Raw genomic sequence first — 104,512 nt, forward strand, 5'->3', positions numbered from 1 at the left:
GTTTAGTGTTTAATATATTTGTCCGAATACGCGTTGCCCCTGAGCTTTTCAATGGCAGACGAGAACTCCCATAAACGGCACTTGCTTTAACAAACTATTGTGTAATATATCGTTGTGTGGTTGCACTACCTCAGACTTCTATTTGGGGATGATTACATTACACACCAGTATTTAGCGAAGAGGCGATAACACGACAAATGGCGATATTGCGATAAAGCGATAAAGCGACATAGCGATATGGCGAAAAAGCGACATAGCGACATAGCGATATGGCGATATTACGATATTGCGATATGCTCACTTGTTAGATCTGCGCATGTTCAAACAGAAAGCGAGGCTCCATCGCCATTTGCAAAGTAAAGGGAAACGGGTAGGTATTTCAACAGTGAATGTCCTACATGATATTCATTTATTTTCATACTCATTGACTATTTGTACTGATACTAGGGGCTAGGTTATTGTTATAAGCGCATAAAAACTGTGGGCATCCCGCCTACCACATAGAATGTACAAGCTTATTACATTATATATTAGGATTGAACCTGGGGTGAGAGTCAACAAATAGTTTTGGAAAACTTATTTACAGTTTGATGATTTGATCAGGATGATTGGTTTATTTCCAACATGTATTTTCATTACGTCATATCACAAACATGTACATTTTATACATTTGTTCGTTCATTTATTCATAATGTATCATTCACAAGCACTCACTTCCTCATACATTTTGGGGAATTTACATATAAAATACATATATTTTAAGTGCTTTTCATATGGGATCAGAAGCACGTCTCATACATTTATTAAATACATTCAGAGGTTCCAATTAATCCATCACATTTATACATTTATTGCATTTGCAAGTCATGCTTTTATTCATGCAAAATGCAAGCATACCTCAACTTCCCCCACGAACTTCACTGGAGAGATACGGTTGGCGCTTAAGGTCTGTCCTTAAAAGTCAAGAACTGGGTGTTCAAATTACAGTATTTCTTCTTCGATGGAGGCCTCTTCCCTCCACTACGGTACTGGTGAAAGAGGGTTTCATTGTTCCTTTGCTCCAGTTTGTAAAATACGAAGAATTTAAACCGACATGGGTGAACCTTTGAAACAGACTTCTTAAGACGACCATGCCAGATTTTAACATGGTCCTTTTGCAAAGTAAATTAAGTAAGTGTTGAATTACTATATGGTTTAAACTATGAGCTAGAATTTACTGTTGAAAAGTATATGCAGAAAGTGGCGAACTCGTAATCAGCTGACTCCCCCCCCCCCCCCCCCCCCCCCCCGTACTATCAAAACAATGATTATTGGCGTTAATTATATCGAAGAACAGAGGCAAGTCTGGCGGACCTGTTTGCTTGTTCATTTGGTTGAAATGTCGACCTGGCAGGACTTCCCCGGTGTATTCATATAACATAAGTGTTGTATCTGACACTCTTTGCAAACAAAAACAAAAAAAACGTGTAAAAATGTGTACAAAAACAAAACAAAACATCTCTACAGTGTAATATTTGCATCCTAATGGGACATTGTAAATAACATTACCCATTTGGGCTAGATATGCTGCTACTGTGTAATATTTGCATCCTAATGGGACATTGTAAATAACATTACCCATTTGGGCTAGATATGCTACTACTGTGTAATATTTGCATCCTAATGGGACATTGTAAATAACATTACCCATTTGGGCTAGATATGCTACTACTGTGTAATATTTGCATCCTAATGGGACATTGTAAATAACATTACCCATTTGGGCTAGATATGCTGCTACTGTGTAATATTTGCATCCTAATGGGACATTGTAAATAACATTACCCATTTGGGCTAGATATGCTACTACTGTGTAATATTTGCATCCTAGTGGGACATTGTAAATAACATTACCCATTTGGGCTAGATATGCTGCTACTGTGTAATATTTGCATCCTAATGGGACATTGTAAATAACATTACCCATTTGGGCTAGATATGCTACTACTGTGTAATATTTGCATCCTAATGGGACATTGAAAATAACATTTCTCATTTGGGCTAGATATGCTACTACTGTGTAATATTTGCATCCTAATGGGACATTGTAAATAACATTACCCATTTGGGCTAGATATGCTGCTACTGTGTAATATTTGCATCCTAATGGGACATTGTAAATAACATTACCCATTTGGGCTAGATATGCTGCTACTGTGTAATATTTGCATCCTAATGGGACATTGTAAATAACATTACCCATTTGGGCTAGATATGCTGCTACTGTGTAATATTTGCATCCTAATGGGACATTGTAAATAACATTACCCATTTGGGCTAGATATGCTGCTACTGTGTAATATTTGCATCCTAATGGGACATTGTAAATAACATTACCCATTTGGGCTAGATATGCTACTACTGTGTATGAATGCAATATCAGGAAGTTTTATTTATGTTAAGTGCATGGACCTTCAGCATACTGCAGCTTTGTTTAATCTTTATTGTAGAAATCACCCACAGTAAGTTGAAAGGGAAACCAAAGCACTGCAAGAAAGCGATAGACATGTCCCAGTTTGAAAATTTCATCAAGGATTTCTCGGTTTTGCATCACACTTCGAATTTGCCCAAGCTGCTAGCTTTTGTGGAGACAATAACCTCGATGTCATTGACTCGTATGAGATCAATGGTTTCAATCTGTTAATACTTTTTGATGAAGCTGATTTGTTGCAAGGCAAAACCTTCTGTCTTGATCAATTCTTTTCTTGACTACACTGTTACATCATCAGTTTGTTAAAAGGTGAGTAGTATTTGGACACACTGTACAGTTCAGCTTACCGTGTTTAAGAAACCTCAAAAGCAATTAAACTTTTAATGTTTTGAAGAAAACATTTTACCGCAGTTTATTTCCAACCCGTAGATAAAACTGGTTTGTTGGAGTGGATTTTAAGTGGGTTTTTTTTCAACACTTGAGTGAATGTTCCTGTGTTTGGCTTTGGCAAAAATATACGGTGTCAAAGCGTTGGACTGTTAAAGTTATATTTGTCAGGATGGAACACTGTGTTTCCGGAACACGTTCTGTGAGTTTTGCGTCAATAAATGGAACCTATAGCCATTTTCTTGATGTTCGGGTGGTCACATAATATAATAATAATAATGATGTACACTTATGTCAAAGTCAATACTTTCGTGTAGTTCAGGTTATGGTAGCTGTAGCTATTGAACACATTGACTCCGCTCACTTCAGTCGCTTGACAGTTGTAAATTCAACCAATGACATGCTGAAATTAGATTTCAAATATGTTTTTATATATACTTGTGAGAGAACATAAGCCCAAAATTGATGTTGATTATACTGAAGGCGCCCTATTATAATGCTGGAAGAATGGTTGTCAGTCAAGCAAAGTCTCATTTACTAAAAGCCTTAAGTTGTCCAGTGTGTTGCACAGGACAGCAACCACAACTGCTCATTTACTTGGACGAAATCTACTGGTCTGAAAAGTGGTCGAGAAGGTTACCTTTTCGTTTTTTATGAGAAATGGTACACCTAAGTCTCCGCAATAAAGATTTTGTAAATCTACATGCTTACATACATACAAAACTGTGGAATGATTTATCCTTAAAGATTACTTTGATCATGTCAGGACCTATTATGGGTACTTTGTTCGTCTTTGAATTGGAGGACAAACACTATTTGGAAGAGTTTAACCTTGGAAGTGTCTATGAAGTAGTCAGATATTCCATTGGTTACCTATTTAAGTTCAAGTGATTATCTGCCTACATGTTGTCCATGCTGATGTTGACAGAGAGGAAAACGTTTTTTCTGAGCTTTTGAGAGGTTTGCGTTCATTATCAAGTTTGGGTTTATAATAGGGGGTACATGATTTAAGTATATTTAGTTTGGTTGCACAGTGTGCAACCTCAGAGATAAGCAGACTGAAACAAGCAATTTAGTATTAAACATCGTGTCATTCTAGTGTTCACTGATTGAACTTTCTTAGTCAGGCTTTATTCCATCACAGGTATCAACTATCAATCATGTTTGCTGTCTTGGTTTTCACATAGACGCCCCGGGGCGTCCGTGTTGTGATGCACCCTCACCACGCCTTGATGTACCACGCCTTTTTCAAATATATGCTCAACACCTTGCACATTTGTTATAGAAGCTGTTATGCATTTCCTAACAATATGTCCGTTTTAACAATGTCTTTCATGTCTTAAGCCCTTTAAACGATTAGCAGATAATGCGCATTGTGGCGTGTTAGGTGAAAGGCTATTGTTCCAAAATCCGGATCATGTGTTATCTGAGACATTGTCACGATTATAAGGAGACCAGATGACATAAACATTTAAGATCGATTGTAGGCATTACAAGCATTCATATACTGAGGGAGAAAAGGGGATCATATGAAAGCACAAGTGTTCCTTCATTTTTTCCCAGGTTTCTTCGTCTCTGACAAAGAAAGAAACCTTAAAAGAAATAAAGGTACACTTGTGCTTTCATGTGATACCTTTTTCTCCCTCAGTATATGAATGCTTGTAATGCCTACAATCGATTTTAAACTTTGTCCCCTCAGTATGTATAAATGAAATTGTAATGGAAAAACAAAAAGCAGCATTTTCAACACAAACGTTTTTCTGCATACCACAGTGTGGAATACGGTATGATATATAAAATATAGTATAAATAGGGTAGACACCCTTACATATGATATTAGTGAGTATAGACCCACTCAAAGAGGAAACATTGCTGTAATTCTTTATAGCTATATTTCCCCAGTGGATACCATCAATCTCTTTGGCGAATAACACAGCAAAGTCTTATAGCATAAGCAAAACTGCATTGTCCCGCGGACGTTGAAAGTGTATCAAATAGATGATGGGACAGCATGGATTATATATGAAACGTCATTAAACAACGGGAATTTTACTATATTTTGTGCAAAATTATGAAACAGTAAATATCAAAATGAATTAAGTTCAATGTGATTGGTTTTCAGCATGGATGAAATTCTTGATGAACTGAACCTGTCATCACTGAAACAGAACTTTCAGGACAACAAGGTATGGAAAAGTCCGTGTTATTTTAGTTCATGTATATGTATGGTTTATGACGTCAATGGTTAATGATCCATTGATCCTATTCTGCGTTTAAGGTTGGTCCTACAGAAGTGCTGTCTTTAACGGAGGAGGACTTCAGAGGCCTTGGCGTGCAGACAATTGGGGAAAGGGCACGACTGCAGAAGTGCAAGAATTTAGTTTCCGGAAAGATTATCAGACTAATTAAGCCGATAGTCATGAGTGTTGATTTTTGTCATGTTACGTTCATATAATAAAATATAGGCTTTTGACGATATATTTAACTTTTCCAGAGTCTGTGTCAGAATCACCAGTTGTTCAACGTCTCCGCATGTTTCAGTCTCAACGTAGAGGTCGGGTATTGTTGCAATTTCCTCACACTGATTCATCAAATAGAGAAAGCAACTTCTTATTATTCTTACTGCTAAACTTGCAGAGCAAACAATTGTACACATGGACAAAAAATCTAAAGTTAGTATCGTGCTCAGTTTCAAAAGAAATATATGTAAATGAATATTTGTTGTTGTTTAAATGTTTGTTGCATGTGTCATTCTACTGATATTGATGTTTCATGGCGATTTGTCGCTCTATTTCAAGTTGGAGAGGTCAAAACTCTACTGCATCAGGATCCACAACCAGGCGACTGCATATCGGCTGGAAACATAAATCTCGCAGTACGTACACCCTGATTAGTGCAGGCAAGGGTGGCGGGTCTCAGACCATTGATGCCGAAAAACATCTGACTTTGACAGACCTTGAAGATAAGGTCATAAACATCTACTTTCCTGGAGGCGTCAACGAAAGTCAAACCCTTCACATTAGTAACCTAACATATCACTTGACACACTTTAACGGAACAAAGATCCCAAGCCAGATCAATGATGAAGGTTTTACTGTAGATTTGCTGTATGTGCACAGAAAAACCTACCCAATCAGGATATATCTTCACACCTCAGCGGTTGAGGAGCAGGTATGTATGGCATCTTGAGCTCAAGGAAACATAATGTGATAAGGACGTTTGTGTTCACCTACAGTGTACCCTGGCTATGATGCCCCCTGTTATAATGCCTTCCTGGATATAATGCCCTGTTCTTGCCAATGTCTTCTTGATACAAATATGACTTTCCCCTGGCTATAATTCCAGTTGCACTGGATGCATGTAGTATGTATGCCTTAACTGGTTAACTGACACGACTCCAATCAATTGACAAAACTCACGAATGCTTCAAGTAGTGATATGTGGCAATACACTTCCTGCCACCGACAAGGAAAAGTCACCTTAATGCCCTATACGCTGGGATTGTCACCTTGTTGATAGTACAGATCCTCTAACCGTCCTACCTGATTATAATGTAACCCTGCATATAATACTAGATTTTCTCCTGGGCACACGGTGGCATTATAAGTAGGTTACACTATATGTCATCCTATACAACTTAATAATCCTATTTGGTAATTATTGAAGGTATCAACATAATATCTATGTATACCTGTACAATCTGTATAATTACAAATAGTTCAATAAGGCATTGATCATCGAATATGTTTAACGAACATTTCCTTGATAGATCTTTCATCTTAGCTGAATGTTATGAAGCATATATAGGCTCCCTCGAATACACTTTCTTCATCTCAAATTGGCTTACATTTCTGTTTTAGGTGAACGTAGATTGTAACAATCTTTAGATTTTTCAGTATCCATATCCATAACGGTGTAACTAATCTGGTAAGGAGCACCACAACTAACTATCTTCTGTAGCGCACGACCAGAAAATGTCACTTCCTTTCTGGAAGAATTTTGGTAAACAAAGAATGATTTTATCGTATAAGTTTGAAAGTGGAATTGGATTTTCAAAACTTCCTCACTCAACAGCCATGTATTATCATTTTAAAAGGACCTAAACTTTGGCATGCGTATCTCTTTTTTGGATGACCTTTTCTCACAATTTATGCTAACAATGTCCGAACATCGATTATGACAGCATCTCGTGTATAATGTCTGCTTTCGTCAAATGTTTACACAAGTAATGTGCTGGGTAATTGCAGAAGAGGTGGCATGTCAATTCATAGTAGCTGTATGCATGTGAGTGCATTGTGGGCTGTGTCTGTATCGGTAACTCTGTTAATAGACATTAATTATCCGAAACACACAAATGCGTACTACCATATCTTTTCATAAACGTTGCACAGGTATTTCGATATTAAATTATGCAATATTTCAATGATTACAACAAAACTAAATTAAATATCAACATGTCTTATTTTCATATTACATGGTTGTCTACAATTTACAAGATAACAATTCGAATGAGTAATGGATATATTTTACTACTACCTGACTATTGTCATTGTCTGTATACCTGTGCGACTGAGTGTGCTTGCAAAAGAGGGAGTGAGAATAAATTACATGCTTTTATCTCAACATGCATTATTTCTTATTTTAGCCTTACAAAGGAAAACGTATGAGACGGTGGGAATGATATTAGCCTACTCCCTTGTACATGGCGGATCAGCACCATCGCTTTTGAGCCCACTCCTTTATGACGTCATCGTTGGAGGTATCGACTCTGCCACCCCTACAATTGACTATGTCCTCAATCCCGAGTACAAGGAACAAATAACTAAGGTAAAGTATTCTTTCAAATCTCCGTCATGTGCTTGCAAAATGACCATACAATCTAAACATTATGTAGCCTTGAACGAGTTTGGTTACAAAAAACAATTTTTTGGGTTTGTTTCTTACATTTTTTTATAGACCGACAGCCATATAGGCGTATTAAAATCTTTTCAGCTGTCCCAGGCAGAGGACACATGAACAGTGCCAGAGGCTGAGGAGCTGATCCTCCTGGCTTGGTGTGGCGCCATGATGCACAGGGCAGATTGGAAGGAAGAGATGATAACCACTCTCATTCACTTCCTGGTTCTGGGTCGCGTGTCACATTGCATTGACCAGTGAGTGTAATATACCTCAAAAACAATTGTGTTTCACTCTCTGTGGGGTAACAAGTTGATTATGTTTTTATACATGTAAGAAACATTTGGATGTGTCTATTAACAGCTTGCCCTCTCTTTCCACTCAATGCAGATTCTGTCATGGACTCGAAACCCTGGGTGTGCTCAAGGCAATGAAGCAAAACAGGCACAGCATGAAGGAGATGTTTATGAGGAACACAGCGTAGATATTCGAAGTCATCTACACACCAGTATTTAGCGAATAGGGGAGTAACAGACACAGTCAGGAGAAAGTAGTACACTCCAACTGGAGAGACGTCCTGTTGGATGTTGAAGGTATTTGCAAGTCTTTCTAGGAAACATAGTGCGTAGTCTTGTTATTATGGGTATGTATACTTTATGCAAGGACGTGAATATACGTCTTTTCTATGTGTTATATGGGACGTTGAATGATCTACTTGCGATTCTTTTTAATGTAATAACGGAATGTGGGAACTGTCATGCATTCGCCTAAGAATCAAGGAGTAGACATAACGCCATAACTGAAATCAGTCAGTAAAAAGAATAGCTTGAGTTTTCCTGATATATAAAGATACTTGTATATTCGCGAGTTACAGGGTTTTACAACTTCACTATTTCCAGAAGGTCTGCAAGATGTGTCTCTGAAGGACGTGCTGATATTTTCATCTGGTGCAGATAGAGTACCGCCACTTGGTCTCCGACCGCAGCCAACTTTGACGTTTTACCAGTGTGACCCACTTTCAGCAGAACTTTCCTTTCGCCAACACATGCTCAAACACATTATCTCTGCCGCTCATTGAAGATTATAATATGTTCAAAAGGAACATGGTTGCAGCTATGAAAGTACACCTCTTTACTACAGAGTAAAGATGCAGTCGCGCGGCTCAGTAGTTATTGCACGACCTGCATGGGGAATTATGACACTTTGTGCTCATTACAAGCCAGCCATGATATACCATTATTACGTTAGCATCACATCAACCTTCCTATGGCATTTACGTTTGGACTAAGTAAATATTCATTGTTTCTATGTATTGCGTGGATATATGCAGGTTTGTTTAGAATATCACCTGAATAATGAGACGAATGTGTCCTTATGAGTTCATTTAGCAGCTTCTGTTATTCTCTTTACTTTGTCGACCTCAGTGATCAGAGCCTCTGGAAGGATTACTTCTATCTGTTAACTTGATATTACTGTGCAGAAACGTATGTGGTGTAAATAGTAACTTTACACACGACAGACTCATTACGTTTTTATTTTAACAATGTACATTTAGGACACTGTATATCCTATGAAGCTAACAGTTTCGAGGATGACAAAGTTATAATGTTTTTTGAATTTCAGTTTACAGTGAATGGTGGTTTACACAAGTCAGTCCTTGCGTGATACAGTGACTTATAATTGAATAGTTTATTGCGGTTATGTTTCAACCATCACTTTCAGTATATTTGTTCTTGGTATTCGCATGGAACAATTGTCAGTTTGCGTCAAAACTTCTGTTTGTATTCCTAACACGCATTCGGCGCCTACATGAGGGTCATATAAATAGGAGCATTATTTAAGCGACAAGAGGCTTCATGTGTAGAGGTGCATTGTGGAAATTACTGTGTACTTCGATCTTGAATACGTAACTGTTTGAAAAATGTGACTCCACGCCAAGTAACTTTCCTTAATAAAGTTATAATGGATACATATTTCCCTCCAGTTTTGATACGAGGCAGGCATAGAAGTCAAGAGTCCCTTGGCTCTGTCTTCCCGCTGAGAAGTAGAAGATAGTGGTAGGCGCCTTCAAACTCTTCCTCACATCCCGAAAAGCGAGGTAGGGGGCACATTGACTGAATTCTGTGGATGTCTCAGAGGTCAACTGCAGTCTTGTAATCAACAGTGCCTGAAGCTTATACATAGGGAGTCATGCAGTATCACAACAGGAATAAACGACACACATTTCGCAAGTTTGGGATTCGAACCTGTTTGTCAGCGTAATGTGCGAACGGGTTATCTTATAACATCTTTCTGCAGTGCTGTAGGATCTGCAAGATTACCTCATACACAACATGGACAAAACTGTCGGTGACTTCAGTGAACCCTGTCATATTCAGATGGAAGAAAGAAGAGAAAATCTGGCTTTCCACTGACATCTGCCCCTGTTCGCCTAACCCTGTGCTGGTTCCATTCAGTGGCGGTCTTGTCATGTTCAGTTTGTATAAGCCGAGTGAAACTGAATCTCAGACACTCCCTGTTCAACAAGATGTTGCACTTTTGATAGAAAATGTTGACTGAAGAACTGACTTTTTAAGAGTATAAATGTAAACATCCGCTTGTGAAGTGTAAATTAGCTACATGGGTTTCATCTTCATATCTTCCCTAATGCAAAGCGTGTTTTGAAATTCTCCTGTTTTCCTGTTTTCTCCTGTCATATCATCCACGTGTGACCACCTCATTGCTCTTTGTATATCTTCAATAAATATGTTCTCAGTCCCCCTGTCCATCCTTATACAGCGGGGAACCCCTGACAGGAAAACAAATTCTGTTCAGTATACCAATAATGCAATGTATGGCATCACCATGTATCATATTTATCTAAGTGACCATTGTGGAACATTTCCTGCGGTGCAACTTGTTATATTCGGGATTTCACTTTCTCAGTTCGGATTCTAGCACGTTTGTTGGATTGAGTCCTATCCGGTATTAGAACCTACACCCTCAGAGTCAATGTCAGCTGCCTAACCCGGTATGCCACCCCACCGCTCGGTGACATTTGACCACTTTGCAAATAGCACTGTGTATTCATTTTCAGCGGTGATCTGATACAAAATGTAATTGCAGTCAATTAAAATACAACATAATTAGGATGCCACATTGTTTGAGGTATTATGTTCTGAAGATATCAGAAACATTGGAAACAAGTCATGCATTTCACCAAAACGAATGATACTATACATACTCCTCCTGAGTCTCTTTTACCTCCAATATTTTCCACGTAGTCCATGAAATAGTGTGCGACGACATGTGGATCTTTGTTACTTCTGCCAACGTTGAGCCATAGCATTCGTCTTGAAATGCTGGAAATGATATTAATGTAATTATACACCTTCATTCAGATTTCCAGCATTCCACTGTCAAAGTATTCTTTCACATTTTATGTTTGAACAGTTGTGGCTTATGGCGCATGAATTTCTACCCTTTATAATTTGTAAAGACAAGGATGTATTTTAAGCAGAACGTTATACTTCACCTCGGTACTCTGATGCCATGAACATTTCTCAGGCGCTCAGTCATGCTTCTGTACCCGAGACAATTACCGCTACCTTGCAGCTCATTCTGAAAAGAAAACTGTAAGTAACAAATAATCATACCAGTGTGCGTATAGACGTGTGTGTGTGCGTGTGCATGTGCCTGTGCGTGTGCCTGTGCGTGTGCCTGTGCGTTTGTAGCAGACTGGGGATGAAATACTCCCTACCTGAATTGCCCTTGTGACTCTTTCATGATCTATGCAGCGCAAATGACGCCTCAGGCCAAGTGTTCTGGGCGTTCGCTTCAGAGTACGTATGCTTTAAGATTTATAGTCGTCTGTTTATTCATTTAGAATGCCACGATTAAATAACAGTATTGATTGATGTATTACCATTCATTGAAGATGAGCTTTGTTTAGACTATAGTTACACGGTAAACGCTATCAATATGTTGAAGAAGGAACACACCTGATGTGTATATTGTGATTGTGGCTGAGGAGGCAACATATCTCCCTATTCGTGTATCCAGCTGAGAAGTCCTGACAGCATCATGTGCTGGAAACATTCACACAACAACAGCAAAAACAGCATAATATCTCAAATGTGGGATGTTTTCTCAAGGACAAAATACGAAAGATTATACAAGAACCTGAATGCATAACAGATACTTGCTGATGATAACTACCAATTTACTTCCAAAATGATCTCTCGAAATAATAAAATCTTACCGTCACTCCTGTCACTAATTTGGTTCATTACATATGGAGGCTGAATATTTACTAGTATGATTTTACATAACAAATGGCGATTCCGTTTCCGTTTGAGCATGCTCAGATCTAACAAGTGAGCATATCGCAATATCGCCATATCTCAATATCGTAGTATCGCAATATCGCCATTTCGTGTCGAGTTATCGCAATACCGTGTCGCATTATCGCCATATCGTGTCTTGTTATCGCCTTTTCGTGTCGTGTTATCGCTATATCGTGTCGTGTTTTCGCTATTTCGGTTTCTGACTGTATCGCAATATCGCTCTATGGTGTCGCCGTATCGCAATGTCGTGTAGTGCTATCGCTTTGTCGCGATGTCGCCTTGATTTTGCAGGGCGATAAAGAGATGGCCCGAATCAGTCACCATAGATATCGAAGGTTAGACTGCTCTGCGCTATTTGCGTTCTCGTCATATTCTTGGCAGCTTTCAACATGGCCAAGCGTGTGGCGATCATCGGGGCCGGGTGCAGCGGTCTCACTGCTATCAAATGTTGTTTAGACGAAAACCTGGAGCCGTTTTGTTTTGAGCGAACTGACGGACTCGGGGGATTATGGAATTTCACGGAAAAAGTCCGGGAGGATCAAGCGTGCGTGATGAAGTCAACTGTCATCAACACAAGCAAGGAGTTAATGTGTTTCAGCGACTTCCCTATACCCAAAGAGTCCCCCAATTTTATGCATAACACTCAGGTAACGTATGGTTATTACTGGCCGCTGTTTGGGGTCCTATATGGGCTGTAAATTTTGTTTAATTTACTTTCTGCAATCGATTCCACATGTTTCTTACTGGTTTAAGTTTGGTATTCGATATGTATTCAAAACATCTTTTGCTGCAGGGTATGTTCGCCTTATATCAATATTGTTGCAACTGATCTCAAACCTTAGTCATAATCTGAAAGATAAATAAATTAACGCACATACACCTCTCTCTCTCTCTCTCTCTCTCTCTCTCTCTCTCTTTGTGTGTGTGTGCGTGTGTGTGTGTGTGTGTGTGTGTGTGTGTGTGTGTGTGTGTGTGTGTGTGTGTGTGTGTGTTTGCATGTATTTTGTGTGTACATTTGTTTTTTAAAGGACTTTGTATTTCTAATGGTGTTGGTAGTGGCCTGAGAATATACTAAAATTTTGTTTATATCCTATATCGTCAATCGCTGCTCACTGTTATGATCATATTTTCTCGTCAGTCCACCCCAATGACTACATAGGACACAAGGTAATCTTTTCTCTTCTCCATTTCTTCTCCGCCTCTTTAAGTTGCTTTGTTCTTGGTTGTGATTTGATTTAAGAAAGTATTTTTTGTTTTGAATTATCTCCCCAATTTCCCAAATTTTGAATTATTTCAGATCGCATACACAATTTCCCTAATTTTGATAATTTTTTGGGGACAGGATGCAGCATGGCCTTCTTTGGTGCAATTTGCTTTATGGCAACATGCCCCTGGTGCAGCTACAATCACGTTCCTTGCAATGAGCCCTGTAATGTACCTGCATGCATGACTGTGTAGCTGTCTTGGGGATAAAAACAACTAATCTCTTTATATCAACGCCCACTAAACGTTCCTTGTAAAGATGCCTGACACTGTAGACTAAGATGATACAAAAAGTGAACTGGTTTTGAGTCGTACAAGACGACCCACTCATGCATAAGCATGCACTTCGTAATGTAGTTTTAAAAATCATGTCACCTCGCCCTGCATGAAATGATGATCACCCCTGCAATACATGACTATTATTATACTGGACAAAAATAGTTAGGGACATATGTAACTTTTGAAATTATGAATAATTATGTATTTACTCATTGACATACTGATAAAATATCAGTCATCAAAATTCAATATCCCTACTTATTTTGTCCAGTATATTAAAATATATTTACCCCGATGGAGAACTTAGACACTCTCTTGATCTGAGGCAAGAGATCACGAAGTAGCAATTTTAGGGCACCGAGAACAATAGGGAACTGATTCATGGAATGCAGGGGAAACACTTTGAAGACTACATTGCTTTCAAAAGGGACAGAAAACGTAACATGAACAGCTTTATTGAAGGACAAGGTTACATTGGTAAGAAAGAAGTTATTTTTGTCGGCATGTGGGCCTGTAGAAGAAAACTTATCTTTGTCTGTATATGGACCTGTTCCAAAGCAGTTTATAGCCATCATGTTTGGCACGCTTAATAATTCCTTGCCCCCTACATTGCATCAACTACTCCCGCGGAATAGGACTTGCACAGCAAAGGTACACATGGATTTGACCTTGTTTTGAGCATTTAGCTTGCTATCTCATATCATCTTTGAGCAAGATTAATACTCAGCTTAAAGTTTATCTTTAATATGGGCATCCTTGAGCTTGTCTCGAACGTGCATGCCATGGTAGCTGTGTGTCTGATCTTCCACAAGATGCCCAGTAACTCCAGCTTTACTAACTTGATTAATCATTAGTTATCTTGCGATTTTCAAATGAAGAGTATTATATTTCTCGAGTCCAAATATCATACCCCTATTTTTAGAACACAAAGAAATGGACAGGATGAACATGTTCTTCCAAACTGGCCTCTTCTTTGGCAAAGCAGCTCGGTGTTATCCATGTAAAGGATAAATAAGCAGTTTTGGAGAGGTCCTGTATGGTAACCTTCCTCTGAGGGCAAAGCCCAATGAACAGACTTCAGAATCCTTGAATCAGACAATCACTGCACCTGCCGTTGAGAGTGTCCAAATATCATACCCCTATTTTTAGAACACAAAGAAATGGACAGGATGAACATGTTCTTCCAAACTGGCCTCTTCTTTGGCAAAGCAGCTCGGTGTTATCCATGTAAAGGATAAATAAGCAGTTTTGGAGAGGTCCTGTATGGTAACCTTCCTCTGAGGGCAAAGCCCAATGAACAGACTTCAGAATCCTTGAATCAGACAATCACTGCACCTGCCGTTGAGAGTGTCCAAATATCATACCCCTATTTTTAGAACACAAAGAAATGGACAGGATGAACATGTTCTTCCAAACTGGCCTCTTCTTTGGCAAAGCAGCTCGGTGTTATCCATGTAAAGGATAAATAAGCAGTTTTGGAGAGGTCCTGTATGGTAACCTTCCTCTGAGGGCAAAGCCCAATGAACAGACTTCAGAATCCTTGAATCAGACAATCACTGCACCTGCCGTTGAGAGTGTACATTTTAGGTTGAGTCGGTCAGCAACTCATTAAGGAAGGAAGTAATTGCTCAGGCAGGCCAGTACAACGAAGAGAACTCAGAACCAGTTCATGAGGGACAAAGTTGTATCCACGTCAATTCAGCGCATTAACTGGTTATGGCGACATATTTTTGCCTCTTCCAAAATCATGTTTTGTACTTGGAAATGATCCTTGCACCCAAACATCCCTTCATCGGTCCTTTCTGCTCCCTATCATATCGTTGGCAGAGCACACACCAAGCCAGGATATATATTTTCTAGTTTCAGTTTGTTTAACTTAAAACCGTATTTTCTTTGGTCTTTTATTCTTAGCATTAAAGCCAAGTTTTTTTTAAAAGCCGTGTGAAGTTCCTCTACTTTTCAATGGCATATTTTCCCAATGCCCAAGCGATTTGCCATTTATGCATTGATTGTCAGGCCATCCTGGCGCTTTTTCATACTCAAGCGGTGTGTTTTATATGGTTTCACCAAAATATTCTTTGGCCAGGATTTATGTCTTCTATTGCAGCAAGTCCCATGTATAATATGCGGGGTTTGGGTCCAGCTAGCAGAGAATGTAAATTGGCCAAGAGAAATGCACGTAGAGCCTTAAGAAAGTTTCGACGTAAGCGCACTGATGGTCACATACGTACCTACTGTAAAGAGCGAAATAGATATAAGAGATGTTACAGGAACTTTAAGCATGAACTCAGATGTAATAAACTAAACAGACTAAGAACTTCCATGCATTGTCAGTCTAAATTCTGGAAAGAAATTCGACCTATCAAAACTAAACGCTCTCAACAAAATTCAATTTCCAAAACTGAGTTACTCATCCATTTCAGGATTGCTCTTTCAAATGATGCAGAGCTCGATCAGTCTCACCCCGACCAAGAAATTTTAGAAATCTCGGATGAGTTTAATGGGCGCAATGATGAAGTAGATGAATTTGTACTAGATTCGCCTATATCGGATGATGAAATCACAAATCCAATTTCCCAACTAACATGTGGAAAGGAAGCTGGTCCTGATGATTGAAATGCTTAAATGTTCTGTTACAGAAATTCTTCCATTTCTCAATAAATGCTTTAATAGTTTGTTAGCAAAAGGAGTATTTCCCCGCAGTTGGTAGTCTTCTATTATGGTCAAGAAAGGTGAATTTAATAATCCCAATAATTATATGGGGATATCTCTCATAAGTATTCTCGGAAAAGTCTTCACTTCTATACTAAATAGCCGACTGTCCAAATGGACACAGGCATGAGGGACAAGATTCCTGAGACTCTAGCTGGGTTTCTTAAGCAATACTCCACAACTGATCATATTTTTACTTTGTATGCACTGATTCAGAAATGCTTATCCCGTCGAAAACACAAAATGTATGTAGCTTTTGTCGATTTTAAGAAAGCTTTCGATTCTGTAGATAGAAAGAAACTATGGCATTGCTTACGTAATGCCGGGTTAGGTGGGAAAATGTATAGCATGTTAAAAGCGGTGTATTCAATCGTAAAATCCTGTGTGCGGTGTGGCTCTGTGAGTAAGTGGCATTGTAAGTCCGATTTTGTTCTCGTTTTTCCTTAACGAATTTTATTACGATGTTTTGCAAAATGGCAAACGTGGTGTGCAGTTGTTTCCAGATATGATAGAACTGTTTACGCTTCTATTTGCAGATGATGTCATCTTGATATCCGAAACTCTTACTGGTTTGAAAATCAACTAAATATTCTTGAAAGTTATTCTGCAAACTGGAAACTATCTGTTAATTTAGACCAAACAAACGTAGTCATATTTAGAAGGGGTGGTGTTGTAGCATCCGAGGAGAAATGTTTTTTTAACGGAAAACCTGTTGCTGTTGTCAATCAATATAAATAGTTGGGAATAATCTTTTCGCATACGATGAATTTAAAATGTTGTGTCCATGACTTGGTTCGACAGGAATGTAAACGGTTACTCCAAATATATTTTTCAAACTTTTTGATGCCCAGATACAACCCATTTTATTATTTGGATCGGAAGTGTGGGGATTTCAACACTACGATTACTTGGAGAGATTGCACATTATAGCTTGCAAAAGTTTTTATGTGTTGGACCCGCCACACCAAATTGTATGGTTTACGGTGAATGCGGGAGACCCCCCATATATATTACTTCACAAATACGATGCCTTAAATACTGGTTTGAAATTCTGATAATGCATGAAAGTTTATAAAAAATATCGTATAATGTGATGGTTCATCTAGATAATATGGGTAAAACATCGTGGGCATCACATATAAGAAATCTTCTGTTTTCTCTTGGGTATGGTCTGGTATGGATAAGTCCGGGTGTTGGGGATGTCATTATGTTTTTCGTAATCTAGCGGTAAATATGTTTCATCAGGAATGGCATTTCACTCTAGAAAGTAGTTCTCGTTATGAATTATATAGAACATTTAAAACTCTAATAGAACCTGAACTGTATTTATCTAAACTAACTTTTAACTGTAATAGAGACGTATTTGCCAAATACAGGAGAGGCGTGACTTAATGGTAAATAGAGGTAGAAAACTGTCCATCCGAAAATCTGAAAGAACTTGTCCTTTATGCAATTCTTCAGTTGAAGATAAAGTACATTTTAGCCTTGATTGTCCGTTTCATGAAGATTTACGTTACCAGTATATCTCAGAATATTATCTATCGAAACCATCATTGATAGCCTTTACTAGTATTGACAACTAATAATGAATCCACCCTCCGTAGCCTAGCTCTCTATGTTAAGTATGCATTCATTCGTCGTAACGAGCACTTACAATTAGTCATGTCCTAATGTATATCTCTACAAAATGTATCACAACGCTGTATGCAACTCTCTTGTATAAGGGCCGGTGGCCTAAAATACACTGAACGATTGTCTTGTCTTGTCATTAGTGAGGCTCATTTGCTACCCAACCATATCACCCGCCCATCTGCTACTCTGTTTGGGCTAACGGACCAATCAGCAGGGTACCTAGCCCAATCGACAAAGTAGTTTTTGTCAGAAATTCAACATTGGAGAATTTACTAACATGCCAATACAACACCTCAAAATGTCCTTATGTCCATTAGAAGTCTCCCCTTGACCATTTTATTTTCCTATACTCAAGCTTAGATTGATTGATAAGATTTTCTTGAACACCAAGAGAGGGGAACTTAAGACCGTGACGTCATGGAAATGGCACCAGAGATTAGTGTAGCTTTCCCGAAATGCGAACCATTTCTTGAGGACTACTAGAGAGTGATACGCAGGTCCTCATGACTTTATTCCCACGTCAAACGATTTCTGACTCCAGGTATGGCAGTACTTCAAGATGTATGCAGATGCCTTCAACCTGACAAAACACATCCAATACAACAAAGAGATCCTGTCCGTCAAGAAGTCGAGTGACTACGAGCAGACCGGAAGATGGGATCTGCAGATCAGAGATCATAAGACCAGAAGTGACGAGACGCATGTGTTTGACGCAGTGATGGTGTGCACTGGTCATCATGCCAGCAAAAACGTATCGTACTTCACAGGACAAGAAGATTTTCAGGGGAAGATCCTTCACTCTCTAGACTACAAAGACTGGATCGGGTACGTTGGAAAGAGGATAGTGGTTATCGGGGTCGGTAACTCAGGCGGGGACGTCGCTGTGGAGCTGAGCAGGGTGGGGCAGGTAAGTGTCGATGATATTGAAACCTTTTATTAGACTTTAACTAGTGAGAGTTAATGTTAATTCAATAACCAGGCTGTGTCCTGTAACAAACATCCTGAATGGTGGTTACACGCCTGTCTGGTTCTGAGTTTACACAGCCTTAATGAGTTTACACAGCCTTAATGAGTTTACACAGCCAATTTTTAATCTTAATCTGCACTCTATAGTGCAGAGTGCAACAGTAAAAACACATGCTCAGTATTGACGAAATGAAATCGTCAATCCTGTCTTTAAATTACTTAATGCAACACAGAAGAGAGAGACCATGACATCTTTATTAGCGTGTACATTACCTCGGCAGCATGGATACTCAAAATCATTGTATTGTCTGGTCCAGTCCCGATTTGTATATGCATCCGCCATACAACTGAAATATGTTTGTGTAAGTTCAAATATACTGAATGAAGACTACATTCTTCTGTAAACAGGCGTTTCTGAGTACGAGGCGTGGTACCTGGGTGCTCAACAGAATTGCGACTAAAGGTATCACAGGCGATTTTCTTCAGACCACGCGTTGGTTCAATACAATTCGACATGCCATGCCTGAAGAAACACTGAACAACATGCTAAAGAAAGCTCTCAACAAACGTTTAGACCACGAGCTGTACTCCTTGATGCCTAAACACTCGGTGTTTGCTCAACATCCTACAGTAAACGATGACATGCCCAACAGAATCGCAACTGGCTCTTTAAAGATCAAGGCCGACGTCAAGCGGTTTACCAAGACGGGCGTGGAGTTTGTTGACGGGACGGTGGAAGATGATATCGACGTTATCATACTGGCTACAGGGTATATATTCGGCTTCCCGTTTATTGACAAGTCTGTGATCGATGTTCAGAAGAATAGGGTCAACATGTTCAAATATATGTTTCCACCTGACTTACCTAAACAGACATTGGTGGTGATTGGTTGTTTGCAGCCTTTCGGCGCCATTATGCCCCTCGCAGAATTGCAGTGTCGCCTAGCAACCAGAGTGTTCAAAGTAAGTAGTTTTCTTTTTCACTGGCTAGGTATTTGGAACACATTTATAATGGAAAATGTATTGACAAACCTGATCCGATTCTGCAAATGTACAACCAACCGTATCCTTAGCCACTATCTCGAGAATTTTGTGTGTTTGGTGTTTGATGGAGTCTGCACCTTATACCTTTTTCTACGACACGGACACTTTATTGTGTGCAGAAACAGGCGACAAAACCATTTCAACAGAAGAGTCTTTAATGTGCACCCCAACATATTCCACTTGTCATCATCTGTGTTCACCAGGGCATATGCAGTCTCCCGTCAAAGTACGAGATGTGGGCGGACATTAGAAAGAAAGAGGCAAACATGGCAGCAAGATATGTCGAGTCCCAGCGTCACACCATCCAGGTCGACTACGTCGACTTCATGGACGAACTGTCAGAACTTGTGGGATGTCGGCCAAATATAGGTAAATGGTGAATTATCTCCCCTTAGTAGAAGGGGAATTTTTTTCCAGAGAAGTATGTTTAATTATCTCATGTCACCTCATACCCAAGTTTCGTGTCATCAACTTTCACTCCTGTTTAAATGTCTAAAAACTATACTCAGCTAAACTGAAAACTGGACACATATATTTCAACATCCTGTTTGATCAAATACATTTACAAGTATATTAAACAACAGTGAAAAGTGTAAGTTGTTTAATGAAAATTGTAAATTCAGGTGCAAATCTTACGTCGTAGTCTATAGAGATGAAAAAAAATCGAAATGCACGTGTGACAAGCAAATTCTTGAGTGAGTGAGTTGTACATTTGCTTTTACTGAACACATATTGCATGTGAGCTGGAAAACAAACCAAATTTATCATGTTAATCTTTATTTTGGAAAAGCCACGCCTTTCAAATCAAGAACGTCAACGTGCTGTAGGTTTTATGCTAGTCAGTCTGTGGTCGCTGTTGCAAGGGCTTTTATTGGTCACAGCAAAGAATTTTTAAATCTTAGGATGAGGGTGTACCAAACTGGAACTGTCTTACTTGCCTTCAGTGACGAATCTCTATTCACACTGGGGGCGTTGGAGTAGCCTAGTAGTTAAAGCGTTCACTTAACGCGCCGAAGACCCCGGTACAATTACACACAGGGGTACAAAAATTAAGCCTGTTTCTGGTGTCCCTCGGTGTGATGTTGCTGGAATGTTGTTAAAGGCGGCGTAAAACTAAACTCAGTCAGACAGTCTATTCACATTGAGATCTGCCCGCAGGCAAGGTGTGAACGTCAGCTCAAGTTTAAGACCGTGAAATGGACTGGTTTGGTGACTGCAGCGTAATGGCATAGGGATCGTTTGTCTCCCATTGCAGTAGTTCAGGGGAACTTACCTGCTGTGCAGTACTGGGATTTTGCAACCTGTCCCGCTTCCATTTATGCGTAGATATGGCCCAGGACTGACGTTTGAAAAAAAGGCAAATCTTACACAGAATTTTCTACGAAATACCGATAATCAAATTCTTGACTGACCGTCGCGTATCCCCAACTTCAGTAATGTCTAGCACATCTGAGACGGGCTGGGTCGATGTATTCATTAGCAATGTATTCAGTCCACCACAGACGTAGCAAGATCTTCAGTGTCACCTTGTTGAGTAATGGTCACGTCCTCATCGTGGTGTGTTCATTAATCTTCTAAGATCCATTAGGAGAATTGTGTAGCTGAAGAGACGCAAGAGGAGGTCACTGCCGTTACTGCAGACATCCAACTGAATTGTTCTTTACGCAGTGAACTTCATTTTGGAGGATACCTTGACACCATGAACGTTTTCGTTGTTCCAGCGAGATTCTTTTAGTTGCCGTTGTTGTTTTACTTTGATGTATAACATACAAATAAAATCATTGTCTTAAATGTAATGTTTAAAATCTCATCCCAGGTTTTCCGTTTTGCTCAGTATACGTGCTGTAAATCCTGTGAACAAATGTCTGAGAATATACCTGAGAGAAAAGAGGCTGACATGGCAGCAAGATATGTCAAATCCCTGCATCACACGATTCAGGATCACTACCTTAATGTCTGGATCGAACTGGCAAAATGTGTTGGATGTCAGTCATATATATTTGAATACACATTGTCTCCACAGTTGAACTGTGATTTTTCTTTCTCAGAATAGGACCGATGTTAGCATAATATCATCCCTCAGCAAATTGTAAGGATGGAGTACCCCTCCTCCACCGATTGAATGTCTAAAACAGCTGACGACCCGTCCCCCTGTAAATGTTTGAGAATATGGAATAAACTTCAGGCATTTGTTCTGTCTTATTGAGTCCTTATTGAAACAATGGTGGGAGTCAATACTGATTACAGTTTACAGAATCGTTATTATGCACAGTGAATTGGTCTAATATGCATATTTTCCTTCACCCTATATGTTACTCAAACTCTCTGCCTCAGGTCGTCTACTTCTCATTGATCCGAAACTTGGACTCAAGTGCTTTTTCGGCCCTACAACACCCTACCAATACCGTCTGAGGGGACCGGGCAAGTGGTCGGGAGCTCGGGACGCCATCATGACCCAGACATACAGAATGGAGTACCCCTTTAAGACCAAACCTCTGCCTGAAGGAACACAGACGTCGTCGTCCAACAAACTCCTTATGTTGGTGTTGTTAGTGGTGTTGATTGCCATCCTTTACAAAGTATTCTTTTAAATGAGATGTGACAAGCTTTTCACTGGTCGTTAAGTAGTCTTCCATTCAAAGATTGACATATTTTACAAAGATGGTTGGAGACTATTCTCTTTAACAACAGGCAGCTTTCAGTTGATGGCTAACTGATGTTTCTTCTGACGCTTCCCACATCAGGTTTATACTGTCAACAGTACTCCAGGTATATTCTGGCAAAAATCATCGAGTTTATTTTGTCAACTGTACCCAAGAGTTTTTTACGTCACCATGAGTCGAGATATATTCTTGCAACACTGATTCAGGCTGTTTTGAGAACCTTCTTCTGATATATTCTGCCAACACTACTCCAGAAATTTTCTCTCAGCACTACTCCAGGTTTAATCTGCTAGGACTACTCCATGTTTAATCTACCAACAAAACTCCATTCCAGGTTCAATCTACCAGCACCAATCCAGATTCAATCTACTGAACACATATCCAGGTTCACACTACCACCACCACACCAGGCCAACACTAATTCAGACTCATTCTACCAACACTAATCATGGGTCAATTTGCTAACACCAATCTAGGTTCAATCAGCTAACACTGATCCAGGCTCAATCCTTGTTTAATACAACTCAAAGTATAAACTGCCAGCACTAATCCAGGTTCAGTATGTCAACACTAACCCAGGTTCAATCTGCCAACACTAATCCAGTTTCAATCTGTCAACATTAATTCTGGTTCAGTCAGCCAACACTAATCTAGGTCTGAGGGGACCGGGCAAGTGGTCGGGAGCTCGGGACGCCATCATGACCCAGACATACAGAATGGAGTACCCCTTTAAGACCAAACCTCTGCCTGAAGGAACACAGACGTCGTCGTCCAACAAACTCCTTATGTTGGTGTTGTTAGTGGTGTTAATTGCCATCCTTTACAAAGTATTCTTTTAAATGAGATGTGACAAGCTTTTTACTGGTCGTTTAGTAGTCTTCCATTCAAAGATTGACATATTTTACAAAGATGGTTGGAGACTATTCTCTTTAACAACAGGCAGCTTTCAGCTGATGGCTAACTGATGTTTCTTCTGACGCTTCCCACATCAGGTTTATACTGTCAACAGTACTCCAGGTATATTCTGGCAAAAATCATCGAGTTTATTTTGTCAACTGTACCCAAGAGTTTTTTACGTCACCATGAGTCGAGATATATTCTTGCAACACTGATTCAGGCTGTTTTGAGAACCTTCTTCTGATATATTCTGCCAACACTACTCCAGAAATTTTCTCTCAGCACTACTCCAGGTTTAATCTGCTAGGACTACTCCATGTTTAATCTACCAACAAAACTCCATTCCAGGTTCAATCTACCAGCACCAATCCAGATTCAATCTACTGAACACATATCCAGGTTCACACTACCACCACCACACCAGGCCAACACTAATTCAGACTCATTCTACCAACACTAATCATGGGTCAATTTGCTAACACCAATCTAGGTTCAATCAGCTAACACTGATCCAGGCTCAATCCTTGTTTAATACAACTCAAAGTATAAACTGCCAGCACTAATCCAGGTTCAGTATGTCAACACTAACCCAGGTTCAATCTGCCAACACTAATCCAGTTTCAATCTGTCAACATTAATTCTGGTTCAGTCAGCCAACACTAATCTAGGTCTGAGGGGACCGGGCAAGTGGTCGGGAGCTCGGGACGCCATCATGACCCAGACATACAGAATGGAGTACCCCTTTAAGACCAAACCTCTGCCTGAAGGAACACAGACGTCGTCGTCCAACAAACTCCTTATGTTGGTGTTGTTAGTGGTGTTAATTGCCATCCTTTACAAAGTATTCTTTTAAATGAGATGTGACAAGCTTTTTACTGGTCGTTTAGTAGTCTTCCATTCAAAGATTGACATATTTTACAAAGATGGTTGGAGACTATTCTCTTTAACAACAGGCAGCTTTCAGCTGATGGCTAACTGATGTTTCTTCTGACGCTTCCCACATCAGGTTTATACTGTCAACAGTACTCCAGGTATATTCTGGCAAAAATCATCGAGTTTATTTTGTCAACTGTACCCAAGAGTTTTTTACGTCACCATGAGTCGAGATATATTCTTGCAACACTGATTCAGGCTGTTTTGAGAACCTTCTTCTGATATAGTCTGCCAACACTACTCCAGAAATTTTCTCTCAGCACTACTCCAGGTTTAATCTGCTAGGACTACTCCAGGTTTAATCTACCAACAAAACTCCATTCCAGGTTCAATCTACCAGCACCAATCCAGGTTCAATCTACTGAACACATATCCAGGTTCAAACTACCACCACCACACCAGGCCAACACTAATTCAGACTCATTCTACCAACACTAATCATGGGTCAATTTGCTAACACCAATCTAGGTTCAATCAGCTAACACTGATCCAGGCTCAATCCTTGTTTAATACAACTCAAAGTATAAACTGCCAGCACTAATCCAGGTTCAGTATGTCAACACTAACCCAGGTTCAATCTGCCAACACTAATCCAGTTTCAATCTGTCAACATTAATTCTGGTTCAGTCAGCCAACACTAATCTAGGTCTGAGGGGACCGGGCAAGTGGTCGGGAGCTCGGGACGCCATCATGACCCAGACATACAGAATGGAGTACCCCTTTAAGACCAAACCTCTGCCTGAAGGAACACAGACGTCGTCGTCCAACAAACTCCTTATGTTGGTGTTGTTAGTGGTGTTAATTGCCATCCTTTACAAAGTATTCTTTTAAATGAGATGTGACAAGCTTTTCACTGGTCGTTAAGTAGTCTTCCATTCAAAGATTGACATATTTTACAAAGATGGTTGGAGACTATTCTCTTTAACAGCAGGCAGCTTTCAGTTGATGGCTAACTGATGTTTCTTCTGACGCTTCCCACATCAGGTTTATACTGTCAACAGTACTCCAGGTATATTCTGGCAAAAATCATCGAGTTTATTTTGTCAACTGTACCCAAGAGTTTTTTACGTCACCATGAGTCGAGATATATTCTTGCAACACTGATTCAGGCTGTTTTGAGAACCTTCTTCTGATATATTCTGCCAACACTACTCCAGAAATTTTCTCTCAGCACTACTCCAGGTTTAATCTGCTAGGACTACTCCATGTTTAATCTACCAACAAAACTCCATTCCAGGTTCAATCTACCAGCACCAATCCAGATTCAATCTACTGAACACATATCCAGGTTCAAACTACCACCACCACACCAGGCCAACACTAATTCAGACTCATTCTACCAACACTAATCATGGGTCAATTTGCTAACACCAATCTAGGTTCAATCAGCTAACACTGATCCAGGCTCAATCCTTGTTTAATACAACTCAAAGTATAAACTGCCAGCACTAATCCAGGTTCAATCTGCCAACACTAACCCAGGTTCAGTCAGCCAACACTAATCCAGTTTCAATCTGTCAACATTAATTCTGGTTCAGTCAGCCAACACTAATCTAGGATCAGACTATCAACAACAACACAGATTCAAACTGTCAACAACAACACAGATTCAAACTGTCAACACCAATACAGGTTTAAACTGCCAACACCAATCAAGGTTCAGTCTACCAACTCCAATCCAGGTTCAGTCAACCAACACCAATCCAGGTTCAAACTGCCAGCACCAATCCACTTTCAAACTGTCAACCAACACTAGTCCAGCTTCACACTGCCTACATTAATCCAGGTTCAGTCTATCAACTCCAATCCAGGTTCAGGCAACCAACAACAATCCAGGTTCAATCTACCAACACCAATCCAGGTTCAGTCTATCAACTCCAAGCATGTTCAGTGGGAATAAGATCAAGTGACTTCGCAGGCCAGGCCATTTGTGTGATGTTGTTGATCTAAACAACATCATTAACAACTCATTCCCATCACGGACGGGCATTATCATCCATAAAAAAGAGGTTAGGACCCACTTGCTGTACAAGAGGAATGACTGGAGGTAGGTGTACGCCAGTGAGGATGCATGTGTAACCGGTGTGCTTTTGGATATACCACAAAGGCAAATAGGTTTCAGTAGATGTCAGGGTTTATTGGTAAACTCGTAGCAGAGAGCCCTGTAATAATAAATACATTGTATGCTACTATCAAATACATATAATCAATACAATAATTATTGATTGGGCAGGCCATAGAGTGAGTGTATATATATATATAAGCAGTGTTCACACACACACACACACACACACACACACACACACACACACATATATACGTGTGTGTGTGTGTATGTATATGTATATATATATATGTGTGTGTGTGAACACTGCTACACACACACACACACACACACGTGTGTGTGTGTGTGTGTGTGTGTGTGTGTGTGTGTGTGTGTGTGTGTGTGTGTGTGTGTGTGTGTGTGTGTGTGTGTGTGTGTGTGTGTATAAATACAACCGTTAGTCGATGGTGTGGTTCCCACTTAGGATCACTTAGTTATTTTGTATGCATTAATTACATGCCTTTGTGTTCCATTCCGATGTGACTGTACCTCCCCCCTCATGGTCTTATTGCTATCCTTTACGAGCGCTTCATTCACTCTATGTTCAGTTCACTAATTACACGTCATGTTAGAGTGATCTCCCTTCTAGTCGCCTGCTCCAAGTGAAAGCACATGTTCAACGTTGCCCATACTCCGGGTTTGTACAGCTATAAGTATGCACAGTTCTTTCACCTCTGTTTATAGTGATTTATGATAACATTGTCAACAAGAGGAATGAAGATTTATAAATGCATACAGATCTTTATGTCATCTTTGTGAGGACAATATAAAGTCCTGCCTAACTTGCCATTGTTTTCATGTGGGATCCCAATTTATTTCTGCCAACCACTTGACGTTTAAACCAAGTATTCTCGGTTCGTACCCCAAAGTGGGTGTTTGTAGCCAAATACAGTGGATGGTCAAGTTTAGAGGTCTCAAGACACGGTACGACTTGTAAACAGCGACAGGACAACAGGGATCCCCAGGTTGTGCCCATGCTTTAGGAGAAAGGTCGCGAGACTGGTCAGCCTGATGGGTTTTTGACTGCCGTTCGATATACTGGTGATATTCACGGTTCTCTGAATCAACTTTTAGTGTTACATCACCCCACTGCATACGCCTGTGCGGGATCACAGATCTCAAGCCAAAAAAAAAAGTGTTTAAAATGGAATCTGGCGTGCTAGTGCCTAGTTGGACACATTCACGGAGTTTCTGTAATTCAATGTCAGATACAGGATCAGCACAGAATGGTAGGTTTCGTTTGCCTTGTTTTTTTAATGACGAGGTTTGATTTCAATACCTCTCTCACTTTCAGAAAATGCATTGATTCAGCTAACACGTGGAAGTACCCCTGACGCTTCAAATAGCGTTCAGAGCTACCTTTCATTCCCCGAAGGGAAGACGGTTCATACTCCGAACCATCCGATTTCGTTGCTGATGTGAAAAAGTTGCATAGGAGAGTGTTCAGTTAATAGGGGGCAATGTCTTCAAGTTGTCATGTATCATTCAAACTCACGCGGAAAAATCTATTAACAGGATTCATGTCCATTTTTGTCCTTTTCATTGTGTTTTCGTTTTCGTTAGCAGCCAAGAAGTTATCAATGCCATGATCAGAAACAGGAACAAACCTATCTAAACCTTTGTTTTCCATTTGGGGATCAAAAATTCATCTTGCAGTAAGCCATTTATTACACTCTGAGGCATGGCAGGTGGAGGCTTTGATGGCGTTAACTAGGTAGCCATGTTTATTTATAAGAGGCGATGGTATCAATTATAATTTTTTTTTCTATTACAAAACATGTTTTAAGTCGATGATGCTATATTGTTAATGAAGTAAAGCATGTAATTAACATCAGAATCGAAATCTTGTATGTTTTTTTGTTTTTGTTTTGTTTTTTGTTCTGTTTAAAATTCCCGACCGAATCAGTGAGATTACAGCACGCTCTATTTATCAATGAATCCATGAAATATTACGAATGAACATAGTAGTGTGAAAGTAGTTCCCTCATCCAATGAGAATGTAGAAATTACGATAGACCAATCAACGCCGAGAATCACTAAATTGCACACGGTGCAAATATCAAAAAGACATAACACGGGATCTCCTAATCGGATGGGTCATAATTAACTGAAGAGGCTTGTTGCTTAGTTTTTTGTGAGGAGTATATTTCTGAATACCCGTGATTTTCATAGCTCTACTCTCCTCGTGTACTCCCCCAAATGTAGATGATACGGAATGCATAGTACATATTGACTGGTCAAATTGTGTTTAGTGTTTAATATATTTGTCCGAATACGCGTTGCCCCTGAGCTTTTCAATGGCATACGAGTACACACCAGTATTTAGCGAAGAGGCGATAACACGACACGAAATGGCGATATTGCGATAAAGCGATAAAGCGACATAGCGATATGGCGAAAAAGCGACGTAGCGATATGGCGAAAAAGCTGACATAGCGATATGGCGATATTACGATATTGCGATATGCTCACTTGTTAGATCTGCGCATGTTCAAACAGAAAGCGAGGCTCCATCGCCATTTGCAAAGTAAAGGGAAACGGGTAGGTATTTCAACAGTGAATGTCCTACATGATATTCAATTATTTTCATCCTCATTGACTATTTGTACTGATACTAGGGGCTAGGTTATTGTTATAAGCGCATAAAAACTGTGGGCATCCCGCCTACCACATTGAATGTACAAGCATATTAGACGGATTGCCAGGCCGACAATCGGGTTAATTTCTTCAGTTTACCTCCTTCTAGCGAGTCGTCTTGGCGCAACATTTTACCCTTGCCAATTTAAAAAGGATAAGCGAAACAATGGAAGTGGGGGATTGAACCTGGGGTGAGAGTCAACAAATAGTTTTGGAAAACTTATTTACAGTTTGATGATTTGATCAGGATGATTGGTTTATTTCCAAAATGTATTTTCATTACGTCACAGCACAAACATGTACATTTTATACATTTGTTCGTTCATTTATTCATAATGTATTATTCACAAGCACTTCCACATACATTTTGGGGAATTTACATATGAAGTACATATATTTTAAGTGCTTTTCATATGGGATCAGAAGCACGTCTCATACATTTATTAAATACACTTAATTCATTCCAATTAACCCATCACATTTATACATTTATTGCATTTGCATGTCATGCTTTTATTCATGCAAAATGCAAGCATGCCTCAACTTCCCCCACGAACTTCATTGGAGAGACACGGTTGGCGCTTAAGGTCTGTCCTTAAAAGTCAAGAACCGGGTGTCCAAATTACAGTATTTCTTCTTCGATGGAGGCCATTACGGTACTGGTGAAAGAGGGTTTGATATATAAAATATAGTATAAATAGGGTAGATACCCTTACATATGATATTAGTGAGTATAAACCGACTCAAAGAGGAAACATTGCTGTAATTCTTTATAGTCATATTTACCCAGTTGATACCATCAATTTCTTTGGCGAATCACACAGCGAAGCCTTATCGCATGAGCAAAACTGCATTGTCCCGCGGACGTTGAAAGTGTATGAAATATATGACGGGACAGCATGGATTATATAATGAAACGTCATTAAACAACGGGAATTTTACTATATTTTGTGCAAAATTATGAAACAGTAAATATCAAAATGAATTAAGTTCAATGTGATTGGTTTTCAGCATGGATGAAATTCTTGATGAACTGAACCTGTCATCACTGAAACAGAACTTTCAGGACAACAAGATCTGGAAAAGTCCGTGTTATTTTAGCCTATGTATCTCTATGGTTTATAACGTCAATGGTTTATGATCCATTGGTACTATTCTGCGTCTAAGGTTGGTCCTACAGAAGTGCTGTCTTTAACGGAGGAGGACTTCAGAAGCCTTGGCATGCAGACAATTGGGGAGGGGTCTGATGTGGTTCGGAGAGACAGTACCTCAGTAATACGTCTGAACATACATGATAGGTTCTGTAGCTCAAAAGGGGACACTAGCTAAGACTCGAATGTATCAATTTGGTCCGTGTTGGTTCTATATTTGGCACCGGATAATGAACGCGTAATGCTGTCTAACATTAATATTTGTACATGTTTCTTATTATGAGAGAATGTAAAATACAGAAATTAAGGCTTATCATGATCTTTAACATGACTCTGCAAGTAAAGGAGGTGATTGTTTAACATCACTTAAATGACGGCGTTAGTCGTTGTGGGAGATTTTGAAAGACTTTCACGTATGATTAGATTGTAGTTGTCTGTTTTCTGCAAGCAGCCTTTTAAACATCTGGGCAACGTATTTAACTACTGGTAATTACGATCACAACCGGTCGGATTTTCTGTTCCTGTACATTTTGTAATATTCCTTTTTTCAACATTGCAGTCAATAATAATGAGATTGGTAAATAAATACAGGAAATACTACCTGGCAATTTCTGTAGGTTTAAATTGTGAATTAATGTTATGCAATATTTATATATATATATAATAGTATAAACATCACATCGTTTGCATACAAATACAAGTGATACAAATAGTGTGGAAAGCAACTGGGTTTTCTTAAGTTAACTGTATGACATTGTCATTTTACAATGCATATCTAGCTTCGTGAGCAGACAGAGCTTGGACTTAGTCAAGACGAGACTGCCACCACCGATGAAGATCTAGAGCAGCCGACTGAAGAAGAAGTGTAATACTGTTACACCTATATTTGCTTAAATTCAAACGGGTGTGGTTCCTAAGTGAGTAATTATGAATGCGGTGCCGTGTTTGACAGGCTCAAAGTACTGTTTGTGGAGTTTTGGCATAGCATGCTGCTTGTAATGTGATATCTCAGACGTATAATAGCAATGGTAACATTCGATGGATGCCTTTTTCAGGCGTCGTAACCTGTATGCCGTGCGCCAGGCAGGATATATCATATATACTATCCTTTAACATTCTTTGACATAACTGACCCAGGCAGATGCTGCATCCAGTAGCCCACGTTATTTCTATCTGAAATTATGTTACTTCTTCGATGCTTTTCTATGTACTCAAATGTAATGTTTCCAGATCTGATGAAAGTATCCAGAACATACTTCTGAGACTCAACGGTTGTACGAATGTTGGTCGTTATTATCTAGTAAACGTCACCCGGGATAACGTCCTCCCAGGAGCCTTGAGGGCATTCAACAGAGCTTCATTTAATGCAACCAATCAGCTCTCTGTAAAGTTCTCTGGTGAATTCGATATTGATGAGGGAAGGCCAAGCAGGGAGTTTCTTCGTCTCTTTCTCAAGGAGGTTTCCACAATGTCAGTATTCATTGGTGCATTTTCAATATTCATTGGTGCATTTTAAAAGCACCTAAACTTTGGCATGCATATCTCTTTTCTGGATGACTTTTTCTCACAATTTATGCTAACAATGTCCGAACATCGATTATGACAGCATCTCGTGTATAATTTCTGCTTTTGCCAAGTAAGGTGCTGGGTAATGAAGAGTTGCCATGTCAATTCATAGTAGCTGTATGCATGTGAGTGCAGTGTGTTCTGTGTCTGTATCTGTAAATAGACATTAATTATCCGAAGCACATAAATGCGTACTATCTTTTCATAAACGTTGCACAGGTATTTCGATATTAAATTATGCAATTTTTCAATGATTACAACAAAACTAAATTAAATATCAACATGTCTTATTTCATATTACACGGTTGTCTACAATTTACGCTGTATATAACAATTTGAAAAAGTACGGGATATATTTTACTACTATCTGAGTATTTTCACTGTGTGTATGCCTGTGCGACGGAGTGTGCTTGCAAAAGAGGGAGTGAGAATAAATTACGTGCTTTTATCTCAACATTCATTATTTCATATTTTAGCCTTACAAAGCAAAACGTATGAGACTGTGAGAATGATGTTAGCCCATTCCCTTGTACATGGCGGATCAGCACCATCGTTTCTGAGCCCACTCCTTTATGACGTCATCGTCGGAGGTATTGACTCTGTCACCCCTACTCAATCCCGAGTACAAGGAACAAATAACTAAGACAAAGTATTCTTTCAAATCTCCTTCATGTGCTTGCAAAATGACCATACAATCTAAACATTATGTAACCATGAATGAGTCTGTTTACAGAAAACAATTTTTAGTGTTTGTTTCTTACATTTGTTATAGACCGGCAGCCATATAGGCATTTTAAAATCGTTTCAGCTGTCACAGGCAGAGGACACATCAACAGTGCGAGAGGCTGAGGAGCTGATCCTCCTGGCTGGGTGTGGTGCCATGATGCACAGGACAAATAGGAAGGAAGAGATGATAACCGCTCTCATTCACTTCCTGGTTCTGGGTCGCGTGTCACATTGCATTGATCAGTGAGTGTAATATGCCTCAAATACAATTGTATTTCAATGGTGGCACGTATTCACTCTCTGTGGGGTAACAAGTTGATTATGTTTTTATACATGTAAGAAACATTTGGATGTGGCTTGCCCTCTCTTTCCACTCAATGCAGATTCTGTCATGGACTCGAAACCCTGGGTGTGCTCAAGGCAATGAGGCAAAACAAACACAGCATGAAGGAGCTGTTTGTTTATGAGGAGCACAGCGTAGATGCATCTATATTCGACCTCCTCTACACACCAGTATTTAGCGAGGAGGGGAGTAACAGACACAGGCAGGAGAAAGTAGTACACTCCAACTGGAGAGACGTCCTGCTGGATATTGAAGGTATTTGCAAGTCTTCCTAGGAAACATAGTGGGTAGTCTTGTTATTATGGGTATGTATACTTTATGCAAGGACGTGAATATATGTCTTTTCTATGTGTTATATGGGACGTTGAATGATATACTTGCGATTCTTTTTAATGTAATAACTGAATGTGGGAACTGTCATGCTTCCGCCCAAGAATCAAGGAGTAGACATAACGCCATAACTGAAATCAAACAGTCAGTAATAGAATAGCTTGAGTTTTCCTGATATATAAAGATACTTGTATATTCGCGAGTTATAGGGTTTTACAACTTCACTATTTCCAGAAGGTCTGCAAGATGTGTCTCTGAAGGACGTGCTGATATTTTCAACTGGTGCAGATAGAGTACCGCCACTTGGTCTCCGATCGCAGCCAACTTTGACGTTTCACTAATGTGACCCACTTTCAGCAGAACTTTCCTTTCGCCAACACATGCTCAAACACATTATCTCTGCCGCTCATCGAAGATTATGATATGTTCAAAAGGAACATGGTTGCAGCTATGAAAGTACACCTCTTTACTACAGAGTAAAGATGCAGTTGCACGGCTCAGTACTTATTGCACGACCTGCATGGGGAATTATGACACTTTGTGCTCATTACAAGCCAGCCATGATATACCATTATTATGTTAGCATCACATCAGCCTTCCTATGGCATTTATGTTTGGACTAAGTAAATATTCATTGTTTCTATGCATTGCGTGGATATATGCAGGTTTGTTTAGAATATCAACTGAATAATGAGACGAATGTGTCCTTATGAGTTCATTTAGCAGCTTCAGTTATTCTTTTTACTTTGTCGACCTCGGTGATCAGAGCCTCTGGAAGGATTACTTCTATCTGTCAACGTGATATTACTGTACACGGATCGGTCATATCTGCAAAGCCTTGCAGAAACGTATTTGGTGTAAATAGTAACTTTACACAAGACAGACTCATTACGTCTTTATTTAAACTGTGTACATTTAGGACAATGTATATACTACGAAGGTAACAGTTTCGAGGATGACAAGTTATAATGTTTTTTGAATTTCAGTTTACACTGAATGGTGGTTTACACAAGTCAGTCCTTGCATGATACAGTGACTTATAATTGAATAGTTTATGTTATGTTATAGTTTATGTTTATGGTTATGTTTCAACCATCACATTCAGTATGTTTGTTCTTGGTATTCGCATGGAACAATTGTCAGTTTGCGTTAAAGTCAAAACCTCTGTTTGTAATCCTAACACCCATTCTCACCCTACATGAGAGTCATATAAAGAGAGGCACTATTTAAGCGACAAGAGGCTTCAGGTGTAGAGGTGCATTGTGGAAATTACTGTGTACTTCGATCCTGAATACGTAACTGTTTGAAAAATGTGACTCCACGCCAAGTAACTTTCCTTAATAAAGTTATAATGGATACATATTTCCCTCCAGTTTTGATACGAGGCAGGCATAGACGTCAAGAGTCCTTTGGCTCTGCCTTCCCGCTGAGAAGTAGAAGATTGTGGTAGACGCCTTCAAACTCTTCCTCACATCCCGAAAGGCGAGGTAGGGGGCACATGGACTGAATTCTGTGGATGTCTCAGACGTCAACTGCAGTCTTGTAATCAACAATGCCTGAAGCATATACATAGGGAGTCATGCAGTATCACAACAGGAATAAACGACACACTTTTCGCAAGTTTGAGGTTCGAACCTGTTTATCAGCGTAACGTGCGAACGGGTATCTTATAACATCTTACAGCTGTAGGATCTGCAAAATTACCTCATACACAACATGTACAAAACTGTAGGTGACTTCAGTGAACCCTGCCATATTCAGATGGAAGAAAGAAGAGAAGATCTGGCTTTCCACTGACATCTGCCCCTGTTCGCCTGATCCTGTGCTGGTTCCATTCAGTGGCGATCTTGTCATGTTCAGTTTGTATAAGCCGAGTGAAACTGAATCTCAGACACTCCCTGTTCAACTTTTGAACGCAAAGCGTGTTTTGAATTTCATTCCTATGATAACGATGACAGGCAGCTTTTCTAATCAAAAAGAAACACAAGTTAGAGAACGATATACGAAATCAGGGACACCAGCCAGAAGAAAGGTTGGGTGCTACCTTTCTTAGGTTTATGTAAACAAAGGTAAAACACACTCTTTGATTAGTCATTTAAATGAATATGAACCATGAGAATTTCTTTTTGAACATTCACAAAATTATATATTTCAATGTTGAATACAGGAAATGTAGTGAAAGAAATAGTTGTCTACTTACATGTGCAGGTTGTTATCAGTTGATACAATGCCCTGAGTTTCCATGTCCTTAAACAAATCGACCCAGTAATTGTGTCGTAGGGTCAACCACCATCTCTCTATTCTCTGCAGAAACCAACGCCTCTTGCAAATCCAGATGCACATGAATTTGTTTAGCGCTGAATGCTACCAAAGATACCGACAAACATCCATAAGAAAGAATTACTAAAAGCAGAAACTATAGTGTAATTCTGACTGTATCATGAACTATCAAATAGTACTGATTCTCGGCGTATTGTGACTAACATTTCATATTTAGGAAAAGGTAGCAGGTTATATGTTTATGGTTCATTAACTACCTGATTTCTCTGAGAACTGCCATACAAGACACTGTTTTCTCCTGCCATATCATCCACGTGTGACCACCTCATTGCTCTTTGTATATCTTCAATAAATATGTTCTCAGTCCCCCTGTCCATCCTTATACAGCAGGGAACCCCTGACAGGGAAACAAATCCTATTCAGTATACCGATAATGCAATGTATGACATCACCATGTATCATATTTATCTAAGTTACCATTGTGGACATTTCCTGCGGTGCAACATGTTATATTCGGGATTTCACTTTCTCAGTTCGGATTCTAGCACTTTGTTGGATTGAGTCCTATCCGGTATTAGAACCTACACTCTCTGAGTCAATGTCAGCTGCCTAACCCGGTATGCCACCCCACCGCTCGGTGACATTTGACCACTTTGCAAATAGCACTGTGTATTCATTTTCAACGGTGATCGGATACAAAATGTAATTGCAGTCAATTGAAATCAGAGCGGCATTAAAATACAATATAATTAGGATGCCACATTGTTTGAGGTATTATGTTCTGAAGGTAACTGAAACATTGGAAACAAGAGTCATGTATTTCACCAAAACGAATGATACTATACATACTCCTCCTGAGTCTCTTTTACCTCCAATTCTTTCCACGTAGTCCATGAAATAGTGTGCGACGACATATGGATCTTTGTTACTTCTGCTAACTTTGAGCCATAGTGTCTGTTACTAGTAATTATCATAAAATATGGAGAATGAACTCACCCACACTCACCGTGAATAGCGAAACCAAATGGTGTAATCTTGTCACAGCCATCTATGTGTACAAGATAATTTGGTCCTTTGCTACTATACAGTCTTCTTGAAAAACGTTGGGTTCTTCGAGCAGATACTGTCTCTAGGTCGACAATCCTCAGTATCTCCATGACCATATCCCTAGTTGGATAGAGTCGTATAGAATTACGAGGAAATGGTATGAGTAACTTTGACGAGATATACGAGTGCTTAACTTAAGCACACAAAAAGACCACCAAGAACCTCAATATAAACTATATTCCACTGTCAATGTATTCTTTCACATTGTATGCTTGAACAGTTGTCGCTTATGGCGCATGAATTTCTACCTTTTATAATTTGTAAAGACAAAGATGTATGTTAAGTTGAACATTATACTTTACTTCGCTACTCTGAGGCCATGAACATTTCTCAGGCGCTCAGTCATGCTTCTGTACCCGAGACAATTACCACTACCTTGCAGCTCATTCTGAAAAGAACACTGTAATTATCAAATAATCATATCAGTGTGCGTATAGACGTACGTGTGTGTGTGTGGTGTGCGTGTGTGTGTATGTGTGTGTGGTTTGTGTGTGTGCGTGTGCGTGTGCGTGCGTGTGTAGCAGACTGGGAATGAAATACTCCCTACCTGAATTGCCCTTGTGACTCTTTCATGATCTGTGCTGCGCAAATGACGCCTCAGGCCAAGTGTTATGAGCGTTCGCTTCAGAGTACGTATGCTTTAAGATTTACAGTCGTCTATTTATTCATTTAGAATGCCACGATTAAATAACAGTATTGATTTATTACCATTCATTGAAGATGAGCTTTGTTTAGACTATAGTTACACGGTAAACGCTATTAATATGTTGAAGAAGGAACACACCTGATGTGTATATCGTGATTGCGGCTGAGGAGGCAACAGATCTCCCTATTCGTGTATCCAGCTGAGAAGTACGTCCTGACAGCATCATGTGCTGGAAACATTCCCTCAATAACAGCAAAAACAGCATAATATCTAAAAATTGGGATGTTTTCTCAAGAACAAAATACGAAAGATTATACAAGAACCTGAATGCATAACAGCTACTAGCTGATGATAACTACCAATTTACTTCAAAAATGATCTCTCGAAATAATAATAAAATCTTACCGTCACTCCTGTCACTAATTTGGTTCATTACATATGGAGACTGAATATTTACTAATATGATCTCACATAACAAATGGCGATTCCGTTTCCGTTTGAGCATGCGCAGATCTAACAAGTGAGCATATCGCAATATCGCCATATCTCAATATCGCAGTATCGCTTTATCGCAATATCGCCATTTCGTGTCGTGTTATCGCCATTTCGTGTCGTGTTATCGCAATATCGTGCCGTGTTATGGCCATATCGTGTCTTGTTATCACCATTTCGTGTCGTGTTATCGCAATATCGTGTCGTGTTATCGCCATATCGTGTCTTGTTATCACCATTTCGTGTCGTGATATCGCCATTTCGTGTCGTGTTATCGCTATATCGTGTCGTGTTTTCGCTATTTCGTTTTCTGGCTGTATCGCAATATCGCTATATCGTGTCGCCGTATCACAATGTCGTGTCGTACTATCGCTTTGTCGCGATGTCGCCTTGATTTTGCAGGGCGATAAAGCGATGGCCCGAACCAGCCACCATAGATATCGATGGTTAGACTGCTCTGCGCTATTTGCGTTCTCGTCATATTCTTGGCAGCTTTCAATATGGCCAAGCGTGTGGCGATCATCGGGGCCGGGTGCAGCGGTCTCACTGCTATCAAATGTTGTTTAGACGAAAACCTGCAGCCGTTTTGTTTTGAGCGAACTGACGAACTCGGGGGATTATGGAATTTCACGGAAAAAGTCCGGGAGGATCAAGCGTGCGTGATGAAGTCAACTGTCATCAACACAAGCAAGGAGTTAATGTGTTTCAGCGACTTCTCTATACCCAAAGAGTCCCCAATTTCATGCATAACACTCAGGTAACGTATTTCCGGCCGCTGTTTGGGGTCCTATATGGGTTGTAAATTTAGTTTAATTTACGTTCTGCAATCGATTCCACCGAAACTCCTATTATTTATTATTGACTAAATTTTATGCAACTTGTAAGTAGTTACTGTAGCTCAATATTTCTCCAAACACTGACTGACATCAACATCTTCTGCTGCAGGGTATGTTCGCCTTTTAAAGCTTACATCAATATTGTTGCAAATGATCTCAAACCTTAGTCATAATCTGAAAGGTAAATACATTAATGTGCGCGCGCGCGTGCGTGCGTGCGTGTGTGTGTGTGTGTGCGTGTGTGTGTTTTTATGTGTTTTGTGTGTACATTTGTTTTTGAAAGGACTTTGCATTTCTAATGGTGCTGGTAGTGGCCTGAGAATATACTATAGGTTTGTTTAGGTCCTATATCGTCAATCGTTGCTCACGGTTATGGTCATATTTTCTGGTCAGTCCACCCCAATGACTACGTATGACACAAGGTAATCTTTTCTCTTCTCCATTTCTTCTCCGACTCTTTAAATTGGTTTGTTCTTGGTTGTGATTTGATTTAAGAAAGTATTTTTTGTTTTGAAATATTTCAGAACGCATACACAATTTCCCTAATTTGGATAATGTTATGGGGACAGGTTGCAGCATGGCCTTCTTTGGTGCAATTTGTTTTATGGCAACGTGCCCCTGGTGCAGCTACAATCACGTTCCTTGCAATGAGCCCTGTACATGTACCTGCATGCATGCCCATGTAGCTGACTTCCTTTCTCTCTGTGTGGGGATAAAACAAATAATCTCCATATACCGACGCCCTCTAAACGGTCCATGTAAACATGCCTGACACTGTAAACTAAAAGGGGTGTAAAAAATGAACGCGTTTCGGTCGTACAAGACGGCCCACACATGCATGAGCATGCACTCCGCAATGTAGGTTTAAAAATCATGTCATCTCGCCTTGCATCAAATGATGATCACCCCTGCAATACTTGACTATTATTATACTGGACAAAAATAGTTAAGGACATATGTAACTTTTGAAATTATGAATAATTATGTATTTATTCATTGACATACTGATAAAATATCAGTCATCAAAATTCAATATGCCTACTTATTTTGTCCAGTATATTAAAATATATTTACCCACCACAGTTTTTGTAGTCTTTTAGCAGTGAGAACTTAGACACTCTCTTGATCTGCGGCAAGAGATCACGAAGTAGCAATTTTAGGGCACCGAGAACAATAGGGAACTGATTCATGGAATGCAGGGGAAACACTTTGAAAACTACATTGCTTTCAAAAGGGACAGAAAACGTAACATGAACAGATTTATTGAAGGACAAGGTTACATTGGTAAGGAACAAGTTATTTTTGTTGGCATGTAGACCTGTAGAAAATAAACTTATCTTTGTCTGTATATGGACCTGTTCCAAAGCAGTTTATAAGCATCATGTTCCACGATGTCCTGGACATGTTAAGGGTCGTGGATAGAAGCAACCAACCATGTCATCATGCCATTTAATATGTTGCTAGTGCCTAAAGAGTATGTCCAATGACAGCCACAATGCATTCATTGCATAGTCGTCATTTCGTGTTGATATTTTCTTTAAGTATCTGGTCCTGAGCAGATACAAGGAAGCCCCCTCTTTCACTTTTAAGGCCAACCGATTTCATTCGGGTGAATTAGTTGGTTTGATTGCTATTCTGTTCCATACACTGCATGAAAAGGCTTCTCAAGAAAGCTTATCCACAAATGACCGACTCAGGCAGACTTGGTGATTGACTTCACCTTGTTTACTCCCAAGACTGTACCGCCAAGCAGTACATCGCCATCAACAAAATCAACCTTAAATTTCAGAATCTTTCCAACACCTTTGGCACGCTTAATAATTCCTTCCCCCCTACATTGCATCAACTACTGCCGCGGAATAGGACTTACACAGCAAAGGTACACATGGATTTGACCTTGGATTCGCTTTGTCCTATCATCTTTGAGCAAGATATATAATACTCAGCCTGGAGTTTATCTTGAATATGGGCATCCTTGAGCTTGTCTCGAACTTGTATTCCATGGTAGTTGTGTGTCTGATCTTCCACAAGATGCCCAATAACTCCTCTCTTACTAATCTGAGCAATTATTAGTTATGTTGCGATTTTCAAATGAAGAGTATTATATTTGTCGAGTCCAAATTTCATACCCCTATCTTTAGACCAAAAACAAATGAAGGGTGAACATGTTCTTCTACCAAACTGGCCTCTCCTTTGGCAAAGCAGCTCGGTGTTGTCCATGTAAAGGATAAATAAGGAGTGTTGGAGATCTGCGATGAAGAGGTCCTGTATGGTAACCTTCCTCTTTACTGAGGGCAAGGCCCAATGAACAAACTTCAGAATCCTTGAATCAGACAATCACTGCACCTGCCGTTGAGAGTACATTTTAGGTTGAGTCGGTCAGCAACTCATTAAGGAAGGAAGTAACTGCTTAGGCAGGCCAGTACAACGAAGAGAACTCAGAACCAGTTCATGATGGACAAAGTTGGTTGTATCCACGTCAATTCAGCGCATGAACTGGTTGTGGCGACATATTTTGGCCTCTTCCAAAATCATGTTTTGTACTTGGAGATGATCCTTGCACCCAAACATCCCTTCATCGCTCCTTTCTGCTCCCTATCATATCGTTGGAAGAGCACACACCAAGCCAGGATATATATTTTCTAGTTTCAGTTTGTTTAACTTAAAACCGTATTTTATGTTTCCAGATATGATGGAACTGTTTACGCTTCTATTTGCTTCTATTACTGGTTTGCAAAATCAACTAAATATTCTTGAAAGTTATTCTGTAAACTGGAAACTATCTGTTAATTTAAACCAAAAAAACATAGTCATATTTAGAAGGGGTGGTGTTGTAGCATAAGAGGAGAAATGTGGGTTTTTTCACGGAAAACATGTTGCCGTTGTCAATCAATACAAATAGCTGGGAATAATCTTTTCGCATACGATGAATTTAAAATGTTGTGTCCATGACTTGGTTCGACGTGCAAAGAAAGCTACGATTTCAATTTTATCTATCTCCCAGGAATGTAAATGGTTACTCAAAATATTTTTTTCAAACTCTTTGATGCCCAGGTACAACCCATTTTATTATATGGATCGGAAGTGTGGGGATTTCAACACTACGATTACTTGGAGAGATTACACCTTATGGCTTGCAAAGGTTTTTATGTGTTGGACCCGCCACACGAAATTGTGTCGTTTACGGTGAATGCAGGAGACACCCCATATATATTACTTCACAAATACGATGCCTTAAATACTGGTTTGAAATTCTGATAATGCATGAAAGTCTAAAACAAATATCTTATAATGTGATGGTTCATCTAGATAATATGGGTAAAACATCGTGGGCATCACATATAAGAAATCTTCTGTTTTCTCTTGGGTATGGTCTGGTATGGATAAGTCCGGGTGTTGGGGATGTCATTATGTTTTTCGTAATCTAGCGGTAAATATGTTTCATCAGGAATGGCATTTCACTCGAGAAAGTAGCTCTCGTTATGAATTATATAGAACATTTAAAACTCTAATAGAACCTGAATTGTATTTATCTAAACTAACTTTTAACTGTAATAGAGACGTATTTGCCAAATACAGGAAAGGCTTGTTGGACTTAATGGTAAATAGAGGTAGAAAACTGTCCATCCCAAAATCTGAAAGAATTTGTCCTTTATGCAATTCTTCAGTTGAAGATGAAGTACATTTTAGCCTTGATTGTCCGTTTCATGAAGATTTACGTTACCAGTATATCCCAGAATCTATCGAAACCATCATTGACAACCTTTACTAGTATTGACAACTAATAATGAATCCACCCTCCGTAGCCTAGCTCTCTATGTTAAGTATGCATTCATTCGTCGTAACGAGCACTTACAATTAGTCATGTCCTAATGTATATCTCTACAAAATGTATCACAACGCTGTATGCAACTCTCTTGTATAAGGGCCGGTGGCCTAAAATACACTGAACGATTGTCTTGTCTTGTCTTGTCTTGTCATTAGTGAAGCTCACTTGCTACCCAACCACACAGCCAATTTTTAATCTTAATCTGCACTCTATAGTGCAGAGTGCAACAGTAAAAACACATGCTCAGTATTGACGAAATGAAATCGTCAATCCTGTCTTTAAATTACTTAATGCAACACAGAAGAGAGAGTCCATGATTTCTTTATTAGCGTGTTCATTACCTCGGCAGCATGGATGCTCAAAATCATTGTATTGTCTGGTCCAGTCCCGATTGTATATGCATCCGCCATACAACTGAAATATGTTTGTGTAAGTTCAAATATACTGAATGAAGACTACATTCTTCTTTAAACAGGTGTTTCTGAGTACGAGGCGTGGTACCTGGGTGCTCAACAGAATTGCGACTAAAGGTATCCCAGGCGATTTTCTTCAGACCACGCGTTGGTTCAATACAATTTGACATGCCATGCCTGAAGAAACACTGAACAACATGCTAAAGAAAGCTCTCAACAAACGTTTCGACCACGAGCTGTACTCCTTGATGCCTAAACACTCGGTGTTTGCTCAACATTCTACAGTAAACGATGACATGCCCAACAGAATCGCAACTGGCTCTTTAAAGATCAAGGCTGACATCAAGAGGTTCACCAAGACTGGTGTGGAGTTTGTTGATGGGATGATGGAAGATGATATCGACGTTATCATACTGGCTACAGGGTATATATTCGGCTTCCCGTTTATTGACGTGTCTGTGATCGATGTTCAGAAGAATAGGGTCAACATGTTCAAACATATGTTTCCACCTGACTTACCTAAACAGACATTGGTGGTGATTGGTTGTTTGCAGCCTTTCGGCGCCATTATGCCACTCGCAGAATTGCAGTGTCGCCTAGCAACCAGAGTGTTCAAAGTAAGTAGTTTTCTTTTTCACTGGTTCGGTATTTGGAACACATTTATATCGGAAAATGTATTGACAAACCTGATCCGATTCTGTGATCGCTGTTGCAAGGGCTTTTATTGGTCACAACAAAGAATTTTTAAATCTTAGGATGAGGGTGTACCAAACTGGAACTGTCTTCCTTGCCTTCAGTGACGAATCTCTATTCACACCGGGGGCGTTGGAGTAGCCTAGTAGTTAAAGCGTTCACTTGACGCGCCGAAGACCCCGATACAATTACCCACAGGGGTACAACGTTTGAGCCCCTTTTCTGGTGTCGCTCGGTGTGATGTTGCTGGAATGTTGCTAAAAGCGGCGTAAAACTAAACTCAGTCAGACAGTGTATTCACATTGAGATCTGCCCGCAGGCAAGGTGTGAACATCAGCTCAAGTTTGAGACCGTGAAATGGACAGGTTTCGTGACTGCAGCGTAATGGCATAGGCATCGTTTGTCCCCCTTTGCAGTAGTTCAGGGGAACTTACCTGCTGTGCAGTACTGGGATTTTGCAACCTGTCCCGCTTCCATTTATGCGTAGATATGGCCCAGGACTGACGTTTCAAAAAGTACGGCAATTCTTACACAGAACCGACTATCCAATTCTTGACTTACCGTCGCGTATCCCCAACTTCAGTAATATCTAGCACATCTGAGACGGGCTGGGTCGATGTATTCATTAGCAAGTCAATCCCCCACAGATCTTCAGTGTCGCCTTGTTGAGTAATGGTCACGTCCTCATCGTGGTGTGTTCATTAATCTTCTAAGATCCATTAGGAGAATTGTGTAGCTGAAGAGACGCAAGAGGAGGTCACTGCCGTTACTGCAGACATCCAACTGAATTGTTCTTTACGCAGTGAACTTCATTTTGGAGGATACCTTGACACCATGAACGTTTTCGTTGTTCCAGCGAGATTCTTTTAGTTGTCGTTGTTGTTGTTTTACTTTGATGTATAACATACAAATAAAAGCATTGTCTTAAATGTAATGTTTAAAATCTCATCCCAGGTTTTCCGTTTTGCTGAGTATACGTGCTGTAAATCCTGTGAACAAATGTCTGAGAATAAACCTGAGAAGAAAGAGGCTGACATGGCAGCAAGATATGTCAAATCCCTGCATCACTCGATTCAGGATCACTACCTTAATGTCTGGATCGAACTGGCAAAATGTGTTGGATGTCAGTCATATATATTTGAATGCACATTGTCTCCACAGTTGAACTGTGATTTATCGTACTCAGAACAGGACTGATGTTAGCATAATATCATCCCTCAAAAAATTGTAAGGATGGAGTACCCCCTCCTCCACCGATTGAATGTCTAAAACAGCTGACGGCCCGTCCCCCGGTAAATGTTTGAGAATATGGAATAAACTTCAGGCATTTGTTCTGTCTTATTGAGTCCTTATTGAAACAATGGTGGGAGGCAATACTGATTACAGTTTACAGAATCGTTATTATGCACAGTGAATTGGTCTAATATGCATATTTTTCTTCACCCTATATGTTACTCAAACTCTCTGCCTCAGGTCGTCTACTTCTCACCGATCCGAAACTTGGACTCAAGTGCTTTTTCGGTTTTTGCGCGTTCCACCATGCATTATACTACTCATCAAAAGTCAAGCAACACAAATTTTAGTATCATTACATTTTGATGTATTGAAACTGCAAATCATGGAATGATACAATAGAAAGATGAAACATATATGTACATACGATTGAGAAAATGAACTGATAATGAGCAGTAATAGACTTTCAAATGATGAAAAGCAGGTACCCGTGAAACAGTCGTGCAAAATCTTTTGCATGGATGGAACAAAGTGTCAACATGAACGTTCAGGTCAGTTTTGAACAGTGAAGCAGTGTTCAGTAACTCGCTTGACCACCATGAACATAAATGCAAGTTTCTACATGTCTTTGCATTGACCAAATGAGCCTTTAAAGTTGCTGTTGTGAAATGTTCTGCTCTCTGTATTGCCTGCTCAGGTTCATCCCGGGTCAGGGAGTGAACATGGAGACTTCCAATAATGCACCGAGCATGTTCAATGGGATTGGGATCAAGTGACTTTGCAGGCCAGGTCATATGTGTGGTTTTGTTGATCTAAACAATATCATTAACAACTCATTCTCATCACGAACGGGCATTATCATCCATAAAAAAGAGGTTAGGACCCACTTGCTGTACAAGAGGAATGACTGGAGGTAGGTGTACGCCTAGGTGTGTGTGTGTGTGTGTGTATGTGTGTGTGGTGTTTGTGTGTGTGTGGTGTGTGTGTATGTATATGTGGGGTGTGTGTGTGTGTGTGTGTGTGTGGTGTGTGTGTATGTATGTGTGTGTGGTGTGGTGTGTGTATGTGTGTATGTATGTGTGTGTGTGTGTTCATACTTATGGCGTGTATGACCTCACCGAGTGTATGGCACTGCGCCGATTTCGACGTCAAAAACGTCAGCAAGTATGTTTGCCACACCTGAACATAAATATATACAAAATCAATGTTCTGCATCTGTATCACACTACTGTACATACAGTATCCATTCTAACGACTCACCTCATCATACACGGATACCTACCTACCTACCTACCTACCTACCTACCTACATACATACATACATACATACATACATACATACATACATACATACATACATACATACATACATACATACATACATACATACATACATACATACATACATACAATGGTATAATGACTGTGGTGGGATGCAAAAGAGCAAAAACCTGTCAATGTTTTGGAACGTTAACTATTGCAACAGTGAACATCTTCAAGGGAAGAACAAAACACGGGAGAGGTGAACCTGTTTCTAAGACGACGGTTCACAATTATCAAAGTTAGTCAACATTTGCGGAAACGTACTGTGACCTTTTGGCTTGCGTCAGTGTCCTTGTCAGCAACGCCTTTTCGGCGAAGGTGGATGTCTGAAAGAAGAATCATTTGAAATAGTGAAGTAGAAAACTCCACCGTAAATTGGACCAGAAAAGTAGGTATGAACAGCATGAACTGAATTCATTTGGGACAGGACTGATGGGGACTGGATTAGACAGGCCAGTGTTGTTTCCGGCAACACTTTCATTGTGTACCTTGCAACTTCCATTTCCCCATATTCGGTGTTTATAGCGTACAAATGGAAGGGATTTAGTAGTTGTGTCCAGTCTCCGTCCACCTTGACCAGGTCATTGACTGGCTGATTCGACTGAGGCTTCGGTGTATTAGACAGGCCTGTGTCACGTGGAGTGGAATCTCAGTTGGAAGACAGAAGTCTGTTGATGTTTTGGTGTTGTTTTTCATTCATTGTGGAGTTACTGTTGATCGACTGAACGATTTTGTATCCCGACACTTGCATAATCTGGTGAGCTGGAACACCTTTGTCAGACAGTTTGAATCATACGTTTCCTGGCACTATGGTTTGTCAATCGTTTGTCATTGGTGTGGTTCCCACTTAAGATCGCTTAGTTATTTTGTATGCATTAATTACATGCCAGTTCACTAATTACACGTCATGTTAGAGTGACCTCCATTCTAGTCGCCCAACATTGCCCATACTCCGGGTTTGTATGGCTATAAGTATGCACAGTTCTTTCACCTCTGTTCATAGTGATTTATGATAACATTGTCAACAAGAGGAATGAAGATTTATAAATGCATACAGATCTTTATGTCATCTTTGTGCCTGACTTGCCATTGTTTTCATGTGTGATCCCAATTTATTTCTACCAACCGCTTGACGTTTAAACCAAGTATTCTCGGTTCGTACCCCAAAGTGGGTGTTTGTAGCCAAATACAGTGGATGGTCAAGTTTAGTGGTCTCAAGTCACGGTACGACTTGTAAACAGCGACAGGATCCCCAGGTTGTGCCCATGCTTTAGGAGAAAGATCGCGAGACTGGTCAGCCTGACGGCTTTTTGACTGCCGTCCAATATACTGGTGATATTCACGGTTCTCTGAATCAGCTTTTAGTGTTACATCACCCCACTGCATACGCCTGTGCGGGATCACAGATCTCAAGCCAATATAAAAAGTGTTTAAAATGGAATCTGGCGTGCTAGTGCCTAGTTGGACACATGCACGGAGTTTCTGTAATTCAATGTCAGATACAGGATCAGCACAGAATGGTAGGTTTCGTTTCCCTTGGTTTTTTTAATGACTTGAGGTTTGATTTCAATACCTCTCTCACTTTCATGAAATGCACTGATTCAACTAACTCGTGCGAGTACCCCTGACGCTTCAAATAGCGTTCAGCGCTACCCTTTATTCCCCGAAGGGAAGACGGTTCATACTCCGAACCATCTCATTTCCTTGCCGGTATGAAAAAGTTGCATAGAAGAGTGTTCAGTTAATAGGGGGCAATGTCTTCAAGTTGTCATGTATCATTCAGACTCACACGGAGAAATCTTTGAAGAAGATTCATGTCCATTTTTGTCCTTTTCATTGTGTTTTCGTATTCGTTGGCAGCCAAGAAGTTATCAATGCCATGATCAGAAACAGGAACAAACCTGTCTAAATCTTTGTTTTCGATTTGGGGATCAAAAATTCATCTTGCAGTAAGCCATTTATGACACTCTGAGGCAGGTGGGGGCTTTGATGAGAAGCTGACACGCTCGGGATTGTTTCGGGCAACACTTTCATTGTGTACCTTGCAACTTCCATTTCCCATATTCGGAAAGGGATTTAGTAGTTGTGTCCAGTCTCCATCCACCTTGACCAGGTCATTGACCTTGACTGGCGTTAACTGGGTAGCCATGTTTGTTTATAAGAGGCGATGGTATCAATTATAAACTTTTTTCTATTACAAAATATGTTTTAAGTCGATGATGCTGTATTGTCAATGAAGTAAATCATGTAATTAACATCAGAATCGAAATCTTGTATGTTTTTTGTTGTTGTTTTTGTTTGTTCGTTTGTTTGTTGTTTGTTTGTTTGTTTTGTTATTTTTTGTTTGTTTGTTTGTTTTCGTTCTGTTTAAAATTCCCGAATCAGTGAGATTACAGCACGTTCTATTTATCAATGAATCCATGAAACATTACGAATGAACATAGTAGTGTGAAAGTAGTTCCGTCATCCAATGAGAATGCAGAAATTACGATAGACGAATCAACGCCGAGAATCACTAAATTACACACTGTGCAAATATCAAAAAGATATAACACGGGATCTCCTAACCGGATGGGTGATAATTAACTGAAGAGGCTTGGTGCTTAGTTTTTTGTGAAGAGTATATTTCTGAATACCCATGATTTTCATTGCTCCACTCTCCTCGTGTACTCCCCCAAATGTAGATGATACGGAATGCATAGTACATACTGACTGGTCAAATTGTGTTTAGTGTTTAATATATTTGTCCGAATACGCGTTGCCCCTTAGCTTTTCAATGGCAGACGAGAACTCCGATAAGCAGACGGCACTTGCCTTAACAAACTGTTGTATAAGATATCGTTGTGTGGTTGCACTGCCTCAGACTTCTATTTTGGGATGATTTTTAGATGGAAAATATATCTGGAATGTGCACTGACTGCAGAGACATTTCCTTAAAATCATGAAAATCCTTACTTTTGTTTCCATCTTCAAGTTTTTTTTAAACCAAAATAAAGCAAATTTCATTTTAAAGATTACAAATACGATTTGATTGCTGATAATGAAAATCTCCAAATTAAAAAACAATCCGAAAAGCAGCTCTTGTGGTTATTTGGGGCAGACGGCCTGAGGAATTACAAGCAGACATGCACTCTATCGCCAAACAAATTCATCATAACGAAACCATGAGGGTAAAGGACCTTCTAAAAGTCAGCTGCTCTATATAGATAGTGTAGAGGGAAGGGTCAGACAACTCTTTGCACTCGCTGCACACACTGTAAAAGTCAAAATGGCGAAGAGGGTGGCAGTCATTGGAGCCGGGTGCAGCGGTCTAACTGCCATTAAATGTTGTATGGACGAAAATCTGGAGCCGTTTTGTTTTGAACGAACTGACGAGCTCGGGGGATTATGGAATTTCACGGAAAAAGTCCGGGAGGATCAAGCGTGCGTGATGAAGTCAACTGTCATCAACTCAAGCAAGGAGTTAATGTGTCTCAGCGACTACCCTATATCCAAGGAGTCGCCCAATTTCATGCATAACACTCAGGTAACGCATTGTTTATTTCGTGAGTGTCTGTGTGAGTGCGTGAGTGCGTGCGTACCTGTCTGTGTGTTTCTGTCTCTGTGTGTGTGTGTTTGATTGTGTGTTTGTATGTGTGTTTGTATGTGTTTTGTGTGTACGTTTGGTTTTGCAAGGACTTTGTACTCCTAATGGTAGTGGCCTGAGAATATACTATAGGTTTGTTTAGGTCCTATATCGTCAATCGCTGCTCACGGTTATGGTCATATTTTCTGGTCAGTCCACCCCAATGACTACGTAGGACACAAGGTAATCTTTCCTCTTCTCCATTTCTTCTCCACGACCTTTAACTCTTTCTTGGTCGTGATTTGATGTAACAAAGTATTTTTTGTTTTGAATTATTTCCCTAATTTCCCTAATTTTGATAATTAGATGGGGACAGGATGCAGCATGGCCTTCTTTGGTGCAATTTGTATTATGGCAACAGGCCCCTGGTGCAACTACAGTCACGTTCCTTGCAGTGAGCCCTATACATGTACCTGCATGTATGACTGTGTAGCTGTCTTCCTTTCTCTCTGTGTGGGGATAAAACAAATAATCTCCATATACCGACGCCCTCTAAACGGTCCATGTAAACATGCCTGACACTGTAAACTAAGAGGGGTGCAAAAAACGAACGCGTTTCGGTCGTACAAGACGGCTCACATATGCATGAGCATGCACTCCGCAATGTAGGTTTAAAAATCATGTCATCTCGCCTTGCATCAAATGATGATCACCCCTGCAATACTTGACTATTATTATACGGGACAAAAATAGTTAGGGATATATGGAACTTTTGAAATTATGAATAGTTATGTATTTATTCATTGACATACTGATAAAAATATCAGTCATCAAAATTCAATATCCCTGACATATTTTGTCCAGTATATTAAAATATATGTACCCACCACAGCTCTTGTACCCTTGTAGCAGAGGGTAAACTGTGCTCCTGATGGAAAACCTGGAAGAGCACACATCAAGCCAGGAAATATTTTTTCTAGTTTCATGTTGTTTGACTTAAAACCATTTTTTCTTTGGGCTTTTATTCTTAGCATTAGACCCGAGTTTACTTTTTATAACCGTATGAAGTTCCTCTAGTTTGAGGAAGCGTCATACACATTGCTGTTAATGTCATGTAATAAACAGTCCACTGAAATCTTGAAGGTAATGCCTTCATTTCATAAGTCATTTTCATATGGGGAAAAGACAACGTTAGTTATTTAATTGACTGGCCACCTTCTTTCTATGTCCATTCGAAGTTTTGGGTCTGCTGCCACTTGATTTCGGAGGTTTTCCGCCATCTGGTAAATGGAATGATCAAGATGCCTTTCATCGATCATGCCAGGATGTTTAAGTTGATTTTCCACAACATGTTGCTGTTGTTACGTGAATGCTTTTGTAGAGGATGGACAGCCTTCCCGAGTACTGGTTTCGAATCTGCTCATCCAGCTCCGGGCTAGTGACCATGTCGAACTCGAGATGTTGTTGATGTTGTAACTGGCCTCATCACCATTGGGTGTACACACGACTTTGCTGTAGTCGTTAAACATTAGTTTGTATTCCAACCCATCCCCCCATCGTCACCTGGTAGGAACGCGCATGCTCGTTAGCAGCTCAAAGTCCAACAGAATGCAAAATCGATTTCCGTACGCTTCGGTGATGGCTCTGTCTGACAAGATCTTGTCAAGCTGATCCTGCGTAAAAGCATATCCAACGCGCAACCCTGGTCCATGGACACGAATCCTGAACACATGTCGTTATCACGTTCACCATTGCTTTTCCAGAGATCCATGTAGCAATAAAACACGTCGCTATCGTCTACGCTCAGCACCTTGTTGCCGCTGATTTTGATGGTGGTTTTCTTGATGATGGCACAACCTATATTCCACACGAGTTCACCTTTGTAGTTGCAGGAAGCCAACGTGATGTTGAACACCAGTCGTGTTGTGCATGGCACTATGACGTCATTCTCGCCCAGGTTGGGGAATCTAACCAGCAGCGTTTGGTTCTGGTCGATCTTGCTTGGATTATCATTGATGGTCACCGAATGACGCACAGCTTTCAACGCTGAGAGGCTCTCTTAGCCTTCAGAAAGGAACTATCTAACTTTCTTCCTTACATTTGTTACATACATGAGATATAAAAGTTTAATATTTAATAATAATCGCTGAAGGATATGAGATGGATGATTTTGTGTCCTCACCTGACAGGCGGGTGGGTGGGCCCGCACCCCAAAGAGAGAAGACCTCGTTTGCCCCCTTGAGCAAACAACTCCTAAACAGGGCTGTAGACGATTATTACAATAGTTTGAAAAACGATAGAGACTACATCAAGCTGCCCTACCAAGATTATTCAAAGTTCATCAACAATGATAAGCGAATTCTACAACTGAAGGCTCGCCCAGAGGTGGATCTCATGAACAACTGCACGAGAAAAACTATTGCTTTGTCAACGGTAGCCAGTCGCCATGGTGTCGACTTTATCCATGAGGAATTGAACATAGTCGATTATCCTAAGCTTCCTCCAAATGTCGTTCAAACACTGCAAGCCACCAGGGCTGAACTCAGCGGTGGAGGTGATATATCCCAATGCACTAAAGAAGCATCAGATGGCTTCAAAGAAATATTGACCATGTACTGGAACAAACCCTTACCCGGATTCGAATTCACAATTCCAGAACTGCGAGGGTTAGGCAATGTGTTGCAAAACGTTTGTGTAAAGCTCATGAACAACATAGAGAAGCTGAACGTACTCGAGGGCCGAATCGCTTATAAAAAACAAACTCGCCAAAAGGGAAGACGAGGATATCAAGCTCTGTATCGAGGAAAGAATAAAAAACTTGGAAGATGAGAGACAGAGTTTCCTCGAACGGGGGAACATCTTCCTTCACAGGAACCATCGATCGTCTGCTGGATGAAGACACCACATTGGCCAACAGGATCTGATTCCTCTTCCAAGAGCAAGGGATCACCATCCCCACCATCCTGGTCGTATCACTGACGGGGGCTTCCCCCAGTGGTGGTTCCCCCTAACCTGGCGGGGGTGACGTCAGAGACTGGATGAAAAAGCGTCTCAAATCCCTCAGGGAAGCACTGGCTAAACTCGCTGGTAAGGCTGCTGAAGCCCTGCCCGGCATCCTTGGTAGCATCGTCTGGTGGCTGCTTAACCAGCTGGGTAAAACTGTGACGTGGGCATTCGTCGTTGCCATGGCTGGGCTGGTGTATGTGTCCGCTAAGGAATTTTTAGTCAAATGAGATACATGCCGACTGTGATACCCCTACCACAGCGCTGTTTTCTGATTGATATGTTGCTGATTGGCTGCCTGCATGTATGCAGTGGACGTTTCCCTCAGTATTGGTTTATCCCTTGACTCAGGAGGTGGTGCAACCATACCAGTTTCACCAAGTGGGGGTGTGGGGGACGTCGGGGTTGATGCCCAAATTTTGGCTGGCCGTGGCAATGATTATTTTGTTGTTGTAACCCGAAACCCCTTTGTGTATCCTCATTTGCATGTTGCTCGGGGCAATGTACAGCTCAATCCTGAACACATAGTCGACTTTAGATCAGGCGTATTGCAATGTGTTCTGGTATCGATTGATGGGTGTCAGCTGATCAACCGGGCTGGCTATGGCGTCGTCAGACACAAACAGTTTCTGAGCATCATAATCGGTTCCGTTACCTATTATAGTGGAACGCATCACAGTTCAAATAGAGTGCCTTAAGCGGATGGTGCCGGCACGACTGATCCTTGCTGTAGTCGAAAGCCATGATCGGTTGTCCCACTCGTTTGTATTTAAATAATGATATGAGTTGTAACCCCACTTTACAACCACATCGTAGCTGGATTTTATGAGAGGCCCTTTGTGAACGATTGGAACGCCCAACCTATGGTTCGGGAACGGCAAACACCACACCATCTTCGGATTGATACCGGATTCATTGCAAACTCGTTCGTATGCCCGGGTTGTTTTCACTCGTATACTACGATCATGCAAACGAAGATCATTCATTCCAATGACATTGAACTAAATCCTGGCCCTATCACTGTGAAAGACCTGAGCAATCTTAAATCCTCAATAATTTCTGAGGTCAGAGACTTTCCTTCATCATTGATGAGAGAAATAGAAGGTTTTAAGGATCAGCTGTCAGACGTGCATAGGAAGTGCTCTTCACTAGAGAGCACTGTTGACAATATGTGTAAGGATATGTCCTGCTCCCTGCAAGGGTCTGAACCCACACATGGCAGCAGTCCAGTGGCTGAAGCACAGACTCCATATACTGGGACTCCTGAGTAAGAGGGGTGTGGCCAAGGCCCTAAGCATCCTGCCCCATCAGCTTATAGCATATCAGATGAGTACTCACTAACACATGTTTTAGAGATTCCTTGCTTGAACATCAAAGGTATAGCCTCTAAATCTGAGGATACAGATTTCATTTCCTACTTGATTAGGTTTCAAATATTTTTTCTGCATGAGACGTTTAGTGACAGTATCATTGTTGTCCCTGAATTATCTGACTATACACAATGTATAGCGAATGCAATAAATACTGCTAGACATGGGAGACTGTCGGGAGGTGTATCTGCTTTCATACATAACAGCATATCCAAATTCTGCAGTTTATGGAAGCTGGATATCGATAGTTTAATTGCCTTCCTTATTTCTAAACAGATATTGCAAAGTGGAAAAGATGTCATTTTGATAGGTCTCTACATACCACCCGAGGAGTCAACATACTATACATCATGTGGGAAACCAACAAGCACAGAACTACTTGACCAATGATATATCCTCTCTGACTGTCATATAGTTATCACAGGTGACTTGAACTCCAGGGTTGGGACAGGCAATGAACCACCTGAACCACAACCGAACTTTCTGGGAGATGTGTTCCCTAACGAAGAGGTAGTGCCCCTTGACAAGAGACAGTCTTGTGATAACTCAAACAACAGATTTGGTAGAATGCTAATAGAACTGTGTTATACGTACAAGTTGTATATCCTGAATGGTCGTGTGCAAGGAGATAAAGCTGGTGAGTTTAAGTATGTATCTAGCCAGGAATCATCTGTAATTGATTTTTGCATTGCCAATGTTAATGCATTTGAACTGATTGAATCGTTCCATGTAGAGACCCGAGTAGATTCAGATCACATGCCATTAACGGCAAAACTCAAAGTCCATGAGCAAAGCCACCAGCTAATAAATAACAAAAATAATCATAACACTGACATAAACTGCTCCGACAGAATTGTATGGAACCATAGTAAGTCAGATGTGTACACCAACAATATAAAACAAGCCTCCTACTCTTTTGTTGAAGCAACAAAATTAGTTGTTACAGATGTTGACCAAGCTCTTGACTTGTCTGTACCTGGTGCAGCAGTCTGTATGAAAAGACGTAACATACATTGTACTTTTAATGGTTTTTTGAATGGTAATGTAAAAGTGAAAAGTACTACACTCGCAAAGTCGATTCCAAAGACATAAATCTGAGGAAAATTGACTTAATTATTGCATACAGACGATATCGCAGAGTGAGACTTCGAGCTTCCCTGACGCGTTATCGATTGCGTGTATCAGCTGAATGGACATAAGCCACAACAACAAGCTGTTCGTCAGTAACACCCACAACCAGATAATCGACGGCTGGGTTCACTAAGCGACAAGGTCTTCAAAACCCTGGGAGCCGAACTCAAGATAAACAACTCAAATGAAACAGTTGTGTCAACCAACAAGCGAATAAACCCCTTGAGGCTCAGCTGACTGTTGGCGAGGTTGCCCACAGGGCAAGATAAAAAATACAATAAAAAAAAAGTACCGTCACTGGCATGAAGTTACCAAGGTTAGTGCCATACCGAGAGCTGTGCATTCATCTCAACCAGCTGAGCACAATGACAAGTGGGTTTCTCCACATTAGTCTCAGCTCCCCCTACAATGGAACACTGATCATAGCTTACGTACTGGTGCAGAAGCGTAGTGTAATCATCAGCCCACTATCAAACATGGCAGCACACATGCTATCGAGTAAACCTGGTAAGAACGACATGGCATTGCAGTTGGTGTCTGAATTCACCAGCATAAACAAAATCCAAACTAACCATGAATTCGACGCTTCATCCAAGTATACCCTGGGGACAATTGCAGGGAGTCAGCGTTGTTGTGAAAGACACGATATCAATCATCAAGATCTTCCTGCCAGAAAACATACACCTCATAGTGTTGAAGTACACCCCCAAGAGATTATCAAGAAGACAATTGGAAACTATTTTGTAATAACAGGGAACAATGCATCGTCCCAACGTCACGCTTAACGACCTAGGGGATGTGGTGGGGTTTGACCAGCCTCAGGAAGACAACATGCATAGGCGAGTGTCGTTAGCAGACATCAAAGAACCTGAATGGCGTAACAACATGGTCATCATCTCACCTTACCTCTCTTTAGACAGTGGTAGCATAACCGGGTCTTTCATTTTGGATAATATTTTAATACTTTTCACAGCTAGGAATTGCCCTGATAAAGTGTTCTCGATAAAAGATACAAAGTTAAGGTTTGAGATGCTCTTTCCTGAAGTGGACTATTTAACTATGGCGCAGAACTCCACACCTATCATAGAATTCTCTTTTTATCTTTCATTGATAGGGATGAGGACCGTCAACTTTTGCCTGGGGTAAGCATACAAATGAACTCCGAATTCAATTTCAAACGATCCTGTATCGTCATACAAATATCGAATGGCCAACCACGGTTATTAGACAAAGTAAGCTTCGACTGTGTTAGCGTGAGTATAGGTTCACCAATTAAACTCACACCTATTTTCCTAAACAATAAAAGAATCTTTAAAAGTCTCAAATACATTGATAAAAAATTAAGTATAGCACAATTAAAATGTAGCTTGTAACATGTAATATACACACAGGATGGGGCTGGACCCAAACATAGAAGAAGTAGCGAAGACAATGGAAACCATAGACGGGTTTTGGCTGAAACAGATATGTGACATAAAATGCAAGCTAGAACAAGACCGCAATATGTGGGCAGCGCTGTACAAGAAATACCATAGAGCTTTCAATATTGTGGATGACGCTGATACTGCCCTTATGACTACCAGTGTGGGTCTATGAGCAGCAGGAGTGGGGTTGTTGACCACCATCATGGCTACATCAGTAGTGTTAGGCTTCGAAATATCAGCTGGTGTGATAGGGTTGGTGAGGCTGGTTTGTAGATTTTCATCCCACAGATTGCATTATAAAGTGTTGAAACACAACGAGATCAAGGTTCTGGCTGAAGTAAAGCTGAACACCATAGACGGCCATATTTCCACTGCACTTACCGATAATAAAATCATGCTCAACGATTGTTCATTATGAAAACCAAAGAAATCATAGGAGATTCACGTTAAACTGTTTCGTCGATGTTAACATATGTTCATAGGGACCGTTGAAGTTAAAATTGCAATTCAAAAGTGGTCGATACAGGGTGATGGGACCTAGGGGCCTGAAAAAAGCTATATTGTGGGATAAAGCTTTCCAAGTAGTATAGATGATGGTGGTCCAGAACCACGGAAAGGCGGTTTGCTCCTTGTTGGTCTGTAGTCGTAAACCAGTATGGGGAGCAGCCCTAAATGGATGATGTACGTTTGGTTCAGGGAATATTTGAATTCCACTGAAAGGGGTACATCATCAGACCCTTATTATCATTGTTTTCATTTTTATTTAAATACAAAATGTGTTATGGTTAAAAATTTGCCATGACAAAAGGTGTAGGAAGTCCCGTCAGAAACAGCAAAATACAATTATATTTAAATACAAAATGCTGCACGTGGAGATTGGGTGATGCAGTCAGGCTGATACAGCTCATCATCATCTCATGGACCCTTGTTCCGCCTACCAACACACAAGCCTGACAGCGATTTCTCCCAAGATGTGCCACCCAGTTAAGCCCACCAATAACTTTCCGGAGAATATGCAGACTCCCTAATAACACAGCTTTTCGCTTTAACAAGAGTGCCAGAAGAACTGTGGAGAACACAGTCACTCTACTAAACTGTGCTGAGAGATCATGAGGTATCAAACCAAAGGAACTTAAAAACTATGGGGAGTATGGCGACAGTGTTCTTGAGATGCAAGCACAACATTTCAAAGGCAAGATCAGCATACTTAGCGTGCTTTTCCTGAATCTTGCCATTCACAATGTTTTCAAAAGGCACAGAAAATATATAAGCATACATAAGACTCATGGCTTTATCAAGGACAGAATCAGATTTGCAGCATTTTCATGATGCAACCCACACGTTCTGGACCGTTATTGCATCTCATAGTCCAAGCAAAAAGCTTGGTGAAGACGGTAATTAAGGTAACTCTCAAGACACTGTGTCCATTTCAATTCTTGACATAGACTCAAAAGTTGTTAACCACTCAGTAGTGAATTCATTACACAATCTGTATTTCATATTTACAATTAGGGCTCTCACGAGTACTCGAGTACTCTGGTAAAGGAGTCAGGAGTCCGAGTCAGGTAAAGGAGGACTCGAGTCCAATTGAATGGACTTGAGGACTTGCAAGGGAGATAGTTTTAAACGTCTCACGCAATCAAAATGTATGGTCGTGGGAAAAAGTTCAAAGTCTGGACGCATATTTGATCCCTGAAATTCCACCTCTATTGCTCTTTACCCGCAAATAAGCACTGTAAGCAGAAGAAAACCCAGCTCAGTAAGCAACGCTAGGGACTTTGGTAAGTTTTATTCGCAAAAGTCGCAAGCCTCTTGACAGAAAATGTTATGAAGCTGTTACGAAAAAGAAATGCTTATGTGCGATAAGATATGCGAGCATTAAACTTTGTTAAAGGAGAGGGTTTCAGGGCTTTCTGTGAAGCACTGAACCCAAAGTACCCGGTTCCATGTACTGCGGTAATTCAGAACTACATCATGACATGATATGAAGATTGCATGGAGAATATAATATCAAAACTCAAAACAGTACCTGGCGTTGCCCCAACTACGGACATGTGGTCTAGCGTAACCACTCATGGCTATATCACTGCCACTAAAAACTGTAGGTTATATGTGAGTGCATACGGGCTTGCATCGATATTTTTCATTTTGAGAAGTTGTTATTCACTCGTTGTTTCGTGATAGTTATGTCAGCAAATTCTAATTGCAAAAATGAAAGAAATTACTAAAATATGTCGTTTTAATAGAACTCTGTTCTATAAAACCTGACCTTCTGTTCTTGCTTTCTTGGAATAATTTCATTAAACATATAATTTGATACAATTAGTCTTCATTCTCCTTTTCTACATAGATAATCAGTCGTTCCTATCCTTCGTGTTTCAGAGTTTAACTTACTACTTCAACAATTACCACATACATACGCATTCCAAATAACATTCATACTTGGAGACCTAAATCCTGAAATAGCTAAAGTTTTAATCACAATACATACCATTGACGGCATCTCCGTTCAGTGGAGTTTTCGTGAGAAGAAAATCAGTGTAGTGTTACTCAAAATATGTTTAGTCTTTGGGTTAAAACAACGTATTCACTGTAAGAAGTCTTAAAAACATCAATCCTGTTTTATATATTTTATTCTATAAGTTCCATCACTGCAAGATATCTAAAGCAATACCAATCAATAAATGATCTGTCTAAATACTCCACCTTGCGCACGTGTTTTAACCATGATCAAGGTTCATTGACTATGTGACGTATCGTCTATAGTTTGTTTGCAGTTAACAAAGAAACGTACCGATTAATTTCACTTTAAACAAAAAAAGTAAATCGAACAAATTCAAATTTATATTGTGAATTCTCATGATTTTAACTTGCCAGTTGCACATCATATTTCAGAATGTGTTTTACCTCCAGAGAAAAGTACATGTAGCTTTTTTAACGAATGATCATAGTTTCAGATCGCTATTACTGGTCTGTATTACAGGGGGGTTGTGGACATTAAATGACACACCGAAAAAAAGTAGGGTCGGTCGAAGGTAACGCTCATCACGTATCGCAAGGATATTTGTTTCACTGTTCTAACAACTGCACTTACCTACTTGTAATACAAACCAATAACAATGATCGTTTGTTAAACAACATTTATACTAAGTTGAATAAAATTCTGAGATTTAAATGTCACAATGACACTTACACTCCCATCACATGTTTTTTGCTATAGTAAAGAGGTAATAGATACTTCCATTGACGTTGAATATCAGTTCCTTATTCAATAAAGTTTACATTCATGTGTACAGGTTTCATTATTCGTAGACTAGAAGTTGGAACAGCCATGTGTATGCTTGAATGTTGGCTTTAGTAAGGCATCCAGACTGCCGGGTACTCGGGTCTGACCCCTCGAGTACTCGAGTCCAATATTTTGGACTCGTGAGAGCCCTATTTACAATTTCGCACAAAATCTCACATTGACAGTTTCGAGTGGGAAGTAAATGGGAAAGGCCAGCAAAGAAAACTCCTTCTGTTTCACTTTTCGAGCGAGCAAACGCCATCTACGCCAAATACTCAGCAGGGATACTCGTCTCAACACCCTGCATCTGAACTCGGTCAAGAAGTCGTTCAGAGAGCATTCAAATTCAAAATTCAGTTTCAGTCTTGATATGGCACTGGCAAATTGACAATTAATATTCTGTCCAGTATCCTTGGTGTTTTAGATAGCTCTGCACTGCATTGGTTTCATTAAGAGTTTTGACATGATGTGGGAGAGGATTATCAGACAAACAAATGTATGCAAAAATGCACAATAAAATGTAGAAATGAATCAAACCATGCCCTCCCATTTGAACTGATAAATATGAAAGATTAAGGGAGGAGCGAGAGTGGTGTACTCTAGTCGTAGCAGCAGCAGTAGCTGTAAGATTTCCCTTGGTTATAGTGATGGCAAGTTTCATTAGTGAGGCTCATTTGCAACCCAGCCACATCCCTCACCCATCTGCTCACCCGTTTGGGCTAACGGACCAGTCAGCAGGGTACCTAGCCCACTCGACAAAGTTTTTTTGTGTGAAATTTAACATTGGAGAACTCACTAACATGACGATACAACACCTCAAAATGTCCATATGTCCATTCGAAGTCTTCCCTTGACCATTTCATATTCATTACATCAAGCTTTGATTGATTGATAAGATGTTCTTGAACACCAAGAGAGGGTGACTTGAGATCGTGACGTCATGGAAATGGCACCAGGGATTAATGTAGCTTTACCAAAATGCAAACCGTTGAGGTCAACTAGAGAGTGAAACACATGTTCTCATAACTTAAATCTCAAGTCATTTCTTGAGGACTACTAGAGAGTGATACGCAGGTCCTCATGACTTTATTCCCACGTCAAACGATTTCTGACTCCAGGTATGGCAGTACTTCAAGATGTATGTAGATGCCTTCAACCTGACAAAACACATCCAATACAACAAAGAGATCCTGTCCGTCAAGAAGTCGAGTGACTACGAGCAGACCGGAAAATGGGATCTGCAGATCAGAGATCATAAGACCGGAAGTGACGAGACGCAGGTGTTTGACGCAGTGATGGTGTGCACTGGTCATCACGCCAGCAAGAACTTGCCATACTTCACAGGCCAAGAAGACTTTCAGGGGAAGATCCTTCACTCTCACGACTACAAAGACTGGATCGGGTACATTGGAAAGAGGATAGTGGTTATTGGGGTCGGTAACTCGGGCGGGGACGTCGCTGTGGAACTGAGCAGGGTGGGGCAGGTAAGTGTCGATCATATTGAAACCGCTCATTAGACTTTATGTAGTGAGAGTTAATGTATAAGGTGGAAAGATTCAAAACCAGACTGTGTCCTGTAACAAACATACTGAATGGTGATTACACAACTGTCAGGTTCTGAGTTTACACAGCTTTCATGAGTTTACACAGCCTTAGTGAGTTTACAAACCCAGTTTTTCATCTTAATATGCACCCTATGGTGCAGGGTGCAGCATCAAAAACACAATATTGACGAAATGATATCGTCAAATCCTGTTTTCAAAATACTTAATGCAACATGATGATGTATTTATTAGCGTGTCCATTACCCCTCAGCATGGATATTCAAAATCACTGTATTGTCTGGTCTAGTCCCGATTGTATGCATCCGTCATACAACCGAAATATGTTTGTGTAAGTTCAAATATATTGTTCATTTAAGAATATTGAATTCCACGAAAAGATGAATTAAGATAGATTCTTCTTTCCACAGGTGTTTCTGAGTACGAGGCGTGGTACCTGGGTGTTCAACAGAATTGCGACCAATGGTATCCCAGCTGATTTTCAGCTACACACACGTTTTATCAATACAATTCGACACGTCGTGCCCGAAGGGATACTGAACAATATACTTCAGAAACACATCAACAAACGTTTAGACCACGAGCTGTACTCCTTGAAGCCAGACCACTCGGTGTTTGCTCAACATCCTACAATAAACGATGACATGCCCAACAGAATCGCAACTGGCTCTTTAAAGATCAAGGCTGACATCAAGAGGTTTACCAAGACTGGTGTGGAGTTTGTTGACGGGACGATGGAAGATGATATCGACGTTATCATACTAGCTACAGGGTATATCTTCGGCTTCCCGTTCATTGACAAGTCAGTGATCGATGTTCAGAAGAATAAGGTCAACATGTTCAAATATATGTTTCCACCTGACTTACCTAAACAGACATTGGTGGTGATTGGTTGTTTGCAGCCTCTCGGCCCCACTATGTCCCTCGCAGAATTGCAGTGTCGCCTAGCAACCAGAGTGTTCAAAGTAAGTAGTTTTCTTTTTCACTGGCTCGGTATTTGGAACACATTTATATCGGAAAATGTATTGACAAACCTGATCCGATTCTGCAAATGTGAAACCAAGCCATTGTCTCGAGAATTGTGTATTTGGTGTTTAGAGTTTGCTGGAGCATCTGGACCTTATTCCTTTTACTACAAAACGGACACTTTGAAGTGTACAGATAGAGGCGACAAAACCCTTTCCATAGAAGAGTCTTCAATGTGCCTTCGAACACATTACACATGTCATCATCTGTGTTCACCAGGGCATATGCAGTCTCCCGTCAAAGTACGAGATGTGGAAGGACATTAGGAAGAAAGAGGCAAACATGGCAGGAAGATATATCGAGTCTCAGCGTCACACCATTCAGGTCGAGTACATCGACTTCATGGATGAACTGTCAGAACTTGTGGGATGTCGGCCGAATATAGGTAAATGGTGAATTATCTCCCCTTAGTAGAAAGAGAGGTTATTCCTAAGAAGTGTGTTTAATTATCTCATTTCACCGCATACCCAAGTGTTGTATCAGCAACGTTCACCACTGTTTAAATGTCTAAAACCTATACTCAGCAAAACTGAAATCTGGACACTTGTAAATTTCGATATTTTTTACTTTTTTCTGTTTGATCAAATACATTTATAAATATATTAAACAATAGCAGAAGGTGAAAGTTGTTTGCTTAAAGTTGTACGTTCAGGTGCAAACCTTACTTCGTAGCCTATAAAGATGAAAAATCGAAATGCACGTGTGACAAGCAAACACGTCAGGTCATGAGGTGCATGTTTGCTTTTACCGAAGACACAAATTGAATATGAGCTGGAAAACATACTAAAGTTATCATATTAATCTTTGTTTGGAAAAGCCAAGGCTTCAAAATCAAGAACGTCAACGTTCCGCATTGCGGCTTGATGCTGGTCAGTCTATTGTCGGTGTTCCAAGAGACGTGGAACTGTTGCCGTCCCGAGACAGGGAGCATCACATGTGACGTCAATCCGGAGAGATCAAGCAATACGATGACGTCATATTCCGAACAGATTTTTTACCGCAACTTCCGCAAGTAGAAAGATGAACTCATAGGTTCAGTCAAAGACAGTGGGATTTAGTTGTCTTCAGTGACGAATCTCTATTCACACTGGAGGCACTGGGGTAGCCTAGTGGTTCAAGCGTTCGCTTGTCACCCCGAAGACCCGGATTCAGTTACCCACATGGGTAACAATGTTTAAGCCCATTTCTGGTGTCCACGGTTGTGATGTTGCTTGAACGTTGCTAAAAGCGGAGTAAAACTAAACTCAATCAGTCAGTCTATTCACATTGAGATCTGCCCGCAGGCAAGGTGTGAACGTCAGCTCAAGTTCGAGACCATGACATGCAGTAGTTTGGTGACTGCAGCATAATGGTATGGGGGTCGGTTGTCTCCCTTTGTTGTCGTTCAGGGGAGGATACATGCTGCCCACAACTGACTACGCATTTCATTCCGGCAAGCCGGATAGCGTCTCGTACCCCGCTCGTGGCCATGTTTACGACTGGGTCCTGTCTAATCACGAACGGGCATGGAGATGAAAACAGTCTAGTACCAATATCAAGGAAAGATAGATCTAAACTTCGAAACATGGCTGTAAGAATATCATACATCCAGTGAGCAAAACAGCAATACGACCATTCCCTCTGCAAATATGTTTCAGTGTTGGAAGCTGTCCATCCTTTAGCTCAAAGTTTATGTTTAAATTGTGCTAGGTATAGTTTAGCGAAGTTTCGAAGTTGGTTCCGCCATTCTCATGTTTTGAAATGTGTTATACTACGCGCGATTTGATTGGTTTGCCACGATTCTTGGCAATAATGGCGGACGAGAGGAGTACGAGTCTTTTGTAGATCACGGAAAGAGACGAGCAGTTACGAATGGCATGCTGAACAGTCCTGGGATACGATTTTGCATCCTGTCCTGCTTTCATTTATACGTAGATATGGCCTATGACTGACGTTCCAACAAGGCATCGCTAGACAACGTACAGCAAATCTTACACAAAATTTACTACAAAATACCGGTGCTCAAATTCTTGGTTGACTGCCGCGTATCCCCAGCCTCAATAATATATAGCAAATATGAGGCGTGCTGGGTCGATGTATTCATTAGCAATGTATTCAATCCATCACAGACGTAGCAAGATCTTCAGCGTCACCTTGTTGAGCAATGGTCACGTCCTCATCGTGGTGTGTTCATTAATGTTCTAAGATCCATTAGGAGAATTGTGTAGCTGAAGAGACGCAAGAGGAGGTCACTACCGTTACTGGAGACATCCAACTGAATTGTTCTCCACGCAGTGAACTTCATTTTGGAGGATACCTTGACACCATGAACGTTTTCGTTGTTTCGGCGAGATTTCTTTTGGTGTTGTTGGTGTTATTGGTTTTGTTGTTTTCCTATGATGCAAAGCACACAACTAAAATCATAGTCTTAAATGTAATGTTTAAAGGCTAATCTCAAGTTTTCAGTTTTGCTCAGTATACGTGCTGTAAATCCTGTGAACAAATGTCTGAGAATCGAACTGAGAAGAAAGAGGCTGACATGGCAGAAAGATATTCAAAATCCTGCATCACACGCGTCAGGGTCACTAACTTAACATCTGGACCGAAATGGCAAAATATATGGGATGTCAGTCGAATAAATTTGAATACAAATTGTCTCCATAGTTAAACAGGAAATTCTTCTTACTCAGCGCGTGATTGATGTTAGCATCATCCCTAATCCCCCGACTAAAGAGAATATGGAACAAACTTCAGACATTTGTTCCGCCTTATTGAGTCCGTTGTGAAACAATGGTGGGAAGCAATAGTGACTACAGTTTACAGAATCCTTATTATACACAATGAATTGGTATAATATACACATTTTTCTTCAGTCTGTATGTTCCTCAAACTCTCTGTCTCAGGTCGTCTTCTTCTCACCGATCCAAAACTCGGACTCGAGTGCTTTTTCGGCCCCACCACCCCCTACCAATACCGTCTGAGGGGGCCGGGCAAGTGGTCGGGAGCCCGGGAGGCCATCATGACCCAGACATACAGAATGGAGTACCCTTTCAAGACCAGACCGTTGCCTGAAGGAACACAGAAGCAGTCGTCCAACAAACTCCTTACGTTGGTGCTGTTAGTGGTGGTGATTGCCATCCTTTACAAAGTATTCTTTTAAATGAGATGTGACAAGCTTTTCACTGGTCGTTAAGTAGTCTTCCATTCAAAGATTGACATATTTCACACAGATGGTGGTATGAGATGCTTCTCTTGGGAATTCAAGGTCTGTTTGACAACAGAAAGCTTTCAGTTCATGGGTACTTTCTGCTGTAAGTAGCGACACCACATCAGGTTTATACTGTTAGCATTACTCCAGGTATATTATGGTGAAACTCTTTGGGTTTATTTTGTCAACACTTCTCAAGGTTTTCATCTGTTAACACTACTCCAGATATATCCTTGCAACATTGATTCAGATTGTATTGAGAACATTCTTCTGATTTATTCTGACAACACTACCCCAGATTTATTCTCTCAGCACTACAACATATTTAATTTGTCAGTACAACTAAGTACAAACTGCCAACGCCAATCAAGGTTCAATCTACCAACACCAATTCAGGTTCAATCTACCTACACCAATTCCGGTTCAATCTACCAACACCAATCCAGGTTCAAGCTACCGACACCAATCCAGTTCAAACTGCCAACACCTATACGGGTTCAATCTACCAACACCAATACAGGTTCACTCTACCAACACCAATCCGGGTTCAGTTAGCCAACACTGATCCAGGTTCAAACTGCCAATACTACTCCAGGAACCGCGTATCTATAGGCATTGAGTAATGAAAACAAAGTACATTGAACCCAAGACCTAGCCATCATGTTTGGTGTTCCTGAAATGTGAAAATAAAACTGGAAGTCGGTGCAGCCAAACCAATATTCACAAGTATTCAATCAGTTTCAATGCATTTCCTTCCAGCGTTGTATAAGCCACTGAGATGGAATTGCCTTTGACTGTACATGGCAGGCCACCAGACTAATGACACCTGGACGGTCATAAAAACGACACTAACAGATCTTAAAGCCTTCGGAATATGGCAAGTACAAGAGACAAGTGTTGACATTCAGACTTCTATACAGTAATCTGACCGCAAAAAACATAAATGTTTACTCACATTTATAGTGCGGATAAACCTTCTTATGAGTGTCACATGAAGTACTGATATTGACATACTGCCGATTGCATTTGAATGATTAAACATTGTATCTGTTGAGTTTGTTTTATACTGGTGCTTGATATCAATATTGTTCACAGCTTTCACGGATCCACACTAGATTGTATATCCGTGATTACAGTTGTTGACTTGCTGTCTGCCTATAAAGTTCAATATCATACAGCCTTCATTTAAATCACGTTTGGTTTCTGTATTTTCAATTTTTAATCAGAATTTATGCTACTTTTTTCTTCCTTATCAACATGTACTTCATATATTGTGAATGTATGTTTTAGAATTCATTCTGTAACCAAACGTTAAGACTTTTTCCCCGTGTTGCGACGACCGCAAGCAGGAGAGGGGAGCTCGTAGGAGACGCTCCAGGGGCCAGTCTGAGTAAACTGGAGGTTCAGTATTAGACTGCCCTGGGGATGAACTGGAATTCCGCTCACCCCATTCATGTATTCTTGTCTCGTGTATTTTATAGTCAAGAAAAGAAATTTGAACTCAACATATTCCTTGTTTGTCTTAATTGTGAGTGAGTTTTTACCAATATCACTGCAATATCGGGGAACGGCGGGGAACACCAGAAATGGGCTTCATACATTGTACCCATTGTACCTGTAGCCTACCCCACCGACATCTGAAATAGTATAAGTAAGTAATATTCTTTATAACAACTTCTTGATTATATATGCTCTGACATTGGAACAGCAATAACCAAATAGTACTACAAGTAACGCTTTCCCCCTTGTCAGTAAACACACTAAACATAAATCACATATAAAGAATCAAATGTCATTTAGATAACAACATTAGAACTTGTTTTCTTGTCACGAGGGAAAATATGAGTTGATGTACCCTTCGGGCTACGGGAACATAAACAAGCCTCGAGGGTATATCACACCATGGGTCCGCGACGGACTAGTGAACAACATACTTATCTTCCTCAGCACTTCAATGTTAATTTTGAAAACGGCATTTATGTGTTCGGTAAACTGAGGGCTCAGCTTCAGAAGCTGTGAGAATAACGCAGAGAGATTTGCGCGTTCCACCATGTATACTACTCATCGAAAGTTGAGCAACACAAACTTTAGTCTCATTACATTTTCATTTATTGAAACTGCAAATCATGGAATGATACAATAGAAAGGTGAAACATATATGTACACACGATTGAGAAAATGAACTGATAATGAGCAGCAATAGACTTACAAATGATCAAAAGCATATATCCGTGAAACAGTCGTGCAAAATCTTTTGCATGGATGGAACAAAATGTCAACATGAACGTTCAGGTCAGTTTTGAACAGTGAAGCAGTGTTCAGTAACTCGCTTGATCACCATGAACATAAATGCAAGTTTCTACATGCCTTCGCAGTGACCAAATCAGCCTTTAAAGTTGCTGCTGTGAAATGTTCTGCTCTCTGTAACACCTGGTCGAGGTCATCCAGAGTCTGGGGGTGAACATGGAGATGTAAACACGACTTCCAATAAGGTTCCAAGCATGTTCAATGGCATAAAGATCAAGTGACTTGAGGCCAGTCCATGTGTGTGATGTTGTTGATCTAAACAACATCATTAACAACTCTTCTCAGGCGTTATGATCCATGGACGGGTATTATCATCAATAAAAATAAAGCTAGGACCCACTTGTTGAACCAGAGGAATGACTACGGGTAGGTGTACGCCGATGAGAGAGCATGAATGAAAAGTGGAGCGCATTCATACCACACATTTGAATATTCTGTTGGGTTTTTCTGAAGGTGGTTCTATTCGGTTGATATTATCAATGTTATCAGATAAACCAATATGACATTCACCAAAAGTTATGTATTCTTTCAGTAACATGTCTATTGTAAAATCGCTATTGATATTGATAAGATACGAGGGGAAGTCAATATGTTCATAGAACTCGATATAAAACAGAACACAATGGTTGTGATATTGGTTTTATTTTTCAATATAGTCTCCCTGAACCTCGATGCATTTTGCCCATTTGTCTTTGAGACTGTCTATGCCCTTGAAATAGAAGTCTTCAGATTGGTCCCTCAGCCACGCCTCTGTTGTTGCCTTGAGGTCATCATCATTGGCAAATCTTGTTCCACGCAAGTGAGATTTCAAATTGCGAAACAGATAGTAGTCGCTGGGGGCCAGATCTTGACTGTATCCGGGATGGTTTAGTTGTTCGAAGCCACATTGTTGAAGAGAAGCTTGTGCAACACGGCTCTTGTGGACTGGTGCATTGTCGTGGAGAAGCATGACTCCAGCTGTCAACTTCCCACGCCTCTTCTCTTTGATGGCCGCTCTCAATCTTTTCAACAAGTCAGCATAGTAAGCCCCTGTGATCGTAGTTTTAGGTGGTTTATAGTCTATGAGAATCACACCCTTTGAATCCCAGAAAACGGTTGCCATGATCTTGCCAGCAGAAGGTTGTGTTTTGAACTTCTTGGGTGCAGGAGAATGCTTGTGCTTCCACTGCATGGATTCTTGTTTGGTTTCGGGATCCCAGTGATGAATCCAGGTTTCATCCCCAGTAACCAGACGAGCATGAAAGTTATCAGGATCAGCGTTGTAGATGTCCAACAGCTCACGACTGGATTCAACTCTCTGGTGACGATCATGTGCATTTAGGTTACGAGGGACCCATCTTGCGGATACCTTGGACATGTGCAGGTGTTCATGGATCACTGTGCAAACACTTCCATGTGAAATGCCACACTCTGAAGCTATCTCGTCCACCTTTATTCTCCGATCGGACATAATTAAGCGTTGGATCCGGGCAATTGTATCTTCTGTAATGGCTTCAGAAGGTCTTCCTGACCATGGGTCATCTTCCAAGGAGCTGCGACCTCGCTTAAACTCAGCTGACCATTTTGCCACAGTGGAATATTGAGGGGCTTCCTCGCCATACACATTGATCATGCGTTTGTGGATTTCGGTTGCATTCACACCTTCTTTAGTGAGAAACTTGATAACTGCACGAAACTCAGTTTTGGAGGTTTCCATGATTTGTGCAGGGTAATCGTCTTTTAAAGGCTCTAACTCTCAAGTAAATGCTCGAGGAAGGTTGGGTATCAGTATACAGAGTCACAGATGAATCAACTCAATAATGACACCAATGACAACATCACCAAGGATATATCAGCACCCACTTCTATGAACTTATTGACTTCCCCTCGTATCACACTGAAAAAGCTTGTTGCTTAGTTTTTTGTGAGGAGTATATTTCTGAATATTTGCTCTACTCTCCTCGTGTATTCCCCAAAATGTGGAGGATACAGGTTGCATAGTAAGTACTGACTGGTCACATTGTGTTTAGTGTTTAATATATTTGTCCGAATACGCGTTGCCCCTGAGCTTTTCAATGGCAGACGAGAACTAAGATAAGCAGACGGCACTTGCTTTAACAAACTATTGTATGTTATATCGTTGTGTGGTTGCACTGCCTCAGACCTATATTTTGTGATGATTTTTAGATGGAATAAATACCTTGAATGTGCACTGACTGTGGAGACATTTCGTTACGATCAAGAACATCCTTACTTTTGTTTCCATCTTCCATTTTTAAACCAAAATAATGCAAATTTCAGTTTAATTATTAGAAATACGATTTGATTGCCGATAATGAAAATCTCCAAATTAAAAAAAATGCGAAAAGCATTAGCTGTTGTGGTGATTTGGGGCAGACGGCCTCAGGAATTACAAGCAGACATGCACTCTATCTCTCCATCTGTGGTCAATGCGCCCATTGTCAGTCAGTCCGTATACAGTCCATTCATGGTCAGTTTGTCCATGTTCGTGCTCAGTCTGTACGTGATCAGTCCGTCCGTGGTGTGTCCATTAGCTCGGAGACAAACCAAATATGTTTCTTCCACTTTTACAGAAATTATCTATAGCTCCTCAACAATGTTGTTCCATGAACACTGCCTGTACTTCCTCATGCGTTCTTTGCTATGACGTCATCAGATTGCGGGTAGTTCAATATATTGTGCACGTTTTCTTAACATTTGACACCAACACGCCGTTATTCTATGTCAGCGTGCAGCGTTTATCAATTTCCTTTAATCGGGCCCAGTGCGTGCACCTGCATGCATGCCCAGACATAGAATGGGACTCCTCCCTGGAAGCACTCACTACCTAGCCACACCCATTAAGGAACTCTCGAGACAATATGGAGTTTCTCCAGCACTGCAGTCTTCTACATTACCCAGAGTGTCAGAGTAAGTGGGCTCCCGATGGTGACTACGGGCACTCTCCTGATCTGTGCCAAGAGTTCAGGAAGTACCAAACCAAGGGCACAGACAGACTCCTGACACTGGCGGGGGTAGTGATGCTCATTGCACATTAAAAATGTTCTTTTAAAGGAGGTGTGACAAGCACTTGAGTCTTTGCAAGATTTATGGATTTGGAAGAAATGTATAAAGTTTTGATCTCCCGACTCGAAAATAAAAGTACAAAACATCAAGACAAGGGTCGACACTTAGGTGCATCCCACCCTCCTGCTTTGCTGATCGCTACGCTGCCATCGCTTGCCATTGATTAAAACTTAATGTCGTCATCCTTCATCGAGCACCTCTCATAACGCCTACCAAATCTTTGTTGTTATTTCTGGAAGTCGAATGAGGCTTGGATTCTCAAATGAACGATTTGGACACAATTGGTGACGATATATCCGCACATAACGGGGGCATGGTCGAAGCAAGCCCTGCAAGTCTGAAGCAAAACCTAGACTGTACAAGGCCGGGCGGGACAACTTAGGAATGGCCAGCTACAAAGACATATTTTATATCATTGGAAAGATCTCGAGGAGATGAACACGAAAAGTTCATGTGCCAGTGCATACTACGATGTACATTTTGTCAGTGATGTATACGAAGAGATGAAAATAATGCTGTTGTGAGCAAGCTAACTTAAACTTATCTTGGAATACTTCCTTGTACAGAGTAATCCAGCATTGTCTGTCATGCCTTTGCTTTCCGTATAGTACACTTTGTGTACAGTGTTGATCATACCGGCCAGTCATTAGACAAATGTCAGATTTGTCATTACATAGGTATTAGTTAGATTGTTTGTCCTTCCTTTCATTAGAAAGTCAGTAGACCTGTGACAGAGGTCCGCAAGCAAACAAAGATACAGTCCCTGAGAAAAGGGTACACACGGATCAGCCCTATACGGCATCAAAGGTCTGACACACAGACATTATCCTCAGACATTCTTCCATCCCCACGAATCAATGCTCTGCACCTGTATCACACTACAGTTCATACAGTATCCATTTGAAGGACTCATCTTATACATACATACGTACATACATGCATGCATGCATACATACATACATACATACATACATACATACATACATACATACATACATACATACATACATACATACATACATACATTCATACATACATACATACATACATACATACATACATACATACATACATACATACATACATACATACATACATACATACATACATACATACGCATGCATACATACATGCATGCATACACACACACACACACACACACATATACATACATACATACATACATACATACATACATACATACATACATACATACACATACAAAGTTAGGTACATTAGTTAATAGAAGTAGATACATCTTAAATATATGTACACATTATATTTACCTACACAATAAGTTATATAACATCTCCGTAGAAATGCTATTTAAGAATACCTGCATTACACTCACATACCAAAAAGTATTACTAGGACTTAGTTATGTGGCACACACCAGATAGTTAATTTAAGTTATATTTACCACATATAACATGATACATGCTTTAAAAGAAGCTAAGAAATAATACATAGACACTGAATATGAAGACATAAAATACACCTTGCAAATATAAGCTAACCTGTGAAAAAGCTGTGTATGCTGACCAGAGACTGAAAAAGTGGAGAAATGAAATCTGACCCACAAACATGCTGCTTGGGAATATAAGGGGCCTGGGGCTGAGACAAGGCAATAGGTGAAATGGACACCGTAAGCGCTGGGCTCACTGTGCTATTGTGAAAGTGAAGCAAGTTAGATTGAGTGGTTAAACTGGGGCTAGACTTAATGATTAAAACACAAGTTAAAATATATTGGCTAATATATACAATTTAAATACTCCTACAGTAGCCTTCCTCTTTACTGAGCAAAGCTCAATGAACAGACTTCAGAATCCTTGAATCAGACAATCATTGCACCTGCCGTTGAGAGTACATCTCAGGTTGAGTCGATCAGCAACTCATTAAAGATTTAGGAGAAGGAAGTAATTGCTCAGACAGGTCACTACAACGAAGAGAACTCAAAACCCGTTCACGAGGGACAGTGTTGTATCCACGTCAATCAAGCACATGAAGTGGTTATTGCGACAGATTTTGGCCTCTTCCAAAATCATGTTTTGTTCTTGGAGATGATCCTTGCATCCAAACATCCCTTTGTCGCTCCTTTCTGCTCCCTACCATATCGTTGGAAGATCAGACATCAAGCCAGGATATTTTCTTTGATGCTTTATTCTTAGCATTAGATCCGAGTTTACTTTTTTAAAACCGTGTGAAGTTCCTCTAGTTTGAGGAAGCGTCATACACATTGCTGATAATGTCATGTAATAAACAGTCCACGGAAATCTTGAAAGTAATGGCTTCATTTCGTAAGTCATTTTCGTTTGGGGAAAAGACAACATAAGTTATTTAACTGACTGGCCTTCTTCTTTTTAAAATATATAGTTTATAAAATACAGAGTGAAACAAAGCATAAACAGGATTACAAAGGTAACTGCAACTTCAGAAGTAAAACCAGATTCAGAGTTTCAGAGTTGGCACAGGGCTATATGAGTTTCTATTTTTTCCAAAGGTTACATAGATTGAAACCGATGTCCATTTGAAGTTTTGGGTCTGCTGCCACTTGATTTGGGAGGTTTTCCTCCATCAGGTAAGCATACATTGGCCTTTCATTTTCCCAATGCCTAAGCGACTTGCCATTAAAGCATTGATTATCAGACTATCCTGGCGCTTTTGCATACTCAAGCGGTGTGTCCTGTATGGTTTCACAAAAATATGCTTTGGTCAGGATTTGTGATTTGTACCGCAGCAAGTCCCATGTATAATATGTGGGGTTTGTGAATAGAAAGCGAAGTTGAAAGTCTTTTTGCGCCATGATGGTCTGTAGTTGCCTGAAATGGATGATGTACGTCTATTTCAGGGAATGTTTGAATTCCACCATGGATAGGGCTACATCATCAGACCCTTATTATCATTGTTGTTATTTTATTTATTTATTTGTGTGTGTGTGCGTGCGCGCGCGCGCGCCTCTGTGTGTGTGTGTGTGTGTGTGTGTGTGTGTGTGTGAATACAAAATGTGTTACGGTTAAAAATTCGCCGTGACAAAAGGGGTAGGAAGTGTCCTCAGAAACAGCAAAATACACCTCTGAGAAGAATGATATTTTCAATAATTTGTATTAAGCAACAGCAAGATACAACAGCAAGATACAATAACTTTCCGGAGAATATGCAGACTCCCTAACAACTCGGCTTTCTGCTTTGACAAGAGTGCCAGAAGAACTGTGGAGAACACAGTCACTCTACTAAACTGTGCTGAGAGATCATGAGGTACCAAACCAAATGGACTCCAAAACTGTGGGGGAGTATGGCGACAGTGTTCTTGGGATGCAATGGAGACATTTCAAAGGCAAGGTCCGCATACTTAGTGAGTGAGTTTACTTTACGGTGCACTCAGCAATTTTTCAGATATATGGCGGCGGTCTGTAACTAATCAAGTCTCAACCAGACAATCCAATGACCTAGTCTGGACCGGACTATCCAGACTATCACAGGTCCAAACTGAATTATTTAATGACCGCCGCCATATAATTGGATTATTGCTGAGAACGGCGTAAAACTCACTCACTAGGTGGGCAAACTAGTGACTGGCATCATGAGCATCTATGAACGCAGCTGAGAAGCGATGACTTGCGACCACCCAAGCAGCCCTGTCAAGTGGATCCTTTTATTGTGTGTGTTGGGAGTAGAATATGTCTTCAATAACCCTTGCGACTTGTAAGGGACGACAAGCCGGATTTAGGGGTCAGAATCGCTGTTTTGGTTGACACATGTTACATAAACTGCCGATGCGAACGATGTCAGTCACAGGAAAGTCTAGCCCAGATATATCCTCTCAAAACGGGGCTATGGTCGAAACAAACCCTGCAAGTCCGAAGCAAATTCTAGAACGTACCGACTCGTCATATACAATGCCTGTTAGACAGGCAATGTCTACTAATAGTATAACTGATGACAAAAACACCTGGACTGGTTTGAAATGTCACCTTTATGATTCTTTTAAAGTGGCCATAGTGTCATCTCAACTTGATAACTTTTTAAAAAATTTATGAACTCATCATATATATTTACTGTACTGTATAGACTATACTGTTGTTTCGAACTATCACCACTGATAATTTCATTGTTATGTTAACGATTTTACTGGATTTCATGTTGTGATTTCATGTTGTTAATAAAGAGAGATGTATTGACTTTGGTGTCGGTTGACTTTCCATGTTACTCTTCGCTGACAATAAGTCTCTGTTTGATAGCACTGACATGGCACATGACATTTTGTATCATATCAAACCCAGAAAGTGTTAAATGTTTTACGGTACTAATTATCAAATTTTGGAAAATTAACATCATTTGTTCTTCTCAACATCTTTGACCACAAAGTATTGCCAAATTTAGCTTAGCTTAACAATAATTTCATAAAACAAATTCTCTTTCTTGGTAGAACAAGTGCTCTTTTACTTAGTACATAGGGATGAACTTGGATGTTTCTCTTCAAAACTGACAATATATAAACATTGTAAAATAGTGGACACGGTTATTATGTCCAAAGGATAATGGAATATTATACCACACATACCCTTATCAATATGAATGAAGTTGGTAGACAATGCTGGGCACATAATTTAAAACAATCGTTAAATAACTGTGGCTTTAGTTATGTATGACACAATCAAGACGTGGGTTGTGTAGATAGATTCTTATGTGATTGTGTATATCAATTGTTTCTCAAACAAAATGTTTATCAAGCTGTAAAGAAGGAATAATGTTCTGAAGAATATTCATTAATTGTTAATATAACCTCATATAGAATGGCCCTTACTAAATTTAGGTGTTCAAATCACAGATTAATGATAGAGGAAGATAGAAAACTTCATAATGCTAAACATCAACGATTTTGTCCTCTATGTATGGTTCCCTGTACTGAAACATTGAGTACCATTTCTGTATGTACTTCTTGTACTGAAAATAAAGAAATAATCAGTTGCAACTGAACATCCATGACCTCTCTATATTTGTGTCATACACGTTGTTCTTCTTGTATAAAGGGCCGATGGCCCACTTGCTGCAATGATCACTTTAATCAGGCTAAATGAAAGAAACCGAAAACAATGTACCTAGAATGTGCTTGCAAACTCACGTGACTCGGTTATTCGCCTGGATGAGGCTGACAAAACCAATCTGATTGCAATCAACCACAATTTTCTTGTGTTTTGTAAATGCTCGCAACCCAAACTGGCAAGTTATAGAGGCTCTAGTGGTGTAGCCCTACTGGTTAGGAAATATAGAAGAGGTACAATCGTGGAACTAGAGATGAGTATGATTGAATAGTGACTGTCCGGACTGAGGTGGCCACATGGTGTGGTGTGCTGTTGGCGGTTGACGATGATCCTCCAACGTTCCAGCCTCTTGAATCCCTGGACTACACCATGTCTTTGTACGATACATACTTTGCACAGGACCTCACTATTCTCATAAGAGACGTCACTGCCAATCTGAGAACACATACAAAACGTTCAGCATATCTTCAGAGAGCACTCACGGAAAGGTATAAATCGCAATATACATACTCCTCAAAGTGCAGTTCATCACAGACTTCGACTATGTGTTCATCCATACAGATAATCTGGCATGTGTAACAGAATACGTTATTGACAAATCTGTAACCTGCTCAGTGTCTGATCATTTGCCGATCATGGTGTTTACGAACTTAACTACCCCTCGTGCCCGCTATATATAGTCTTAATGCTGTATCGATAAGAAACTGGGCCTTTATTCTAGAAACGTTCGTAGCCCGAAGAATTCGTAACTTTGATCGTAGCCAATGTGTTAAGAATAGGCTTAAGAAGTTCGTAGATCTACGAACGAATAAGGGCCCTGAATCGCATCTTCGTGAAGCATCTTTCGACGTAGCAGAATATTCGACTCCAGAAACTTAAATATGACAACCCTTGTAATGACTATTTTGTAGACAGTCGCCATAAAGCAGCAGCTGAAAGCATTCCATGTTCGAGCTTTAGGCCCTACCTGAAACCACATTTGGAGAAAGGATAACATCAACAGTCTGTATAAACTAGTTCCACACCCTCTACAGTTTGGATTTCGGAAAAACGCCAGCGCAGAGACAGTCTGCTCTAGCCTGCAAGAGAACATAGCATACTGTAATGAAAGACAATATCTTGTCAACTGTGTGTTTTCAGATAATTCTACGGCGTTTCATCGTGTCTGGCGGGATGGTCCGTTTCTCAAGCTATACGAGATGGCTATTACATGTAAAACGTGGCGTCTGTTGCATAATGCGTATTCCTGTCTGCAGTCATATGTGACATTTTCAGGATGTGAACCCGAGATACTCACAATCAGTCAAGGCGTGGGCCAAGGACGTGTTCTGCCTGCCTGCCTGCCTTTTCACCGTGTACACCAATGGACTCATCTGTGAACTGGACTGCTCTGGGTACGGCGTATGGTTGCCTTGGGGACATTATCCAGGCCAACTTCTAGCTGACGATTGCCAGCAACTCACCATCCATCAACTATCCAAAACCTATTGAACACTGCAAACGCATATGTAAGTAGCAACTGGTTTATAATGTTAGCAAAAGCTCCCTTTTAATCAAATGTGATGTGTCCAGATCTGTACTGTGGCCAGAATAAGTCACATGAACACACTCTAGTTGCTTGTGAAAAGTGATCGAAGAATATCAAGACAGATCATAGCCATGGTACATTCTTTGGAGGGCTAAACTCTTTATCAGCTGTTCGAGTATTACATCGAGTAATGCACTTTATGATTCCAACACCTAGGGACAACTCTCTCTCAGAGGATATGATATGGTAGAAGTACCCGAAAAGATACTTCGGCAAAAAAGTACAAGGCTTACCTAAGCATAGCCCTTCGCATAGTGCCCCGGACAGCCTACAGCTTTCCACAATACAATCCTACACTGATCGCCATTCACTTCTATTCATGTCAAAGCTCTACGGGGCGGGCAGTAAATACTACTTCAAATGTGTCTTCATTAGACGATTTGGTCAATATAAATGTAACCATATTAACGATAACGACGCTCCTACCACCTACCTTGAAAATGTTCAGACACGTCCAAAAATACTGTCTTGAAACGGATGTCAGGGACTAGCTTCGTTCCTGTAATCCTCTCGGCAAGGCTAAATGGAACCAGTTGGTGAGACAGAGGTAGAAACCTCCACATATCTACTGTCCAGATACATGAGGGAGAAAACTAATAGACTCTGGCTACAGTGAAACTGACTTCCCCTGAAATTTAATGCTTTTGTTCAGATTGCTTGTAAACCGCTAGAATTGAGAGAATGTGCTTGAGCTAAGTTGTTTATGACCTAGTGACCTCTCTCTCAGGACCCCACCCCCACCCCCACCCCACACACACACCCCACACACACACACCACACACACACACAGTCACTGACGGTGAAGATCACGGTGAAGAAGATGCTCTTGCTATTGATCACTGTATTGTCTGGGCTAGATTCGATTTGTTTACAGACAGATGACTGGAATATTGCTGAGTGAAGCGTTAAGGAAGCAGATTTTATGGAGATATCACGCGACACTGTCAAACAGCACTGAAATAACTTCAGTCCGTGTTAGCTATCCCGGACTGATGGAGGTCTCAGATGCACACTGAAGCCTAGTGGTTAAAGCGTTCGCTCGTCACGCCGGAGACCCGGGTTCGATTACCCACATGGGTACAATGTGTGAAGCCCATTTTCTGGTGTCCCCCGCTGTGATATTGCTGGAATATTGCTAAAAGGCTGCGTAAACCTAAACTCACTTACTCAGTCAGATGCATACAGCATCAAACATTACAGGGGGGAATCGGGGATTCGAACCCTCAATTAACGTATCAGTGTGACAGCTGCCAGGCAGTCATTGCCATCATTGTCAATTCACAGCAATTAGTAGACTCATTCACTTGAAGCGGTGTGCATATTTACGTCAGTTATTGGTATCTCCATGGTAACCAAACCCGTCTATTTAAACAGCATCCGACCGTTATAATGATCTTACAATAGTGGGCAGACGACTTGACGAATTACGTCTAGACATGCACCCATTCGCTAAACAAATTCACCATTACAATGAAACCGTGAGGGTAACGGTCCATGTGAGCCCACCTGCTCTATTTTTAGAGTGTAGTGGGAAAGAGGTCAGTCTGTTTGTCACGTGAACATATACTGTTGACACAGTGTTATCGAAAGTCTCGTCATATTGATAGCTTGCAAAACTTTCAAAATGGCGAAGCGGGTCGCAGTCATTGGTGCCGGGTGTAGTGGTCTGACCGCCATCAAATGTTGTTTAGATGAAAATCTGGAGCCGTTTTGTTTTGAGCGAACTGACGAACTCGGGGGATTATGGAATTTCACGGAAAAAGTTCGGGAGGATCAGGGATGCGTGATGAGGTCAACTGTCATCAACACAAGCAAGGAGATGATGTGTTTCAGCGACTTCCCTATACCAAAAGAGTTCCCTAATTACATGCACAACACTCAGGTAAACGCATGGCTTTTGGTTGCCGTTTGTTGACATGGAAGGAGGCCCTGTGTGGGTTGTATATATATTTTGTTTAAATTATGCTCTAGAGACGACATTGACAGTATATTTATGATCGAGTGAATTTTGCGCATCGTGTAGGTGGTTTGTTTATATCAGTTTGTTTGTAAACGTCGATGAACATACTACCTGTTGGTTACATTCACTGCTAGCATCTGTCGCTGCAGCATCTGCCTCATTTTACCCTTAATATACACACCACGTGTGCATGTTGTTGAGTGAGTTTAGTTTCACGCCACACACGGCAACATTCTAGGTATATGTAAATAATCGAGCCTAGACCAGACAATCCAGTGATCAACATCATGAGCATCAATCTGCGCAATGGGGAACCGAAGACATGTGTCAACCAAGTCACATGTTGTTGAAAGGACAATGTGCTTCTAATACCTCTGAGCAGAAATAAACGTTATGGTCTGGTCATTTGTGAATCTTTGCTTATGGTATTGCTCGTTGGTACATATGGACAGGCTTTATGGACGAACAACTTCTTTATTCAGATGATGCGACGATTCGATAATGATACCTGTATCGTTTACAAGCTAGTATGAGCAATGTAGACACACGCACGCACGCACGCACGCACGCAAGCACACACACACACACATACATGCATACATACATACACACACACACATACATACATACATACATACATACATACATACATACATACATACATACACACATACATACATACACACACATACATACATACATACACACATACATACATACATACACACACATACATACATACATACATACACACACATACATACATACATACATACATACACACACATACATGCATGCATACATACATACATACATACACACATACATACATACACACACATACATACACACACATACATACACACACATACATACATACATACATACATACATACATACATACATACATACATACACACACACACATACATACATACATACATACACACATACATACATACACACACATACATACACACACATACATACACACACATACATACACACACACATACATGCATGCATACATACATACATACATACATACATACACACATACATACATACACACACACACATACATACATACATACATACATACATACATACATACATACATACATACATACATACATACATACATACATACATACATACATACACACACACATACATACATACATATGTCCCTTGCATTTGTCCTTAATACAACATATAATTGTTTGATATACTGATCATAAAAACCATGCGAGATCATGACAATTACGGAAATGAACCAGATGTTAGTGCAGGTTTAACAAAATGCAAATACCTGTGCTCTCGAGGAGGGTGATCAACAGAACACCATGACTTTTCTGACGTCACAGCGTTTACTGATTCCAGGTGTGGCGGTACTTCAAGATGTACGCAGATGCCTTCAGCCTTCAGAAACACATTCAATACAACAAAGAGATCATATCAGTGAAGAAATCAAGTGACTACGAGCAGACCGGAAAATGGGATCTGCAGATCAGAGATCACAAGACCAGAACTGAGGAGACGAAGATATTTGATGCAGTGATCGTGTGCACTGGTCACCATGCCAGCAAGAACGTGCCGTACTTCACAGGTCAAGAAGACTTTCAGGGGAAGATCCTTCACTCTCACGACTACAAGGACTGTATCGGGTATGCTGGAAAGAGGATAGTGGTTATCGGGGTCGGTAACTCGGGCGGAGACGTGGCTGTGGAGCTGAGCAGGGTGGGGCAGGTGAGTGTGTAATACGTAAATGGTCAACCCTTTAGCTAGCTGGAACTGACTTAATGCAGCACGGAGATAAAAGTTCATGATTTATTTTGTGGCGTCTCCTACACCCCGACAGCATTCATGCTCATAATCAATAGATTGTCTATTTTCTGTTTCTATACACCTCAAATAATCTTTGTGCGGGTTCTAAAATATATATCGGATGCAAAAATGCTGGACCTGACAAAAAGATGAATGAAGACTGAATTCTTTCTACAGGTGTTTCTGAGCACAAGGCGTGGTACATGGATAATCAACAGAATTGCGGACAATGGCATTCCCGGCGATTTTCAAGTTGGTACACGTTTTTTCAATACAATTCGACATTCCCTGCCGGAACAGACATTGAGCAATTCATTTCAGAAACAGCTCAACAAACGTTTCGACCACGAGCTGTACTCCTTGATGCCTAAACATTCGGTGTTTGCTCAACATCCTACAGTAAACGATGACATGCCCAACAGAATCGCAACTGGCTCTTTAAAGATCAAGGCCGACGTCAAGCGGTTTACCAAGACGGGCGTTGAGTTTGTTGACGGGACGGTGGAAGATGATATCGACGTTATCATACTGGCTACAGGGTATATATTCGGCTTCCCGTTTATTGACAAGTCTGTGATCGATGTTAAGAAGAATAAGATCAAGATGTTCAAATATATGTTTCCACCTGACCTACCTAAACAGACATTGGTGGTGATTGGATGTTTTCAGCCTATCGGCGCCATTATGCCCCTTGCAGAATTGCAGTGCCGCCTATCAGCAAGAGTGTTCAAAGTAAGCAAGTTTTCTTTCTTTCTTGTCAATTTGGAAATGAATGTACAGTACAAGATATGTGACACAGGAAGCAGCAGTATCTGGTCTTATTTTGCAAAAGTTCAACAAAACCGAAATTTTGGACAGTATCCCGAAAGGATTGTTATAGCCAAATAGGAACGGGCCCTTATTCTCGAAATGCTCGTATCTCTAAGAATTCTTAACTTTGATCGCATCCAATGTGTTAAGAATGGGCTTAAGAAGTTCGTAGATCTACGAACGTTTCGAGAATAAGGGCCCAGAACTCTTTTATGTGCATCCCATGATATTTCGTAAGTCTGTGTTTATTCCATCCTGTGTTGTCTTAAGCGGAGTAGTTGCCTACTAGTTAAGTTTTGGCTCGTGACGTCGAAGGTCCGGGTTCGATACCCAACTTGGAGAAAATCTGTGAAGCCTTTTTCTGGCGTCGCGATATTGCAGGAATATTGCTAATATCGGTGTAAAAATAAATTCACTCTCTCATTCTGCGTTCACCAGGGCATATGCAGTCTCCCGTCGAAGTACGAGATGTGGGCGGACATTGGGAAGAAAGAGGCGAACATGGCAGCGAGATATGTCGAGTCTCAGCGTCACACCATCCAGGTCGACTACATCGACTTCATGGACGAACTGGCGGACCTTGTTGGGTGTCGACCAGCCATAGGTGAGGACTCGGCTATCTCCCCTTAGAATACGCCTAAGTTGTATGTAATTCAGTGAGTGTGAGGTTGGTGGGGTATCCTTGTGGTGAAAGAGTTTGTCCGTCACGCTGAAGACATCGGTTCGATTCCCCACATCGGTACAATGTGTAAGGTTTCTTTCTGGTGTCCCCCGCCGTTATATTGCAGTAGTATTGCTTAAAGCTGCGAAAAAGCTCACTCACTCTCAGGTACGTCATTAAAAGCGAAATGGTAGATGTATTCAACCCAACGAAGCGATTACCCTTATCCAAGATCACTCATCCCCGTGGTGTAGTGTGATGTTGCAGTAATGTTGTGTAAGTACTTACGCACTTACTGATCTTACCTGACATTACCTTCCTCACCTCTCGCTAATCGACCACCACCAAGAGAAACATGAAACACAATATTGTTGATCTCAGACCAAAGCAGCTGTCATTATTATTACAGCCTTTAACATTAGCCTGAAGATTAGAAAGTGTCGGTGGTCAAACTAGTAACTGCTATCATGACCATCTATGGACGCAGTTGGTAAGCGATGACATCTTATGGCTTACTCGCCATATAAATCGTCACTAGAATCACTAGTATGTCTGACCCAGATTCGATTTGATTGACAGACCGCCGACATATGCTTCGCATTAAACAAAATGACACACACAGTCTTAATGGTGCATTTCATGTCCCTGTGTGGAAACTCCACTACAACTCTGTTCTAGGCCGTCTTCTCCTGACTGATCCGAAACTTGGACTCAAGTGCTACTTCGGCCCCACCACCCCCTACCAATACCGTCTAATGGGGCCAGGCACGTGGTCGGGAGCCCGGGAGGCCATCATGACCCAGACATACCGAATGGAGTACCCCTTTAAGACCAGACCCCTGCCTGCAGGAACACAGAAGCAGTCGTCCTATAGACTCCTCACACTGCTGGTGCTTGTGGTGTTCATTGCCGTCTTCTACCAAGTGTTCTTTTAAATAAGATGTGGCGAGTTTGTCGAGTGATTTTTACTCGGTTTTCCAATGCAGGTAGATACTGCCTTATGTCATACCAAATCAAAACCAGCTTAAATATATTGGTAATGATTTCATGAAAAATCACTTATCCTATACTAAAAGTGCATAAACCAATGTCATTGAGCAAGTTTTCAAAGCAGGTAGATACTGCCTTATGTCATACCTAATGAAAACGAGCATAAATATTTCGGTAATGATTTCCTAAAAAATACATATCCTATACTAACAGTACAACTGGATAGCAATCGATGTGTTTTTCATCACGCAAGCGATTTTTATAGATATATTCCGTACGCATATGTTTCAAACTTTCTGCGTGTCTAACATTTTAAGTGTTTAATTGGTACGTATTGGTATTTTTCAGTGCGTAATTAAAAACTGTCTATACGTAAATTACCCGGATACGCAGTTTATGTGTCCCCGAGATATATTTTTCGCTGACTTTGGAGCACGTTCGAGAACGGGGTTCCTTGCATCAGCTGACATGTACTGCTGAAATTTTAGTTTAGTACCCATGTGTGGAATCAAACACGGCTCTTCGGCGTGACGAGCGAACACTTTAACCACAATTCCACCTCATCGCCCAAAGTTATACCAGAAGCACATGTGATTATTTGATGACCAGGCCAATGTTTTTCGGTTTTTAACATACGACATATTGCATTAAATGTTGTTCTTGTTTTTATATGTATAATTTCACATACATTGTTGAAGCAACCATTAGAGTGATTTTATACAGTTTTCTATGTGTTTTGTGTATTCTATTTGCATGTATGTCGTTTTGATAGGGATAGGAAATTAAGTGCCAAATAACATTGTCGAACTGTTAAAAAAACGGGAGTTATACTTCACGGGTCAGCCAGTCAAGGGAGATAAACACTATGCGTTCGGACGACCTGGGCATCTTCAGTTATGTTTCAGACACTTTTTATAAGTCTCGAGCCACCTCACTTTGTTATGAAGAGATGCCCGTGAAGGCCTAAGTTAAAATTAGTCATGCTTGTCGTATACTGTGGAAAACATTATCGGTTGGTCTAGGCTCTATGACTTAGTGAAAGCATGTCATCATATCTAAGTTAGACAGATCGATGCTCATGTTGTTGATCACTGGATTGCCTGGTCAAGACTGGATTTACTTACATACCGCAGCTAAATAACAAGAATATTGCTGAGTGCGGGGTTAAGCAAGAAAATATTGATGGAGATATCACTCGATACTGTTCGACAACTGAATACTTTACCAATCAGTGCATGTCAGCTAGAAATGGGTGGAAAGCTAAGGCTGAAGGTCTCAGATGCTAACCACACCAAACATAACATTAGCGATTCGATTCCCACGACTGCCCAGAATACAGACATGCAACAAGGAAGCGACTCTCAAAAGCAAATCGCGCTCACTGTCATTTCCGGTAGTTGTAACAACAGTTTCGACTGATATCTTCGACAGAAACTTAAACCATGTTATATTACCATGATTCATAGCTCCTTGCTCATTTTGCATAAAAAATATAGAGTTCAATTTCACTTGTTAAATTACACGCTTAAAATGGCCTGCTATTTGCTGGCTCAGAAAGAACAACCTGATTTTATTTTAATTGTTGAATATGTCAGACAATGTTGTATGTGTTTAGACAATAAAGGGCATGTGCCGTATGTACTGTGAATGAAATATTTATGTAGCATTTGGAACAATACCACTGGCATTTGTTTTCACTGAACATAATATTTCCTCATTATACATTATGTAATTCTAAAATAGCAAAAGTACCAAACCACGGTTTGAGTTATATTTCCTCAAATAAAATCATTAACCATGAGTTTTCTCAAATTTGAGTAAAAACTCAGACTTAAGTCTGAAAACAGTTATATTTCTAGCTAATATACATCTTATGATATCCCCATGAAGCGTGGAAGAAATGTTCAGTCTTGTTCGTGTTGTCCAGTGAGTCATTGTTCGCACAGGGCTGCGTAAACTATCTACCTATCCGCTTCAGTATGTTTAATGCAGCACATAGTATGTGTTGTCACAAACAGATCTGGTTCGGGCATGCGCTCTAAAGCTACACCAGGTTGCCTTTCAACGAAGCCGACAGAGTTACTCCCCGTTGTGTGCCAGATCGCACGGAGGTCACTCAAGACTGACAGCAAGACATGGTCAAAGTCCACGCGGTTTATCGTATTAAATGCTCAGTCGGTAAGATTCAAAATGGCGAAGCGGGTGGCGATCATCGGGGCTGGATGTAGTGGTCTGACCGCCATCAAATGTTGTTTAGATGAAAATCTGGAGCCGTTTTGTTTTGAGCGAACTGACGAACTCGGGGGATTATGGAATTTCACGGAAAAAGTTCGGGAGGATCAGGGGTGCGTGATGAGGTCAACTGTCATCAACACAAGCAAGGAGATGATGTGTTTCAGCGACTTCCCTATACCAAAAGAGTTCCCTAATTACATGCACAACACTCAGGTAACGGTTTTTCTCTGATCAAACGAACCGTAAAGCCCTTTGGGTTTTTCACACGGAAGGGGGCCCTGTAGGGGTTTTATGTGTTGTTATAGTCACTTATAGGACATCACTAATGTTGGTATAATTTTAGGTTCGGCTGAATATCATACAGCTTGTTAGTGGTTAGTAAATCCCAATTACATATTGTTCATTTTATAATCACTATTATACTAATTATGTGATGTGTATTGTTGGAAAGCCGACCAGTGAGAGCTTAATGGCAATTGATTTCTCAGTAGACGTTTTCGGGGCGGAGTATGCGATGGTAATCTGCTCTGTATCAAAGTATGCCATGGACGACAAAAAACAACACTATCAGTTTGGTTTCAAGATATGATATCAGCACAGACTTTGAGTGAACGAGTATGTTTTTACACCACTTATAGCAATGTGGCAGCAATTTCTTAGAGTTGGACAGAAGAAAGGAGTTCATCTGTTTTACCCATGTTTGGAATCTCATCGGGTTCTTTTGCGTGAGGAGCAAATGTTATATCACGCCAATCTCTCCCCATCATACTTTCTCTTCGCCCAACTACGAGCAATGGCTTTAACCACTATGCTCCTGTCAAATGATATTCCGCTTTATCGTACTGCATACAAAAGACCGACATTCAGCGGTATGGCATAGCATACAGATGACCAACATTCACCATTGTGGTACTGCATTGTGGGCCGACATTCTTCTATGTAGTAATGGATACAATTGACCAACATTCTATGTAGAAATGCATACAAATGACCCATATTCAGCTATGTGGCACTGCATACAAATGACCGACATTCTTCTATATAATAATGCATACACATATCCGACATTTCTTTATGTAGAAATCCATACTAATGACTGAAAGTCTTCCGTATAGTAATGTATACAAATGATCGCCATTCTTCTGTATGGTATCGCATAGAAATGATCGCCATTCTTCTGTATGGTATTGCATACAAATGACCGACATTCTATGTAGAAATGCATACAAATGATCGCCATTCTTCTATATGGTATCGCATATAAATGATCGCCATTCTTCTGTATGGTATTGCATACAAATGACCGACATTCTATGTAGTAATGCATACAAATGATCGCCATTCTTCTGTATGGTATCGCATATAAATCAACGCCATTCTTCTGTATGGTATTGCATACAAATGACCGACATTCTATGTAGTAATGCATACAAATGATCGCCATTCTTCTATATGGTATCGCATATAAATGATCGCCATTCTTCTGTATGGTATTGCATACAAATGACCGACATTCTTCTATGTAGTAATGCATACAAATGATCGCCATTCTTCTGTATGGTATCGCATATAAATGATCGCCATTCTTCTGTATGGTATTGCATACAAATGACCGACATTCGTCTATGTAGTAATGCATACAAATGATCGCACCCGTGAAGGTCCCGGGGTAGAATAGGCCTTCAGCAACCCATGCTTGCCATAAAAGGTGACTATGCTTGTCGGAAGAGGCGACTAACGGGATCGGGTGGTCAGACTAGCTGACTTGGTTGACACATGTCATCGGTTCCCCATTGCGCAGATCGATGCTCATGTTGTTGATCACTGGATTGTCTGGTCCAGACTCGATTATTTACATACCGTCGCCATATAGCTGGAATATTGCTAAGTGCGACGTAAAACTAAACTCACTCACTCACTCACTCACTCACTCACTCACTACAAATGATCGCCATTCTTCTGTATGGTATCGCATACAAATGATCGCCATTCTTCTGTATGGTATTGCATACAAATGATTGCCATTCTTCTGTATGTATTGCATACAAATGACCGACATTCTTCTATGTAGTAATGCATACAAATGATCGCCATTCTTCTGTATGGTATCGCATACAAATGATTGCCATTCTTCTGTATGTATTGCATACAAATGACCGACATTCTTCTATGTAGTAATGCATACAAATGATCGCCATTCTTCTGTATGGTATCGCATACAAATGATTGCCATTCTTCTGTATGGTATTGCATACAAATGACCGACATTCTTCTATGTAGTAATGCATACAAATGATCGCCATTCTTCTGTATGGTATCGCATACACATGACTGCCAGTCTTCTGTATGGTATTGCATACAAATTATCGCCATTCTTCTGTATGGTATTGCATACAAATGACCGACATTCTTCTATGTAGTAATGCGTACAAATGATCGCCAGTCTTCTGTATGGTATCGCATACAAATGATCGCCATTCTTCTGTTGGTATTGCATACAAATGACCGACATTCTTCTATAAGATATTGCATACAAATGACCGACATTCTATGTAGTATTGCATTCAAATGACTGGAATTCTTCCATATAGTATTGGATACACATGACCGACATTCTTTGTAGTAATTCATACAAGTGACCGACATTCTTCTGTGTAGTAATGCAGCTGGTGATCGTCTTGACCTGCATGTTTCTGTTGGCTCCAGGTATGGCAGTATTTCCAGATGTACGCTCAAGCCTTCAACCTGACAAAATACATCCAATACAACAAAGAGATCCTGTCCGTGAAGAAGTCAAGTGACTACGAACAGACCGGAAGATGGGATCTGCAGATCAGAGATCACAAGACCGGAAGTGAGGAGACGAAGGTGTTTGACGCGGTGATTGTGTGCACTGGTCATCACGCCAGCAAGAACGTGCCGTACTTCACAGGTCAAGAAGACTTTCAGGGGAAGATCCTTCACTCTCACGACTACAAGGACTGGACGGGGTATGTTGGGAAGAGGGTCGTAGTTGTCGGTGTCGGCAACTCGGGCGGAGACGTGGCTGTGGAGCTGAGCAGGGTGGGGCAAGTGAGTGTTGATGATAATAAAAATCAACTCTGTATAAGAGTCTGTTTAGTTGGAAGTGAAATAAGAAGTTAGATTTCATGACTTAACTGATTGCTGCCATGTACCTCGACTGCATGGATGCTCAAAATCACAGGATCTTCTAGTGTGGAGTGTTGATGACATTAAAGCCACAAAGCTCTCGTAGGCCTGTGATCTCGTAGCTTTCCCCTTAGCATTCCTACCCCCACGCATACTGTAACACTGACTTACGGTAGTCTGTGAGGCGGTGGTCTGTAAATAATCGAAACTGGACCACACAAACCAGTGATCAACAGCATAAGCATCGACCTATGCAATTAGGATAACATCCATGACGATCACAAAGCTCATTTTTGCGCCTCTCAGAATTAATTTATACGATGCATGAAGACCATCTTCTTGTTTCCACAGGTGTTTCTAAGTACAAGGCGTGGTACCTGGGTACTCAACAGAATTGCGGACAATGGCATTCCTTTCGACTTTCTGCGTTCAACGCGCTTCGTCAATAAGATCCGACACTCCTTGTCCAGGGAAACCCTAAGCGGTATAGCTCAGAAACAGCTCAACAAACGTTTCGACCACGAGCTGTACTCCTTGATGCCTAAACACACGGTGTTTGCTCAACATCCTACAGTAAACGATGACATGCCCAACAGAATCGCAACTGGCTCTATAAAGGTCAAGGCTGACGTCAAGCGGTTTACCAAGACGGGCGTGGAGTTTGTTGATGGGACGGTGGAAGATGATATCGACGTTATCATACTGGCTACAGGGTATATATTCGGCTTCCCGTTTATTGACAAGTCAGTGATCGATGTTAAGAAGAATAAAGTCAAGATGTTCAAATATATGTTTCCACCAGACCTACCCAAACAGACACTGGTGGTGATTGGATGTTTCCAGCCTCTGGGTGCCATCATGCCAATCGCGGAGTTGCAATGTCGCCTGGCAACCAGAGTATTCAAAGTAAGTTGTTTTCTTTGTCCTGGATGGTTGCTTGAAAAATGTACATACTGGATTGAGTAGGTATGGGTTTATGCCGCTTTAGCCAATATTCACGGTAGGGGACACCAGAAATGGGCTGCACACACTGTACCCATTTGGGGAATCGAACCCGGTCCTTCAGCGTGACGAGTGAACGCTTTAACCATTAGGCTACCCCACCGCCCCCTATGTAATTGAAAATATGCACATGTTTCGATTATCCGACAATCCCGTTCTCCTCAAAATGATAACAATATTGTACACCGATCTTTCATGTGACCTCTATCGTCTTCCACACGTCTTGTTCTCTGTCCACCAGGGCACGTGCAGTCTCCCGTCAAAGTACGAGATGTGGGCGGACATTAGAAAGAAAGAGGCCGACATGGCAGCTAGATATGTCGAGTCCCAGCGTCACACCATACAGGTCGACTACATCGACTTCATGGATGAGCTGGCGGAGATTGTTGGATGTCGACCAGCTTTAGGTGAGCACTTGGTTGCCTCCCCTTAGAACAATAGCCGTGTTATTATTAGTTATTGAGAGAATGAGCTCGAGTCCGTTTGTTATTGTACACTGCGCTTGCCCAATGCCATTAATTTCACAGCAGGATACACCTCAGGAGCCAACGCTTTAACCATTGGGGTAACCTGGAACCCCTTATGAGTAGATAACGAATGGGTTATTTGTCCTACGTAGCATACCATACCTAGGTTGTTGGGTAAAGCTTGTAAATGCGCTGTAGATACTCTGTCCTGCATGAAGTTGCCCGGCCTTACCTGGCAAATCCGAACGTCACGATTTCTCGTTTTGCTTAGAATCATGTCGTATACTACGCCTCCATTTTTAGTTCTTTTGTGTGTCAGATAAACTAGTGGTTGAAAACATGAGCAAATTCTGGAATGGTAATATACAACCATATTGTTACCTAATAAAAGGCCATAAAAGGCGACTATGCTTGTCGTAAAAGGCGACTAACGGGATCAGGTGGTCAAACTCGCTGACTTGGTTGACACATGTCATCGGTTCCCAATTACGTAGATCGATGCTCATGTCCAGACTCGATTATTTACAGACCGAGGCCTTTTAGCTGGAATATTGCTGAGTGCGGCGTAAAACTAAACTCACTCACTCACACATAAGTGATAGGAAGTAAAACATTCGTCTTTTGCCAAGTTGAGAAGCAGGCTAGCTATTCTCGAACCGTTCGTAGCCCTACGATGTCTCAAGCCCATTCTGTAGACATTGGCTACGATCACAGTTAAGAATTCTTAAGGCTGCGAACGTTTTTGAGAATAAGGGCCCAGATGTCACAATTTCTTTATACGATATCCGGGTTAGAACTGGGTTCCGTTGTGAAACGGTCCCCTGGTCTTCAGAAATCCATGGATGTCGTAAGAGCCCAAATAGCGGGATCGGGTGGTCAGGTTTGCTGACTTGGTTGATACTTATCATCGTATCCCTTTTGTGTAGTTCGTTGCTCATGCTGTTGATCATTATGGTCTCTGCACCAGACACGATTATTTACCAGAATATCGATGTTCATGCTATCGGTCACTGCATCACGTGGTTCAGACTTGATTACTTACACACCGCCCATATACGGGTGGAAAGTTGTACACAGTATTGAGGAGAGTCAGACATTGCAGATTTCCAAACATCCCAAATTTCTTTTTCAGGCCGTCTGATGTTGACCGATCCGCAACTTGCACTCAAATGCTACTTCGGCCCCACCACTCCCTACCAATACCGTCTGATGGGGCCAGGCACGTGGTCGGGAGCCCGGGAGGCCATCATGACCCAAACATACAGAATGGAGTACCCCTTTAAGACCAGACCTCTGCCTGAAGGAACACAGAAACAGTCGTCCTACAGACTCCTCACACTGGTGCTGCTGGTGGTGCTCATCGCCGTCCTCTACGAACTGTTCTTTTGAAGAGTTGGGACAAGTTTATAAAATATATTTTTGTGGTTCATTATATTATTTATAAACGTGACCACAAGCTCAGGGTGTAATATCAGGGAGTTCTTAAGGAAAGTTTATGAATGACAAATTCAATTATATCTTTCAACATTCAACATTTCGGAGTACGTTTTCACTTCTTCATCCAGTAAAATGCAGAGATTTATGCCTATTAAAATTACTTTTGTTGTTCCAACATGTACATACACATCTCTCTACGTTTTAGCTTTCATCCCCTCTAAATGTAGTTGAAATACTTGTGACAATAATGGCAGTCCTCTGAAATCGCCATAACATTTATCTATACCGTTCACATACAGACATATTCCAAGGTCAGGGAAAGGCCAGAGAAGATTATAATTCGTGGTCAACTGGATTGCTGCTGAAATCCTGGTCCACGTTTTGTCCTTCTCTTGATTCATATGATGCTGAATTGTTGGGGGTTTTTTTCATAGAAAATATGGCATTGTATTCATGAAGTATATCCATATAGTAATATATGTTATGATGTAATGTTTTAATGATATATCCATACCGGTACGGACGATATACAAAAAAACATCCGATGTTTTGTCCAATGGCTACAGGTACTTTGCCGTGGTTGATCAGTATTGCAACATATAGCCTCATAACCATGGTGTTCGTGAACTTGTTACCTGCTTTGTGTCTTGGCAGATTATAGAGGTGATGTATAATAAGGCGGGTCCAGAGGGGTATGTGCACCCTCCTCTGTCCCTGTACATTTATTAAAAGACCAGACCTCTGCCTGAAGGAACAAAGAAACAGTCGTCCTACAGACTTCTCACACTGGTGCTGCTGGTGTTGCTTATCGCCGTCTTCTACCAATAAATAAGATGTGAAGAGTTTGTCGAGTGATTTTTACTCTGTTTCGTTGTTTAATTCTGTTTTAATAGTTACTTAATATACACAGATGGTCATGCACTTCACATAGGGGTGACATTCAAGATCAGAACACTGTAAGCGATATCCATGGTGTAATGATGGGAGACTCTGAGCTCCAGAAAAGACTTCGCTCATGTGGGTACGGTATACCCACTGTTCCTTGTTTTTGATTGTCTTGTTCTTTTTTTTTTGTTGTTGTTGTTTTTGTTTTGGGGGTACTATGAATGCTGAGGAGGTATTTTAAGTATTTTATTTTCTATCACCCACTCCTATCATAAACTGATGTCATTGAGCAAGTTTTCAAAGCAGGTAGATACTGCCTTATGCCATACCAAATCAAAACCAGCTTAAATATATTGGTAATGATTTCCTAAAACATACTTATCCTATACTAACAGTACAACTGGATAGCAATCGATGTGTTTTTCATCACGCAAGCGATTTTTATAGATATATTCCGTACGCATATGTTTCAAACTTTCTACGTGTCTAACATTTTAAGTGTTTAATTGGTACGTATTGGTATTTTTCAGTGCGTAATTAAAAACTGTCTATACGTAAATTACCCGGATACGCAGTTTATGTGTCCCCGAGATATATTTTTCGCTGACTTTGGAGCACGTTCGAGAACGGGGTTCCTTGCATCAGCTGACATGTACTGCTGAAATTTTAGTTTAGTACTCATGTGTGGAATCAAACACGGCTCTTCGGCGTGACGAGCGAACGCTTTGACCACAATTCCACCTCATCGTCCAAAGTTACACCAGAAACATATGTGATTATTTCATGACCATGCCAATGTTGTTCGGTTCTTAACATACGACATATTGCATGAAATGTTGTTCTTTTTTTTATATGTATAATTTCACATACATTGTTGAAGCAACCATTATAGTGATTTTAAACAGTTTTCTATTACGTTTTGTCTATCCTATTTGCATGTATGTCGTTTTGATAACTTTTACTTTTTGGGCAGCTATGAAATCGGGCATCCTAAAAGGGAGAGGAAATTAAGTGCCAAATAACATTGTCGAACTGTTAAAAAACTGGAGTTATACTACACGGACCAGCCAGTCAAGAGAGATAAGCACTATGTGTTCGGACGACCTGGACGTCTCTAGTTGTGTTTCAGACACGTTTACCAATCTCGAACCACCTCACTTTGTTATGAAGAGATGCCCGTGAAGACCTACTTTAAAATTAGTCATGCTTGTCGTATGATGTGGCAAACATCATCGGTTGGTCTAGGCTCCATGACTTGGTGAAAACATGTCATCATATCTAAGTTAGACAGATCGACGCTCATGTTGTTGACCACTGGATTGCCTGGTCCAGACTGGATTTACTTACATATCGCAGGTAAATAACAAGAATATCGCTGAGTGCAGGGTGGGGTTAAGCAAGAAAATATTGATGGAGATATCACTCGATACTGTTCAACAGCTGAGTAATACAAATAAATTGCATATCAGCTTGAAATGGGTGGAAAGTTGGGGCTGCTGTAGGTATCAGGTGCTAACCGCATCAAACATAGCTTGGGGAATCGGGGATTCGATCCCACGACTGTCCGGAATACAGGAATGTCCAAGGGACGCAACTCTCAACGACGAATCGCGCTCACTGTCATTTTCGGAAGTTGTTACAACAACTTAGACAGAAACTTAAACCATGTAATAATACCATGATTCGTAACCTCTTGCTCATTTTCCATAAAAACTATATAGCTCAATTTTACTCCTACAATGGCCCGTTATCTCCTGGGTCATAAAAACAACATGATTTTGATATAATTGTTGGATATGTCAGACAGTGTTGTATGTGTTTAGACAATAAAGGGCATGTGCCGTTTGTAATGTGAACGAAATATTTATGTAGCATTTGAAACAATACCACTGTCATTTGTTTTCACCAAGCATTACAGTTCCTCATATACATTATGTAATTCTAAAATAGCAAAAGTACCCAACCACGGTTTGAGTTAAATTTCCTCAAATAAAATCATTAAGAGCGTGTTTTCTTCATCAGCTTGTGACGAGTGAGTGAGTATGGTTTTACGATGTTTTTAGCAACATTCCAGCAACATCAGCAGCAATAGTATTTCAGCCTCATCACGTCATGCCAGCTTTAACGAGAGTCAGTGACTTTGGTTTTACACCGCTTTTGGTAAACAATATTCCTGCAATATCAGGGCGGGGAGCACCATAAATGGGCTTCACACATTCTAGCCATTAGGGGAATCGAACCCCGATGACCACACGAACGCATTACTCACAAGGTTACCCCACCGCCCACCTATTGTATGATGTTGTACCACTCGTATGAATAGTATTTCCGCTTCATCACGTCATGTCAGCTTCAACGTTGAGTGAGTGAGTGACTTTTTCGCATTTCATCAATATCACAGCGATATTCCAGCAATATCACAGCGGGGGACACCAGAAATAGGTTTCACACATTGTGCCCATGTCGGGAATCGAACCCGGATCTTCAGCGTTACGGGCGAACACCTTAACCACTAGGCTATCCCGCCGCCCCTTTAACTCGGAAGCGATGTATATCTTACGTATGTGAGTATCAAAACCCTGCACCAGTAACCTCTGCATCTATCACGATCATTCTGTGGCCACTTAAAGTGAAAATATTATTCTCTCGAATAATATACTTCCCTAAACCTTCACTGATACGTGCATTAGCTGATGTTAAACGTAGATACAGCGTATGTTCTGATGGATATTTCCAATGATATCTTGGTAATAATGAATGCCTTAAATAGTCATAAAATGGGCTTTTTAGAACCAAATGTAATTATGTTTCAACAGCTGGAACAGTACGTAACGGACACAGACGTTCTCCTCTCTGTAACCCAAGCTTCCGTCACATTTCAATCATTAAGCAGTGTTTAGACCATCTTAGAAAACAAAGAGCAGAGCGATAGATTTTCACTGATATGCCAGACAGATAATTTTCAAAAGTCACCGCAATTTTAACTGACCTATATAAAGATACTTTAAAGCACCGATTTAAACTTTCGAAGCACCGTTGGTTATGAAAATGAACACACCTCTGCTTGTATTTAGTTCAGCTCAGTTGTGTATTCGACAAGTTACAATCAAATATTGTAAGCTTGTTTGAATGGTATTTCAGAAGTTGATATGACAAATTGTTATGGATAACAACTTCCTTATTGCGTGAGTGCGACCTTTCGATACAGATTCTTGTACAGTTGTCAAGCACAGTGGTGTCAAGCACTCCTGCTTGACAACGGTACAAGAATCTGTATTGAAACGTCGCACTCACGCAATAAAGAGGTTGTTATCCATAACAATTTGTCATATCAACTTCTGAAATGCCTTTCAAACAAGCTTACAATATTTGATTATTATCCATAAACATATTACAAGCTTCATGCTTCTCCATCAGGTAATGCGGTCTGACGTACGTATCTTTGTAGCAGTGTTATCCGAGCTGGTAAAGAGACGTACATCATACCGTATTACCTGAGGGAGACGCAAACAACGTATTTATCTTACGCTATGTTAAATGTACAAAATATCATTTTATGTTATTTGTAAAATCGCTCTATGACAACTATGACATGAAAACAAAATGGCGTCTACCTCACGACTGGGTTTCGAAAATCAGTGAGACATATTCAGACATGCGAACACTGCTATGAAAATGGATAATTATGTTTGAAATGAGTGCAAACTATACAATGTAAAAAATACATTATTGAAGTAGCTTTAAATAAAGTGTGAATAAAGAATGAATGCATTTTATTCATTTTACTATTTCACCTGTGTGGGTTCAGTCATTGAAAAGTTGTACCCTCTATCAGTGAGGCGTTACTGAGCGAGGCAGTTCTTACAAGAAGTGTTACCTCTCTTACGTAAAATATATATTTGGGACCCGATTTCTCGGAACAAACTTCAGTTCTTACGAATACCTCAGACTGAGTTTCAGTTTTCTACTCAAATGATTTTTCTCAAATTTGAGTAAAAACTCAGACTTACGTCTGAAAACAGTCTGTTATATTTCTAGCTAATATAAATCTTATCATATCCCCCTGAAGCGTGGAAGAAATGTTCAGTCTTGCTCGTCTTGTCCAGTGGGTCATTGTTCGCACAGGGCTGCGTATACTATCTACCTATCCGCTTCAGTAAGTTTAATGCAGCACCTAGAGTTGTCATACACAGATGTGGTTCAGGCATGCGCTCTAAAGCTACACCAGGTTGCCTTTCAACGAAGCCGACAGAGTTACTCCCCGTTGTGTGCCAGATCACACGTAGGTCACTCAAGTATGGTGGCATACTATGGTGGCTGATTCGGGCCATCGCTTTATCGCCCTGCAAAACTCTGGGCTACATAGCAACAAAGCGATAGTACGACACGACATTGCGATATGGCGACACGATATAACGATATGGCGATATAGCCAAAAAGCGAAATAATGATATCACAACACGAAATGACGATAACAAGACACGATATAGCGATAACAAGACACGATATAGCGATAACAAGACACGAAATTGCAACAAATCGACACGACATTGCGATAACTAGACACAAAATGGCGATATCACGATACGAAATGGCGATAACACGACACGAAATGGCGATAAAACTGGGCGACATTGCGATATGGCGATAACGCGAAAAGGCGACATTGCGATATAGAGACACGATATGGCGATACAGCGACATCGCGATAACGCGAAAAGGCGACATTGCGATATAGAGACACGATATACAGAGATATTGCGATAAAGCGATACAGCGACAATGCGATTTGGCGATACAGCGACATTGCGATATGGAGATATTGCTCCCTTTCCATTTGTGAAATGTGGAAAAGTGGATAAGTTTATTCAGTTTTAGAATAAAAAATGTGGAGTATGGGATTAAATATCTAGTTGATAAAACATAATTTGCATGATTAATGATCATGGGTTTCAATCTATCTCTACAGGTATTTATAGATTAAGAAAGTCTGGGTCTTGTCGTTGTTATTGCATGATGCCTCTGGAAGACGATTTGGAAACAAACAGTTAAAATCACGTTTGGCCATGGTAATGTGCACAAAGGGATTAATGAAGCTGATTTCCCGTTTTCCGGAAGTCTGCGTCTTGCCATGTCAAGTTAATGTTTAGTAGTAATGTCATAATTTTTATCAGTTCATAATGCACAAAGTGCAATTTTGAAATATACTATTATACCTCAATGTGCTGGGCTCGTTCTCGTAATATCTCATGTTTAAAAGTTGTAAAATTGCCCCTAGTTTGTTTATTTATTTATTTATTTATTTATTTATTTATTTATTTATTTATTTATTTATTTATTTATTTATTTATTTATTTATTTATTTATTTATTTATTCAAAATCAGAACCTTATCTTTTACTTGTTAAAGTTAACACTTTCTCGATTTGGTTGTAGCTTACACGTTCGTTTTAAAGTACGACAATGTTAAATTTGTGGAGGTGGCCGATAATACCGCTTAACTATGGAATCCGAGAAGGGACATTGTCGCGTTGTCGCGTTGTCGCGTTGTCGCATTGTCGCGTTGTCGCGCTTTGGTTAATTTTTGCCTCATTTTGCTTGTTTTTGAGAGGGCGACGACGCGACAATGCGACAATGCGACAATGTCCCTTCTCGGATTCCATACTTAACCGTTATATTGCCATACGAGCTTCACAGTACTGTATATTGCGGTAGGCTTTTCGCAAACCGGTTCACCCGATACGATCTGCCATTTTCGTGATGTAGCCAAACTGCTAATAATATTTGTATTTCCTTTATATAATTATACATTAATACACTCCGTACTGGGTCCTCTTATGTTCCTTGTTTAGATAAATGAATCACTTATTGGTATCAAGCAACATACTTTTATTTGCTGATGATACCTCCCTTTACATAATCATACGTAACCCCACCGATGCAACAAGAATATTGAACAGTGATCTTGCTAATCTGTCTGAATGAAGAAATGAATGCAGGTGTCGTTTAGCCCCCCAAAACCAGAGACTACGTTATTCACTGAAAGGCAATACCTAGAGCGAAAACAGATTTAATGATGGATGACTAACATAAACATTTAGGGCTATGATTTCAAAGCAATGGTATATGGAATATGCAAATCGAATATCAAGTAAAGAAACTAGTCCTATAATATATTGCTTTTGGAATCTTAAATATGAACTAATAAACTAAACAGAAAGACTGTATATAACATTCCTCCTTCCTATCTTTGAATACTGTGACTTCATTTGGGACAACTGATCCCAAGAACCAGGATCAGTACTAGAAAGATTACACCTTGATGCTCATCGTACCATAAGTGAGGCCATCATGGGAATCAGTCATTAAACAAATGACGAAGAAACAGGTATGCCATCTCTCTTTCAATGGAGAAAGAATCATAAATTTTTTATTTGTTATAAGATGGTACATGGCTTAACGCCAGAGAACTTAACAAGATTAGCTCCACAAGAAGTGGGCAAAAATACTCACTATTGCCTTCATAATGCCAAAGATACTCAAGACAGCCAGAACAAAAACAACTAGACGAGTAAAAAACTAGAACACCCTCTTCTTCAATTAGTCATACACGGCTACAATAATGTGGACGAATATGTAAATCGGCAGAATTATTGTCTAAATTTAAATTATATCTTACTTATTACACTCTCATTTTCACAGCTATAATTACTTTAATTATTGCCAAGCGCTTTTTCCAAATTATCATGTGCAAACTGAGACTGGGTGTAGTGTTTTAAACTTACACCATTTCAAAAGACATATAAAAGAAAACAGTTCATACCAATGTGACTTTTTAACAGAAGATACCTCATACTTCATTTTTTGCCCTCTATTTGGTCATATCAGACATAATATAACCAGTACTTCTACCGCAATAGATTCTCTGTTGAAGAAATAATCTGTGGCAAAGATAGCGTATCCAATATTTATGCAGAATTACTTCTTACATCCATTTATCATTTCATAATTAACTCCAAACGTATGGTTAAATAACACATAAACTAGTTTTCTTGGTTTTGAAAATTGCTTCATTGAATTATACATCCTTTTACCATCTCTTAATCGTGTTTAATTCTTTTAAGTTGTTTTCTCTTGGGAGAGGCATCAATACAGGCCTTGTTCGGTCTGTTTGCCATTCCTTTTTGTGGGTTCTCTGTTGCCTTTCTGATGTCTTTTCTTTATTTTGAATAGATACTGTTTAAACCGCATATTTTTAGTTTCGAAAATGCTTATTGGCCATGTGATTGTACAAGCATGAATTTTAAACCACGTGAATTAAAGAAAATAGATTGGTAGGGCACTTGTTGTGAGGATAAACAAACCGAAATGGTGGACCCTGCTGCAGACGCTTTTGCTCGAGTTCCAAACATTAGAGCAAAGCATTCAGAAACATGTTCATTTGATCTCTCCTACAATCACACCTGATACCTAACTTTCTAGTAGCATTGTTTCAAAAGAAATGAAACAGTAATTTCATGACCTTAAACCATGTGTTCCACTTTCACAATATGTTGCAAAACATATTGCAGTACGCCAACGTATATCACAAAACATCGCAATACGAACATTTTGGTAACACCCAACCCTGCTAATGACCATTTAGAGAATATCGGTAAATAACCCAAACATTTCTACATTTAGTGTAATACTTTTTGCCCTTATGTATGGAACAATGTGTCGACGTTGTTCCATTATTCTTTATTTAGTGGCAATATCACGCCGCAGTTACACAGATGGTAAGAAATAAGAGATAAGAGGTAAGTTTTAAATAGTAATAACCACCCCACCATTCAAATACAACACTGACATGGTCAGAAAGCAAACAAACAAACATACATGTTTTTATCTGTTTGTTTCCAAATCGTTTACCAGAGGGATCATGCTATAACAACTACAAGACCTAAACTTTCTTAATCTATAAATATCTGTAGAGATAGCTTGAAACCCATGTGCATTAATCATATACATTGTGTTTTATTAACTAGATGTTTCACCCCAAAAACATTTACATCCCCGTACATGTACCTTTCCAGTAAATTCTATTGTTCTAGCCTCAACAAACCTACAACAAAGTCAATTCCACCCAGACTCTCGGACTGTTTAATTGGGCTGTCTCCTCAAACACTGAAGGTCATCAGTGGGTCCACAATACTGTATTTTGCTTTAAATTCCTTAAATTCTGATAGTGACTTACTATACTTACTGAAATTAATTCAGTGTACAATGTAATATTTTCTTATTTATAGATACAAGAATAAACGGCCTTCTACAAATTTTCTTTATGATCATATTTTCATTTCGTAAAGAAGAAAAGAAGGCACCGTACGATGACAAATCTGTTCTGGTGAAATCCTATAGCCTACAAAGTTCGCATGACCATGGCCTGAACAACCATCACAGTTTGAAATATGTCATCACTCATCGTGCTTTTGGATGAGCTATTTCTGTAAACTGGATGGTTTTACAAATGCGTTTATCTTACATACTCCACATATCAGATTCTAAAACTGAATCAGCCTACCCGCTTTTCCACATTTCACAAATGGAAAGGGAGCAATATCGCAATATCGAAATGTCGCTGTATCGCCATATCGTGTCTCTATACCGCAATGTCGCCTTTCGCGTTATCTCCATATCGCAATGTCGCCCAGTTTTATCGCCATTTCGTGTCGAGATATCGCCATTTCGTGTCTAGTTGTCGCCATTTCGTGTCGTGTTATCGCTATATCGTTTGGGGTTTTCGCTATTTCGTTTTCTGGCCGTATCGCAATATTGCTATATTGTGTCGGCGTATCGCATTGTCGTTTCGTGCTATCGCTTTGTCGCGATGTCGCCTTGATTTTGCAGGACGATAAAGCGATGGCCCGAATCAGCCACCATACTCAAGACTGACAGCAAGATATAAGTCCACGCGGTTTATCGTATCAAATGCTCAGTCGGTAAGATTCATAATGGCGAAGCGGGTGGCGATCATCGGGGCTGGATGTAGTGGTCTGACCGCCATCAAATGTTGTTTAGATGAAAATCTGGAGCCGTTTTGTTTTGAGCGAACTGACGAACTCGGGGGATTGTGGAATTTCACGGAAAAAGTTCGGGAGGATCAGGGGTGCGTGATGAGGTCAACTGTCATCAACACAAGCAAGGAGATGATGTGTTTCAGCGACTTCCCCATACCCAAAGAGTTCCCCAATTTCATGCACAACACTCAGGTAACGCACTGTTTATTTCGTGCGTGCGTGCGTGCGTGCGTGCGTGCGTGCGTGTGTATGTGTTTGATATGTGCTTTGTTTGAAAGCCGACCAGTGAGAGCTTAATGGCTAATGATTTCTCAGTAGACGTTTTGGGGGCGGAGTATGCGATGGTAATCTGCTCTGTATCAAAGTATGCCATGAACGACAAAAAAAAACAACACTATCAGTTTGGTTTCAAGATATGATCTCAGCACAGACTTTGAGTGAGCGAGTATATCAGCTATCTGGCACTCCATGCAAATGATCCACAGTCTTCTTCATAATATTGCATACATTCAAATTACCGACATTCAGCTATATGACACAGCAAACAAATGACCCATCTTCAGCTATATGGCACTGCATACAAACGACCGCATACAAATGAATGACATTCTTCCGTATAGTAATGCATACAAATGACCAACATTCTTCTATGTACTATTGCATACAAATGAACAACATTTTATGTAGTATTGCACACAAGTGACCCACATTCTCCTATATGGTAATGCATACAAATGACCGACATTCTTCTAAATTTATGCAGTAATGCAGCTGGTGATCGTCTTGACCTGCATGTTTCTATTGTCTCCAGGTATGGCAGTATTTCCAGATGTACGCTCAAGCCTTCAACCTGACAAAATACATCCAATACAACCAAGAGATCCTATCCGTGAAGAAGTCAAGTGACTACGAACAGACCGGAAGATGGGATCTGCAGATCAGAGATCACAAGACCGGAAGTGAGGAGACGAAGGTGTTTGACTCGGTAATGGTGTGCACTGGTCATCACGCCAGCAAGAACATGCCGTACTTCACAGGTCAAGAAGACTTTCAGGGGAAGATCCTTCACTCTCACAACTACAAGGACTGGACGGGGTATGTTGGGAAGAGGGTCGTAGTTGTCGGTGTCGGCAACTCGGGCGGAGACGTGGCTGTGGAGCTGAGCAGGGTGGGGCAAGTGAGTGTTGATATTAAAAATCAACTCTGTATAAGACTGTTTGGTTGGAAGTGAAATAAGAAGTAAGATTTGATGACTTAACTGATTGCTACAATGTACCTCGACGGAATCACAGGATCGGAGTAGAGTGTTGATGACATTAAAAGCCACAAAGCTCTCGTAGCCCTGTAATCTCTTAGCGTTCCCCTTAGCATTTCACAAACCAGTGATCAACAGCATAAACATCGATCTATGCAAATAGGATAACATCACAACCAGGTCCATGACCATCACAAAGGTCATGTTTGCGCCTTTCAGAATTAGTTCCTACATGCATGAAGACCATCTTGTTTCCACAGGTGTTTCTAAGCACTAGGCGTGGTACCTGGGTACTCAACAGAATTGCGGACAGTGGTATTCCTTTCGACTTTCTGCACTCAACGCGCTTCGTCAATAAGATCCGACACTCCTTGTCCAGGGAGACCCTAAGCGGTATAGCTCAGAAACAGCTCAACAAACGTTTCGACCACGAGCTGTACTCCTTGAAGCCTAAACACTCGCTGTTTGCTCAACATCCTACAGTAAACGATGATATGCCCAACAGAATCGCAACTGGCTCTATAAAGGTCAAGGCTGACATCAAGCGGTTTACCAAGACGGGCGTTGAGTTTGTTGACGGGACGGTGGAAGATGATATCGACGTTATCATACTGGCCACAGGGTATATATTCGGCTTCCCGTTTATTGACGAGTCTGTGATCGATGTTAAGAAGAATAAAGTCAAGATGTTCAAATATATGTTTCCACCTGACCTACCCAAACAGACACTGGTGGTGATTGGATGTTTCCAGCCTCTGGGCGCCATCATGCCTATCGCGGAGTTGCAATGTCGCCTGGCAACCAGAGTTTTCAAAGTAAGTTGTTTTCTTTGTCCTGGATTGTTGCTTGAAAACTGCACATACTGGATTGAGTTTTTACGCCGCTTTAGCCAATATTCATGGTGGGCTGCACACTCTGTACCCATTTGGGGAATCGAACCCGGTCCTTCAGCTGACGAGTGATCTCTTTAACCATTAAGCTACCCCACCGGCCTATATTTAATTGAAAATATGTCGCACATTTTTTTCCATTATGCGATAGT

General features: G+C 40.5%; 5 protein-coding genes and 2 pseudogenes across 5 annotated transcripts in view; 6 read left to right on the forward strand and 1 right to left on the reverse strand.

The window, feature by feature from the left end:
• Positions 1–12,467: 12,467 nt before the first annotated feature.
• LOC137273464 (flavin-containing monooxygenase 5-like) lies at positions 12,468–22,565 on the forward strand. Its single transcript, XM_067806163.1, has 5 exons — positions 12,468–12,725; positions 18,506–18,871; positions 19,339–19,893; positions 20,178–20,343; positions 22,309–22,565. Exons 1-5 carry the CDS (start codon positions 12,468–12,470, stop codon positions 22,563–22,565), a joined length of 1,602 nt encoding a protein of 533 aa, XP_067662264.1.
• A 12,280-nt stretch (positions 22,566–34,845) lies between these two features.
• LOC137274058 (uncharacterized) lies at positions 34,846–36,767 on the reverse strand (annotated as a pseudogene).
• Positions 36,768–42,962: 6,195 nt separating this feature from the next.
• Positions 42,963–45,203, forward strand: LOC137274072 (flavin-containing monooxygenase 5 pseudogene; annotated as a pseudogene).
• Positions 45,204–49,440: 4,237 nt separating this feature from the next.
• On the forward strand, positions 49,441–67,235 carry LOC137273462 (flavin-containing monooxygenase 5-like). Its single transcript, XM_067806161.1, has 5 exons — positions 49,441–49,702; positions 61,074–61,439; positions 61,928–62,482; positions 62,763–62,928; positions 65,426–67,235. The coding sequence occupies exons 1-5, from the start codon at positions 49,445–49,447 to the stop codon at positions 65,680–65,682; spliced, it is 1,602 nt and encodes a 533-aa protein (XP_067662262.1). The 5' UTR covers positions 49,441–49,444; the 3' UTR covers positions 65,683–67,235.
• Positions 67,236–79,274: 12,039 nt separating this feature from the next.
• LOC137273461 (flavin-containing monooxygenase 5-like) lies at positions 79,275–85,629 on the forward strand. The gene is made up of 5 exons (XM_067806160.1): positions 79,275–79,615; positions 81,077–81,442; positions 81,698–82,252; positions 82,769–82,934; positions 83,670–85,629. The coding sequence occupies exons 1-5, from the start codon at positions 79,358–79,360 to the stop codon at positions 83,924–83,926; spliced, it is 1,602 nt and encodes a 533-aa protein (XP_067662261.1). The 5' UTR covers positions 79,275–79,357; the 3' UTR covers positions 83,927–85,629.
• Positions 85,630–86,056: 427 nt separating this feature from the next.
• On the forward strand, positions 86,057–93,117 carry LOC137273459 (flavin-containing monooxygenase 5-like). Its single transcript, XM_067806158.1, has 5 exons — positions 86,057–86,429; positions 88,923–89,288; positions 89,718–90,272; positions 90,610–90,775; positions 91,968–93,117. Exons 1-5 carry the CDS (start codon positions 86,172–86,174, stop codon positions 92,222–92,224), a joined length of 1,602 nt encoding a protein of 533 aa, XP_067662259.1. The 5' UTR covers positions 86,057–86,171; the 3' UTR covers positions 92,225–93,117.
• Positions 93,118–102,107: 8,990 nt separating this feature from the next.
• The window catches only part of LOC137273465 (flavin-containing monooxygenase 5-like), a 4,175-nt gene continuing 1,770 nt past the window's right edge, over positions 102,108–104,512 (forward strand). Inside the window, exons 1-3 of the mRNA XM_067806164.1 lie at positions 102,108–102,407; positions 103,027–103,392; positions 103,731–104,285. Coding sequence (XP_067662265.1) covers positions 102,150–102,407; positions 103,027–103,392; positions 103,731–104,285 — 1,179 coding nt within the window. The 5' untranslated portion in view covers positions 102,108–102,149. The remainder of the gene's footprint in view (positions 102,408–103,026; positions 103,393–103,730; positions 104,286–104,512) is intronic.

The sequence above is a fragment of the Haliotis asinina genome, chromosome 2, assembly GCF_037392515.1.
Source record: "Haliotis asinina isolate JCU_RB_2024 chromosome 2, JCU_Hal_asi_v2, whole genome shotgun sequence".
Classification (NCBI taxonomy): domain Eukaryota; kingdom Metazoa; phylum Mollusca; class Gastropoda; order Lepetellida; family Haliotidae; genus Haliotis; species Haliotis asinina.

Bases quoted from the DNA above. Each gene is read 5' to 3' on its own strand.
- LOC137273462 (XM_067806161.1), top strand. From the start codon at position 49,445: ATGGCGAAGAGGGTGGCAGTCATTGGAGCCGGGTGCAGCGGTCTAACT. The intron at 61,440-61,927 runs GTAAGTGTCGAT...TTCTTTCCACAG, and splicing joins AACTGAGCAGGGTGGGGCAG to GTGTTTCTGAGTACGAGGCG. The intron at 62,929-65,425 runs GTAAATGGTGAA...TCTCTGTCTCAG, and splicing joins GGGATGTCGGCCGAATATAG to GTCGTCTTCTTCTCACCGAT.
- LOC137273464 (XM_067806163.1), top strand. From the start codon at position 12,468: ATGGCCAAGCGTGTGGCGATCATCGGGGCCGGGTGCAGCGGTCTCACT. The intron at 12,726-18,505 runs GTAACGTATGGT...TTCTGACTCCAG, and splicing joins ATTTTATGCATAACACTCAG to GTATGGCAGTACTTCAAGAT. The intron at 18,872-19,338 runs GTAAGTGTCGAT...TTCTGTAAACAG, and splicing joins AGCTGAGCAGGGTGGGGCAG to GCGTTTCTGAGTACGAGGCG.
- LOC137273459 (XM_067806158.1), top strand. From the start codon at position 86,172: ATGGCGAAGCGGGTGGCGATCATCGGGGCTGGATGTAGTGGTCTGACC. The intron at 89,289-89,717 runs GTGAGTGTTGAT...TTGTTTCCACAG, and splicing joins AGCTGAGCAGGGTGGGGCAA to GTGTTTCTAAGTACAAGGCG. The intron at 90,273-90,609 runs GTAAGTTGTTTT...TCTGTCCACCAG, and splicing joins TGGCAACCAGAGTATTCAAA to GGCACGTGCAGTCTCCCGTC.
- LOC137273461 (XM_067806160.1), top strand. From the start codon at position 79,358: ATGGCGAAGCGGGTCGCAGTCATTGGTGCCGGGTGTAGTGGTCTGACC. The intron at 79,616-81,076 runs GTAAACGCATGG...TACTGATTCCAG, and splicing joins ATTACATGCACAACACTCAG to GTGTGGCGGTACTTCAAGAT. The intron at 81,443-81,697 runs GTGAGTGTGTAA...TTCTTTCTACAG, and splicing joins AGCTGAGCAGGGTGGGGCAG to GTGTTTCTGAGCACAAGGCG.